General features: G+C 43.5%; 4 protein-coding genes and 1 pseudogene across 7 annotated transcripts; 3 read left to right on the forward strand and 2 right to left on the reverse strand.

Moving 5' to 3' along the window:
• Positions 1–10,305: 10,305 nt before the first annotated feature.
• On the reverse strand, positions 10,306–51,183 carry LOC311132368 (TBC1 domain family member 20). The gene is made up of 8 exons (XM_084165623.1): positions 50,934–51,183; positions 42,578–42,763; positions 41,791–41,871; positions 41,032–41,218; positions 40,574–40,675; positions 31,258–31,399; positions 29,746–29,930; positions 10,306–15,476 (listed from the first exon to the last, which is right to left on the reverse strand). Exons 1-8 carry the CDS (start codon positions 51,007–51,009, stop codon positions 15,200–15,202), a joined length of 1,236 nt encoding a protein of 411 aa, XP_084021749.1. The 5' UTR covers positions 51,010–51,183; the 3' UTR covers positions 10,306–15,199.
• Positions 51,184–51,598: 415 nt separating this feature from the next.
• On the forward strand, positions 51,599–76,048 carry dgat1a (diacylglycerol O-acyltransferase 1a). Of its 2 annotated transcripts, XM_084165293.1 has the most exons (17): positions 51,599–51,969; positions 53,058–53,145; positions 61,626–61,666; positions 61,886–61,971; positions 62,223–62,275; positions 64,586–64,691; positions 64,894–65,022; positions 66,462–66,536; positions 66,718–66,821; positions 66,955–66,993; positions 67,613–67,654; positions 67,757–67,801; positions 70,060–70,172; positions 70,433–70,498; positions 73,896–73,983; positions 74,271–74,333; positions 74,480–76,048. In XM_084165293.1, exons 1-17 carry the CDS (start codon positions 51,713–51,715, stop codon positions 74,624–74,626), a joined length of 1,542 nt encoding a protein of 513 aa, XP_084021419.1. In that variant the 5' UTR covers positions 51,599–51,712; the 3' UTR covers positions 74,627–76,048. The 2 variants fall into 2 exon arrangements, with proteins under 2 accessions (XP_084021419.1, XP_084021418.1); XM_084165292.1 differs by having other exon boundaries at positions 51,631–51,969; positions 67,613–67,801.
• Positions 76,049–76,186: 138 nt separating this feature from the next.
• LOC311132104 (cilia- and flagella-associated protein 20) lies at positions 76,187–79,260 on the reverse strand. 2 transcript variants are annotated; one of them, XM_084165294.1, is made up of 6 exons: positions 78,881–79,260; positions 78,321–78,400; positions 78,109–78,220; positions 77,195–77,383; positions 76,619–76,729; positions 76,187–76,338 (listed from the first exon to the last, which is right to left on the reverse strand). In XM_084165294.1, exons 1-6 carry the CDS (start codon positions 78,962–78,964, stop codon positions 76,333–76,335), a joined length of 582 nt encoding a protein of 193 aa, XP_084021420.1. In that variant the 5' UTR covers positions 78,965–79,260; the 3' UTR covers positions 76,187–76,332. The 2 variants fall into 2 exon arrangements, with proteins under 2 accessions (XP_084021420.1, XP_084021421.1); XM_084165295.1 differs by having other exon boundaries at positions 76,187–76,335; positions 78,881–79,073.
• Positions 79,261–80,191: 931 nt separating this feature from the next.
• trpn1 (transient receptor potential cation channel, subfamily N, member 1) lies at positions 80,192–120,655 on the forward strand (the record flags this gene model as incomplete). Its single annotated transcript, XM_084165008.1, has 30 exons — positions 80,192–80,329; positions 80,787–80,888; positions 85,211–85,306; positions 86,899–87,012; positions 87,412–87,516; positions 88,517–88,615; positions 88,831–88,932; positions 94,105–94,206; positions 98,012–98,110; positions 98,359–98,559; positions 98,732–98,833; positions 99,021–99,119; positions 99,315–99,443; positions 99,915–100,043; positions 100,506–100,622; positions 100,833–100,931; positions 101,362–101,562; positions 101,956–102,054; positions 102,809–103,015; positions 107,875–107,976; positions 108,223–108,321; positions 108,437–108,586; positions 108,683–108,790; positions 114,055–114,252; positions 114,441–114,650; positions 114,922–115,376; positions 116,709–117,131; positions 118,826–119,313; positions 120,012–120,164; positions 120,489–120,655. 30 exons carry the CDS (start codon positions 80,192–80,194, stop codon positions 120,653–120,655), a joined length of 4,893 nt encoding a protein of 1,630 aa, XP_084021134.1.
• A 14,959-nt stretch (positions 120,656–135,614) lies between these two features.
• LOC311131890 (G-protein coupled receptor 20-like) lies at positions 135,615–136,587 on the forward strand (annotated as a pseudogene). The gene has a single exon. The product of its transcript is annotated as a G-protein coupled receptor 20-like (transcript).
• Positions 136,588–144,179: the final 7,592 nt, after the last annotated feature.

The following is a 144,179-nucleotide window of genomic DNA, read 5'->3' on the forward strand; positions in this document are numbered from 1 at the left end:
AAAGTGTTGGGAAAATGGGGGAGATGGGGAGAGGGGGAGTCAAAAAGCAGTGAGCCGGAATGAACCCATGCCAACTCTGGCATACATGTATGCTGGGGTCAGAAGCTGTAACCGAAGGACCACACAGGCCGCTGAAACTCCCACAAACAACAAAGATAAATCCCTCACACTGAACATCCTACTACTACTTTTTCCGATCCTATTTGAGCTTTTGTTATAGATTTTGTAAATGAAAAATATCTATTCATAAGCTTACAACTTGATGAGAAAACCTGCTTGCCTCACTACATGTTTCTCTTTCCTGTTTCCAAGCCTGCTTCCCTGCAGCCAGCCATGCCAGGAATCTTGGCTCAGCCTCGCACCCAGCAGCCAAGGCCAAGGTTAGGCCCCACTCAGGTGGTCCACATGCCCAGAGGAAAGGTGTGATGAATGGGTTACAGCTGTACCTGCCTAGCCTGGCCTCCATGAAAAAAGGTCCACATACACAGAATAGGCTCCCTATTACATGGTGTGTGCGTGTGAAGGCATGTGTGTGTGTGTGTGTGTGTGTGTGTGTGCGCGTGCGTGCGTGCATAAATGTGCGCGCGTGTGATGCATAATGCATTGTAAACTCATCAGATAGGACCTATTAGAGGTGAAGCTAATGAAACCGTGCTGATTAACAATCTCAGGGTGCTGCTCCACCATATGCCAGTCTCCTCTCATACCCGCCGCAGAGAGGACACACCAGGCAGAGAGGCTTCCTGGCACTGCGCCCACAGACTGAGAAGTAGCAGCACTACTTCAACTGGTCAGACGACTCGCTTAGGCAACGATAGTCTCCCACTAACATCATACATACTATACATGCACATAGAGTTTAGTCATACAGTATAATGTACATATCAAAGGTTTCTGGCTGCTACATTTAATAACAAACAGTTCTATCCAATATGGCTATTATAGTGAAGTGGAGTGGAATCCTTGCTAGATTGACTTCATCACACTTAATTACGCACGCATGCCTGCACTCACACAAATACAAAAACACACACACGCATCTCTCACCTAGCCTGTTCAACAGCTGTTGGTCAGTAACCTATCTGCCCCTGCCAGTCTGAGCTGTCCTCACTCTGACACAGAGTGACAGGTCTCTGCCCCCCCCCCCCCCAACCCCCCCCCCCCCCCCCCCCCCACCCCCACCCCCCCACACACACACACACACCTCCCTGCCACACATACGCACACACAGCCACACACCACCCTGACACACACACACGCCAAGAACCCAATAACACCCACCCCACACCCTCTCCTCCACCCAGAGACCCCTGCTCCTCCAATCAGACCTGGGCCAGATGGCCACACATGTTGGGCCTCACCCCCAACACCCCCGAGGCCAAGTTGCTGGGTCGACCCTGGTTGGAGCAGCCACCACCTGGGTCGACCCTGGTTGGAGCAGCCACTACCTGGGTCGACCCTGGTTGGAGCAGGCACTACCTGGGTCGACCCTTGTTGGAGCAGGCACTACCTGGGTCGACCCTGGTTGGAGCAGCCACTACCTGGGTCGACCCTGGTTGGAGCAGGCACTACCTGGGTCGACCCTTGTTGGAGCAGGCACTACCTGGGTCGACCCTGGTTGGAGCAGCCACTACCTGGGTCGACCCTGGTTGGAGCAGGCACTACCTGGGTCGACCCTGGTTGGAGCAGGCACTACCTGGGTCGACCCTGGTTGGAGCAGGCACTACCTGGGTCGACCCTGGTTGGAGCAGCCACCACCTGGGTCGACCCTGGTTGGAGCAGCCACCACCTGGGTCGACCCTGGTTGGAGCAGGCACTACCTGGGTCGACCCTTGTTGGAGCAGCCACTACCTGGGTCGACCCTGGTTGGAGCAGCCACCACCTGGGTCGACCCTGGTTGGAGCAGCCACCACCTGGCTTGGCCCAGACCCTCAGCTACTGACGCCCTGCCTCCTGTCTACGGTCGGGCTAAGGCCCACCCAGGCCTGGCCTGAATGCCAATGAATTGGAAGTAGTGTTGCTGCTGGGCCGAGTGTGTCCATGTGTGTTGTCTATATCCCCTCTGTATGGAGTAGCTGGCAGAGTAGTGGAGGGGAAAGATTTAGCTGGGAGCGATAATGATGAGGACTGATTATTAGTCAATTACGGCCACTTTGCCCGGGCCTTGGCGCTGGAGAGTGGGAGAGTAATCCTATTATCAGTGATGTCTCCATAATGGATTTGGTGTGTGTGTATTTCTTTTCTTCCCTCTCACTCCCTGGAAATGTCATCTCCATGAGCCCTGTAATGATGTTTTGGGCAAGGGGGAGAAGGAGTGATGAGAAGGGGAGGGGGGTGGATAAGATCTCATTTCAGAACTACAGTCTCAGAACAAGGCCTATCATTTCCTTTAGCAACACGGGATCAACCTCAGTTCTGTAGTGATCAGCTACTCTCTCTCTCTCTCTCTCTCTCACTCACTCACTCACTCATTCACTCACTCTCATTATTATTATTATTATGATCTATTTGCTAAGCAAACACTCTCTTCCAGGGTGGTAAATTGTAATGGTAGATTGGCTGGGAGGTACACATTATTATTGCGGGTGTAGCAGGGTGTTGCACAGAAACCACTCGTCTCAAGAAGCTGCACCATCTCTCTTCCTGTTGTCACCTAGTGGCACATCTGTCATGATACATGTGTGTGAACATCTGTCATGATAACCAAGACGGAGAACATCTCTCAACTTCACTCCACTTTACACAGCTGCTTGCACACAGATACGTAAAAATCCAAGGGACCAAACTTTAAATGCAAACTACCACTACCAACAACCCTCCACTCCATATTTTTGATATGAATTAGAATATATTGGATGTGACTTGTCGCAGATATATGAACCGTAAACGACACATGCAGCCTCAGGCAGAACATGCTAAACAACAGTAGCATATTGTGTCGGTCCGTCTCACTCTACGCAGTATTGAAAGTGATAGGTGACTTTCTTTACCATGCGATAGCAACATACAAGCGCGCTATTGAGGCTGCTCGCTGATGCATCGGAGCCCAGCGCAGCAACCGGTTATGAAGCATGCAAGCAGCATACATGTGGCGCATGCTAAAACACACAGAGCATGTTCTGTGTTCCGTGTCAGGGAGAGTGTGTAGTGGTTTATGGCCATGTTTCATTTCCACTCATACATGCATGCAGCGAGATATGGGATATGTTTAAAACATTAGCCCCAGGTCTTCTTATGTTTTATAGAAACCCATCTACAGTGAGGGGGAAAAGTATTTGATCCCCTGCTGATTTTGTACGTTTGCCCACTGACAAAGACATTATCAGTCTATAATTTTAATGGTAGGTTTATTTGAACAGTGAGAGACAGAGTAACAACCAAAAAAGCCAGAAAAAAGCATGTAAAAAATGTTATAAATTGATTTGCATTTTAATTAGGGAAATAAGTATTTGACCCCCTCTCAATCAGAAAGATTTCTGGCTCCCAGGTGTCTTTTATACAGGTAACGAGCTGAGATTAGGAGCACACTAATCTCAGCTTGTTACCTGTATAAAAGACACCTGTCCACAGAAGCAATCAATCAATCAGATTCCAAACTCTCCACCATGGTCAAGACCAAAGAGCTCTCCAAGGATGTCAGGGACAAGATTGTAGACCTACACAAGGCTGGAATGGGCTACAAGACCATCGCCAAGCAGCTTGGTGAGAAGGTGACAACAGTTGGTGCGATTATTCGCAAATGGAACAAACACAAAATAACTGTCAATCTCCCTCGGCCTGGGGCTCCATGCAAGATCTCACATAGCAGACATCGAAAAGGCATTTGATAAAGTTCGACTGGGGTTTATATATAAATGCCTGGAGCATTTCAATTTTGAAGAATCTCTTATAAAATGGGTCAAAATCATGTATAGTAACCCTAGGTGTAAAATAGTAAATAATGGCTATTTCTCAGAAAGTTTTAAACTGTCAAGAGGAGTGAAACAAGGTTGTCCACTATCGGCATATCTATTTATTGTGGCCATCGAGATGTTAGCTATTAAAATCAGATCCAATAATAATATCAGAGGATTAGAAATACAGGGCTTAAAAACAAAGGTGTCATTGTACGCTGATGATTCATGTTTTCTTTTATATATATATATATAGAATTATTGTAAAATTAACTCTGTCCATAAGGTGTAGATAGTAAGTATAGACCGGAATTAGAGGCCTGGGCATTGTTGTTCACTAATTTACTCCAAGTAGGGAAAGGATGGTGGGGTTGAAAAGTAATATGGGGGATTGGAAGTGATGCAGACAATTACATTGATAGAAGATACAATCTATCTGCAATATTAAGCTGATCCATTCCCCCAGAAAAAAATAAAATAATAATAATAATAATAGTGAGGAATCAGCCCAGAACTACACGGGAGGATCTTGTCAATGATCTCAAGGCAGCTGGGACCATAGTCACCAAGAAAACAATTGATAACACACTACGCCGTGAAGGACTGAAATCCTGCAGCGCCTGCAAGGTCCCCCTGCTCAAGAAAGCACATATACAGGGCCGTCTGAAGTTTGCCAATGAACATCTGAATGATTCAGAGGAGAACTGGGTGAAAGTGTTGTGGTCAGATGAGACCAAAATCGAGCTCTTTGGCATCAACTCAACTCGCCGTGTTTGGACACACGGCCAAGGCAACAAAGGAATGGCTCAAGAAGAAGCACATTAAGGTCCTGGAGTGGCCTAGCCAGTCTCCAGACCTTAATCCCATAGATAATCTGTGGAGGAAGCTGAAGGTTTGAGTTGCCAAACGTCAGGCTCGAAACCTTAATGACTTGGAGAAGATCTGCAAAGAGGAGTGGGATAAAATCCCTCCTGAGATGTGTGCAAACCTGGTGGCCAACTACAAGAAACATCTGACCTCTGTGATTGCCAACAAGGGTTTTGCCACCAAGTACTAAGTAATGTTTGCAGAGGGGTCAAATACTTATTTCCCTCATTAAAATGCAAATCAATTTATAAAAATGTTGACATGCGTTTTTCTGGATTTTGTTGTTGTTATTCTGTCTCTCACTGTTCAAATAAACCTACCATTAAAATTATAGACTGATCATGTCTTTGTCAGTGGGCAAACGTACAAAATCAGCAGGGGATCAAATACTTTTTTCCCTCACTGTACATATGGCACAAGGTGTCTAAGGCTGGGTCTCAAATGGCACCCTATTCCCTATGTAGTGCACTACTTTTGACCAGGGCGCATATGGCTCTAGTCAAAAGTAATGCACTATAAATAGGGAATAGGGTGCCATTTGGAATGCAGACCATGAGTGTGTGGTTGGTTGGTTGCACTATTAAAGACATTTAATTTGTCTCGCTCTCCGACACCTGTGTGATGTTGTGATGAATCATTCCCTGTGCTGTGCCATATCTACCCAAAACTGACAATACAGGGCATAGCATGTACTCTAGCATAGATCAGGTTGCTCATATAAAAGAGGGAAACCACTTTTTCACACAATATCAGAACAAGCACTTTACTTGAAGGGTACCGTGCCTACATAATGACTTCATAACACATTTATAACCCATTCATATTGCATTCATAAGCGGTACATAAGCATTTCAGTACATTGTTTTTAACCTAAAAAATAAAATACTACAAAATAATTGAATACCTGTTTTCCCGGTTATCACCATCACCATAACTGAGAAGCTGTGTCGTCTATCCATTGTCCAATCTGGATGGACAGTGGTGGTGGTGTAGTGAGGGCGCCGGCTCTGGCCCTGTGACAGTCAGCACACAGAGAGAAGAAGCTCATTACACACGTTAAGGAGCTCTGGGGCCTAATTAAGAGAAGCTCATTTCCTACATGCACGAGGAAACACTGGCGCCGTCATTTTTCATTATTAATACTTTTACACTGGCTGACTAGCAGCCAGCCCTGACGGAGGGAATCTCAGGCCCATCAATTAACCCCAGTCCTGGGTTACAGCTGTGAGGCTCCCCCTGGAGGACAATAAGGGAGAGGGTGGAAGAGGTGGGTGCAGCTCGGACATATGAATATTAATCTCTTCACCTTTGTGGTTTGGGACAGACGGGTCGGTGGCTCTAAGGACTAGCGATGCCCTCTCTTCGTTAGTGACCTTTACCACCCCTCTGTCTCACACTCACTCGACCTCTTGCTCCTCATATCCCTTGGAACTCTAGGAGGAATATGAGGATGCCTCAGATTTTTGACTTTAGCCTCATTTATGTATTTAGGTCTTTAGGATCTACGTGTTGTAGAATCATCAATCAAGTCTGTCTCGGAGTGGTTACAGACAGTTTTAGATAATGGTTTACCTGGTAAATGGATGAGGATACTAGGACAAAGGTGAAATTGTGAGCTATATCATTCATAAGATAACATGGACAGGGGGGGACCTGATCCTAGATCAGCACTCCTACTCAGACATGTTATACATACAGACCCTGAAGTCCAGCTGTGAAGAACATTCTAATATAACACTGTATTCTGGACAAGGAGATATTGAATTTAATACAGAATATACTATTTCAGCAAGAGCTGAAGGGTTTTTCCCATCTACAAACTGATTTGATAGAACCAAAAAGGCACACTTTAAAGCATGGAACTATGAATAAAACATGACATCAACAGAAACAGCTAGTAGTTTCCATTACCTCCTGTCCCTGGGACTCAGGATGCAGCCACAGTGAGACTCTGACTGAGTCCCAAATGGCACCCTATTCACTTTACAGTGCACTACATTTGGTCAAAAGTAGTGCACTATAAAGGGAATAGGGTGCCATTTTGGATGTATTCACAGTGAGACAAAGTAGTCTGGCTACCACTCTCACTGACTCACTTACCCCCCTACCGCTTCCACTGAACGAATTCCCCTATCGCCCACCGCACCATGTCATCTGGGTCCAGTGTCTGTCTAATGTATATGAAATCAAAACATGGGCATCCATGGTGCTCTGTGCCTCCTGAGGCACCTAAGGTCCAACAGTGACCACTGTACCATGTCATTTTGGGTCCACTAATGTATCTCTCTCTAACGTATATAATATAAAAACATGGTTCTTTCCTTGGTGCTCTGTCTGTCCCCTCTGGGGTCCCGAGGTAGGTGGGTTGGTGACGTCTGTGACCCAGCTGTGTGGCATCCGTGCAGGGGACACTGGGGTGGTTCTGCTTCTGGGAAAACACAAAGACAGAGCCCTTGGCGCAGCTGCCGACTGCTGCCACCTCTGTGCCCTCCCCTCTACCCCAATCCTCTGCATGCCCATGCACTTCTGTGCATTGTGTCATGACATGAGGACATGAGCCACTGTTTCTGTGTACTGCTGTCCTCATGGGTCTGGTAGTGTAGCCTAGATAGTGTGGTTCGTTTCACTCGAGAGACCTAGGTTGTGTCCCAAATGGCACCCTATTCCCTATATAGTGCACTACATTTGACCAGAGCCCTGGTGCACTACATAGGAAATAGGTTGTAATTTGGGATGTAGACCTATACGACCCACCCCCCCCCCCCAAAAAAAAACAACAACATGTTGTTTTGTCACATACACTAGATAGATGAAATGTGACGTTTTATGGTGCTCCTGGAGCACCTGCTCACTCCTCTGTCCTCGGGTTGCAACACTCACTACCGAGTTCAAAACTGCCTCTGGAAGCAACGTCAGCACAATAACTGTTTGTCGGGAGCTCCATGGCCAAGCAGCCGCACACAAGCCTAAATCACCATGCGCAATGCCAAGCGTCGGCTGGAGTGGTGTAAAGCTCGCCACCAATGGACTCTGGAGCAGTGGAAACGCGTTCTCTGGAGTGATGAATCACGTAATAAAGCGAGGTCCATACAGAAATGGTGTGTAAGAACCTCAACCCCATCGAACACCTTTGGGATGAATTGGAACGCAGACTGCGAGCCAGGCCTAATCGCCCAACATCAGTGCCCAACCTCACGAATGAGTGGAGGCTGTTATAGCAGCAAAGGGGGGGACCAACTCCATATTAATGCCCATGATTTTGGAATGAGATGTTCGACGAGCGGGTGTCCACATACTTTTGGTCATGTAGTGTAGTTAATTAGTTAACCAAATAGCTACCCGGACTAACTATTTAGCAGTTTTATGGCTTGGGGTTAGAAGCTGTTCAGGGTCCTGTTGTTTCCAGACTTGCATCGGTACCAGTTGCTATGCGGTAGCAGAGAGAACAGTCCATGACTTGAGTGGCTGGAGTCTGACACATTTTTAGGGCCTTCCTCTGACACCACCTGGTATAGAGGTCCTGGATGGCAGGGAGCTTGGCCCCAGTGATGTACCTGGGCTGTACGCACTACCTTCTGTAGCGCCTTGCGGTCGGATGCCAAGCAGTTCCCATACTAAACAGTGATGCAGCCAGTCAAGATGCTCTCAATGGTGCAGCTGTATAACTTTTTGAGGATCTGAGGGCCCACGCCAAATCTTTTCAGCCTCCTGAGGGGGAAGAGGCATTGTTGTGCCCTCTTTACAACTGTATTGGTGTGTGGACCATGATAGATGTAGGCACCGAGGAACCTGATGTTCTCGACCTGCTCCACTACAGCCCCGTCAATGTGAATGGGGGAGTGCTTGGCCCTCTGTTTCCTTTAGTCCACTATCAGCTCCTTTGTCTTGCTGATGTTGAGGGAGAGGTTATTGGTCTGGCACCACACTGCCAGGTCTCTGACCTCCTCCCTATAGACTGTCTCATAGTCGTCGGTGATCAGGCCTACCACCGTCGTGTCGTCTGCAAACTTAATGATGGTGTTGGAGTCGTACGCTAAGGATCTATCATGGTCCACACACACCAATACAGTCGTGAAGAGGGCACAACAGTCGTGGGTGAACAGGGAGTACAGGAGGGGACTAAGCACACACCCCTGAAGGGCCCCCGTGTTGAGGGTCAGCGTGGCAGATGTGTTGTTGCCTAGGGGTGCCCGTCAGGAAGTCCAGGATCCAGTTGCAGAGGGAGGTGTTCAATCCCAGGGTTCTTAGCTTAGTGATGAGGTTGGAGGGCACTATGGTGTTGAACATTGAGCTGTAGTCAATGAACAGCATTCTCAAAAAGGTGCAGTGGCGACGCGTCATTCAGGGCAGGTCAGTGCTTTCTGTAGTGGTGGGGCAGCCACTGGAAAATACGGAGCGTAGGGGTTGGTAATGTTCTCTAGTTGCGCCGTGATTGGCTCAGTGTTCTGTCACTCATGGCGACTACGTCACCACAAAATCTACGGGTAGAGCTCGAAAATTAAAGGCCGTTGGGTGCTGCCATAGACTTACATTAGATGTGCCCATCCGAAAAGGCTCAAGGTCATAGGGCACAGATAAAATGACGTCAAACTAGCTCAGACTGGGAAAATACGGAAAATTATTTTGAATAGTCATCCAACTCTGAATTCCAAGTCGGATTTCGGGCCTCTTTCTAGAGCCCACAAGAAGGACCGCAGCGCCACCTTCCTGTTCAAGTGAGCACAGCACAACAAGGTGAGTCCAAAAATGTATTGTATGCTGCTGCATAAATGATGTAATATGCCAAGGAGATATGTATACTGTAGCTAAGAAAGTAATACTAAGTGTATGTTGTGTGGTAAGCTGTTAGTAGCCCATGTGCCTCACCCTAATAATTTGCTCCCTTTTCATCTCATAACTTAGCCTACTGTTCTGACTTGGTGGTGCACATTTAGCCTATAGCCTGTTTTAGAGAAATGTCATCATCGAATATTGTAAGAGCTTTCATTGTCTGCTTAAATGCCCCCTTTATTTATCCTACGGTTCTGACTTGGTGTACAGGGAGAATACTGTAAGAATGGCCCATGAATTCTGTAGCCATACATTTCAAAAGTGCTGAACAAATAGTTATATTGACTACGTCCGTCCTAGCTCGCTCATTAATGTCTTAATGGAAATTATGGATTGCCGCTCGTCGTCCCCTTATGCCATAGTTTGTACATCTCAACTGTCGGTAGAAACCACATATGTTTAAGCAATCAGCCATATCAGCTATGTTTTTTTTAAAGTCAGTAAATTAGGCTGAATTAACTGTTTCACTGCCAGACAAGGCTCCGCTGATAGCCAGGTGTAGCAGTGGTGTTGGGACTGCTGTTGGGAGAGCTTTATAGTGCAATTAATGTATTGTTTAGTGTTGTGTAGTGGCTTGGCTGGCATGCATTAAAAAAAAGATTTACATGCTAAAATCGCCACTGAACACGTGTTCCTTTTGAAAGGGCAGTGTGGAGTGCAATAGAGATTGACACACCCTAAGACAATGAAAACAGATTGTCATGTAACTATAATGTTCTTTTTTTCATGTCTTTATTGATGTGCTTTTCCTTACCAAAAGACAAATTGTTCTCTAACCAAGAACATCATAACAGAATACCAGACCTGAATGAAAGATGCAAATAGAGACATTGATGTCTCCTCATTATCAATATTGACATGGTCATAACACAACAGCATGTGCAAAGATTCTGTGATATGTAGAAATACTTTCAAATGCATCGTACTGTACCGTTAATGTAAACCATTTCACGTGTGCACTGTGCATCAAATTCACAAACAAGAAAATAAAACATTGGGGTATTCAATTTCAACATAACCGTTTTTTTGTGGAAGCACATACAGCGTAGCAAAACAGTCGTCACATGAATGGACTGGAAACGTTCTTATTGCCAAACAATAAAAAGCCTTGCACCTGTCGAATGGTGGCGCGACTTGAACACTCGCCTCTGTGGGTGCGTCCCAAATGGCACCATATTCCCTATATAGTGCACTACTGGTATTGTGCAGTATAAAAGGAATAGGGTGCCATTTGGGACACAGCCTGTACCATGGCTAGTGTCAGTGCCGGACACCCATTAAAAGTTAGCTTTCTCTGGGAAGTATAGGCTAGTGTACCATGTTTGGGAAGGTTCTTCAGACAATTGCCCATAGTCTCTGCCGTAAACATTTGGGCAGTGGAAAACTCCAGGGTCAAGACAGACAGGGCAGATCAAAAGGCCAGTAGTCATGCTAACCTGTTCCAACTGGACAGGATTTAGAAGAGCGGGTGTCAACAAGACCCCAGTTAGACTGGGGGGGAGAGCGAGAGAGAGAGACTGAGCCAATAAACTAACTGTCTAGTGTCTCCCATCAAACTAGATCCTCTGCCAACAACACTCCAAAAGGCCAGTAGCTCAGTAACCGGGATCTGAATATGTTTTAATCAATAGTGTTGGGTCTCTGAGTATGTTTTAAATCAACAATGTTGTGTTGGGCCTCTGTCTGTTCCAAGTTCATTTTGCAATATTCATAATGTTATTTTCCTCGCAAAGTTGATGTGTAATGCATGCAAAACACATCTTAAAATATAGCACCAAAATAAATTAACAAATCAATGAATAATCATGACAAATTACTGACAATCATATCAAAACTATTAATGAACAGCTTCATAAACACAACCTATGACAAATTAAAAGATGTGTCATACATTTCAAACATATACAATTTGGTGAAATTTGAGTAATTCTGAAATCAGACCAGTGGTTTCTTGTCGTTTCTCATCTTTTAAAGGCCCAGTGCAGTCAAACTTTCCTGTGTTTTATATACACTGGCCAGTTTATTAGGTACACCACCCCATTCACAAAAATGGTTTGAACGCTAGAATGGGCAAAATGAGTGACCTAACCGACTTTGAGCATGGTATGATCGTCGGTGCCAGGCGCGGCGGTTCCAGTATCTCAAAAACTGCCGGCCTCCTGGGCTTTTAAGGCACGACAGTGTCTAGGGTTTACCGAGAATGGTGCGACATTGTCAGCGACAGTCCTGTGGACGAAAACAGCTTGTTGCTGAGAGGTCGAAGGAGAACGGCAAGAATCATGCAAGCTAACAAGCGGGCCACAAACCGGCAAATAACGGTTAACAGTGGTGTGGAGAACAGCATCTCGGAATGCACAACTTGTCGGCCCGTGTCACGGATGGGCTATTGCAGCAGATGACCACACCGGATTCCACTCCTATCAGCTAAAAACAACAAGAAGCGGCTCCAGTGGGCACGCATTCACCAACACTGGACAATTGAGGAGTGGAAAACCATTGCCTGGTTCGACAAATCCCGGTTTATTTTGCGCCATGCTGATGGCAGAGTCAGGATTTGGCGTAAGCAGCATGAATCCATTGCCCCATCCTGCCTGGTGTCAACGGTACAGTCTGGTGGCGGTGGTGTAATGATATGGGGAATGTTTTCCTGACACATGTTAGGCCCCTTGATACCAATTGAGCAATGTTTCCATGCCCTGAAGAATTCAGGCTGTTCTGGAGGCAAAGGCGTGTCCGACCCCGTACTAGATGGGTGTACCTAATAAACTGATCACTATGAGATTTGAATAATGCTGTGTTATTGTTAAAATTATGATAATGCCCTTTTAGTCTAAGAGCGGTTTGAAAAGACCGCCTGGAATTTCAGCTTGTTTTGGTGGGATGGAGTTTTGGCCTTCAATGGTGACATCACCATGCGGTAAATTATACTGAACAAAAATATAAATGCAACAATTTCAAATATTTACTGAGTATCAGTTCATATAAGGAAAGCAGTCAATTGAAATCAATGCAGTAAGCCCAAATCTATGGATTTCACATGACTGGGAATACAGATATGCATCTGTTGGTCACAGATACCTTAGAAAAAAGGTAGGGGCGTGGATCAGAAAACCAGTCAGTATCTGGTGTGACCACCATTTGCCTCATGCAGCGCAAAACACATCTCCTTCGCATAGAGTTGATCAGGCTGTTGATTGTGGCCTGTGGAATGTTGTCCCATTCCTCTTCAATGGTTGTGCGAAGTTGCTGGACATTGGCGGGAACTGGAACACGCTGTCGTATACGTCGATCCAGAGCATCCCAAACATGCTCAGTGGATGGCATGTCTGAGTATGCAGGCCATGTATTATCATGCTGAAACATGAGGTGATGGCGGCGGATGAATGGCACGACAATGGGCCTCAGGATCTTGTCACGGTATCCCTGTGCATTCAAATTGCCATCGATAAAATGCAATTGTGTTCGTTGTCCATAGCTTATGCCTACCCATACAATAACCCCACCGCCACCATGGGGCACTCTGTTTATAACGTTGACATCAGCAAACCGCTCACCCACACAACGCCGGTTGTGAGGCCGGTTGGATGTACTGCCAAATTCTCTAAAATGATGTTGGAGGCGGCTTATGGTAGAGAAATGAACATTCAATGCTCTGGCAACAGCTCTGGTGACATTCCTGCAGTCAGCATGCCAATTGAACGCTTCCTCAAAACCTGAGACATGGAACATTTCTGGGATCTTTTATTTTAGCTCATGAGGAATGGGACCAACACTTTACATGTTGCGTTTATATTTTTGTTCAGTCTAGTTAATAGATCAAGAAAGAGAGTTCCAAACCTCTCGGCCAATAACAACTACTTTTCTGTTTTCCCATCCCCACTCAGACCACTCCCACAGTCCTAGCAAAATTCTTGCTTGAGAAATTGCCTTTTACTAAGAAACTATTTTTTGTTTACTATTTTAATTGAAAACAATCACAGTATGGTACTTATTGTTACCCAGAAATGTTTATATTTAGTTAAAACGGCTGCATTGGGCCTTTTAAGATCTTGCTTTGTCAGCTTCATTAGTTAAATGTATTCCGGTGAATGATTGGGCTAAACCCTTGCAAATAGCCAGAGGCTCAAATTAAACTCACATGAAATAAAAATATGGCCTGTGCCTTTCTGACTTTCTGGCTTGGCTAGTAGCATCTAACTAGGCTGCATGGAACATAGACATATGTTTTACAGAACCAAACCAAACCAACCATGTTGTCCTTCCTGGCAGTGATTCATGTAGTATTGATCAAATTAACTTAGAGCATAGCAACAGCTGCCCATTGGTTGCTATATCCATCACCTCCAAGGCACCGAGATCATCAAATGCTAATTAAAACAACACCACCCCTCCAATACAGGGGGTGCACACATACAGCATGCATTGTAACATTATGATCATCAAGTATCCTCAGTGTTTTATAGGGTCTCCTTCCATAATGAATACACAACAGTGTGATGACATAGAACCAATAGAACGCAAGACGTCCGAACTCGTTTGTCTTTGGACAGATACACACTCTCTCAGAGTCTTGTTCTTGTAAAAACATTTAATAAAACATACTTTAAAAAGCCGCAGGGCTATCCAGTTAGTACAGCTAACTGAATAAGTCTTTGGCTAGTGACAGCGGTAGTCTAGAGGGTTGTTGGAGGCATAAGTGTGGACATTTTGATTGCATCCCAAATGGCACCCTATTCCCTATATAGCACACTACACCCTATGGGCCCTGTATTAAAAGTAGTGCACTACAAAAGGGAATAGGGAGCCATTTGGGACAGCAGCCTTCCTTTCATGCTGATGTAAATGGTAACTGTCTCCTAGTGGTGTGCAGGTGAATATTTTACATGTACTCTATAAATCCTCCATCGACATCAACTGGAGGGAAGCCGGTTACTTTAAAGTGCCAGTTTAAAGCAGAAATTGGGTTCTCTCTCTCTCTCTCTCTCTCCCCATAGTCGACCTCTCTGAATAAAAACCACCTGATTGAGTGAGTGTTTCCACCCCCTAATGAACCGCTCCTTCACTCCCAACCCAAGGCAATCAGCAGAAAAAAAGAAGGGTGGGGGAATACGTATTTTTCATCATTTGTGCGCCTGCTGCTGTGAATTAGCTACCGGCGCGTTTTTCTCCCCAGACATGCTTGCTGACGGCACACAGGCCAGCACTCGAAAATGCTTATCATTACAAAAACTAATCTACTACCTTTCATTAACCAATATTAGCACAAGTAAAATCCATAAATAAAAACACTACTGAATAAATAAAGGCTTTTTCCTCCCCTTTCTTTTCATGGAACTGAGTTTGGCACACAAGGTCCTCTGGGGTGCTCCACCTCTCCTAGGCTGAGGGTTGACATATGTGTGAGTGGCTCAACCCATTTGGCACTAGCTCCTGTCTCCCTCCTCTCTTCCTCCCTACTGCCCTAGCATCTCATTCCTCCTACTCCTCAACTGGGGGAGTGCTCCTCTCCCCCACCTCCCTTCCATCTCCCTCCCCCCTGTTCCTTAACAGAGGTAGACCCGTTTCTCTCCTTACCCCCTGCTCCTTAACAGCGGGCTGCAGTAAGTCCATCAGTAGAGCTGCATAAAGAAGTCAGGAGCCCAGTCCAGGGCGGTCTGCGCCACAGCCAGAGCGGCCGCCCCCAGGGTGGCTGAGATGCCCCACACGGCCATCTTGACAAGCTGGTTGGCAGCCTGGTTGGGCTGCGTGTCCTTGGGCATGGCCAGTTGGGAGTCTAGGCCCCCTCGGCCTCGGGCTGGGCCCCGGAGGAGCTGCCGACGGAGGACCGAGTCGGGCCGCTGCTGCTGAGTGGTCATCTGGAAGGCCTTGAAACAGTTGATGGTGATGCTGGAGAGAGACAGAAGGAAATATTGTTTTGTCTGATAAAGTGTAAGAGAAACATTCGTTTCTCATAACAGTTATTCATCGCTGCCGAGTTGGTTATGGCTCACAAGAATACTGAAACAGGCGGTAGACAAATAAATAGGGTCGGCACTTCACAATATGAGTTGTCCTACTACAGGATATTGCCTATTGTTTACCACTGTCAATGGGGGAGGAGGACTAGTGGCCTTGCAGCAAAATACAGTGAATGACAGAGTGAAGAAATGTCAATAAGAAAGACAGAAGGGAGAGAGACGGGTGACAAAAGAAAAAGAAGAAATGCTCCATATGGGAGGGAGGGAGCAGTGCCCTATGGCCTCAACAAAGACACTGAGAGAAGCCACTTTTAATTTGGCTACGGCTTTCTCTCAATTACAATAGCAACACAACAGCAGAAGCACCAGCCAGCGCTGATGGGCAAGACAACGGCAACAAGGCTGATTTTTTTTCTTCTTCTCCTCAACAGTTTGGAGAAAAACATCATTAAAAAATCGTAAGATATTCACTTCCATTTCATTATCGTCCCTCTGGAAGTAATAGTAAACATTGCGCTGCAACACAAAATGCAAATGCCTTTTCTCTCCGATTATGAACCTTGTAAAAATAAAAACGGGACGGTTTATGACAGAAAAATGCCTCTGGGAAAATGGTACCCCAAATGAGCGTGCGTTGAGGGGTTCAATATCTTTAAAGTCTTTCGTTCGACTTTTTGATTCTCCATCCCTCCCATCTCTCTCTCTCTCATTAGAATCATCTGCTAATGAGCCCAGGCTGAAAATAGCTGACAGGTAACGGCAGACAATTAACTTTTTATCTTTCACTTTAAACAGCTTAACACCCCAGAGTGCCCAGCTCCTCTGATGAACCTCCATCTATAGTGTACAGTACATACAGTAGTGGCTGACTTCTATCACTCACTCACTCCTCTCCTTCCTTCCTCTCTCTGACAGCATCCCAAACGGCACCCTATTCCCTTTCTAGTGCACTACTTTTGACCAGAGCTACCTTGTCAAAAGTAGTGCACTAAGTTCATATTTGTAACGTGATCCTGCGTTGTGTATTGTATGATGTGAAATAAAAAATAAAATGTTGATCACAAAAAAAAAGTTGTGCACTAAATAGGGAATAGGGTGTTATTTGGAACATAGCTCCGTGTGACAGTACGGAGGCTGGCTTAGCCTATGTCCTCTCCTCTCGTTTCTCCTCCTGATGAAAGGGTCTAGGACCTCGTCAATGACAGTGACACTCAGTCTTTGAATACAGCTGACAGGATAGTGAGATGATGACCGTGATCAAAGCAGCTCATTCTAAACCTTCATAGAATTTGAGAAATATTTTGCGAGGTACAGGTGGCTTTGCTGGCTTCTTCCCTTTGAAATTAAATAATATGTGGTCATTACAGGGATTTCAAAAACAATAAAAAAGATCCTATGGGCATTGTGACCCTTCCATCCCCTGCCTGCCTGCCTGCCTGCCGGTCATTCACCGTATGTGACCTTGGCCTAACCTGTCCTGTAGTCAGTGGTGCTGTGCCACAGTAGTTGTGTAGTCATGTTTTAATTTGCATTAGTAAACCATGGATGCGTCCCAAATGGCACCCTATTCCCTAGTCCAAAGTAAAGTAAGGACACAACAGCGGTCAGACGGGTGATTCAGCATGCAGTTATCCTCGTGACCCAGAAGAAGCAGAGGATGTTCAGTGTGGTTGAGTCATCATCACCGACCTGGCCTGTTTGTCATGTCACCACCGGGAGCTGCTCTCTCAGCCGTGCAGCGTGACGCAACACTACACCCCTGCCCTCTCTCTCTCTCTCCCTGTACAGTATCTCACTCTTTCCTTCTCTCCCTTTCTCGTCAGACACACACCACAACTCAGTCAATATGCTGCAGCTAGATCTAAAATACACTATCAGTTAGTCAGACTCGTCGTCACACTTTCACTTGCATGTCATGCATCGCCCTACTACTGGGCAAGAGGGAGATGAGGTCACCTGTTACTCTATATTGGGTCAAAGTCAAACCAACACAGACATGACCTTCATGTACGGAGCTAATGCCATGTCTCGTATACAAGAGTCCCACAGCCACCCTAGCTCTCCTGGGTCGTATTCATTAGGCACCAAATGGAAGAAAACGGACTGAAACAGGGAGGATTCTACCTGGAGTGTCAAATAAGAAATGCTCATTTTCCGTTTTCTGCTGAAAAACGTTCTGTGTGCACTAATGAATACAAACCTGTCCTGGGTGTCACCAACTCTCGCTCTACCCGAAGTCACCTGTTGTGAAATCAGCCCAGGCCAACCATGACTGACTGACTTTCTGACTGACTGACTCACTCAGCACTTCCTACAATTGGAAGGAAGCAGCAACTAGCCAGAGAGCATGACACTATCTGTGTACCTCCAGGCAGACATTTGTATCCAGCTGTCACTCAAGGCCCCTTGTCAGCAATGTCATTTTTTCCGGGAGAGGAATGACTGCAGCACGGGGTGGAAGGATACGGACAGAGGGATGACTGCAGCGCCAGTGGAAGGATACACATGCAATATACAAAATAAAAAAACATATTAAGAAAATCAGACACATTTATCAGCATAGAGGTCTCCAATCATTAGTCTGAACTGGCCAAGGGGGACCAGAACATCTACACTGAACAAAAATATAAAAGCAAAATGTAAAGTGTTGGTCCCATGTTTCATGAGCTGAAATAAAAGATCCCAGAAATGTTCCATACGCACAAAAAGCTTATTTCTCTCAAATCTTTGCCACATTTTTTATATCCCTGTTAGTGAGCATTTCTCCTTTGCCAAGATAATCCATCCACCTGACAGGTGTGGCATATCAAGAAGTTGATTAAACAGCATGATCATTACACAGGTGCACCTTCTGCTGGGGACAATGAAAAGGCCACTCTAAAATGTGCAGTTTTGTCACAACACAATGCCACAGATGTCTCAAGTTTTGAGGGAGTGTGCAATTGGCATGCTGACTGAAGGGATGTCCACCAGAGCTGTTGCCAGAGAATGTAATGTTAATTTCTCTACCATAAGCCTCCAACATCATTTTAGAGAAGTTGGCAGTACATCCAACCGGACTCACAACCGCAGACCACGTGTATGGCGTCGTGTGGGCGAGTGGTTTGCTGTTGTGAACAGAGTGTACCATGGTGGCGGTGGAGTTATGGTATGGGCAGGCATAAGCTACGGACAACGAACACAATTGCATTTTATCGATGGCAATTTCAATGCACAGAGATTCCGTGACGAGATCCTGAGGCCCAAATTCGTGCCATTCATCACCTACTGTTTCAGCATGATAATGCACGGCCCAATGTCACCAGGATCTGTACAAAATTCCTGGAAGCTGAAAATGTCCCAGTTCTTCCATGGCCTGCATACTCACCAGACATGACACCCATTGAGCATGTTTGGGATACTCTGGGTTGACGTGTGCGACAGCGTGTTCCAGTTCCTCCCAATATCCAGCAACTTCGCACAGCCATTGAAGAGGAGTGGGACAACATTCTACAGGCCACAATCAACAGCCTGATCAACTCTATGCAAAGGAGATGTGTCACGCTGCATGAGGCAAATGGTGGTCACACCAGATACTGGCTGGTTTTCTGATCCACGCCCCTACTTTCTTAAAGGTATCTGTGACCAACAGATGCATATCTGTATTCCCAGTCATGTGAAATCCATAGATTAGGTCCTAATGAATTTATTTTAATTGACAGCTTTCCTTATATGAACTGTAACTCAGTAAAATCTTTGAAATTGTTGCATGTTGCCTTTTTTTGTGTTCAGTATAATTTCAGAGAGCTCTGTAAGTTGTTCCACATAAAGGGTGCAAAAAAACTAAAAGCAGCTTTACCCAACTCTGTGGAGACTGAAGGGGCCTCCATTGTTATCCAAGCCTGAGACCGGGTTTGGTAATTTGTACGTCAACATTTTATTAATGATGATAGATACATAGGAAGTGTTTTGTAGATAAACACAAGAAAATGCTGCCGTCTTACATACAAAAGAGGCCCAACCCACTTTTTGATACAAGACACAATGGTGAGTTCTATAACCATCACCAGTAATAAACCTAAGGACACAATGGAAAACAGCATCTAGTGGTTTAAGTGTAGATGCTGCTGCATGCATATACAGTGAGGGAAAAAAGTATTTGATCCCCTGCTGATTTTGTACGTTTGCCCACTGACAAAGTCATGATCAGTCTATAATTTTAATGGTAGGTTTATTTGAACAGTGAGAGACAGAATAACAACAAAAACATCCTGAAAAAAACGCATGTCAAAAATGTTATAAATTGATTAGCATTTTAATGAGGGAAATAAGTACACTGCTCAAAAAAATAAAGGGAACACTAAAATAACACATCCTAGATCTGAATGAATGAAATAATCTTATTAAATACTTTTTTCTTTACATAGTTTAATGTGCTGACAACAAAATCACACAAAAATGATCAATGGAAATCAAATTTAGGTCTGGATTTGGAGTCACCCTCAAAATTAAAGTGGAAAACCACACTACAGGCTGATCCAACTTTGATGTAATGTCCTAAAACAAGTCAAAATGAGGCTCAGTAGTGTGTGTGGCCTCCACGTGCCTGTATGACCTCCCTACAACGCCTGGGCATGCTCCTGATGAGGTGGCGGATGGTCTCCTGAGGGATCTCCTCCCAGACCTGGACTAAAGCATCTGCCAACTCCTGGACAGTCTGTGGTGCAACGTGGCGTTGGTGGATGGAGCGAGACATGATGTCCCAGATGTGCTCAATTGGATTCAGGTCTAGGGAACGGGCGGGCCAGTCCATAGCATCAATGCCTTCCTCTTGCAGGAACTGCTGACACACTCCAGCCACATGAGGTCTAGCATTGTCTTGCATTAGGAGGAACCCAGGGCCAACCGCACCAGCATATGGTCTCACAAGGGGTCTGAGGATCTCATCTCGGTACCTAATGGCAGTCAGGCTACCTCTGGTGAGCACATGGAGGGCTGTGCGGCCCCCCAAAGAAATGCCACCCCACACCATGACTGACCCACCGCCAAACCGGTCATGCTGGAGGATGTTGCAGGCAGCAGAACGTTCTCCACGGCGTCTCCAGACTCTGTCACGTCTGTCACATGTGCTCAGTGTGAACCTGCTTTCATCTGTGAAGAGCACAGGGCGCCAGTGGCGAATTTGCCAATCTTGGTGTTCTCTGGCAAATGCCAAACGTCCTGCACGGTGTTGGGCTGTAAGCACAACAACCACCTGTGGACGTCGGGCCCTCATACCACCCTCATGGAGTCTGTTTCTGACCGTTTGAGCAGACACATGCACATTTGTGGCCTGCTGGAGGTCATTTTGCAGGGCTCTGGCAGTGCTCCTCCTGCTCCTCCTTGCACAAAGGCGGAGGTAGCAGTCCTGCTGCTGGGTTGTTGCCCTCCTACGGCCTCCACGTCTCCTGATGTACTGGCCTGTCTCCTGGTAGCGCCTCCATGCTCTGGACACTACGCTGACAGACACAGCAAACCTTCTTGCCACAGCTCGCATTGATGTGCCATCCTGGATGAGCTGCACTACCTGAGCCACTTGTGTGGGTTGTAGACTCCGTCTCATGCTACCACTAGAGTGAAAGCACCGCCAGCATTCAAAAGTGACCAAAACATCAGCCAGGAAGCATAGGAACTGAGAAGTGGTCTGTGGTCACCACCTGCAAAACCAGTCCTTTATTGGGGGTGTCTTGCTAATTGCCTATAATTTCCACCTGTTGTCTATTCCATTTGCACAACAGCATGTGAAATGTATTGTCAATCAGTGTTGCTTCCTAAGTGGACAGTTTGATTTCACAGAAGTGTGATTGACTTGGAGTTACATTGTGTTGTTTAAGTGTTCCCTTTATTTTTTTTAGCAGTGTATTTGACCCCTCTGCAAAACATGACTTAGTACTTGGTGGCAAAACTCTTGTTGGCAATCACAGAGGTCAGACGTTTCTTGTAGTTGGCCACCAGGTTTGCACACATCTCAGGAGAGATTTTGTCCCACTCCTCTTTGCAGATCTTCTCCAAGTCATTAAGGTTTCGAGGTTGACGTTTGGCAACTCAAACCTTCAGCTCCCTCCACAGATTTTCTATGGGATTAAGGTCTGGAGACTGGCTAGGCCACTCCAGGACCTTAATGTGCTTCTTCTTGAGCCACTCCTTTGTTGCCTTGGCCGTGTGTTTTGGGCCATTGTCATACTGGAATACCCATCCACAACCCATTTTCAATGCCCTGGCTGAGGGAAGGATGTTCTCACCCAAGATTTGACGGTACATGGCCCCGTCCATCGTCCCTTTGATGCAGTGAAGTTGTCCTGTGCCCTTAGCAGAAAAACACCCCCAAAGCATAATGTTTCCACCTCCATGTTTGACGGTGGGGATGGTGTTATTGTGGTCATAGGCAGCATTCCTCCTCCTCCAAACACGGCGAGTTGATGCCAAAGAGCTCGATTTTGGTCTCATCTGACCACAACACTTTCACCCAGTTCTCCTTTGAATCATTCAGATGTTCATTGGCAAACTTCAGATAGGCCTGTATATGTGCTTTCTTGAGCAGGGGGACCTTGCGGGCGCTGCAGGATTTCAGTCCTTCACGGCGTAGTGTATTACCAATTGTTTTCTTGGTGACTATGGTCCCAGCTGCCTTGAGATCATTGACAAGATCCTCCCGTGTAGTTCTGGGCTGATTCCTCATCGTTCTCATGATCATTGCAACTCCACGAGGTGAGATCTTGCATGGAGCCCCAGGCCGAGGGAGATTGACAGTTATTTTGTGTTTCTTCCATTTGCGAATAATCGCACCAACTGTTGTTACCTTCTCACCAAGCTGCTTGGCGATGGTCTTGTAGCCCATTCCAGCCTTGTGTAGGTCTACAATCTTGTCCCTGACATCCTTGGAGAGCTCTTTGGTCTTGGCCATGGTGGAGAGTTTGGAATCTGATTGATTGATTGCTTTTTAACAAACTGAGATTAGGAGCACTCCCTTTAAGAGTGTGCTCCTAATCTCAGCTCGTTACCTGTATAAAAGACACCTGGGAGCCAGAAATCTTTCTGATTGAGAGGGGGTCAAATACTTATTTCCCTCATTAAAATGCAAATCAATTTATAACATGCGTTTTTCTGGATTTTGTTGTTGTTATTCTGTCTCTCACTGTTCAAATAAACCTACCATTAAAATTATAGACTGATAATTACTTTGTCAGTGGGCAAATGTACAAAATCAGCAGGGGATCAAATACTTTTTTCCCTCACTGTAGATAATATCCCCATAATCTAAAATAGACATAAAATTGGCCTGGACAATTTCCTTCCTATTCACAAAAATCAGACATGCTTTGTTTGTGTAAAAGAACCAACCTTGAACTTCAACTTCTTCACCAGCTCAGTGACATGGTTTTATAAATGACCGTTTGTCATCAAGCCAGAACCAAGATATTTGTAGAATGGAACTCAATCTGTGTACCATTGAAACTAGTCATTACAAATTCATTTAAATCTGGGTTATGGGACCTAGAAAAAAGCATGCGTTTTGTTTGCATTTAGCAGTAACTTTAAATCCAGTAGTGACCTCTGCAGTGTTTGAAAATCAGACTTCAAATGTGAAAAGGCTTGGCTAACTGATGGAGCAATGGAATACAACACAGTATCATCTGCATACAAATGAATATTATAATTGTTTTACAGCATAACCAATGTTATCTTGATAGATTGTAAAAAGTAGTGGGCCGAGTGACGAACCTTGGGGCACCCCTTTATGTACCTCAAGGAACTCAGATTTGATCCCATCTACCTTGATGACCTGAGTTCTGTCATTGAGATAATTATGAAACCATCAGCAAGCATCAGTACCCAACCCTTTCGAGGACAGCTTATTCAAAAGAATAACATGGTCTTGGTCTACAGTATCAAAAGCCTTTGACAAGTCTACAAACATGGCATCACAATTATTTATATAATCCAAGGCATTTGCAATATAATTTAAAAACAAGCATGGTAGCCATAGTGGTGCTATGTTTAGGTCTTAATCTGGATTGAATAACATAAAGAATACAATTTACAGATAGAAAATAACGTAGCTGTTTGTTGACCAATGATTCTAGTATTTTCGCAAGGGAGCCTGGAAATGGGTCGATTGTTATCGAGATCACTACTATCCCCTCCCTTATGGAGTGGTAGCACAAAATATGCTTTCCACACTTTTGGAATATTTCCTGATACTAAAGTTAAAACATTTGTGTTACTGAGACAGCAATGAGGGGTGCAGCATACTTAAGCAAAGACGGGTCCAAATTGTCAGCCCTTAATGACTTCTCGGTGTCAATAGCTAACAAGTGGCGCAGTGGTCTAAGGCACTGCATCGCAGTGCTAACTGTGCTACTAGAGATCCTGGTTCGAATCCAGGCTCTGTCGCAGCCGGCCGCGACCGGGAGACTCATGGGCGGCGCACAATTGGCCCAGCGTCGTCCAGGGTAGGGGAGGGAATGGCCGGCAGGGATGTAGCTCAGTTGATAGAGCATGGCGTTTGCAACGCCAGGGTTGTGGGTTCGTTTCCCATGGGGGGCCAGTATAAAAATAAAAAAAATGTATTCACTAACTGTAAGTCGCTCTGGATAAGAGCGTCTGCTAAATGACTAAAATGTAAATGTAAACAAGGCAGCAAGAACTTACGTTTTTGTGAGTTGCCAAAAAGAAAAACCCTAACTACCATTTCCCAAGTCAGGTTGACTGATCATCCATTGAGGCAACTGGAGGCTGTATGTGGGAAGAACAGTCAACTGACTGGCCCAGACCAGTATGACCAGCATTTCTTTCAAATAGGAAACCAGCTGAGATAAAATGCTGATTAAAATAATCACAAATCTGAAAGTTTTCAGCAATGATGCAGGAGTCTAAAACTACTTGTTTAGGCAGGGAAGTAGAGGAATTACCCCCACTTCAGTGAATTAACGATTTTCCAGAATTTAGAGGGATCACTAACAGTCTGTCATAGCGCTAAGGAAGTAGTTTGATTTGGCCTGTTTAGCCGAGGCAGTGCACAGATTTCTCAATTACCTAAATAGCTGCCAATCAGCTAACGAGACAGTTTGTCTAGCCTTGGCCCAGGCTTGATTTCTTATCAAGAGGTCTTTCAGGAGACTGAAAAGACTTGGCATGGGTCCTCAGATCCTCAAAAAATTCTACAGCTGCACCATCGAGAGCATCCTGACTGGTTGCATCACCGCCTGGTATGGCAACTGCCCGGCCTCCGACCGCAAGGCACTACAGAGGGTAGTGCGTACGGCCCAGTACATCACTGGGGCCAAACTTCCTGCCATCCAGGACCTCTATACCAGGCGGTGTCAGAGGAAGGCCCTCAAAATTGTCAAAGACTCAGCCACCCTAGTCATAGACTGTTCTCTCTGCTACCGCACGGCAAGCGGTACCGGAGCGCCAAGTCTAGGTCCAAAAGGCTTTTCAACAGCTTCTACCACCAAGCCATAAGACTCCTGAACAGCTAATCATGGCTACCCGGACTATTTGCACTATCCCCCCCACCCCATCTTTTTACGCTGCTGCTACTCTGTTAATTATTAATGCATAGTCACTTTAACTCTACCCACATGTACATATTACCTCAACTAGCCGGTGCCCCCGCACATGGACTCTGCACCGGTACCCCACTGTACAATGGGGAAAAAAAGTATTTAGTCAGCCACCAATTGTGCAAGTTCTCCCACTTAAAAAGATGAGAGAGGCCTGTAATTTTCATCATAGGTACACGTCAACTATGACAGACAAATTGAGATTTTCTTTCTCCAGAAAATCACATTGTAGGATTTTTAATGAATTTATTTGCAAATTATGGTGGAAAATAAGTATTTGGTCACCTACAAACAAGCAAGATTTCTGGCTCTCACAGACCTGTAACTTCTTCTTTAAGAGGCTCCTCTGTCCTCCACTCGTTACCTGTATTAATGGCACCTGTTTGAACTTGTTATCAGTATAAAAGACACCTGTCCACAACCTCAAACTGTCACACTCCAAACTCCACTATGGCCAAGACCAAAGAGCTGTCAAAGGACACCAGAAACAAAATTGTAGACCTGCACCAGGCTGGGAAGACTGAATCTGCAATAGGTAAGCAGCTTGGTTTGAAGAAATCAACTGTGGGAGCAATTATTAGGAAATGGAAGACATACAAGACCACTGATAATCTCCCTCGATCTGGGGCTCCACGCAAGATCTCACCCCGTGGGGTCAAAATGATCACAAGAACGGTGAGCAAAAATCCCAGAACCACACGGGGGGACCTAGTGAATGACCTGCAGAGAGCTGGGACCAAAGTAACAAAGCCTACCATCAGTAACACACTACGCCGCCAGGGACTCAAATCCTGCAGTGCCAGACGTGTCCCCCTGCTTAAGCCAGTACATGTCCAGGCCCGTCTGAAGTTTGCTAGAGTGCATTTGGATGATCCAGAAGAGGTTTGGGAGAATGTCATATGGTCAGATGAAACCAAAATATAACTTTTTTGTAAAAACTCAACTCGTCGTGTTTGGGGGACAAAGAATGCTGAGTTGCATCCCAAGAACACCATACCTACTGTGAAGCATGGGGGTGGAAACATCATGCTTTGGGGCTGTTTTTCTGCAAAGGGACCAGGACGACTGATCCGTGTAAAGGAAAGAATGAATGGGGCCATGTATCGTGAGATTTTGAGTGAAAACCTCCTTCCATCAGCAAGGGCATTGAAGATGAAACGTGGCTGGGTCTTTCAGCATGACAATGATCCCAAACACACCGCCCGGGCAACGAAGGAGTGGCTTCGTAAGAAGCATTTCAAGGTCCTGGAGTGGCCTAGCCAGTCTCCAGATCTCAACCCCATAGAAAATCTTTGGAGGGAGTTGAAAGTCCGTGTTGCCCAGCGACAGCCCCAAAACATCACTGCTCTAGAGGAGATCTGCATGGAGGAATGGGCCAAAATACCAGCAACAGTGTGTGAAAACCTTGTGAAGACTTACAGAAAACGTTTGACCTGTGTCATTGCCAACAAAGTATTGAGAAACTTTTGTTATTGACCAAATACTTATTTTCCACCATAATTTGCAAATAAATTCATTAAAAATCCTACAATGTGATTTTCAGGATTTTTTTTCTCATTTTGTCTGTCATAGTTGACGTGTACCTATGATGAAAATTACAGGCCTCTCTCATCTTTTTAAGTGGGAGAACTTGCACAATTGGTGGCTGACTAAATACTTTTTTCCCCCACTTTTTTCCCCCATAGCCTCCCTACTTTTATTTTATTTTACGTCTTCTCTTTTTTTCTCAACACTTTTTTGTTGTTGTTTTATTTTACATTTTTATGAAAAAATAAATGCATTGTTGGTTAAGACCTGTAAGTAAGCATTTCACAGTAATGTATTCGGCGCATGTGGCAAATAAAATGTGATTTGATTTGAGTACAGGAGAGTACCATGGATTAGTTCGGTTTTTGACTCTGAGTCGCTTGAAAGGGGCATGTTTATCTGCTAGAGAGGTAAAAATGGATGAGAAAAATTCAACCTTCAAGAGGTTAACACACTGACTTGTTCACCAACATCCATTGCCTTTGCGTATGAAGCCCCTGTTTTTAGGCTGAGTATGAGAGAGGAAGGAAAAATGAGTGCAGAGGCATTTGTTCGTTTCTCGTCTGAGGGAGCACTTTCAGAGGTGATTGTGCACAAGGTCTAACTGGCTAATCCGTTTCCAAAGCCTCTGTGCTTCCCAGCATGCTCGCTGTCTCTGCACAGAAACCGCCACTGAGCCAGCCCCCACTCCAACCCCCCACCGCCTGGCCCACAGCTCAAAGATGTGCCTGAGGTGATATCACAGTCCTGCTGGGCCAGCCACCTCACACACCAAACCCAACTAGCCAGCCAACCAACCGCTGCTGGAGGAGCTGATGCACTGGGTGGGTTACAGGTGGCGGCTTCTGCAGTACGGAAGTGGAATATTCTGTTTTTAGGGGGTTTCACTCTGTTGATTAGATTTGATTGTGATACATCACAATGTTTCTTAATCCTAAAAAAATCACTGAAAAGGCCTGAAAAGAAGCTGATATTAAAAAGAAAACCTGTAAGAGATCCAACAAGTATTTTAAATCTCCTCCAAAGCACAAAGGCCTACAACTATGAGCAGATTGGGGGAAAAGAGCCTGCAGCACGGGGGGGTGTATCCATTGTGAAGAACATTTGGGGGTCACCCTCACCGCCATTCCCCTGCCTCTTGAGGGAAACCACTACATTGCTAAATTTTCCCCATTGCAGCCCACTCTAAGGTCAGTCAGACAAATAGAGCCAGAAGCCAGGGGTTGGAGTGCGGTGAGGGCTGCTCATCTCATCTCTGTCTTGAGAACAATACAGGAGGCTATGTACCCCCCCCCCCCTTTCCTCGGAGGCCACAGATGCTTAAAAGGGGGAGGATGGGGGGGGGGGTCTGCATGCTAAATCAGACAGCCCATTAATTACCTAGGGACGAGGCTTATTTATTAGGTAGCACAAGGGGCCTCCAATGCCGTGGTGTGACGAGTGTGACATTCAAAAGAGGAGAAGACACCCCAAACTCAGAGCCACCGACTACTAACAACCCCATCTCTCTAGACAACCTTTTCTGACAAGAGACAGGCAATTGCAGGTAGCGAGAGAATCAGAAAAGCTGTCAGATCTAAAATGAACCAGATTTCTGTCCAATTTAGATGACATTTCTCCTTAGGAAGGAGACATGAATAGAGGGAGAACAACATTGCTCTTGTGGGCAAGGTAAAGGTACTCATAACCTTCCACTGGTGTTGATAGCATCATAAAGGTGAGCCTAGCAGCCTACCTGTAAAAAAAAAAGTATATTCAAAAAACGCCAGAATCTGCAGGCTCAATCTCGCAGACTGACAGATAGCGTTTACATACAAAGGGCTGGGATGCAGACAGGCAGGACTGAACGTCAGCCACATCACAATAGACACTAAGGAGGAAGAGGATCAGCTCCAGCAGCAGGGAGTCACTGTGGTGTGGGCTGGGGGACTTGCTGCTCAACAGCCCCACCTGCTGGACATGTGGAAAAACAAATCCCAGAGGACCACAAGAGTGCTTTACATTTACATTTACATTTACGTCATTTAGCAGACGCTCTTATCCAGAGCGACTTACAGTTTGTGAGTGCATACATTATTTTTACATACTGGCCCCCCTTGGGAATCAAACCCACAACCCTGGCATTGCAAACACCATGCTCTACCAACTGAGCTACATCCCTTTACGCTGCTCTACTCTGCTCTGCTCTGCTCTGCTCTGCTCTGCTCTGCTCTGAACAAAGTTGGATCTACTGCTAATACTACAGAGAGGACTATCTCTCCTCACATTCCCTGTTTCAGGCCAGTTCAGACTAGAAGCTGATTGTTGGATATTTGAATAAAATGTATGTTGTAGTTTCCTGGAGGGGTATTCAAATCTTACCCTACAAGGTCCGGAGTACTGCTGGTTTTCTGTTCTACCTGATAATTAATTGCACCCAACTGCCCTGGTGTCCCAGGTCTAAATTAGTCCCTGATTACATGCTAACACACGCACTCTACACGCACACATTTTAATATTGTTATTTTGCATTATTGTTGATTTTGTATTGTAAATATGTTATGGTAGAGTAGTGTGTAATAAGGTGTTGTGTTATGTATTGTTTTATTGTATGTAAATTGTGGTTAGACCCCAGGAAGAGTAGCTGCTGCCTTGGCAGCCGCTAATGGGGATCCGTAATAAATACAAATACAAAATTAGAGGGGAACTATGAAAAAAGCAGTGGAACTGGTTTCGAGATCCAGAGTTGAGTTTGAGGGGTCTAGAGGATCCATGGCCAGGCCTGCATAGTAAAAGACCCATCCTTTGCAGAAGACAGAACCCCCTGCTGTGGCTACACTGAAGATAATGTTACACTGTCTACAAGCCCAATCTCACTGTGCTACATTCTCTTCCATGTAATATCTCCTCCTCCTGTATTATGTGACTGGCATGGTCCACATATCCTCATGTTCTGATGTAACAGCAGACTCTGTTCTTTAGCTCACAAGTCCTCCTGGCAACAGTAGTCACAACACTGGATTTAGTTGAAGCACAGTAACCCCCCCCCCCCCCCCCTATAAGGTAAAGGGTATGGTAAGTTATACAGGGAGACCCTGACCCTCTCACCTCTTGCGGGACTGCAGAGCAGCTCGCTTGGCCAGCAGGGAGGGAGGGTAGAGGGTGAAGAGGCAGTGGGCCTGGGTGATGAGCTCCTCGTAGGGCAGGTCCTGGGGGATCTGGGACAGGAGGTGGTGCACCATGGCCATGTCACACTCGGTTTGCTTCACCTCCTTCTCCCTGTGCAGGACGATCTATAAACGAGACAGAATATTAGCAGGTTATTATATTAGCTTTGTCCCATTCAACCATTCAGTAGAGTAGTTACAGTTCGTCTAGCTACACTCTTTTGCTAACTGTTGAAGATATGCCTCAACATCCTTAATTAAGACATTTTAAATCGACATACATAGTAGACCAACCTACCAATTATATATTTGTTTAAATACACTTGTCTTTTCCTACCAGCACTGACTTTGAAGATAAGTACTTTATTGAGGGAAAATGTACTTGCTACGACTGTGATATCTGGTTGTCTCAAGATGAGTGCACTAATTGTAGTCGCTCTGTATAAGAGAGTCTGCTAAATGACTAAAATGTAAATCTACCATCTACCTCAGCAGACTCATACCCCAGACTCTTTTCTGTTCCAGGAGATGCGCGGTGAGTAACGGTTCAGGGTTGTGGCCCAGTGAGTAACGATTCAGGGTTTTGGCCCGGTGAGTAGCGGTATTGGGTTTTGGCTCGGCGCAGACTGAAAGGGTTAAGCCTCCCTGTGTCTAGTAACATAAGAGGCAGGATGAACTACATTTCCTGACTGCCTTGTTATCCCGACTTCAAAAGGCCTCAGCCCCCTTTGGTTTGTGTGCAGCTCCAGTATCTAGCAGGGGATAGGCTTATGGAAGGAGAAGAAAGGGGCCATTTAAAGCAATCTAGCACAAACACAGCCAGTCCTCCACACCAAACCTCTGGTGAGTTCATTAGAGTTGTTTAATTAACTGGTCTAGCTACAACAAAGTGCCCTGGATTCCTGTGTGTGTGTGTGTGTGTGTGTGTGTGTGTGTGTGTGTGTGTGTGTGTGTCGTGCATGTAAGAAAAGAGAAATCCTTGCCTATTTTTTTTTCTTCCCGTTGCCAAGTAGTCACAAAACAACTCAATTTACAAAGGGCCGAGCGAGAAACATACGTTTGAAGTTTGGCGAGATATCGTTTCCCCAATACCATCTAATAAGCGCTTAGTTGAATGTGCAGACTAATGAGTGTTTTCTTGTTCATTAGCAACTACTGTACAACAAATAAGAATGCATCTCTGAATTCCCTTCAGATTGTAAAATGCCCAAATTACTGTCGCTCACTTATAAAACAATACACACTGCCCCCATAAAATAATTATGTCCAGCAGACAACTTGGAAGCAGATGGCGAGATGCACTGAAAAAAATGATTTTAGGTACAGAGTAAGGCACAAGACATTTCCATTCCTTACAAAATGGACAATAACCTAGCTATTCTATTCTAGTATTTTATTCTATATTACTCTATTCTATAAACAGAGAGGTCACAGTTTAAATATTGGTTCTTACCACGGCAGCGAAGTAGATGGCCATGAGTGGGTGTGAAGCCAGGAAGAAGTCATAGAGCCTGAGGACGTGACGGAACTCAGACAGGACGTGGCCGTACCATGTGATGAGCCAGCTCAGAGCAAAGATGGTTCCCACCTCGGCCCTGCAACACATATGAACAAGTTAGTCAGTTATTATTATTGTATGTGTTTGTTTATAGGATAGGACAGAGGTAGAGATAGAGGAGAGAGTGTGCTGAAATAACAGTGGGCCGTATTCAAACCCATACTGCAGCAATATATGAGATCTGGAGGAAGCGGCTTAGACCTCTTGACCACCCTATGCCATTATGAACAAGTTAAGTCAAATTTGATTTAAAGTGCTTCGTCACAGAGTCTCCATACACTTTACAGAGGGAATAAACAGCAGCAACAACATTGTTTAACCCCTCATTATCAAGAGCAACAGCTCATTTTTACACTGGCTAATTAAAATACACCAGTTGATATCCCACTAGTTGATGTACAGTAAACCAAATCTCCTTATTCTGCGATGATTACCTCAGGACAGCCCACCACTTAACCTGCATTAGCCTGCAAAGTGGGCAATGCAAGTCTGAGAGAAATGTGTGAATATATCAAGGGCTACGAGTACGTCCCATACGGCTCTCGTTAAAAGTAGTGCACTATATAGGGAATAGGGTGCCATTTGGGACACAGCCAAGTTATGCTTATGCCAGTTCCTGTGAGTAAGGACGGACACACACTGATGATGAAATTATAGAATACCGAGAACCCAGTTCTAAAGGCAAGGCATTAGCCATGGTTCACTACAGAACCCCTTTGGACTGCAGCGCTTAATGCAGCTCTATTTTAGAAGCCGAAAATGTGTTATTATTATTATTATTATTATTATTATTACATCCATAGGCAACTCTATAGCTAACTGAACATTTAGGACGGCAACCACAACAGCAACAGTCATTGTGTTGTCAAATGACTTGCCGTTGTAAAATTTCAATTAAAAAATTAAGTAGGGCCTATTTGTAAAAAAACGAGGCTATTTAACCATTCTAGCGTCCAATACTTTCATGAACATTTCCTCAGCAGTCTTGAGGTAGCCTAAAAGCAGTGGCCGCAGCAGCAGCAGGGCCAGACAGTGCAACATCATTCAACCTGTGAGCTTCCATCTCCTTGGCTCTGTCTCAAATAGTACCCTATGCTCTATATAGTGCACTACTTCCAAGATGCACCCCTATTCAATATTTATCACTAGCCCTCGTATTCTCTACATTTTAGATGGTGCCACTATCAAGAATAACTTTTTCTATCAAGGACTGGGGAGGCACTGCACGCAACAGAGAAAGAAAGAGAGAGATGGAGAGAGTGTGAGAGAGAGAGGGAGAGACTCAAGACTAGAGACAGAGAGAAAGAGAAGGAAATAGACAAGCAATCAAGACTAGAGGTTTACAGTGAGGGAAAAAAGTATTTGATCCCCTGCTGATTTTGTACGTTTGCCCACTGACAAAGACATGATCAGTCTATAATTTTAATGGTAGGTTTATTTGAACAGTGAGAGACAGAATAACAACAAAACAATTCAGAAAAACGCATGTCAAAAATGTTATAAATTGATTTGCATTTTAATGAGGGAAATAAGTATTTGACCCCTCTGCAAAACATGACTTAGTACTTGGTGGCAAAACCCTTGTTGGCAATCACAGAGGTCAGACATTTCTTGTAGTTGGCCACCAGGTTTGCACACATCTCAGGAGGGATTTTGTTCCACTCCTCTTTGCAGATCTTCTCCAAGTCATTAAGGTTTCCAGGCTAACGCTTGGCAACTCAAACCTTCAGCTCCCTCCACAGATTTTCTATGGGATTAAGGTCTGGAGACTGGCTAGGCCACTCCAGGACCTTAATGTGCTTCTTCTTGAGCCACTCCTTTGTTGCCTTGGCCATGTGTTTTGGGTCATTGTCATGCTGGAATACCCATCCACGACCCATTTTCAATGCCCTGGCTGAGGGAAGGAGGTTCTCACCCAAGATTTGACGGTACATGGCCCCGTCCATCGTCCCTTTGATGCGGTGAAGTTGTCCTGTCCCCTTAGCAGAAAAACACCCCCAAAGCATTATGTTTCCACCTCCATGTTTGACGGTGGGGATGGTGTTCTTGGGGTCATAGGCAGCATTCCTCCTCCTCCAAACACGGCGAGTTGAGTTGATGCCAAAGAGCTCGATTTTGGTCTCATCTGATCTCAACACTTTCACCCAGTTCTCCTCTGAATCATTCAGATGTTCATTGGCAAACTTCAGACGGCCCTGTATATGTGCTTTCTTGAGCAGGGGGACCTTGCGGGCGCTGCAGGATTTCAGTCCTTCACGGCGTAGTGTGTTACCAATTGTTTTCTTGGTGACTATGGTCCCAGCTGCCTTGAGATCATTGACTAGATCCTCCCGTGTAGTTCTGGGCTGATTCCTCACCGTTCTCATGATCATTGCAACTCCACGAGGTGAGATCTTGCATGGAGCCCCATGCCGAGGGAGATTGACAGGTCTTTTGTGTTTCTTCCATTTGCAAATAATCGCACCAACTGTTGCCACCTTCTCACCAAGCTGCTTGGCGATGGTCTGTGGCCCATTCCAGCCTTGTGTAGGTCTACAATCTTGTCCCTGACATCCTTGGAGAGCTCTTTGGTCTTGGCCATGGTGGAGAGTTTGGAATCTGATTGATTGATTGCTTCTGTGGACAGGTGTCTTTTATTCAGGTAACAAACTGAGATTAGGAGCACTCCCTTTAAGAGTGTGCTCCTAATCTCAGCTCGTTACCTGTATAAAAGACACCTAGGAGCCAGAAATCTTTCTGATTGAGAGGGGGTCAAATACTTATTTCCCTCATTAAAATGCAAATCAATTTATAACATTTTTGACATGCGTTTTTCTGGATTATTTTGTTGTTATTCTGTCTCTCACTGTTCAAATAAACCTACCATTAAAATTATAGACTGATCATTTCTTTGTCAGTGGGCAAACGTACAAAATAAGCAGGGGATCAAATACTTTTTTCCCTCACTGTATGTGCTACAGCTTACCCCATAACATTCCAACACAACACACACCCAGAACACAGTGTAAATACGACTAGGAGAATATCTAATACCATGGTAGTGTGTTTTAGTACACCACACACAATGCTGGGGTTTTAGAGGGATATAGTCACACAACTTTGACGAACAGTAAAATAAAACACTGCTTCAGCTCGAGTCAAAATATTGTTTGTCTGCTGCGTTCCATTTCTCCTCGGAGATGGATGAAAAACATGTCTAGCGTGTAAAAAGAAAGTCCTCAACCATGCTAATAGTGACTTGTCAGTGCAGCAATCATATTGATGTGGAGAAAACCTTAAGATGGTTGACAATCAAGAGCCAATGTGACATTGAAAAAAAACAGAGAACACAGTGACAGCACAGTGGAAGGCTGTGGAATCCTTTGACTGCCTGACAGTTAGCTGTGGAGACAGGAAACCAGGGCCCGCTCTTAACTCAGTCTTCTCAATTAAATCTCACCGCAAACATTCTTGTCAGACCATCAATTATACAAATGCATCAGGAGCCCAAAATATATCTATGATAAATAAGAAATCCACAGTCTTCCATCCTTTCTCCATCTCCCTCAGATCTGTAGTCTCATACTACACACTAGTCCAGCTGGCTCAGGGGTACAGTAGCCTAGCTAAGGCAAGGCAGGTGGAGAGAGATAGAAGCAATCGATCGGATGGATTTTTACTCCATATCTCTTAGTTTGACTCAATCCTGGCTGCAACAACCTCCTTTTCCAAGAAGAACATGCACACCCTTACTGCCCCCTTCAGGAGAGAAGAGTGGGAAGCAGGGGACTATATTAATAAAGTGTCTCAGAGTAAGTGCTGATCTAGGATCAGTTTTGTCTTTTGGATCATCATGAACAAGATTACATGGACAGGGGGGACCTGATCCCAGATCAGCACTCCTACTTTGACAGCCTTCATGAATATGGACGCCGATCATTAGTCACAACTGCAAATATACAGTGAGCTACAAAAGTATTGGGAGAGTGACAAATGTTTTGCTGTTTTGGCTCTGTACTCTTTGGATTTGAAATGATACAATGACTATGAGGTTAAAGTGCAGACTGTCAGCTTTAATTTGAGGGTATTTTCAACACCTCTTCATTAATGTGGATGCTACCATGATTACGGATAGTCCTGAATGAATCACGAATAATGATGAGTGAGAAAGTTACAGAGGCATAAATATCATAACCCACAACAAATGCTAACCTCCCCTTTAATTGTAATGGTGAGAGGTTAGCATGTATTGGGGGTATGATATTTGTGCGTCTAACTTTCTCACTCATCATTATTCACAATTCATTTAGGACGATCCGTAATCACGGAAGCATCCACATGAATGTAGAACTGTTTTGAAACATATTATATTCTTATTTACAATAAAAGTGACTCCAAAATGACAAAATACATTATTTACCATACATTTCTATTGGGCACAAAATAATCTGAAACAACCAAAACAAACAGCAAATGCATCCAACAAGTTTATAGTCACAAGCTTGATGTAATCATTGTGTGCTAGGAATATGGGACCAAATGCTAAACTTTTGATTCACATAAAGTGCATTCGGAAAGTATTCAGACCCCTTCACTTTTTCCACATTGTTACGTTACAGCCTTATTCTAAAATGGATACAAGTATTTTTTTCCCCTCATCAATCTACACACAATACCCCATAATGACAAAGCGAAAACAGGATTTCACCAATTTTAGCTAATTTATTAAAAACAGAAATACCTTATTTACATAAGTATTCAGATCCTTTGCTATGAGACTTGGAATTTAGCTCATGTGCATCCTGTTTCCATTGATCATCCTTGAGATGTTTCTACAACTTGATTGGAGTCCACCTGTGGTAAATTAATTTGATTGGACATGATTTGGAAAGGCACACACCTGTCTATATAAGGTTTCACAGTTGACAGTGCATGTCAGAGCAAAAACCAAGCCATGAGGTCGAAGGAATTGTCCGTAGAGCTCCGAGACAGGATTGTGTCGAGGCACAGATCTGGGAAAGGGTACCAAAAAATGTCTGCAGCATTGAATGTCCCCAAGAACACAGTGGCCTCCATCATTCATAAATGGAAGAAGTTTGGAACCACCAAGACTCTTCCTAAAGCTGGCCGACAGGCCAAACTGAGCAATCGGGGGAGAAAGGCCTTGGTCCTTTTTGCAAAGAAAATGTAAAACGTGTTTTTGCTTTGTCATTATGGGGTATTGTGTGTAGATTGATGAGGGGGAAAAAAACTATTTTGTACATTTTAGAATAGGGCAGTATCGTAACAAAATGTGGAAAAAGTCAAGGGGTCTGAATACTTTCCGAATCACTGTACATTAGTACTCACATCCCTGAGTCAATACATGTTAAAATCACCTTTGGCAGCGATTACATCCATGAATCTTTCTGTGTAAGTCTCTAAAAGCTTCCCACACCTGGATTGTACAATATTTGCACATTTTCTTTTTAAATTCTTCAAGCTCTGTCAAGTTCGTTGTTTTTCATTGCTAGACAGCCATTTTCAAGTCTTGCCATAGATTTTCAAGTCGATTGAAATCAAAACTGTAACTCAGGAACATTCAATGTCGTCTTGGTAAGCAACTCCAGTGTATATCTGGCCTTGTGTTTTAGGTTATTGTCCTGCTGAAAGGTGAATTTGTCTCCCAGTGTCTGTTGGAAAGCAGTCTGAACCAGGTTTTCCTCTAGGATTTTGCCTGTGCTTAGCGCTATTCTGTTTATTTCTATTCTAAAAAACTCCCTAGTCCTGACCAATGACAAGCATACCCATAACATGATGCAGCCACCATCATGCTTGAAAATATGAAGAGTGGTATTCAGTGATGTGCTGTATTGGATTTGCCCCAAACATAACACTTTGTATTCAGGACAAAAAGTTAAAAAGAACAAAACAAAAGTTAATTTAATTGCCACATTTTTTGCAGTTTTACTTTAGTGCCTTGTTGCAAACAGGATGCATGTTTTGGAATATTTTTATTCTGTACAGGCTTCCTTCTTTTCACTCTGTCAATTAGGTTAGTATTGTGGAGTAACTACAATGTTGTTGATCCATACATTCTCCTTCCTCTCCAGCAACTGAGCTAGGAAGGACGCCTGTATCTTTGGAGTGACTGGTTGTATTGATACACCATCCAAAGTTTAATATTTAAGGAATATTCAATGTCTGCTTTTTATATTTGTAGCCATCTACCAATAGGTACCCTCCCTGGTCTTTGTGGTTGAATCTGTGTTTGAAATTCACTGCTCGACTGATAATTGTATGTGTGGGGTACAGAGATGAGGTAGTCATTCAAAAATCATGTTAAACACTATTATTTCACACAGTCCATGCAACTTATAATGTGACTTGTTAAGCACATGTTTACTTCTGAACTTATTTAGGTTTGCCATAACAAATGGGTTGAATACTTATTGACTCAAGACATTTCAGCTTTTTATTTTTAATTCATTTGTAAAAATGTGACATTGTGGGGTATTGTGTGTAGATCAGTGACACAGAACCTCTATTTAATCCATTTTAAATGCAGGCTGTAGCACAACAAAATGTGGAGAAAAAAAAAGTATTTACATTTTAAGTCATTTAGCAGACGCTCTTATCCAGAGCGATTTAGAGTTAGTGAATACATATATATATATTTTTTTATACTGGCCCTCCGTGGGAAACGAACCCATAACCCTGGCGTTGCAAACGCCATGCTCTATCAACTGAGCTACATCCCTGCCGGCCATTCCCTCCCCTACCCTGGACGACGCTGGGCCAATTGTGCGCCGCCCATGAGTCTCCCGGTCACGGCCGGCTGCGACAGAGCCTGGATTCGAACCAGGATCTCTAGTGGCACAGTTAGCACTGCGATGCAGTGCCTTAGACCACTGTGCCACTCAGGAGTATTTGATCCCCTGCTGATTTTGTACGTTTGCCCACTGACAAAGAAATTATCAGTCTATAATTTTAATGGTAGGTTTATTTGAACAGTGAGAGACAGAATAACAACAACAAAAATCCAGAAAAACGCATGTCATAAATGTTATAAATTGATTTGCATTTTAATGAGGGAAATAAGTATTTGACCCCCTCTCAATTAGAAAGATTTCTGGCTACCAGGTGTATTTTATACAGGTAACGAGCTGAGATTAGGAGCACACTCTTAAAGGGAGTGCTCCTAATCTCAGCTTGTTACCTGTATGAAAGACACCTGTCCACAGAAGCAATCAATCAATCAGATTCCAAACTCTCCACCATTGCCAAGACCAAAGAGCTCTCCAAGGATGTCAGGAACAAGATTGTAGACCTACACAAGGCTGGAATGGGCTACAAGACCATCGCCAAGCAGCTTGGTGAGAAGGTGACAACAGTTGGTGCGATTATTCGCAAATGGAAGAAACACAAAATAACTGTCTATCTCCCTCGGCCTGGGGCTCCATGCAAGATCTCACCTCGTGGAGTTGCAATGATCATGAGAACGGTGAGGAATCAGCCCAGAACTACACGGGAGGATCTTGTCAATGATCTCAAGGCAGCTGGGACCATAGTCACCAAGAAAACAATTGGTAACACACTACGCCGTGAAAGCCTGAAATCCTGCAGCGCCCGCAAGGTCCCCCTGCTCAAGAAAGCACATATACAGGGCCCGTCTGAAGTTTGCCAATGAACATCTGAATGATTCAGAGGAGAACTGGGTGAAAGTGTTGTGGTCAGATGAGACCAAAATGGAGCTCTTTGGCATCAACTCAACTCGCCATGTTTGGAGGAGGAGGAATGCTGCCTATGACCCCAAGAACACCATCCCCACCGTCAAACATGGAGGTGGAAACATTATGCTTTGGGGGTGTTTTTCTGCTAAGGGGACAGGACAACTTTACCGCATCAAAGGGAGGATGGACGGGGCCATGTACCGTCAAATATTGGGTGAGAACCTCCTTCCCTCAGCCAGGGCATTGAAAATGGGTCGTGGATGGGTATTCCAGCATGACAATGACCCAAAACACACGGCCAAGGCAACAAAGGAGTGGCTCAAGAAGAAGCACATTAAGGTCCTGGAGTGGCCTAGCCAGTCTCCAGACCTTAATCCCATAGAAAATCTGTGGAGGGAGCTGAAGGTTCGAGTTGCCAAACGTCAGCCTCAAAACCTTAATGACTTGGAGAAGATCTGCAAAGAGGAGTGGGACAAAATCCCCCCTGAGATGTGTGCAAACCTGGTGGCCAACTACAAGAAACGTCTGGTTTTGCCGGTTTTGCCAGCAAGTACTAAGTCATGTTTTGCAGAGGGGTCAAATACTTATTTCCCTCATTAAAATGCAAATCAATTTATAACATTTTTGACATGCGTTTTTCTGGATTTTTTTATTGTTATTCTATCTCTCACTGTTCAAATAAACCTACCATTAAAATTATAGACTGATCATGTCTTTGTCAGTGGGCAAACGTACAAAATCAGCAGGGGATCAAATACTTTTTTCCCTCACTGTAAGTGAATTTGTCCCAATACATTTGGTTCCCTAAAATTGGGGTACTATGTACAAAAAGTACTGTAATTTCTAAACGGTTCACTCGATATGGATGAAAATACCCTCCAATTAAAGCTGACAGTCTGCACTTTAACTTTATATCATTGTATCATTTCAAATCCAAAGTGCTGGAGTACAGAGCCAAAACAACCAAAAATGTGTCACTGTCCCAATACTTTTGGAGCTCACTGTAGAAACTGAAAAAGTGTTTTTCTTTAACACATAATAAAACTAAATAGATTACACTGGTATCAACTGAAAACATTGACAACTCTTGCTCTGAATCAGAGTTTGAAGTTGGGGAAAACTGGTAGAATTACTTCAAAGTGAACATGTATTCATTGCAGCTTGTTATCTGCCATTAAAACCTGTTATTTGATATTTTCTCAAATAATCTGCGAAACTGTCTCTCCAATTTCCCTAAAGGACACAAGTAAACACAGATTTGAAGTTGAAGTCCCACGAACTGTGATCTGTACCTCTCTTACTGCAACAAATCCACATAGGACGGCAGGTAGCCTAGCGGTTAAGAGCGTTCGGCCAGTAACCGAAATGTCGCTGGTTCGAATCCCAAAGCCAACTAGGTGAAAAATATGCAGATGTACCCTTGAGCAATGCATTTAACCCTAATTGCTCCTGTAAGTCACTCTGGATAAGATCGTCTCCTAAAATGTAAATGTATTTATAAAAAAAGAACAAAGAATTACCTGAGCATAAAATCATGTAGTTCTGGATCAACTTGCTCCAGTATTGGCATCAGGTAGTTCAATATGTGCTTGGTGCTGTCCATGGTAGGATCCATGAAATCCCTGCAGGGGAAGGAGGATAATGTGACCATGATAGACAGAGAGGGGAAGCCATCTTTGGTGGTCAGAATAGGGTAATAATCGTATAATAAGGGGTATGTATAATAACAGACCTGGGTTCAAATAATATTTGAAATCTTTAAAATACTTAAGCGGTGTTTGATTGAGCTTGCCTGGCACAATGGAATATGTCCCAAAATTACCAAGCCCGCCCATTTGGCACTACAGGCACGCTCAAGCAGACGCTCAAAGTATTTTTGGAATCTTTCAAACACTATTTGAACCCCGGTCTGGAGGTCTGTGCCCTTATGTATTCATAAAGAGTCTCATAGTAAGTGTTCTGATTTCCTCATATCTACCTGAGGTGGTGGTTAGAGAGGGTCTCCACAATGGCGATGGCCATGCGCTCCCCTACCACCAGTAGGAAGGTGACCACGATGTCATGGTAACCCTGGTAGTAGTGCAACGCAGGGTTCTTCTGTAGGACAACCAGGATGCTATCAATCAGCTGTTCCTGTAATACCTTCCTCTCGTCCACACGCATGCCTGGGGAGAGGGGGAGAGCAAAGCTGTGTCTGAAGGTAGAGGTAGCCACAAACTATCGCTCTGATGCAATACATTTATTAACAACCAACGTGTCGAAAGCAAGCTGCAATCACTAGGGTTTCAGATACTTGTGTCTAGATGTCTCAATACTTGCCAATAGCTTGCTTTCATCATCTACTTTACTTCAAGAGCACTGTCTAGACACTGATATACACTGCCCGTCTCTGGTCGATAGAAGGATTGAAGTCTGTTTCCACCATATTAGTATTCTTTAATCAGTGGTCATCATAAAGGGAAGGAGATAAGATAATGATATAAGGAAGCCACTGAAACCCACTATTGAGATGCCCCATGATGGTTAAGGCCCTGAGTTAACTGACAGAGGGAGGACAGGCAGTGACCTATCAGCTGAACACTGATCAGATCAATGCCACTGTGAGTGAGTTAACTCTAATCTATCAATGACACAGTGAGTTAACTCTATTCTATATTAGGTCTAATATACAATATAATAATCTTAATAAAATAATAATATAATAATTGATCAATGGCACAATGAGTGAGTTAGTTACCTCTTGGGAAACGTTTCATGGACCTCCTGACGTCAAGCAGCACCTGGTTGAAGTCCTTGTGGTTCTCTCTGACATCCTTAGCTAGAATTTACATTTACATTTTAGTCATTTAGCAGACGCTCTTATCCAGAGCGACTTACAGTTAGTGAATACATATTTTTTTATACTGGCCCCCCCGTGGGAATCGAACCCACAACCCTGGCGTTGCAAACGCCATGCTCTATCAACTGAGCTACATCCCTGTCGGCCATTCCCTCCCCTACCCTGGACGACGCTGGGCCAATTGTGCACCACCCATGAGTTTCCCGGTCGCGGCCGGCTGCGACAGAGCCTGGATTCGAACCAGAATCTCTAGTGGCACAGTTAGCACTGCGATGCAGTGCCTTAGACCACTGCGCCACTCAGGAGAATCAAAACAACAGCTCAGTGTCCCCCCCTCCCCAACCATTGTTTTCAGTTGAACATATGCATCAGTGCTACTGCCAAAGGCCCTTAATGTTGCTTGTGGGGCGTTTACATTCCGTTGTTGCACAGTGTTGAGGACTACGGAATGAGTCAATATTGACAAAAGTCACCTGAATTTAATGAAGTTACAGTAGGCTACATTCAGTCAACATACATCAACAGACTATAGATAGCTAGAGGCCTTCTGACACAGTGTAATGATCATAGTAGTCTACAGCCATGTCTTATGTTAAACGCCATAGTAGTCTAAAGCCATGTCTCAGGGCAATGGCCAATCGCAACAATGGACACACAGATCCTCACATTGAAACCTCTTACTCACTAGGTTTAGCAGGCAACTTGTACACGTTGACGCTGAGCAGCTTGGGCCAGACTTTCCTCCTTATCTCATCTGTTAGAAGGCCTCCCTCGCTGACGGCCGCCCTCCGCAGGGTCTCAATGTCCACCGGGTCACTGTTCAGGGCCTGGTGGATCTCCACCAGCTTCAGCTTCTTCCACGACTCGTGCTCTGCTTGACAACAGAAAATATGAATTGAGTGCTTGACTGTGGACAGGGTTTGCTTGGATGATAAGATAACACCAGAGTACCACTGCAAGCAAGGGCTTGTCTATGCTGGTACTGTAGGTTGATATCACTTTTTGTTAGTCAATTCCTTCCACAAAATGCTATTCAATGCCAATTGTGCAAGTTAAAAGTGTGTACTTTTCACACATTCTACTGTTACTAATGTACAATGTGGCACATATACAGTTGAAGTCGGAAGTTTACATACACCTTAGGCAACTACATTTAAACTCAGTTTTTCACAATTCCTGACATTTAATCCTAGTATAAAAATTGTCTTAGGTCAGTTAGGATCACCACTTTATTTTAAGAATGTGAAATGTCAGAATAATAGTAGAGAGAATGATTTATTTCAGCTTTTACTTCTTTCATCAAATTCCCAGTGGGTCAGAAGTTTACATACACTCAATTAGTATTTGGTAGCATTGCCTTTAAATTATTTAACTTGTGTCAAACGTTTCGGGTAGCCTTCCACAATAAAGTTGGGTGAATTTTGGCCCATTCCTCCTGACAGAGCTGGTGTAACTGAGTCAGGTTTGTAGGCCTCCTTGCTCGCTCACGCTTTTTCAGTTCTGCCCACACATCTTCTATAGGATTGAGGTCAGGGCTTTGTGATGGCCACTCCAATACCTTGACTTTGTTGTCCTTAAGCCATTTTGCCACAACTTTGGAAGTATGCTTGGGGTCCTTGTCCATTTGGAAGACACATTTGCGACCAAGCTTTTACTTCCTGACTGATGTCTTGAGATGTTGCTTCAATATATCCACGTAATTTTCCTTCCTCATGATGCCATCTATTTTGTGAAGTGCACCAGTCCCTCCTGCAGCAAAGCACCCCCACAACATGATGCTGCCACCTCCGTGCTTCACGGTTGGGATGGTGTTCTTTGGCTTGCAAGCCGCCCCCTTTTACCTCTAAACATAACAATGGTCATTATGGCCAAACAGTTCTATTTTTGTTTCATCAGACCAGAGGACATTTCTCAAAAAAGTACGATCTTTGTCCCCATGTGCAGTAGCAAACCGTAGTCTGGATTTTTTATGCCGGTTATGGAGGAGTGGTTTCTTCCTTGCTGAGCGGCCTTTCAGGTTATGTCGATATAGGACTTGTTTTACTGTGGATATAGATACTTTTGTACCTGTTTCCTCCAGCATCTTCACAAGGTCCTTTGCTGTTGTTCTGGGATTGATTTGCACTTTTCGCTCCAAAGTACATGAATCTCTAGGAGACAGAACGCGTCTCCATCCTGAGCGGTATGACGGCTGCGTGGTCCCATGGTGTTTATACTTGCATACTATTATTTGTACAGGTGAACGTGTTACCTTCAGTCGTTTGGAAATTGCTCCCAAGGATGAACCAGACTTGTGGAGGTCTACCATTTTTTTTCTGAGGTCTTGGCTGATTTCTTTTGATTTTCCCATGATGTCAAGGAAAGAGGCATTGAGTTTGAAGGTAGGCCTTGAAATACATCCACAGGTACACCTCCAATTGACTCAAATGATGTCAATTAGCCTATCAGAAGCTTCTAAAGCTTCATTTTCTGGAATTTACCAAGCTGTTTAAAGGCACAGTCAACTTAGTGTATGTAAACTTCTGACCCACTGGAATTGTGATACAGTGAATTATAAGTGAAATAATCTGTCTGTAAACAATTGTTGGAAAAATTACTTGTGTCATGCACAAAGTAGATGTCCTAACCGACTTGCCAAAACTATAGTTTGTTAACAAGAAATTTGTGGAGTGGTTGAAAAACAAGTTTTAATGACTCCAACCTAAGTGTATGTAAACTTCCGACTTCAACTGTAGCTAGTAAATAATAGTATCCCACCTGGGTCATTCCTACAATGCGGTGCCTTTCGGACCACATCACTTTTGTGAAAAAAATTATATATTTTTATTTTGTTTTGTATTCTATCAGAAAAAGGACATGTTTGACTTTCAGAAAAACATATTGGTCAAGCTCAGGCACTTAAATCCTAATAAATATGGGATATTTCCACCCTGTTAGGGACATACACATAACTATTTGAAAGTGTTAACAATGCATGTATATATTTAGTTTTTCTAAAGACATCAAATGTCCCTTACTCTATTACGTTAATTGATTTACTTAAACTAATTATAAATCAAAGATTATTAAGCGAAACGTGTGTTATTTTCGGAACCAGCTCTTCATTTGCCCCACACCCTAATAAGAGTGAATAACAACATCATTTGGTCAACATTTTTGTATTTGACCCCTTCTATTTATACAAGTTACCACAAAGGTATACATAACATTTGATGGTATTTTTCAATTATGATTTTTAAAAACACTGACCTAACAGGGTGGAATGAAGCATAACAGGGTGGAAAGCAATAACAGGGTGGAACTAACACCAATAATGAACAAAATATTTAAACAAATAAAGATATTTTATGAACTTTGAAATCTGTGAAATGGTTAAAAAAAACATTACATTTATAATTAGAACCACATTCTATTTATTTAATTTTCAATTTACTTCTTTGTCTTTTTAAAAACATTGTCAACCTAAAAGTTTGTAAAACAACATAAAAACAGATTATTAAAACACGAGTATTCCATTAGAACAACATAGCTGGATGTAAAACAATTGGATTGTATTTGAAAATCACAGTTTGTTCAGGCATTTTATGATAAACAGCCCTACACATTTTGCTCCTAACAATTCTGGGCTCATGGTTCAAGCTTAATAAAAATGGTTATTCAAAAAGTTTAACAGCATTTATAAAATATCTCATACATATAAGGATACATGAACCTTTAAAAAGTGCCCCTTCTTCCCTCTCACCTCCTCACCTCTCCTCCACTTCACTCCCTTCCAAAACCCTTCCCACTCCACCCCTCTCGCCTTTTCTCCACTCCGCTCCATCCCCCCCTCCACATACTGCAAGTCCCTTTGCTCCAGTTGTAGCTCAATGGTTTCCAAAGTGGTATTTTATGTACCTCCAAGCTCTGGGATCAGGCATATTACCTGGTGGTCAGTGTACCAGCTGATGTCGTCGCGTGGGCTTGGCCAGAATAATTAGTTTATTCTATTACGGTGCATACACTTGACCTGGATGTTATCCTCCTCCACATCTGTTATGATTCCTGGGTATGGCTCATTGTCGTAGGACACCACACACCACTGACCAATATGGTGAGAGTGAATGGGCTCTGGTGGCCACGGGGTTTCAATGGTGCACACTGATCTTGGAGCCTCAGCAGCTTCTAGAGATGCTTCTGTTAACTCAAAGCAGGGACAGGCCATGACCCCCTCATCTCTTTGGCAGAGACAGGTTGTCTCTGTACTTGATGTGACCTGGCAACACACTTTTCACTTGATGCATCTTCATTGTGCCTTTCACTGCAGTTTCTGGACGATAAAAGCCCACAGCTGTAAAGGCTGTTAGACATGAGACATTGGCACGTCTCACGGTCAGCTTCCGTTGGTGCCACAACCCAAAATGGCCTAAAGGTGCAGAAGAAAGAGTAGGAGATCGAGTCTTGACTTTCTGACAGGAACTTATTGTGTAGAGTCTTCATTGTCTGTCAGCTACCTTTTTATGCATCTTCTGTTTGTTTCGCGTGACAGTTTGTTTCCTCCCTGTAGTCATGTGGCTCACATCATCCCTACTTGGATTCAGCAGTTGCCCAGTTTTTCTTCTTCCACACAAAGGTACAAATATATCCATCCAATCCAGCACTCTTCTTTGAAAAACCTAGAGTAGTCTGGATGAGCCTTTGCAGTCGGTACTTCTTCACTATGTTCCCAATAGTTACTCTTGCACTCATCTGCCTCTCCTTGTCTTTTCTGGTGTTGCGATATTTATTTATTATGTCTTCAACCAATGATGAGTACAACAGAAGGGTTCTTCTAATGGTTGGATGGACAGGATGATGTCTCAGCATGGCATTCACTTTTGAGCGAGGAGATTTTGAGTTTTCCTTAATGTGTTGGAATCTCTTGTATTTTTCCTTTTCTCTTTTTCCAAGGTGGCTTGAAGTTTCTTGATCTCTTTCATGAGCGTTTTCTTTGTATTGTTGGTCTTTCTTTGACCTTGATGTCTTTGCCTAAAACACAGTAAGGACTATTGGTATTGTAATCAGTAAACTAATCAATAAATCAATCGACCAATCAATTAATCAATATGTTATTCAATGAATGAATCAATAAACCTATCAATTAAAAAAGAGTATGTTTAGTAATATACAATAGAGCACAAATATTGTGAACTGTTGTGAACACAACTCAAATAGATCCTGACTAATAAATCATTAAAGTGCCCAGCTTCAAGCTTGCTCTAACCTTGAGGGCCCTGGCATTGGGTCATGTTCAGGAAGTGGGGGAGGTGTGGGGGGAGGGGTAAAATATGCCCTGGCTGTTGCTCTGGAGTTTTCTTCTCTCTTCGTCTCTCTCAATTTTTTCCTTAGAACACGCTTCTCTCTCTCACTGACATCTGCTATCCTATTTTTCCCTGTCTCGCTGTCTCGCTGACATCTCGGTCTCAAGGTACTTTTGTCTTCTCTCTGGGTCTGCATCATGGCGTGCTCGGTAACGACGCTGCATTTCAGGAGCACTGAGTGATGGTGCCATTCCCTAACAAATGCATGTAACTGTTTTAATATCAGAGAGAGAGCGAGAGCGAGAGAGATAGAGATAGAGATCACACACACGAGGCTGCCGAGGAGAGGGTGGCTCACAATAATGGCTGGGATAGAGTTAATGGAACGGTATACACCACATGGAAAACATGTTTGAGGTGTTCGATGCCATTCCCAATTCCTTTTCCGCCATTACTATGAGCCCGTCCTCCCCAATTAAGGTGCCACCAGCCGCCTGTGATACACAGATATATGGTTGCTAAATACATTACAATTACTAATTATAATTGTATATACATTGCAATACAATAACATATATCACATACAGTGGGGAGAACAAGTATTTGATACACTGCCGATTTTGCAGGTTTTCCTACTTACAAAGCATGTAGAGGTCTGTAATTTTTATCATAGGTACACTTCAACTGTGAGAGATGGAATCTAAAACAAAAATCCAGAAAATCACATTGTATGATTTTTAAGTAATTAATTTGCATTTTATTGCATGACATAAGTATTTGATCACCTACCAACCAGTAAGAATTCCAGCTCTCACAGACCTGTTAGTTTTTCTTTAAGAAGCCCTCCTGTTCTCCACCCATTACCTGTATTAACTGCACCTGTTTGAACTCGTTACCTGTATAAAAGACACCTGTCCACACACTCAATCAAACAGACTCCAACCTCTCCACAATGGCCAAGACCAGAGAGCTGTGTAAGGACATCAGGGATACAATTGTAGACCTGCACAAGGCTGGGATGGGCTACAGGACAATAGGCAAGCAGCTTGGTGAGAAGGCAACAACTGTTGGCGCAATTATTAGAAAATGGAAGAAGTTCAAGATGACGCTCAATCACCCTCGGTCTGGGGCTCCATGCAAGATCTCACCTCGTGGGGCATCAATGATCATGAGGAAGGTGAGGGATCAGCCCAGAACTACACGGCAGGACCTGGTCAATGACCTGAAGAGAGCTGGGACCACAGTCTCAAAGAAAACCATTAGTAACACACTACGCCGTCATGGATTAAAATCCTGCAGCGCACGCAAGGTCCCCCTGCTCAAGCCAGCGCATGTCCAGGCCCGTCTGAAGTTTGCCAATGACCATCTGGATGATCCAGAGGAGGAATGGGAGAAGGTCATGTGGTCTGATGAGACAGAAATTGAGCTTTTTGGTCTAAACTCCACTCGCCGTGTTTGGAGGAAGAAGAAGGATGAGTACAACCCCAAGAACACCATCCCAACCGTGAAGCATGGAGGTGGAAACATCATTCTTTGGGGATGCTTTTCTGCAAAGGGGACAGGATGACTGCACCGTATTGAGGGGAGGATGGATGGGGCCATGTATCGCGAGATCTTGGCCAACAACCTCCTTCCGTCAGTAAGAGCATTGAAGATGGGTCGTGGCTGGGTCTTCCAGCATGACAACGACCCGAAACACACAGCCAGGTCAACTAAGGAGTGGCTCCGTAAGAAGCATCTCAAGGTCCTGGAGTGGCCTAGCCAGTCTCCAGACCTGAACCCAATAGAAAATCTTTGGAGGGAGCTGAAAGTCCGTATTGCCCAGCGACAGCCCTGAAACCTGAAGGATCTGGAGAAGGTCTGTATGGGGGAGTGGGCCAAAATCCCTGCTGAAGTGTGTGTAAACCTGGTCAAGACCTACAGGAAACGTATGATCTCTGTAATTGCAAACAAAGGTTTCTGTACCAAATATTAAGTTCTGCTTTTCTGATGAAGAGGATTTTAACTTTTCTGTCAAACATATTTTGAAATTCTAAAATTGTATAACATGTTCATCTAATGTAGCCTAACAGGGTGAAAATGTAAGAGTGAGACATACTGACTAACATCATGAAACAATACAATATAGATAAAACCGGGTGTTGATACTTACTTAGCTTTGCACTGTTGTTTTCTCGCCAAAAAGAAGATTGACACTTCCTGAAAATGTTTCATCTGCTATTGTCCCAGGAAATCCACTTAACTTGTTTTGAGGAGGGATTTATAATTTAATGTTATCTGATTGGTGCAAAAGGATCGCCTATTCCCCCTCTGGAGACTGAAAAGATTTGGCATGGGTCCTCAGATCCTCAAAAAGTTATACAGCTGCACCATCGAGAGCATCCTGACTGGTTGCATCACTGCCTGGTATGGCAACTGCTCGGCCTCCGACCGCAAGGCACTACAGAGGGTAGTGCGTACGACCCAGTACATCACTGGGGCCAAGCTTCCTGCCATCCAGGACCTCTATACCAGGCGGTGTCAGAGGAAGGCCCTCAAAATTGTCAAAGACTCCAGCCACCCTAGTCATAGACTGTTCTCTCTGCTACCGCACGGCAAGCGGTACCGGAGTACCAAGTCTAGGTCCAAAAGGCTTCTTAACAGCTTCTACCACAAGCCATACGACTCTTGAACTGCTAATCAAATGGCTAACCGGACTATTTGCATCCCCCCCCCCTCACTTTAACTCTTCCTACATGTACATATTACCTCAATTACCTTGACTAACCTGTGCCCCCGCACATTGACTCTGTACGGTACCCCCTGTATATAGCCTCGGTACTGTTATTTTACTGCTGCTCTTTAATTATTTTTACTTATCTCTTTTTTACTTAACACTTATTTTTCTTAAAACTGCATTGTTGGTTAAGGGCTTGTAAGTAAGCATTTCACTGTAAGGTCTACACCTGTTGTATTCGGCGCATGTGACAAATAAAATTTGATTTTATTTTAATGTGATGTTATTGTGGGAAGGGGCTGTTTTTTAAAGGGGTATTACTACAAACTAACAGGGTGGAAAGTGAAATCAGGGACACACAGAAAATCTTAAATACAGTAACAAATACAGTAATCATGAAAAAAAATGTATTGATGACAGATTTTGAGTAGGACTATAAAATAATGAATAAATATTTGGAATATTTTATTATTGAATGGCTTATATTTCTTGTTATAGTCGATGAATAGCACCCGGGGACATGGCAAAATAAAATTCCCTTTGAGATCCATATCTTTGTGTTTTTATGGTTTAACTTTATATTTTAAGCCCTTTGGAATATTTCCTGGGGACAGAAAAGGCACCACATAACAGGAATGACCCACCTATATTTTGCAGTCTTGCTTTGCTTCAACTGCACGGGCAACTTTACTGACTGACAGTATCACCTTTTACTTGTTTTGATGAAGAATACGTGATGATGATTCTAAAATGTACATTTGTATATTGCCATTGAAGAATGGCAGCCTATTCTTATGGGGATTATTAATATGGGCTCTGCTCTGGGTCAATCGATGGTCACGTTGCTTTGCTGTTCCACGTAGCATGTCTGGCAGCTGACCAGCTGATATGCATTCACAGAGGATTCACACAGAGATCTGTTAAATACTAGTAAAATTATTCGTCTATTCAACTGTCAACTATCTAAAAAACGATTCCCAACATGCAATGTATGAGTACATTATCTGCTATTTGTTAACAATTGAATACTGATTGAGTTAATTTACCTCCATGTCTCTGAGTATTTCCATTCCCATTCTCCCGGCTTCCTGTACTTTGCTGGTGTTTCTTCCCTTTTTTCATAGCCTGTTAAAATTAATAAAGCATCAACAATACATACGTTGTGATACCGTCAATTGCAGAAGTAAATACAGGTTTATAATCGTATCTCTAACTACAGAAAATAACAATTACAACAAATTCTCAGTTCGAGTTGTGATCTGTCATACAGCTGTTCATTTATCATCCGCTATTGTCCCAGGAAATCCACATAACTTGTTTTGAGGAGGGATTTATAATTTATTGTTATCTGATTGGTGCAAAAGGATCGCAATCTAAGAATCTATGCATCTCATTGGCTCATTCACTGTCAATTGTAAATCCATGAAGGTGGGCTCAGTGCAATAGAGCTTTTAACGTTTCACAGCTCTTATCTTCTGGCATGCAAATTCGTGGACATGTGTGCACTTTGAGGAAAACAGACGTTCATGAACAATATTCCCCATATTTTATACGCCTTTTTTTATTTAAAAAATAATGACTAAATCCAAAAGCGTTAAACTGTGCGCCGCGTCGCAGCACAGAAAGAACTTCAATTCCCAAACCACTTGAAGGTTCAGTTTAACGTCCCCCTCCTACAAACTATTGCTCCTCCCTCCTCAATCAAAATAATGTTGTCGTTTAAAAGGGTGATTGCAGCCGTCTCTTCGACAGCATGTCCGGCTGGACTTTATTTCAGAGGCTCGAGGGAGAAACGTCTAGTTCAATGCCAGCAAGGTAAGGTTGAATGCATCAAATTGAGAAAATGGGCGACAGAAACGATAGAGTCCCCATGATGACGCGCAGAACAAGGAGAACTACCATCTGCGCTACGCCAGCGGCTGCCGATTCTAAACAAGCCAACCGTAGTAAGCAGGGCAGCGCAGGGGAAAAAATGTCAAGCCATCCGAGCCACAGCAACGGGAAAGTGAAGGAGGAAAAACCCGTGCACGAGCCGGTCACTACACCACGCAAAGAGAGGAGCAAAACCAGCGAAAGATTTAGGTAAGACATAACGCAAGGCTTTTTGTGAGCGCAGCTCACAAACATGTCTTCAATTTCTAGCTGTCACTCATCTTTTGTCAGAATAAAATGTTTGTCATTTTAGCAAACGCTGTTATCCAGAACAACTTACAGGAGCAATTGGGGTTAAGTGCTTTGCTCAAGGGCACATCGACAGATTTTTCAACTAGTTGGCTCAGGATTTCGAACCAGCAACCTTTCGGTTACTGACCCAATGCTCTCAACCGCAAAGCTAACGTTAACTGCCGCCCTAAAATGTTTGCTAAGCTTTAGGTGCAGGTTACTCATAATACAAGCTACAGGTGCCTCATAATATGGGTCCGAAGGACAAATCTGCCATAAATTCACTTACATCATGTATGATCTCTTTGCTAACATGTTTGAGAGAAATCTAGGCCAAATGTCCATAGGCTACCTTTTCAGATCAGGTAACTAGTTATGCTGCAGTGAATTTAAATGTGCTACTCCAGTGCAACTGTGGCTGTACACTATTCAGTGATCCTCAAGCCTGGGCTTGTTTTGTGTAGGCATATCACTTCCACTGCTAGGTGTCACCTGGTTTCGCAATACCAAACACCCCCTTTACTAACAACCCCCTTTACTCCAGTTTTCACAACCAGTGTCCAAGTCTTTTGGGAATTTCCGAAGTCCTAACGAAGTTTACAACCCCAAAGCACAAAGTTCATTTCCCAAAACACTCTGGATATTGCAATCTCAGATATAGGCCTACCGCCAGGAAATGTCTGTGACAAATGATGCAATGAATTCGGAACATTATAATTTCCCCCCTAAGCATTGGCAATCCTATGATCAACTATATGATCACCGTAGACCTGTTTTTAGCCTCTTTTAAGATAATATATATTTTATTAGTACATTCGTGGTGTCTTCTGCTTTAACTAGGCAAGTCAGTTAAGAACAAATTCTTATTTACAATGACGGCCTACCCCGGCCAAACCCGGATGATGCTGGGCCATTTGTGTAGTGCCCAATGAGCAGTTTTTATTTTTATTGAACTGAAGTTGATTAGTTGTATCTAATACTGTATATCCTTATTACTGTCTCTTCAGCTGTCATGTCCTCCAGGAGTCCCTGCTCAGCTCAGCCAGTGGTTACAGTAACTATAGAGGCATCCTCAACTGGTGTGTGGTCATGCTGGTAAGTGCTACCCTGCCTTATTTTTTGTAAGATTTTATTTGATAAACAATACAAAACATATATGCATACAAAGACATTTTACATTACATTTACATTTTAGTCATTTAGCAGACACTCTTACCCAGAGCGACTTACAGTTAGTGAGTGCATACTTTTTTATTTAAAAAAATCATACTGGCCCCCTGTGGGAAACGAACCCACAACCCTGGCGTTGCAAACGCCATGCTTTACCAAGATTACATCTATTGTTGAGCTGGAACAATCAATAGTCAACACAGCAGGTTGTCCTATCCCATTGAGGCCGTTGTCCTATGCTGTAATGTCCACACTTTCCCTCCTTATGAATAAAGTTCTCAACAAATTATCATTGGGTTATTATATGATAACCACTGGAGTTTTTTTGGACAATCATGTCCTCCAGGCTTTATGGACGTTGTATCATACAATTTGCGTCTCCCCTTTTCATGGTCACGGCAAGAAGGGGATACAGCTTTTGTCAAATTAATGTAATATTGGACATTTCGTAGCAGATTAGGAGAATTAACGTAGCAGGTTAAGAAAAGGGTTAGGGTTAGCTAAAATGCAAAAAAAAACATAACTTCACGTTAATTAACAATTGGTTGCGTTCAAGACAAGGTCATTTTTATTGATCTGTTGTTAGTGTCGGTATAGTAGGCCTAGGCTACCATCGTATTAAAGATTCTGCTAATGTCTGCAGTCATACAGTGAGGGGAAAAAGTATTTGATCCCCTGCTGATTTTGTACGTTTGCCCACTGACAAAGAAATGATCAGTCTATAATTTTAATGGTAGGTTCATTTGAACAGTGAGAGACAGAATAACAACAAAAAAATCCAGAAAAACGCATGTCAAAAATGTTATAAATTGATTTGTATTTTAATGAGGGAAATAAGTATTTGACCCCCTCTCAATCAGAAAGATTTCTGGCTCCCAGGTGTCTTTTATACAGGTAACGAGCTGAGATTAGAAGCACACTCTTAAAGGGATTGCTCCTAATCTCAGTTTGTTACCTGTATAAAAGACACCTGTCCACAGAAGCAATCAATCAATCAGATTCCAAACTCTCCACCATGGCCAAGACCAAAGGGCTCTCCAAGGATGTCAGGGACAAGATTGTAGACCTACACAAGGCTGGAATGGGCTACAAGACCATCGCCAAGCAGCTTGGTGAGAAGGTGACAACAGTTGGTGCGATTATTCGCAAATGGAAGAAACACAAAAGAACTGTCAATCTCCCTCAGCCTGGGGCTCCATGCAAGATCTCACCTCGTGGAGTTGCAATGATCATGAGAACTGTGAGGAATCAGCTCAGAACTACACGGGACGATCTTGTCAATGATCTCAAGGCAGCTGGGACCATAGTCACCAAGAAAACAATTGGTAACACACTATGCCGTGAAGGACCGAAGTCCTGCAGCGCCCGCAAGGTCCCCCTGCTCAAGAAAGCACATATACAGGGCCGTCTGAAGTTTGCCAATGAACATCTGAATGAATCAAAGGAGAACTGGGTGAAAGTGTTGTGGTCAGATGAGATCAAAATGGAGCTCTTTGGCATCAACTCAACTCGCCGTGTTTGGAGGAGGAGAAATGCTGCCTATGACCCCAAGAACACCATCCCCACCGTCAAACATGGAGGTGGAAACATTATGCTTTGGGGGTGTTTTTCTGCTAAGGGGACAGGACAACTTCACCGCATCAAAGGGACGATGGATGGGGCCATGTACCGTCAAATCTTGGGTGAGAACCTCCTTCCCTCAGCCAGGGCATTGAAAATGGGTTGTGGATGGGTATTCCAGCATGACAATGACCCAAAACACACGGCCAAGGCAACAAAGGAGTGGCTCAAGAAGAAGCACATTAAGGTCCTGGAGTGGCCTAGCCAGTCTCCAGATCTTAATCCCATAGAAAATATGTGGAGGGAGCTGAAGGTTCGAGTTGCCAAACGTCAGCCTCGAAAACTTAATGACTTGGAGAAGATCTGCAAAGAGGAGTGGGACAAAATCCCTCCTGAGATGTGTGCAAACCTGGTGGCCAACTATAAGAAACATCTGACCTCTGTGATTGCCAACAAGGGTTTTGCCACCAAGTACTAAGTCATGTTTTGCAGAGGTCAGATGTTTCTTGTTTCTCATTAAAATGCAAATCAATTTATAACATTTCTGACATGCGTTTTTCTGGATTCTGTTGTTGTTATTCTATCTCTCACTGTTCAAATAAACCTACCATTAAAATTATAGACGGATAATTTTTTTGTCAGTTGGCAAACGTACAAAGTCAGCAGGGGATCAAATACTTTTTTCCCTCACTGTATAAAGTGTAGTAGAATTGCATGAAATGTTTATCAAAGGCCACATTTTTCCTGTGCAAAGGAAATAAACGTCTCTATGCCACAACGCGCTTATTAATAGCCTAAATTATCACTATCCAATCTCTCATCACATTAGGAATAATAGGCTTACATTGGTGTGCAAATGTGATAGAGGCATGCAATCCTTTGTTATAAAGGTGCATTTTTATGGTGAAAAAAGTGTTCCCCAAAAAACTTAACTCACGCGACACATGCTAATAGCTAGACTACAAGCTAATTTTGGCTAACTTACTGTAGTGTTGTTGACACCTGGTTAGCGTAACCGCTAAACTAAACTCTAAATCGATCAGACTTGACTTACCAGTGATGAAACGATCCGAATAATTAATGTGGCGGTCTTCCAACATGGCTGCCAGGAGGCGTCGAACGCCAACTGCAAGCCCTCAATTAGCCCATACAAACGCATTGAATACCAAATTCACTCAATGGAACAACAGTATCAAAAGGAAGTTTTATGTCTCCTATATCTGAGAGATATAAGAAAGATCAGGAAATGTATAGATATATATTTTAATACATGTATTTAACCCCATATTTCTTTACAGTCTCCATATACACTAACGGTCAAACGTTTTATGACACCTACTCATTCAAGGCTTTTTCTTTATTTTTACTATTTTCTACATTGTAAAATAACAGTGAAGACATAAAAACTATGAAATAACACATATGGAATCATGTAGTAACCAAAAAAGTGTTAAACAAATCTAAATCTATTTGAGATTCTTCAAATAGCCACCCTTTGCCTTGATGACAGCTTTGCACACTCTTGGCATTCTCTCAACCAGCTTCCCCTGGAATGCTTTTCCAACAGTCTTGAAGGAGTTCCCACATGCTGAGCACTTGTTGGCTGCATTTCCTTCACTCTGCGGTCCGACTCATCCCAAACCATCTCAATTGGGTTGAGGTCGGGGGATTGTGGAGGCCAGGTCATCTGATGCAGCACTCCATCACTCTCCTTCTTGGTACAATAGCCCTTACACAGCCTGGAGGTGTGTTGGGTCATTGTCCTGTTGAAAAACCAAGCAAGTCTCTTCTTCTTATTGGTGTCCTTTAGTAGTGGTTTCTTTGCAGCTATTTGACCATGAAGGCCTGATTCACACAGTATCCTTTGAACAGTTGATGTTGAGATGTGTCTGTTACTCTGTGAAGCATTTATTTGGGCTGCAATTTCTGAGGCTGGTAACTCTAATGAACTTATCCTCTGCAGCAGAGGTAAGTCTGGGTCTTCCATTCCTGTGGCGGTCCTCATGAGAGGTTTCCTCATAGCGCTTGATGGTTTTTGCGACTGCACTTGATGAAACGTTCAAAGTTCTTGAAATCTTCCGTATTGACTGACCTTCATGTCTTAAAGTAATGATGGACTGTCGTTTCTCTTTGCTTATTTGAGCTGTTCTTGCCATAATATGGACTTGGTCTTTTACCAAATAGGGTTATCTTCTGTATACCCCCCTACCTTGTCACAACACAACTGATTGGCTCAAACGCATTAAGAAGGCACACCTGTTAATTTAAATGCATTCCAGGTGACAACCTCATGAAGCTGGTTGAGAAATCCAAGAGTGTGCAAAGCTGTCATCAAGGCAAAGGGTGGCTATTTGAAGAATCTCAAATATAAAGTATATTAAGATTTTTTAAACACTTTTTTTGGTTACTACATGATTCCATGTGTGCTATTTCATAGTTTTGATATCTTCACTATTATTCTAAAATGTAGAAAATAGTAAAAATAAAAACCCTGGAATGAGAAGGTGTTCTAAAACTTTTGACCGGTAGTGTATACTTCCATTCATGATAAACCCCTTTCACAGAATAATTACCCGATCTGAACAGTGTTTTAAAGACAGACATTTGGAAGTAGGCCACTGAAAACACTGCATTTTCATCAAGTATGTTGGTTGCTCTGTGAGCCATCTCTCCACTGGAGTGTCATTCTGGTCTTTGATCTGTTTCTGCTAGAAGCCAGTTGCTGTAGGAGAGGTGCCCTTAGGATAGACCCACAGAGAGAATACAGTGATGCAGCTGAGCAGCCATATTGGAGCCATTGAAATCAATATGCAGGAACCCACATTGTCCTTTTAGAGTCTCGAACTCCGACTGCAATTTGTAGAATATTGAATACTCTTCTGTCAATTACTTCTCTCCTGTCGATGAGGAAATCTGTGAAGACTCAACTCTGATCAGCTTTGAGGATGGATGGATAGTTGGTTCTGTCCATCACAGTAGGCCAACATTCCTTGCTTTCCTGCCAATAGCTACAATTTTATTGATAGGCAGATGATATCAGTTTCTCTTGAGCTGTTGTCTACACAGTGAGATTCATGCGTAACCCAACGGTGTGGTAGATGTCTTTCAGAGCGGTCTCTCAATAGCAATGGTAAACGTTGGCTTATCTTATCCACACTAATCAAATCAAATCAAATCAAATTTTATTGGTCACATGCGCCGAATACAACAGGTGCAGACATTGCAGTGAAATGCTTACTTACAGCCCTTAACCAACAGTGCATTTATTTTAAACAAAAAAAGTAAGAATAAAACAACAACAAAAAAAGTGTTGAGAAAAAAAAGAGCAGAAGTAAAATAGTGACAGTAGGGAGGCTATATATACAGTAAAATAAAGTGACAGTAGGGAGGCTATATATACAGGGGGGTACCGTTGCAGAGTCAATGTGCGGGGGCACTGGCTAGTTGAGGTAGTTGAGGTAATATGTTCATGTGGGTAGAGTTAAAGTGACTATGCATAAATACTTAACAGAGTAGCAGCAGCGTAAAAAGGATGGGGTGGGGGGGCAGTGCAAATAGTCCGGGTAGCCATGATTAGCTGTTCAGGAGTCTTATGGCTTGGGGGTAGAAGCTGTTGAGAAGTCTTTTGGACCTAGACTTGGCACTCCGGTACCGCTTGCCGTGCGGTAGCAGAGAGAACAGTCTATGACTAGGGTGGCTGGAGTCTTTGACAATTTTGAGGGCCTTCCTGTGCACGGCAAACAAAACGATAATCAGTTTGATAAGAGAAGGAACTTATCCCTGGCCCCCTTATATTTTATTATGAGAGGAGTTTAATATGAACTATGAAGAGACCTGGACTTTGGACGAGAGCCGACTCTTCTTGGTAATGTCACACAGCTTGCCTCATTCAACTGCAAAGGCCAGCCAAGTCGCTTGCTCGCTCGCTCGCTCACTCACTCACTCGCTCCCTCACACTGAATCTCTCTCTCGCCGGAGGTCCATATTACCTAGGTTTAGCCTAATGCAGTCTCTGATGTTTGATCAATCAAGTTTGCACTGTTCAGATAAACAAGGTTCAACTCATTGACACAGTCTGCCTGGTATGCTAGGCTGCTGGAATTGTTTTAATGGAGTGGGCAATGGGCATTCGCTGTCCTTGACTTTACCAGAGTTGCCAGAGCATTCATGACTCCTGTCAAGCATTTGATTTCTCAGTTGATGTGTTACAGTTAATTCTGTCCCCCAGGGTAAGGTCAAATGAGGACACTGTCTGAGGAGAGAATGTATTATTCCTCTGAGGATAGACATTTCCGTTTCTCCTTCAAAAGTGTGAATGGAAGTTCAAGGGTATTTTATAATTTTTCCGGCAGAACATCCAATAACACGCATTTCTAACATGAAAATTAATTAAATTAATATGGACAGAATCTTATGTATTCTACCTAAAAATAAACACCCAATTCTTTCTGTTTTGAAGAGAGACTGCAGGAAAAATCTTGCCGTCGCCTTCAAAGCATCTGAGAAAGATATGTTTAATTTCCAAAGCCGTTATTAATCCAGTCTTTGAAACATGATCGCTATGACATCCAAACCGTTTTTCCCCGGGAATCATCCCTAAATTCTTTGTACCCGGTAATGAATAATTATGAAACTCAAGTGGAAAGTTGCTGGCAAGAGGATGTGAGCTAGAGAAGAAATGTAACAGCTACAGCGGGTCCTCCGTGCAACAATATTTTACATTGCTGGCTCAAGGATATTCTTCTGTCACTGTGATGCCCAGCCAGTTCGAAAAGGTTGGTTCCTCTGCCCATGCTGCTTAATGTAGGCCTGACCAGAGCCTCCTATTTCAATAAAGGGCTCTGGTCCTAGGCTATATCTATCTACAGTATGTAGACTGTGTTTCAATGGACCATCAATATTTCAGTTTCTGCATCTCACAGGTCATGCATGTTAGGCTAGGTAGCCAAAGGCTACATGCATAATTGATGTTAAGCTATGTTTGTGTGCTTTATGTTGATATTTTAAAGGGGCTCAAACATACAGGTACCCCACAGCTATCATTAATGTTTGGGAGAAATGTGAGTAATTTAGCAGTTCAATTATCTTTTTAATTTATGTTGCTCCTCAAATTGAACAAGCCCCTCTGAATAATGTATTAAAGAAGTTGCTGCTGCAGAAACTAACAACCTTTTACTGAAGCAGTCTGTCTGGTATGCTGCTTGTAGGTTATTGACTTATGCTTTTCTTTTTTTAATATGGCAACAACCACATGTCTATTTTCAGTTTGGAACTCAGACAAAGTGTGCACGGCCCCACTATCCAGGGCCAAGGTTTCAGGAACAGGGTTTACTCTGCTCTGTCAGTGTTCTGTCTCTGTGTGACTGTCACCTTTCGATGAATGTGATACCACCATTGAGTGACTGCTGTGATATAGTCTATGGATAGCCTGCTCACATTTTAGTTTCAGTGAAACAGAATGTGAGCTATTGCGAGATCAGTCTGGTTTCACATGGCTAATCTGGACCTGTTTTTGTAAACAGCTCAGGGATGGGACTAGAGAAATGTAACCACTCTCAAATTCATAGACAGAACAATGGATGCAAGGACTGACCACCCATGAATCAAATGTATAGTTTTAACCATGTTTTGAGGCTATACAGTGTTGGTTTACAATTACATTCTTTACAAACAATAGAGTAAAACAAATGTATATTTTTGGTTCTGATGGAGTACGACAGTTGAGCTAAGTTCAAGAAGCATTTAGAAGTTATATTCTTCAAGAATCAATGGGTGTGTATATACTGTATAATTAATTTCTAAGTTCCAAAATGGATATACAAATCGCAGAATGAACCTTTTTTAATGGAAGTGCTAGCTAGCCTGTGTAGCCTAGCCAATCTGTAGACCGAGAACGGGTACAACGTTGCATGGTGAGAAACAAGGACGATATGCCTAGATATTCCACCTGGATTGATCCCACATCTCTTCCCGTTTTAGTTTTTGCTGTAATACAGAAGCAAGCTATGAACATGTACTGTGTCATGGGTTGGTCCCCAGGGTTAGGTTATCTGTTGCCAGAATAGATGTTCTTATCAGCCTTTATAGCATTGAGATGATTAACACTTAAACTGCCGGGCCTCGCTACCCTCCCCTTACTACGCCAATGGGCAGACCTCTTGACCGCAACATTCCCCCCCCCCCCAACATTTTTTTATTCAAAGAACACAATAACATTTTCATTAGTTTGTTAGTGTAGACTATCTGTTGGCGCGTGCTCATGTGTGGAGCACAAAGGAACAGTGGTTATTCTAGGAAAATGTGATAGTTTGAAATGGATTTAATCTCTTCAATTTTAAGTTATTTGGCAAAGGTAAGTATTTTGGAAACCTTAGAATCTGCTCTTTCTGGTAGTATATACATGTACTACAGAAATCAGAATGTCTTACCTGCATGTGACTCAAGGAGGATTAGGAAAAAGTATTTTTTGTGATATTGAAAGTCAAACAACATATGTGTGTTAAATAGACATATTTAGGAAAATTCAAGGATGAAGGGGGGCATGACTTAAAAAAATTGCGGAGATATTTTAAATTACAATTCATATGCAGTCAAAATGACTGCCTCGGCGCTTCTAGTGTATGGCTCCTATCAACAGTATGGCTCATATCAACATGAGGCAGGAGACTGACCTGTGACCAGTCTGTGTTGGTAATGAATGACCACTGATCAGTGTCTTTTCCTTCATACAATTTTGTTTGTTAACTCAACTTCTGTATTGTACCTTTTTTAACGTGAACAATCCCATGTTACTTCCAGTTGATAAAGTACATTATACACTGATTGCGAAATCTCTTCTGTTGCAGGTCTTGAGCAATGCACGCCTTTTTCTGGAGAATCTAATAAAGTAAGTATCTGCAGCTATAGGCCCCCCAAATAACTAAAACCCTTAGGCTATGTCAACTTCAGGATGGTCAGTTGTTCATCACTGGGATCCTAAGTGTATCTTCCGTCACGACTGCAGATCCATTCATTTTGACCACAGCTTCTTTTGTAAAACGCTCATCACTATTTACTTGTGAACAAAAGTAGTTTCCATCAATGTCTTCTTTCCCTCCTCTGATAGATATGGGATACTGGTGGACCCCATTCAAGTGGTTTCACTGTTTTTAAAAGACCCATATAGCTGGCCTGCACCATGCCTGGTCATTGGTATGTAGACTAAACCGCTCTCCTCTTTGGCATGCTAACCGTACTATTGTAATTGTTGTACATCTTCCCAAATCTGTTTATTTTAATGTCTGGTTTTGGTTGCTTAGCAACCCAAGTCATTATACCCTCATTATACAACTGTTTTCCCAAGAAGTGGGGGCACATTTTCTCATTTTGGAACAATATTGTAGGAATATTACACTGCTGTCTTTTGTGGAGTACCCAAATCTAATGTGTTTATTTTTCCTCAGTTTCGAACGTGTTCATAATGGCAGCTTTTTACACGGAGCGGAGGCTATCATTGGTGAGTGTCATGCCATAATGTCTGGGAATAATGTGAAGGATGTGCTGTGAAATCTCACTAATCTCTCTGTTGCTTGTGAAGACAAGTATTTCAGACCCCCGTTAGGTAGAGATGGTGGGGGACATCTGTTATATTGGTTTTGTCAAGCATTCCTCCCCTAATAAAAGCCAATCTGGCTTTTCTAGCTAGCTGTGTGTGTGTGTGTGTGTGTGTGTGTGTGTGTGTGTGTGTGTGTGCGTGTGTGAGAATATATAAAAAATATAAAGTGTTGGTTTCATGAGCTGAAATAAAAGATCCCAGAAATGTTCCATACACACAAAAAGCTTATTTCTCTCATTTTGTGCACAAATTTGTTTACATCCCTGTTAGTGAGAATTTCTCCTTTGCCAATATAATCCATCCACCTGACAGGTGTGGCAGAAGCTTATTAAACAGCATGATTACTATACAGGTACTCCTTGTGCTGGGGACAATAAAAGGCCACTCTAAAATGTGCAATTTTGTGACACAACACAATGCCACAGATGTCTGAAGTTGAGGGAGCATGCAATTGGCATGCTGACTGCAGGAATGTCCACCAGAGCTGCTGTCACAGAATGTAATGTTAATTTCTCTACCATAAGCCGCCTCCAACGTCATTTTAAAGAATTTGGTCTCAGAACCGCAGACCACGTGTAACCATGCCAGCCCAGGACCTCCACATCCGGCTTCTTTACCTGCGGGATCGTCTGAGACCAGCCACACGGACAGCTGATGAAACTGAGGAGTATTTCTGTCTGTAATAAAACCCTTTTGTGGGGAAAAACTCATTCTGATTGGCTGGGCCTGGTTCCCCCAGTGGCTGGGCCCGGCTCCCCCAGTGGCTGGGCCTATGCCTTCCCAGGCCCACCCATGGCTGAGCCCCTGACAAGTCAAGTGAAAGCCATAAATTAGGCCCTAATGAATTTATTTATATTGACTGTTTTCCTTATATGGACTGTAAGTCAGTAAAATCGTTAAAGTTGTTGCACCTTTTTAGCGTTTTTTAAAAATATTTTTGTTCAGTATATGTACAGTGCATTCGGAAAGTATTCAGACTCCTTGACTTTTTCCACATTTTGTTACGTTACAGCCTTATTCTAGAATGGATTAAATCTCTCTGTACTTTGCTCCATTCATCTTTCCCTCAAGCCTGACTAGTCTCCCTGTCCCTGCCTCTGAAAAACATCCCCACAGCATGATGCTGCCACCACCATGCTTCACTGTAGCGATGGTGCCAGGTTTCCTCCAGACGTTTCCTCCAAAGAGTTCAATCTTGATTTCATCAGACCAGGGAATCTTGTTTCTCATGGTCTGAGAGTCCTTTAGGCAAACTCCAGGCATGCTGTCATTTGCCTTTTACTGAGGAGTGGCTTCCATCTGGCCACTCTACAATAAAGGTCTGATTTGGTGGAGCGCTGCAAAGATGGTTGTTCTTCTGGAAGGTTCTCCCATCTCCACAGAGGAACTCTTCACTCTGTCAGAGTGACCATCGGGTTCTTGGTCACCTCCCTGAACAAGGCCCTTCTCCCCCCGATTGCTCAGTTTGGCCCGGCGGCCAGTTCTAGGAAGAGTCTTGGTGTTTCCAAACTTCTTCCATTTAAGAATGATGGAGGCCACTGTGTTCTTGGGGACCTTTAATGCTGCAGAAATGTTTTTGGACCCTTCCCCTGATCTGTGCCTCGACACAATCCTGTCTCGGAGCGCTACGGACAATCCCTTCGACCTCATGGCTTGGTTTTTGCTCTGACATGCACTGTCAACTGTGGGATCTTATATAGACAGGTGTGTGCCTTTTCCAAATAATGTCCAATCAATTGAATTTACCACAGGTGGACTCTAATCAAGTTGTATTTTTTATTTGTTATAAAAACCTGTTTTCGCTTTGTCATTTTGGGGCATTGTGTGTAGATTGAGGATTTATTTTTATTTCATCCATTTTAGAATAAGGCTGTAATGTAACAAAATGTGGAAAAAGTAAAGCGGTCTAAATACTTTCTGAATGCACTGTATGGAGTGAGGCAGTCCCACTCCTTTTTGTATTTCCCCCCCTCATCTATTAGATAGGACAGTGACTGACAGGAAAGGAAGGAGGAGAGGGTTTGCTAGAATAGCAGTGGGTTGGATTCGAAACCACACTCGCACAGGTACATGTATTCTGGAGGCACCAGCTTAGACTGCTAGACCACCCCAGGTCCACAAAGAACCTATTTAAATATATTCTTATACTGTATGTAATTCTGTGCTCAGGCCACTGTGTTAACAATGCTTTTTATTTCTGTTGCTCTGCAGGGCACCATCTCGGAGACTACCGGAACATTCCTTTACTTGGTCAATCTGACCACCCTCCTCTTTTTCCCATCAGCCACTGTGCTCACGCTGACCTCCATGACCCCAGGTGAGATGGCCTGATCATGATCACACACATACACTTGCTTACACTGCATGGCCATATAAATAGGCCTAATGTTTGTTATCTGTGAGTAACAGTAGATCTACTCCTTGACCTTATCAAAAATACTAAATGCCCATCTCAGAGGATTTGTCCACTTCTAAAATAGTGTTGTAAAGCTTGATCATATCTATTTTGTCTTGTGCAGTGGGTGGAGCCTTTGCCCTGGGTGTGTACACCATCCTCTTCATGAAGCTGTACTCGTATAAGGACGTGAATATGTGGTGCAGAGAGATTAGGCATACCAAAGCCCGCACCTTGACCCGCTCCCATTCATGTGAGTACTCCTGACCAGGTGTCCCTCCACACTTTGCATAATCGAATGAGTAAAGTACAAATGGCAAATAGTACAAACAAAGTATACTGAACAGAAATATAAACACAACATGTAAAGTGTTGGTCCCATTTTCATGAGCTGAAATAAAAGATCCCAGAAATGTTCCATACGCACAAATAGCTTATTGCTCTCATTCTGTGCACAAATTTGTTTACATCTCTGTTAGTGAGCATTTCTCCTTTGCCAATATAATCCATCCACCTGACAGTTGTGGCATATCAAGAAGCTAATTAAACAGCATGATTATTACACAGGTTCACTTTGTGCTGGGGACAATAAAAGGCCACTCTAAAATGTGCAGTTTTGTCTCACAACACAATGCCACAGATGTCTCAAGTTTTGAGGGAGCGTGCAATTGGCATTCTGACTGCAGGAATGTCCGCCAGCGCTGTTGCCAGATAATTAAATGTTCATTTATCTACCATAAGCCGACTCCAACGTCATTTTAGAGAATTTGGCAGTACGTCCAACCGGCCTCACAACCACAGACCATGTGTAACCACGCCAGCGCAGGTCCTCCACATCCGGCTTCTTCACCTGCGGGATCGTCTGGGACCAGCTACCCGGACAGCTTATGAAACTGGGTTTGCACAACCAAAGAATATCTGCACAAACTGTCAGAAACCATCTCAGGAAAAGCTCATCTGCGTGCTCGTCATCCTCACCAGGTTCTTGCGTCCTAATAAATGTATTTCAATTGACAGATTTTTCTTATGAACTGTAATTCAGACAAATCTTTGAAATTGTTGCATGTTGCGTTTTTATATTTTTGTTAAGTGTACAAATGGCAGCAACTAAAATAAAGAGGTGCTAAGGCCGCCATCTTTGTACAGCCTCCTGAGAAAAATATCAACATTGTCTGTCCTGGTTGATGGTATTTGATCTTTACTCCAGTGCAGGTGTAATGATGTGAAAACTGGTTAGCATCTCCAAATTAGCATGTTGACAGACACACACACACACACACACACACACATATGGGTCTTCTCTCCATTTGCGCCCTCTCAGTAACACAGATGCTGCCCAAGATCTGATTGGCTGTCCCAGGACTCGTATAATTACTCTGACCTCCCCAAAATGCTTGTGAAGTGAGGGGAAATGTACAGGTATTTAATGAGCTGTATGACTCATTGCTGTATGAGTAACTTCTTTGGCTGGGTTGTTTACTGTGAAAAGCTTTCAGAGTTTAAATATGTTTATTTTGCCCCCTGAATAAATACGAACGCGCGCGCACACACACAGATTAGATGCACCCTCATACAGCAATGTCCCACTTTCTGAAACGTTACTGTGCTGCCATCTCCATCTACTGGTTGTATAGAAGTACTGCAGTCAGAAATAATCTGTCTTGTCCATCCACATGTTTTGTGTCCCCATAGGTCCATCAGTCGCCCAGTCCAATGGGTCAGCTGTACACGCTCATGTGTCCTACCCTGAGAATCTCACACACAGAGGTCAGAACAGAAAGAGATACTGAACTTTATGAGCATGACTAGTAGCTGTTTAGAATTAAGTTCAATTAAATCCATACCGATTTATACATTTGTACATACAAAATTGTTATTTCAAAAGACTATGTACAATGAATTAATTACTTTAATGTGTTTTTTTTTTTTTACTGTCCTCCCTCCATAGATATATATTATTTTGTGTTCGCCCCAACTCTCTGCTATGAGCTGAACTTCCCCCGGTCAGCACGGATACGCAAGAGCTTCCTGCTCAGGAGACTCTTTGAGATGGTGAGGTCAAATATCACATAAGGAAAACAGAGCGACCTGGGAATGTGCAATTTGCATGCACCCTAAATAAACAACATACTGTATATGTAAATGCCTTTTAAAATCTAAAAACATGATCTGAAATCTTTTCCAGCTGTTCTTCATACAGTTACTGATTGGATTGGTACAACAGGTATGTTCATTATGTGCTGCCGTCCATGCTGACATTACCTTGGTTAATATTTGGTTTATTTTCACTCGTCAAACGAGTACAGCTCAATTGGTCCTCTGTAGCTCAATTGGTAGAGCATGGCGCTTATAACGCCAGGGTAGTGGGTTCGATCCCCGGGACCACCCATACGTAAAAATTTATGCACACATGACTAAGTCGCTTTGGATAAAAGCGTCTGCTAAATGGCTTATTATTATTATTATTATTATTATTATTATTATTATATTATTACATTTGATTAATGGGTGGCTTTATTATCCGAAGTAACAAGATACACTTTAATGTTTAAACTAAGGTAGAGTCAGCAAAATGACGTTGCAAGAGCAGCACCGCAGATATTGCGATGCGCAAGATCCAAGACTTAGCTCTTTGCTCTCACACAGTCACAGTGCACGGGTTCGCTTCACGCTCTTATGTGGTAGCCACGGGACCAAAACAGCGGAGAAGTTGAGCCTCACGCGCCAACGCTTAGTTGTTGTGGAAATTGACCCACTACTGTTTACTTTGTACATCTGCGTCATATCGCTGTGTCTACCTTTTAACCTTGCCTCACAAAAACCTTTAATCATGTTTCTTTCAGTGGATGGTGCCGACTATTCAGAATTCCATGAAACCATTCCAGGTAAATATTAATGTCTTTCGTCTCTTAGACTTTTGTCCATTGGACTTTCCCATTTCTCTGTGCTTAAGGGTGACTTTGTTTCATGTACCCCCCCTATGGCAGGATATGGACTTTTCCAGAATGATGGAGCGCATGCTGAAACTGGCTGTGAGTACAAATAAAGACATTACCTAAACCGATGTCTCCATACAAACCTAACACTTAATCCATTTTATTTCATGTTTCGCATTTGTCATATTTTCCCATCAAAACGATATGTTGGTTCACCATACATACATCATGAGCCATTTTCCCATACACACAAAGCCAAGTCCAGGACTGAAAATACTTTCTCAATATACACTGAGTGTACAAAACATTAGGAACACCTGCTCTTTCCATGAGACTGACCAGGTGAATCCAGGTGAAAGCTATGGTCCCGTATTGATGTCACCTGTTAAATCCACTTCAATCAGTGTAGATGAAGGGTAGGAGACAGGTTAAAGAAGGATTTTTAAGCCTTGAGACATTGATTGTGTATGTGTGCCATTCAGAGAGTGAATGGGCAAGACAAACTTTTTTTCAAAGTGCCTTTGAATGGGGTATGGTAGTAGTTGCCAGGTGCACCGGTTTGAGAGTCAAGAACTGCAACGTTGCTGTTTTTTTAACGCTCAACAGCTTCCTGTGTGGAACTCAATATTAGGAAGGTGTTCTTAATGGGGGTTTTTACACTCGGTATGTATGTACTGCATCAGTGTTTCTTAGTCCAAGACCAGGCTTAATTTGTGTTTGGGAAACCGGCCCTATAACTAAAAAGATATAGAGTGCATTCGGAAAGTATTCAGACCCCTTCACATTTTCCATATTCTGTTACGTTACAGCCTTGTTCTAAAATTGATTAAATTGTTTTTTCCTCCTCAATCTACACACAATACCCCATAATGTCAATGCAAAAACAGTTTAGAAATGTTTGCAAATTTATAAAAAATCAACAAAAAGGAAATATGACATTTACGTAAGTATTCAGACCCTTTCTTTACTCAGTACTTTGTTGAAGCACCTTTGGCAGCAATTACAGCCTCAAGTTTTCTTGGGTATGACGCTCCCATTCTTCTCTGCAGATCCTCTCAAGCTCTGTCATGTTGGATGGGGAGCGTTGCTGCACAGCTATTTTCAGGTCTCTCCAGAGATGTTCAATCGGCTTCAAGTCCGGGCTCTGGCTGGGCCACTCAAGGACATTCAGAAACTTGTCCCGAAGCCACTCCTGCGTTGTCTTGGCTGTTTGCTTAGGGTCGTTGTCCTGTTGGAAGGTGAACCTTCGCCCCAGTCTGAAGTCCTGAGCGCTCTGGAGCAGGTTTTCATTAAGGATCTCTCTGTACTTTGCTCTGTTCATCTTTCCCTCGATCCTGACTAGTCTCCCTGCCGCTGAAAAACATCCCCACAGCATGATGATGCTGCCACCACCATGCTTCACCGTAGGGATGGTGCCAAGTTTCCTCCAGACGTGATGCTTGGCATTCAGGCCAAAGAGTTCAATCTTGGTTTCATCAGACCAGGGAATCTTGTTTCTCATGGTCAGAGTCCTAAGGTGCCTTTTGGCAAACTCCAAGCGGGCTGTCCTGTGCCTTTTTACTGAGGAGTGACTTCCGTCTGGCCACTCTACCATAAAGGCCTGATTGGTGGAGTGCTGCAGAGATGGTTGTCCTTCTGGAAGGTTCTCCCATCTCCACAGAAGAACTCTGGAGCTCTGTCAGAGTGACCATCGGGTTCTTAGTCACCTCCCTGACCAAGGTCCTTCTTCCCCGATTGCTCAGTTTGGCCGGGCAGCTCAAGGAAGAGTCTTGGTGGTTCCAAAGTTCTTCCATTTGAGAATGATTGAGGCCACTGTGTTCTTGGGGACCTTCAATGCTGCAGAAATGTTTTGGTACCCTTACCCAGATCTGTGCCTCGACACAATCCTGTCTCGGCGCTCTACGGACAATTCCTTTGACCTCATGGCATGGTTTTTGCTCTGACATGCACTGTCAACTGTGGGACCTTGTATAGACAGGTGTGTGCCTTTCCAAATCATGTCCAATCAATGAATTTACCACAGGTGGACTCCAATCAAGTTGTAGAAACATCTCAAGGATGATCAATGGAAACAGGATGCACATGAGCTCAACTTCGAGTCTCCTAGGAAAGGGTTTGAATACTTATTTAAATAAGGTATTTCAGTTTATTTGTAAAAAACCTGTTTTCGCTTTGTCATTATGGGGTATTGTGTGTAGATTACGGAAAAAACTGTTTTAATCCATTTTAGAATAAGGCTGTAACGTCACAAAGTGGAAAAAGTGAAGGGCTCTAAATACTTTCCGATTGCACTGTACATGTCCAGACTGTCTAATGGCACAAGGCTTTCCCTCCTCTCCCCTCTACCCCAACAGGTTCCCAATCATTTAATCTGGCTCATCTTTTTCTATTGGTTTTTCCACTCTTCCATGAACTTCGTAGCTGAGCTGATGCGGTTCGGCGACAGGGAGTTTTACCAGGACTGGTGGTAAGTGGATGATGATTCCCAGTTAGCCTTGTATTTTGTTTTGTTCGTGCAGTGATAACATGCAAATTGTGCCATCTGTTTGGGTTACGTGTAGTGCTAGATATAATGGTAAAATAGCTTAGTCAAAACTGTTCTAAATAAAGGATTTTTTTACTTCAAGAGCGAGGCTGCCCTACTTCTCCTTTCCCTCCATATGTACAGTAGTGACTAGATATTGAACTGCAACTTTGTCTCTGAGTGAGTCACTTGTTGTTTTGTAGGAACTCTGAAACTGTCACTTACTTCTGGTCTAACTGGAACATTCCTGTGCACAAGTGGTGCCTCCGGTGAGTAGGAGTTGAAGAAATAACATTGTGATTGGAACAATACCACCACCTACAGCACTGACTTTATGGCAGCATGTGTGTTCTAGCATACAGTAAAGGTCAAAGGTTTGGACACACCTACTCATTCAACGGTTTTTCTTTATTTTTACTATTTTTTTTACATTGTAGAATAACAGTGAAGACATCAAAACTATGAAATAACACATATGGAATCATGTAGTAACCAAAAACGTGTTAAACAAATCAAAATATATTTGAGATTCTTCAAATAGCCACCCTTTGCCTTGATGACAGCTTTGCACACTCTTGGCATTCTCTCAAACAGCTTCACCTGGAATGCTTTTCCAACAGTCTTGAAGGAGTTCCCACATACAGTGAGGGGGAAAAAAGTATTTGATCCCCTGCTGATTTTGTACGTTTGCCCACTGACAAAGACATGATCAGTCTATAATTTTAATGGTAGGTTTATTTGAACAGTGAGAGACAGAATAACAACAAATAAATCCAGAAAAACGCATGTAAAAAATGAAATAAATTGATTTGCATTTTAATGAGGGAAATAAGTATTTGACCCCTCTGCAAAACATGACTTAGTACTTGGTGGCAAAACCCTTTTTGGCAATCACAGAGGTCAGACGTGTCTTGTAGTTGGCCACCAGGAGGGATTTTGTTCCACTCCTCTTTGCAGATCTTCTCCAAGTCATTAAGGTTTCGAGGCTGACGTTTGGCAACTCGAACCTTCAGCTCCCTCCACAGATTTTCTATGGGATTAAGCTCTGGAGACTGGCTGCTTCTTCTTGAGCCACTCCTTTGTTGCCTTGGCCGTGTGTTTTGGGTCATTGTCATGCTGGAATACCCATCCACGTCCCATTTTTCAATGCCCTGGCTGAGGGAAGGAGGTTCTCACCCAAGATTTGACGGTACATGGCCCCGTCCATCGTCCCTTTGATGCGGTGAAGTTGTCCTGTCCCCTTAGCAGAAAAACACCCCCAAAGCATAATGTTTCCACCTCCATGTTTGACGGTGGGGATGGTGTTCTTGGGGTCATAGGCAGCATTCCTCCTCCTCCAAACACTGCGAGTTGAGTTGATGCCAAAGAGCTCCATTTTGGTCTCATCTGACCACAACACTTTCACCCAGTTCTCCTTTGAATCATTCAGATGTTCATTGGCAAACTTCACACGGCCCTGTATATGTGCTTTCTTGAGCAGGGGGACCTTGCGTGCGCTGCAGGATTTCAGTCCTTCACGGCGTAGTGTGTTACCAATTGTTTTCTTGGTGACTATGGTCCCAGCTGCCTTGAGATCATTGACAAGATCCTCCCGTGTAGTTCTGGGCTGATTCCTCACCATTCTCATGATCATTGCATCTCCACGAGGTGAGATCTTGCATGGAGCCCCAGGCCGAGGGAGATTGACAGTTATTTTGTGTTTGTTCCATTTGCGAATAATCTGTTGTCACCTTCTCACCAAGCTGCTTGGCGATGGTCTTGTAGCCCATTCCAGCCTTGTGTAGGTCTGCAATCTTGTCCCTGACATCCTTGGAGAGCTCTTTAGTCTTGGCCATGGTGGAGAGTTTGGAATCTGATTGATTGCTTCTATGGACAGGTGTCTTTTTATACAAGTAACAAGCTGAGATTAGGAGCACTCCCTTTAAGAGTGTGCTCCTAATCTCAGCTCGTTACCTGTATAAAAGACACCTGGGAGCCAGAAATCTTTCTGATTGAGAGGGGGTCAAATACTTATTTCCCTCATTAAAATGCAAATAAATGTAACATTTTTGACATGCGTTTTTCTGGATTTTTTTGTTGTTATTCTGTCTCTCACTGTTCAAATAAACCTACCATTAAAATTATAGACTGATCATTTCTTTGTCATTGGGCAAACGTACAAAATCAGCAGGGGATCAAATACTTTTTTCCCTCACTGTATGCTTAGCACTTGTTGGCTGCTTTTCCTTCACTCTGCCGTCCGACTCATCCCAAACCATCTCAATTGGGTTGAGGTCGGGGGATTGTGGAGGCCAGGTCATCTGATGCAGCACTCCATCACTCTCCTTCTTGGTAAAATAGCCCTTACACAACCTGGAGGTGTGTTGGGTCATTGTCCTGTTGAAAAACAAATGATAGTCCCACTAAGCCCAAACCAGACGGGATGGCGTATCACTGTGGTAGCCATTCTGGTTAAGTGTGCCTTGAAATCTAAATAACTCACAGACAGTGTCACCAGCAAAGCACCCCCACACCATAACACCTCCTCCTCCATGCTTTACGGTGGGAACAACACATGCGGAGATCATCCGTTCACCCACACCGAGTCTCACAAAGACACAGCGGTTTGAACCAGAAATCTCAAATTTGGACTACAGACCAAAGGACAAATGTCCATTGCTCGTGTTTCTTGGCCCAAGCAAGTCTCTTCTCCATATTGGCGTCCTTTAGTAGTGGTTTCTTTGCAGCAATCGACCTTGAAGGCCTGATTCACACAGTCCCCTCTGAACAGTTGATGTTGAGATGTGTCTGTGACTTGAACTCTGTGAAGCATTTATTTGGGCTGCAATTTCTGAGGCTGGTAACTCTAATGAACTTATCCTCTGCAGCAGAGGTAACTCTGGGTCTTCCATTCCTGTGGCGGTCCTCATGAGAGCCAGTTTCATCAAAGCGCTTGATGGTTTTTGCGACTGCACTTTAAGAAATTGTCAAAGTTCTTGAAATTTTCCAGATTGACTGACCTTCATGTCTTAAAATAATGATGGACTGTCGTTTCTCTTTGCTTATTTGAGCTGTTCTTGCCATAATATGGACTTGGTCTTTTACCAAATAGGGCTATCTTCTGTATACCCCCCTACCTTGTCACAACACAATTAATTGGCTCAAACGCATTAAGAAGGAAAGAAATTCCACAAATTAACTTTTAAGGCGGCACACGTTAATTGAATTGCATTCCAGGTGACTAGTGGGTTCGATCCCCGGGACCACCCATACTTTAAAATGTATGCACGCATGATTAAGTCGCTTTGGATAAAAGCGTCTGCTAAATGGCATTATTATTATTACCTCATGAAGCTGGTTGAGAGAATGCCAAAAGTGTGCAAAGCTGTCAAGGCAAAGGGTGCCTATTTGTTAAACACTTTTTTGGGGTACTACATGATTCTATAGTTTTGATGTCTTCACTATTATTCTACAATGTAAAAATAAAGAAAAACCATTGAATGAGTAGGTGTCCAAACTTTTGACTGGTAGTGTGTGTGTGTGGGTGTGGTGAATTGTCTACAGTAAGTGCTGTAACCTTGTGACATTATAATGGCTTGTTTTTAAGATGGCTATAAAGGACGCTCTTGGTTATTGTCTACAGTTTCCAACTAATAAATGATTTATTTTCATCTCTTGTATTTACAGCCACTTTTACAAGCCTCTCTTGAGGAGAGGTGTGAATAAGTGGGTCGCCAAGACGGCCATCTTCCTGGTCTCCGCCTTCTTTCACGAGGTTTGTGTGGTTGGCTGTGATTTGTGATGCCATCGAACACTCTGGGCGTGTTCAACATTGCAGCCGACCAGTGCAGGCGACTGCCGACTGACTGATCTACATAAATATCTACTCCATATTATTTGTAGATCAGTCAGTCACAATTTACCCATGATATATATTATGGTTTTGATCCTCTCCAACACGGCCACTGACTCATAGTTTCACCCTTGACTTAATCTGATCTTGTACATGTCAGTGTTTTTAAAGGCTGCATCATTTGATAATCTTCCTCCCTCTCTTTTCAGTACTTGGTGAGTGTTCCTCTGAAAATGTTCCGACTGTGGGCATTCATGGGCATGATGTCTCAGGTCAGACAACATTTCCTTCTAAAAACAAAATGTATTTTCATAATCAAACATTGGGTTTGACATGTTCCTCTGTTAATGGTTATACGCACATTTTAAAGTAAGTGGTTTTAGATTTATCAGTGTTTCCGCCTCAACTTTTCTTTCAGATTCCACTCGCCTGGTTCGTCGGCCGCTTCCTGAGAGGTAACTATGGCAATGCGGCAGTCTGGATCTCGCTCATCATTGGTCAGCCCATCGCCGTGCTGATGTACGTCCACGACTTCTACGTATTACATTACGTGTCACAATCGTGAGCAGTTGGCCACAAGCAGAGGAGCAATACATCATGCTAAATAAGGAAAAATTGAATGTGAATGTTTATTTTGAAAGGGAAATGTTTTTTATATGAAGCTCGACTGTTTAGTAAGAATGTACTACGAAAAGGTTTTTGGCCTCCAGATGCCATTTCTCTAATGCACTGATACACTCCAGAGACACTTGGCTCCTGTCCTGTCATGTGCAATTGTTGTGAAACACTTCCCTGCCAAAGAGAACATTTGTATGCCTTTTCTGTTTCTTACTTAGTCTACAACTGTGAGGATCAATGCAAACAACCCTATATATATATAAACCTGACTATCAATGTGCTCTCTATTGTCATGCATTTGACACGTTTCTTGCCTTTGATTATTTAATGATCTGAGTATTAAGTTGTGTATTTTATTTCATGTGGCTGCAGTAATAACCAGTCACATGTTTGGGTGAACTACCCCCTTAATCTGTGTAATGTGTTTGCACTAAAATGCATGGTGTTTTCCAAGAAATATACAAGTGCTCTTTGAATGTATCAGCTAAAGGACCAACATGGTCCTTGTAAAATAAGTTGTTTTATTTGCCAATATTGACATCCCATTATAAATAAATGGTGATCCAAACAGTAACAACCATAGAAAAACAATATTGATTTTAACCAACATTATGCATTTATCCCTTGATTCCATTCCATACCTTTTGCACTTCAATTAACCTTTTTTGTCACTAGTATACTATAGCTGTTGTCTAGTTTAGCCCTCTCAACCCTTTATGGGTTCAATATGAAATTTGTCTATACATGCCTTTTCAGCAAATATCCTACTCGTGCCTGACATTGCTACATGAGCCACAAACCAAATCGAGCCTGCATTTCACTTTTGTTTTACTTACTCCAAAGTGCTTAGTATCTTTTTTTTTTAGCTTGTATTTTCATGTATTGTAGGAAATAAATATTGGTTGAGTTCAGTTTCTTTCTGTACAAATTGTTTTCATTCAGGACTGTTGTACGAAATAATGCTTCAATCCTCACCAAGTGTTAAAATGGAATGTATGATTTTGTTCATTTACAATTTCAACCCAAGTGTGTTTGAAGGGTAGGTAATAGGTATTTTTAAAGCCTCTCAACAAAATGTGACATTTGATAAAGGTTTGTTTATATTGTAATTCAACTTCAGATCTATTTTAAGCCCCATCTAGTGGGTGATATTTTTCCAGAACAGTCGGATTGGGTATGTAAGTGAGGGCAGGATGTTTTCTATGAACATGGCGTGTGTTTTGTGATATTTTTTCTTATACTTTCATCTTGTTCTCTGTGCTAAGAGTTTTGTAACATTAGATACAGTACTTAACTGCTGTCACTGCACTGAGCTCCTCATTGGCATCTACTGCACAAGTTAAATAAAATCCTGCCTGTGTAACTGGAACCTTGCTATTTTCTTTCTTGTATGTAATAACCATGAGCTTACACTGACCAGTGCTTGTCAATTACATACATTTGTTGCACAATCATTTTGAGGGTTCCACTCAATTGCAGATGTTTATGCTAAACAAAAATATGGAAGTATTGTGCATACAAAATGTTTATTGTGCAGAGAAAACAATCACATGGTTCCAAAATACATAAAAGCAAAACAAACATTACAACAAATGTAGACTATCTGCAAATAAAATAAACATCAAATGGGGGAGGATAATTGATTCAGCTGCCTTACTGCTGCAAAGAAACAAAAGACAAATGTCAATTAGCTACAAGAACTGCAATAGATGTACTTTTCTTCAACGGATCTTGCTCATTCTTTGAGATACATACGAGACAGTGTTTGCATCCTGTATAGTGCACTACTTTAGGCCAGAGCTCTATGTGTCTTGGTCGAAAGTAGTGCACTATAAAAGGAATAGGGTGCCATTAGGGAGACACCCAGTATGAGCTGTAGGCCTACATGACAACATTGGCACCTTTAACATCTTGAAAAATTGACATTACTTGTACTCACCTTGGCTTTGTTCTGTACGGGTAGATAAAGTTTGAACTCAGCAGGGAGCTCATCTTCCGAGTACAGTCTGTCAGAGAAGTACACTCTCCGGATGCGGCAGTTTGCGTGGATCTGCAACAAAAACACAGGCAAGGTATTGCAATATCTATTCTTGTCCAAAACATAGCCTAACTGATATTTTAAAGCACGGGGGGAGAGAACTCAATATACATTAAAATGACTAACACCAAATAGAAACTTTGTAGAAATGATAATGGACCTACATTTATCCCATTTCCTGACTGTCAAGCTCACTAACAATCATCTAAATTAGTTTCACACCCCCTTTTTAAAGTGTGTATTACAGTAACAATGAGTTCAGTATCTTATTATTCCTCCACAACCATTTGACGTAAGAGCTAGCCTGGTCCCAGATCTGTGTGTGCTGTCTCGCCAACTCCTACGGTCACCAAACTTGGCATGGCAATGACCATAAGAGTCGGCAAGGCAGCACAAAGATCTGGGACCAGGCTAGGTAAGAGATCCGTATATTGCATCCTGGGCCATGACCCTGGTCCATGAGCCTTTCTGACTGACCTGTACGCGGAGTGTCTCGATGTAGTTGGTGCCGTAGGCCCGCCGTGTGAAGTCTGACAGGTTAAACTGGATCTGATTCCAGCCGTCGTCCAGCCTCATGGGCATGGTGCAGATGAAGGGCTTCACCCGAGTGGTGCTCTGGTAGTTACTGGCCCGGAACCTCCTCCTCACATTCTTGTCATCCAAAACCTGGGATTGCATTAAAACGTTCAGGTTTCAAACAATTAAGTATATGTTTTCAAAATGCATACTGACTCCAGCTCGACCAGCAAAGTGGTGTGTCAGGCACTGATGAAGCCTGCCTTCCGTTGCCGTTTGATACAACTGGGAACTGGGGAAAAAAACAAGCTCTGACTGGGAAAAATAGTTTTGAATGGTCATCCAACTCGGGCACTTGTGCCTAGCGCTCCGACTTTCCGACCTGAAGATCACTGACGTCATGATTTGACCTCGTATTTTTCAGAGTTCCCAGTTGTCTTGAAAGCACCACAAGATGCTTCAGCAGCAGCTCTTGCACTGTCTGACATATTTTCCACTCAAAGGCTCTATATCTGTATGCTGCAGCGTGTGATAAATAAGATGCATACGAATATACTGAACACACGCGCCAATTTAATTCCACAAAAGTATGCAAATTAACCTATAGACCGATTTAAACTGGTATTTACATCAGTGAATAGGCTAAAATGCATTATTTCGCAATGGGATTTTTTCTTCTTCTCCCTGACAATTGACCAGCAGCAATTTTATTTATCCGCTTTTCAACAACAACAAAAAATTGGACAAAAGCAGTCTATTACCGGCTAACAGAAACTTATGATGACTTGTTTCAAATAATTATAATACAATAACGTTCAGCTTTCATGCTTGTACAGATGCAATGGCTCTGATTGTTGACTTGTATGATAACCTACCTGGACTTCGAAGGTGAAATACTTCTTCAAGTTCTTTATGATCATAACCAAGAAAGGGAGTTTGATGCCAAGTGTCTTCTTTGGGTCTGCCGGACATGTGATGTAGGTTGTGCTGTTTAATTTAAGAACACATGATTGGATGTGGTTGACTGAAGAAGAGATGCACAACAGCGGACCTGCCAAAACAGGCTCTGAAGATGGAACAAGCTTACCTGACATTTGTTCCCTCCACTTCAAGCACCAGCGACTGAATGTCGTTGTCTGTAATCCGCTTTATGTGGCCGTTCCTGACCTGTAACAGCACAAGCAACCGTTTGTAATGGGTTGGCTAGCTACTACTTTTAAGAAATGTGTGTCTGAGTATTGAATGTGAACCCAGAAAGTTAAGCCAAGCCCTGTGGAACTAATGGGTATTTAACCTAGCTAATAAACAAACGTTAGTTAGCTTGCTAGCTAAGGCTTGATTAAGACAGTGGCAATGACAAACGCTGTCAAATGAGCTAAAACAAGATGTCCTAGTGCTAGCTAAAAACAGGGCAGTTTGAGGACCACAAAACCAGCTAACGTTAGCAAGCTAACGTATAGGTTTCTACTGTCATTGTCATGAGTAAGCTGGTTAGCTAGATGGCTAGCTGCTTGCTCCCTGGAGCTTAGCACCATACCAAGCCCTGCTCTTTAGTTACCTAGCTAGCTAGCCGATGTTAACTAGCCTTGTCATATTTGCTAGTTGGCAAGCTAATTCATGCGAAGGCTTTTGTAAATCGTTGCTTACCTTTTTATCCCAAATCTGAAGAGGTTTACTCCCAATGCTATACAAGATAGATAGGAATCCACTTTGAAAGGTGTTTTTAAACATTTGTGCGTTTATAACACCGTCTCATCCACATGTATTGTTACAAATACTTGTTGCTAATGTTACTTTAGTTTCCTTGATGTATCTTTTGCCTCAACTCCAAGTTCCGTGTGGCACAAAATAATGGTCCTTCGTTCCGCCTAGCAAAACGACAAAAAATAAAAGCGTATTCTATGAAAAGGAACTTCAGATAACCCTAAATGTTACTAGTACGAAAGTATGCCGTCCAGCCTTACTGTCTGTACCAGCAATATAAACCATGCATTTGTTCGCTGTCTTCCCTTCTGCTATTTTTGAGTTGCTATGAAACGAACCCGGCCCCCTTGTCACGTCGGACTTCATTGTTGACGCATTTCAGTTACCATGGTAACACAAGGCTTTGGCGGGGCTAGCTGTTGATGGTCTGCAACATTGTAACCTTATTATATCCCTAAATGACCGTAACATGGTAATCTCAAAAATATTAATGCAACATTGTAACACCGTGTCACTACCCCCCCCCCCAAAATCTTGCAACCTCAGAATAAACAATGATTATTGTGTTTTTTATTAGTCATGAAATAAAACAAATAATGTATTCTTCTAATCACAGATGAAGGTTAAGTAGGTATGTAGCTCAGTTGGTAGAGCATGGCGTTTGCAACGCCAGGGTTGTGGGTTCGAATCCCACAGGGGGGCAGTATGAAAAAAAATTAAAATAATGTATGCACTCACTAACTGTAAGTCGCTCAGGATAAGAGCGTCTGTTAAATGACTAAATGTCATGTAAATGTGTTCTACACACACACACACGATGGAGGAGGAAAAGTAAGCTACCAAAATGAGTTTACTAAAGAGCGTAGGCCTATCAGAGGTCTATGGTCGTTATTATCATGTTTAGCCTACAAAATAGAGCTGGTGGTTTGGAGAGAAAGGTGGGCTTTTTGGCTCGTCCACAGACGAATCCAAGGTAACAAGAGCACAAAGGCGGAGTTAGAAAAGTCGAACTAGTGGTGGATAGGGGCGGTGGATTTTCCCATGCTGGAGTTAACGGAATGCGGCTTATTGTACCTCCTACAAAGACGGAGAAACTTGAAGCACAAATTCTACAATCAGAATGCTACTTTCGGAATTACACCTGCCACGAGGACAGAGCTTTTAGCCACGCGCAATAAGGAAAAAAAGATATTCTCATGAGATGTGCTAGTGTAAATTTTGCATTAAAAAAACGAATGGTAGCCTATGTAAAAGATGTCTGAGACATCTTCAGTCAACTCTGGGTCCAGCCAGCGACTCTTGCAGCTGTCTCTGAAGGGGGAATGGATTGCGCTCGAGCAGACAATCAAAGGGATGGAAAAGGGAGACCCAGAACTAACGATAATCGATGAGGTAAAATGTTTGTTGTTGTTGTAATTTAATCTAAACAGTTTTTTTAACCGGTTTATTCGCTTGATGTGCACCAGTAAGATATGTAATGAAGGGTGGGACTTAAGTAAAATCAATAAATACATCAAATTAGCCTAATGTTAATCAAATATATTTTGACTATTAATTACATATGTATATATATATATATATATATATATATATATATATATATATATATATATATTGTTATAGCCTACACATATTTCTGGGCTATAAAGGAAGATCTGAATATTAGTATCTTAAAAACAGCAGAATACATTTAAAAAAAATATATATATATATATATATATATATATGGTTAAACAATTTTTCAAGCATGTCAAATAATTGATTAGAATTATGAAATGTTGGTGGATAGCTATTTGATACTATTGAGTCAGCTAATGAGATAGATATGGTTGATTCTTCTCTTTTCCAGGAGTCTGGCTTGAGTCTCCTGATGATTGCAGTGAGGGAGAACCGCCTATCTGCAGTAGACAGACTACTGGAGTTAGGAGGCAGCACTAGTGAAAGGACAAAGGTAAGAACATACTCAAACTGGAAATGGTTAATGATGATGATGATAATGATGATGAGGATGATGAGGATGGACTGATCCAAGGGCAGCAGTCGGATAGTTTCCGACTACTGTAAGCATATACTGTAACACCGTGATATAATCATTGTAAAATTACATTGCAGGATTACTCCCAAGTCTATTTTCAGGCTACATATTAAGAAACAACTATGTAAGCATGCAACACTATTCTCATTCTAACTGGACACGAGAGTAGTGCAGTGGACTAGTGGGTAATAGCTCCCGAGTGGCGCAGCGGTCTAAGGCACTGCATCTTAGTGCTTGAGGCGTCACTACAGACCCCCTGGTTGGATTCCAGGCTGTATCACAACCGGCCGTGATTGGGAGTCCCATAGGGCGGCGCACAATTGGCCCAGCTTTGGCCGGTGTAGGCCGTCATTGTAAATAAGAATTTGTTCCTAACTGACTTGCCTAGTTAAATAAAGGTAATAATAAATAGGGGTAGATCATAGGAATAGAATAGGTGGTATTGCTATTAGAACTCTTTCTATGGGGTAGATCAGGGTTGCTTCTGAGGTAAAGGTTGTTGGCAGAGGAGTGGGCGTACTGGCGGTGCTGACCTTTACGATGGAGACACTCACTAGGCATCTCTTCTGGTTTCTATTCTATTGCATTTATGACACAGCTGGGCACAGTGACTTTACTTTACCCTCCCTGCAAGTCAGAATCAAAACAACACAATGATGAGAATGACAAAACAATCATTTGGCATACTGTATCTCCCCGTGAATAGCCAAAATTCAACTTTTGGAAAATGTCACTTTTCACACATTTCATTTTTGTGGTGGAACAGGGATAGTAGGAACCTACAAAATGTGTGATATAATATCTGAAAGCTCCTTTATTAAATGGATAACGCACACTGCCATAAAGTGGTGACATAACTAGACAGACTAATCATTTCAGTAGGTGTTTTCTCCCCACATTCACTATAAAATGAATTATGTCATATGTGTACAGCAGCTGTTATAGGCAGTTAAAATCTATGAAATCATGAGCATTGAAGCAGATTGAGCACAAAAGCAGTTGAATATCTCAAAATACTGTAGGCCTACTGACAGTGGGTATTGTTCCTTTATTGGGTGAAATTTTGAAAGCTTGTTTAGGAAAGTAGACTGCCCTTCCCACAGCGTCCACTTATCTAAAGCTTTCATTGTCCTGACAGGTAACTTCATCAAAGCATCCTGTTTATTTTATCCCACAAGACAGAATGTTTATTTTTTGCTGATTACATTTCCTGATCCCTGATTTGTCTGCTGTCTTGTCAACTCCTATGGTAAACAGCACAGACAGATTAGGGATCAGGCTGAGTAATCAGCAGAAAAATCCATTATGTCTTGTGGTAAAAAGTAAACAGGATGCTTTTACATAAACAATTATTAGCTGTAGCTTACCATAGGGAAAAATAGGAAATTATGAATCATTATAAAAATGTCCTGTATACATCATAGTCTCCATTGTAAAATCCCGGGCATGTTTCTATTTAGTATGAGCTCAAGTGTTGTATTTTCCAATAAATTTGCTCCTGGGTTCAGTTCATTTCATATTTTTATCTGATGTGTAATAGTTTATGATTGTAGTCTATTGTTGCTGTTCTACCCTAATGTTTCCACTCCAGCTCAAACCTACAATCCATGGAAACCCTTACTGACTTATGACTTATGGGGGAATTTAATGGCGTGCAAATGCAATCTCTCCACTCCATGCACAAAACCCCCAGAAGTTTGGATTTAAGCCTGTAGCAATTTATTTTCAGTATATCTAGTGAAGCCACATAAAACATTTATCATTGGTAGATATATTAGTAGATATGTTCTGCTATTGGAATGCAATACTTTGCTATCATTCTATACTTTGCACAGTAGGCCTAGTCTGCAGCCAGCAAGGCTAGCCCAAAACAAAGATGACATTTTCTGTAGGACTGCAGGATGACTTTTATGCAACTTATTTTTGTTCATTTTTCACTTTTTAGAAATGCTTAATATCTTGGCATAATGTATTTGGCCATGTAGCCCAAAAAGTTGATGGTCCAAATAGCATCTGAGTCTAATATTTGCACAATTGACTCATCATATATTTACCTATCACATTTATCTTAATGTGGTATCTTACTTTGAACAGTTTCTCACAGCAGGAAAATAATCCTGCAGCAACAGGAAATGTGAATTATGCATTATAATTAATGGACATTTTTGTAGAGGTTGATACATTTTTGGCTAAGATAAATCAGGTCTAACTTTTTAAACTGGAAATTACAAACTTTAGAAGTGTTTTGAAACCTTGAATACTCTACAATTTGCATTACCTGCTGCACAGGAAAATTATCTCTGACAACAGAGTGATCAAATTAAGATAGTACATCTGTAAGCAGAGACGTGATATATAGTTTGTCCTAATCAGTCCAGTAAACACTGTGTGTGCTGAGACATGAATCCCTTGTCACTTGCAGTAGTGTGTGCAGATGTGTACAGCCCACAGCCCTGTCTGGAAGGATTTAGAACTGTTTGTCTGAGACAAGAGAGCCAGAGCCGAGAACGTCTGATCTGAGAGGGTTTCTCTTGGGGTTTGGCAGTCTCGTCCCACTGGGGTGGCAGAATGCAACGTCTGACCATGCCAACGTGTGTGTTTGTGTGTGTGTGTGTGTGTGTGTGTGTGTGTGTTTGTGTGTGTGTCTGTGTGTGTTTGTGTTTGTGTGTCTGTATTTGTGTGTGCATGCGTGTGTATGAACATGCCAACGTGTTCCCGCGCTGCGGTGCCTCTGGTATACTGTGTAGCCAATGGATGTGGAGGAAACCAGAGAAGTTATTAGCAGAGAGAGAGAGAGAGAGAGAGAGACGGACTACTTGCGTCAGTCGGAATACGTAGACTCTGGAGAGCAGGAATGTGAGGTTACAGACTCTTTAGTGACAGAAGGGCTGTCCCACAGTTGACTTTTTACGGTCTCTGTGTCACTTCCTAAAATCTTTGTTTTTATTCTGTCATTTTTTGGCCATTCTTTCTGTTAGTTCAAAGATAGTTCTTATCAATTCTTGAGTCTTTCTGTCCTTTATATAGAATATTTAACTTCTTCCCATTGCACTGGTGTGTAACAAAGAATTGACTCCATATTAATTATGGTACTGGTGGAAAATCAGTCATGCTATCAATTTACTCCACACTGTTTGACAAGTTCCAAACATACTTTAACAATTTATTAACCTTGCTACAATATGTATTTATTAATGTGGAGCCAAGCAATATTTTTACTGGGTCTCTTCAGTTAGAGAGAGGATTTCTTTTGTAGATCATCATACATACACTCTTAGAATTAATTTTTGCCATCTAGAACCGAAAAGGGTCCTGCAGCTGTCCCCATAGGAGAACCCTTTTTGGTTCCAGGTAGAACCCCTTTTGGTTCAAGGTAGAACCCCTTTGGAACCCAAAAAAGTTATACCTAGAACCAAACAGGATTCTACCCTGAACCAAAAAGGGTTATCCTATGGGAACAGCTGCAGGACTCTTTTGGAACCTTTTTTTCTAAGCGTGTACACATAGCTATCTGGTAATGTACACATAGCTATCTGGTAATGGTGGAATTGGGTGAACCATTGCTGTATTTCATACTGCTCCTCTTCTCCAAACCTATCTCCTTCTTTTTGTTGGCATTGCCTCATTGGAGTCTTTTCCCACTCTGTATGTATTGGTATTTGCTCTCAAACAAGGCTCTTGTTGCACCACCCCAATAGAGCACTTGCATTTCAGATTTGGACAGAAGCAAAAAAAACTATTTATGTGATCATTTAAAAAAATAATGGGTGGCTTATGGAATATCTCATGGCCGGGTTGCAGACTGCCCTAAGTATTTTCTCTGTGGTGTGCCTCAATGTGAGGTTACAGACGTTATACATTACTCCACAAAGGAGCATGGGTAAAAAATGCTTCCCTCGTAGAAAAACTATAATCCCAGACTGATGGATTGGTGGCTGCAACCACATCTGCACTCGTTTGAGCAACTCTGAATCACATTATAGACTGATTATCATACTTCTATCATACATTAAGTCAGACTGCACAATGGAAGGATTTACTGAGACATGGCAGGATCTTAAATGCAGTGCAATTTGTAAATTAGGGGTGTGTGTGTGTGTGTGTGTGTGTGTGTGTGTGTGTGTGTGTGTGTGTGTGTGTGTGTGTGTGTGTGCAGTCTGACCTAATCATCAATCTGCAATAACTATATTATGCTGGGCCAGAATTGACTATGTTGTCTCTATGTTTGTGTCCTATAGGATGGCAGGACTGCATTGCATGTAGCTGCAGCACACTCCAAGGAAGACATTGTGAAGCTCCTGGCCAGAAAGGCAGATGCTGACTCACTAGGAGGGGTAAGTTGTCTCTAGCCCCAGTGTAAGCCTCTCTGTATTCTTTATTCTAAATTCTATATTGAATACATTTTATTTTATTCTATTCTATTCCTTTCTTCATCTCACCCTTCTACCTTTACCTCTAAACCTATTCCCCCAGACGTTGTGCTGAGGACAGCCCAGGGAGGATAGCATTCCTAAACAGGCCTGTGGTTTGGCTTATTTGGCCCTTTTTTCTCCTCAGTGGTTACTGAAAACTGCTATTATTTGTGTGAGTTTTGGCCGAGCTGACCTGTTATGACATCCAGAGTCTGTCTAACGGACAGGAACCACTATGGGCTTAGAGGACACAAATGACAGCCTGCTACCTTCAATATGATCAAGCTGTCTAGTGGGGTTTTGATGACTAATCTATCGGGTGGTTTCTTATAGCAATGTCTGCCCATACAAACATCTGCAGGCATTCATATTTTCTGTTAAGCAGAGGCCCAACTGTGCCAAGACTATAGAGCATGAAAATATGATTTTACATAAAGTGATCTACATGTGAATTATTTGGCTAAGAGAGAGAAAGAGAGACAGAATAAGAAGAGAGAGAGAGAGAGAGAGAGAGAGAGAGAGAGAGAGAGAGAGAGAGAGAGAGAGAGAGAGCAAGAGAAAGAGAGAGAGAGAAAGAGAAAGAGAGAGTGACAGAGTGAAAGAGAGAGAGTGAGAGAGAGAGAGAGAGAGAGAGAGAGAGACAGACAGAGACAGAGAGAAATAAAGAAAGAGAGAGGAAAATGGGCTTGAGGTAATCCCCAGAGGAAGAAAAGACCCATGGTGGTTCTTGGCTCACAGCCATCGTGCAGACCCAGATTCCCAAGGGTGCTGTAGACCCAGATTCCCAAGGGTGTTGTAGACCCAGATTTCCAAGGGTGCTGACAATCCTGGACTCTCTAAGGAAGCTAGTGGCGGGAAAAGTGCCGCCAAAATAATCAGCTGTTTCCCCATAATAGTAATATAATATAATATGCCATTTAGCAGACGTTTTTATCCAAAGCGACTTATAGTCATGTGTGCATACATTTTTACGCATGGAATACAGAAACTGTGTACCGAACTTAATAATCACCCAGTGTGATCAAACAAAAATGCCAAGATGATGATGGTTAGATAAATAATGAATCAAGTGGACAAAATGTGTTGGACTCAGACTCATCTTTGACATGGATTTTGGCTACATCACCAAAACAAATTCCTAACCGTATCGCAGGTTGACGTTTATTGTCATGAATCTTGCCTTGGAGGCAGAACTGAGCAAATTCCACTAGATGGGCCAGCTGCAAAGTTAAAATGGTCTATATTGTAAAAAGTCATGAAAACAAAAATGAGCTTTTTGGTCTTAAATTAAGGTTAGGGTTAGGTTAGCAGTGTGGTTAAGGTTAGGGTTAAGGTTAGGGTTAAGGTTAGGGTTAGGCATTATGGTTAACAGTGTGGTTAGGGTTAGGGTTAGATTTAAAATCTGATTTGATGACTTTGTGGCTGTGCCATCTAGTGACCACTCTGTAGAGCTGCCTCCAGAACAACGCTAACCTGCAACCATATCCCCCATTCTGCCCTCTTCATTATACCAGCCCAAGGACCAGCTGCCTCTCCACTTTGCTGCCTCCCGAGCCACCCCATCCCTCGGTACCATCCAGACACTGCTAAAATTCTCCAGCAAAGAGGCCCGGCTCGTACCAGACAAGGTAGGGTATCTGCCACATGATACCGCAGTGGGACGCACTCTTCTCCTCCCTCTCATCCATCACTTCTCACCTCATCCGTCAATCAAATGTATTACTGTGTGGTCTCGAATGACTGGAATAACCAACTGTGCTGTATATATAAGCTAAGCACAGGCTGTGTCCCAAGTGGGACTCTATTCCCTATAAAGTGCACTACCTTTGACCAGAGCCCTATGGGCCCTGCCTATGGGCCATGGTCAAAAGCAGTGCACTATATAGGGAATAGGGTGCCATTTCGGATGCACCCACTGACTTTCACAGTATATTATCTTTACCCTGAGGAGATTCTCTGGCTTTTGACTGTGCTGGGTTGCAGCTCACAGACAGTCATTGTTTCCATCTCTTTGTGTCTGTGTCCAGGATGGCTGCATTCCACTGCTCTTAGCTGTCGAAGCCGGGAATGTTGGAATCGTTAAGGAACTCCTTGGAACTCTATCTGAGCCTCAGCTTAGGGCTCAGAAAACAGTAAGAGCCAACTAAGGTGTCTGGGGTTACATGGTTGCAAGGGCCCTGCAAAGTGTTTCATTTAGGAATAAGAGCTATACTGTAGCTATAGTATTCATAATAATAGCTACATTATGTTTATTGACACATATTAAAGTAAAGGTTAAGGTTTTAAAACAGGTTAGAACCTCTGGATAGGAAATCTGTGTAGGTAAGATTAATGGACAGTTACATAAATCAAAATTGGTTGACAAAATTATTTTGATATTAAGTTATAAGAGTTGGCCCAAAATGTACAACTAATCATGTACTTTACAACCAATCAAAGTACAGAGGTGCGTTGGGTACACCCAAGCAACTATAGCACTATGTCACATAACACCAGTCTAGTGTTTATAACATTATGCCACATGACACCAGTCTTTTGATTCCCTCCCTCCCTTCATGCTGTAATGGCACTATGAAACTACTCTCTGTGACATATTAAACCATGACTTAGTACTACAGCCCAAAGTACCAACATGTTTCCAATTGTGGTTAGCCCTGTAATAAGTCATGGTGAAAATGAGATAATAGGTTAACCGAGCACTTACAGAAAAAGCGCTCAGTTTTAAAGGAAAATATGTGCAAATATCCCAAACCACTTTATCAGGGTGTTTAATATGTTTCTAGTGTTTTTCTGTTTTTTATCATTTATCATTTGGGTGATTTACTGACCCATGTGTCTTCTGAGGCTCCACCTCCAGGGGTTTACAGGCTTGGTCTTTCTATTTACATGTGGTGTTTATGACACAACGCACAATGATTGTAATGTAATTATGTTCACTATTAAAATTGTGTGTTGTGGTGTCCACATCGATAGATAGCCTGGTCCCAGATGTCTTTGTGCTGTATTGCCAACTCCTATATTATTTGCCATGACAACTACTGTAGGAGTTGGCAATACAGCACAAAGAGATCTGGGACCAGGCTACTGTATAGAAACATTGTGCAACATTATGTGTTTGATACTGTACTTCAGGGGAGTGGAGATGCAGCTCTCCATGTCTGCTGCCGAAGGAAGGACTTGGAGATGGCTAAAGTCCTCATTGAGAACGGGGCCAATGTAGACATCCAGAATGTGAGTAGGTAGTGTATTAGGTTCCCCTTGCAAACAGGGAAACAAGACTATCACAGGCATGAGTAATCAAACTTAACATTCTGTTCTCTGCACTGCATTCTGTTCTCGTAAACTTTCATAGACAAGACATTGGTATGGAGACAGTAAAAACATCTAGCACAGCTATTGGGTGTGGTTATTGTAGAGTTGTACATCTGTTGTTTTGTGTCTGACAGGAGGAAGGGCAGACTCCTCTCCACATAGCTGCCTGGGAGGGAGATGAGCTGCTGCTGAAACTGTTCTACCAGAGCAAGGCCAACCCTAATGTCACTGACAAGGTGGGGGAGGAAGGAAGGAAGGAAGCCCATAGTAGAACAAAGTATAACTGTATAATACAAAAAAAACTATCTTCTGAATCCCATTGTTTCAGCCATGTTTTAGACAGTTTTTTTCCGGACACTGATTAGGCCTAGTCCTAATCAAAAGCATGCTTAATGGAGATTCTCCATTGAAGTGCCTCTTAGTCCAAGACCAGGGTTAATCTGTGTGTGACGAGTACTGAGTATATGAAGAGGCAGGACGCAGACACAGGAATTAACAAGGTCAAGGTTTACTTAACAATGATCAAGAGAAATAGCAAAGATAGAGTAAACGACACGAAGCTAAACAATCACACACAACATCATCCAGAACAGTCCAGGGCTAAATAGGGGTGGTGATGAGATGAGGTACAGGTGCGCTGGAGGTGATTAGGGTGCGTTGGGTTTCCATTCCGGTGTTGCCGAGGTGGTGCGCTCAGACTGGTGGCTCAGTAGACCGGCGAATCAGAGCGCCGGAGGGGAGCAACGGGAGGAGACGTGACAGTACCCGTGACAGATCCCCAGGCTGGAATACAGGGGCCTCACTGCGGTGGCGGTCGGCTTGGTCCTTCTGCCGACTAATGGCCCTCTGGAGATAGACATGGGCGGCGTCCCAGACCTGGCCGGCCCTGTGGAACCACTCGTCAACAGCGGGCGCATCGGTCTGGCTGGGTGTCCAAGGGGCCAGGGCCGGCTGGTACCCCAGGATGCACTGGAAGGGAGTGAGCCCCGTGGAGGAGTGAACGAGGGAGTTCTGAGCATATTCTGCCCAGGGAAGAAACCTTGCCCACTCACCCTGCTGGTCCTGACAGTGGCAACGAAGAAACTTCCCCAGCTCCTGGTTCACGCGCTCCACATGCCCATTTGACTGAGGCCTATACCTGGAAGTGAGGCTGGCCGTGGCCCCGATCTTATCCAGGAAAGCCTTCCACGCTTGGGAGGTGAATTGGGGGCCACGGTCCGAGACGATGTCCTCCGGAAGTCCATAATGCCGGAAGACCTGTTGGAACAGGACCTCAGTGACCTGACTATGGACAGGTGTGACCAAGGTCGGTGAGGCACTGATAGAGGAACTAGTTTGCCTGCCGGGGCGTTCCGAGGTGTCTTTGTTTGGGCACATACGGAGCAGGAGTTGACATAGCGGGAGACATCAGAAGCCAAGGTGGGCCACCAGTATTTCTGGGCTAGAGAATGCAGGGTGCGTGTAATACCAGAGTGCCCTGCCGTAAGGGTGGTGTGCGCCCAGATCAGCAGGCGGTCACGGACACTGGTGGGTACATACATGCGCCCCCAGAGGGGCATTGGCAGGCGAATGGGTCCTCCTGAGCCGCCAGGCGGATGTCTTCGTCCACATCCCAAACGACAGGTGCAACGATGAGAGAAGAGGGCAGGAAAGGACCCCCCAGATCTTTCCTTTCTCCGGTATGGTGCATCCTGGAGAGTTCGTCGGCCTTCACATTCTGGGATCCTGGGCGGTAGGACAGAATGAATTGGAAGCGAGTGAGAAATTGGGCCCACCTGGCTTGACGAGAGTTCATCCGTTTCGCTGCCCGTATGTGCTCAAAATTCCGGAGGTCAGTAAGAATCCGGAATGGATGGACTGCGCCCTCCACCCAGTGTCTCCATTCCTCCAGAGCTAGGACCACCGCTAACAGCTCCCTGTCTCTAACTCCATAGTTCCTCTCTGCGGTGGTAAGCTTTTTAGAGAAAAAGGCACAGGGATACATTTTCTGTGGCTTACCGTGCCGCTGGAAGAGGACCGCACCTGTTGTGGAAAATGTTGTCCTTATACTAATCAAAGAATCAAAGTACTTCAGAGTTTTTGTAGAATTAAGATAGACTTTATTACAATTAGACAAAGCCGGGGTGATTTGCAAAGCATCCTCCCGTCTACCTCTCAGCTCTCCATTTATATAGTAATATTCACATACATCCTAGCTTAAAGCCCCTCCCTCTTAGGTTCCCCCATCATTATCTTCAGTTTCCCCCTCTCGACCGCTCCGCCCACTTCATTAGTCTATGATAGCGGCTAATTTGGACTTTTATTCAGTTTAGAATCAATAGTAGTACCATCAATCAAGCCCTTATCATGCACAAATAATCATGTTCAGTTTAAACTCAACTCTGGCTCCGCTCTCAGGACTTTGTTTTGAGGAGAGAGGCACAAGGCAACAGTCTGGTTTCAGTCTCTGATAAGGTAGGACAGCCATGGATTAGGTAAGAGCGAGGAATTTGACCCGAGGTCAGATCCCCACTTCACACACACATAAACCCAGCGAAAGGAACCAATCAAGTTCCTGCACAGCAACAGAGAGTACCCATGTCTAATTTTGACTCCATGTTCATCATGTCTGTAATTAACTTTGTTTATCTCATAGTTTACAGAAAAATGTTCATCACACCCACGCCCTCCTCCAATGCGTCCACCTCCAGGATGAAAAGACAAGAAGGATCTGGGTGTTTTAGAATGGGGCGCTCTGGTGAACCTCTCCTTCAGCCTCTTGAAGGCAGTGTCAGCCTCAGGGTTCCAGGCCAACTTCTGAGGCCCACCCTTAAGGAGAGAGGTGAGAGCTGAAGCTGAAGGACCTGATGAAACGCCGGTAGAACTTAGCGAAGCCTAGGAAGCTCTGTAGGCCCTTGATGGTGGTGGGAACTGGCCATGACCTGACGGCGTCAGTCTTCACTCCTTCCATGAACACACCCTGAGGACTGATCCGGGATCCCAGGAAGGAGATGGCCTGTTGGTGGAATTCGCATTTCTCCCCCTTCACCAACAGGCTGTGTTCCCGGAGGCGGAGTAGGACAGCTCGGACGTCCCTGATGTGCTCCTTGAACGTAGCCGTGTAGATAAGGATATCTTCGATGTACACCACCACCTGTCTACTCAGCATGTCCCGGAACACGTCATTGACGAAGGACTGGAACACAGAAGGTGCGTTGGCGAGGCCGTAGGGCATGACACAGTATTCATAGTGGCCTGAGGTAGTGCTGAATGCCGTCTTCCACTCGTCTCCTTCCCAGATTCGGATCAGGTTGTAGGCACTCCTCAGGTCCAACTTGGTAAAGTACCGGGCCCCTCGTAGCTGCTCGATGGCCGACGGAACCAGAGGGAGGGGGTACCGGTACTTGGTGGTGACAGCGTTCAGCCCCCTGTAGGCAATGCATGGTCTCAGTCCTCCGTCTTTTTGGGCCACGAAGAAGAAGCTGGCGGAGGCAGGAGAGGTAGAGTGTCTGATGAACCACGTTTTCAGGGTCTCCGCCACATACTTCTCCATGGCCTCAGTCTCCGCCATGGAAAGGGGGTAAATGCGACTCTTCGGGGGGTGTTGTCCCTCCAGCAGGTCAATGGCGCAGTCCCAGGGCCGGTGAGGAGGGAGACACATAGCCTTTAATGAAGACAAGACATCGGAGAGATCTGTGTACTCACGTGGAATGTTGGGCTGGAGGGTGGACTCCGGACTCTCCACTGACGTGGAACAACAAACCACCGGCAGGCAGGTCTTCTGGCATGAGGTGGACCAGGCTGTGATCCTCTTGGTGCTCCAATTGATGGTGGGGTTGTGTAGTCTGAGCCAGGGCAATCCCAAGACGATCCGGTGAATGGGGTGACGTGACGATGTGGAATGACAGCTCCTCGTGGTGCTCCGGTAGTGTGGGAATGGTGATGGGGAGGGTGACGTGCGTAATGGTGCCTGATCCAAAGGGTTTATTGTCCAGTGAGGTGATGTGTAGCGGAGATAGCAATGGCACGGTGGGCAACCCCCATTCAGAGACCAGCTCCCTATCTATAAGGTTCCCAGCTGATCCGGAATCTATTATTGCAGTAGAAATGGAAGAGAAGGAATAACCAGTCACTTATGGGAACTAAAAACAATGGTTTTGTGATAGGAGCTGACGTAACACTCACGGAGCGGCAACGGGAGTCATACCGCCTAGATAGGGAGCCACCAGGAGATCTGTGGTCCGTGGTGGGGGGTGCTGCCCACCTCCATGGGTGAGGACTCGGAAGCAGTGCGGCTTCCATAGCTCAGATGGGGTGAGCATCGAGGCTCCGAGAGGTGTTGGGAACGCCGTCTCTCTCTCAACATGTCGTCAAGACGGATGGATGTGGTGATGAGGGTATCAAGGTCCATCTCGTCGTCCCGTCATGCGAGTTCCGTCTTGATGTCCTCTCGTAAGCCTCTCCTGAAGGCCGTGCGCAGAGCACGGCCAAAAAGCTCAGAGCGTACTCGAACGCGGACCTCTCTCTCTGTTGTAGATGGAGGAGACGCTCACCCCTGTCCTTTCCCTCCGTGGGATGATCAAACACCGCCCTGAACCGAGCGAGGAAGGTGGGGTAGAGAAGCGCCACTGCCTCCTCTCCTTCCCAGACTGCCGTGGCCCAATCCAGCGCCTTTCCTTTAAGGAGCGAAATCACCAACGCTATCCTAGCTTGGTCAGATGGATATGCCCCAGGCTGACGCACCAGATAAAGTGAAACCTGTGGCAGGAAGCCGCTACATTTAGTAGTTTTACCGTCATAGCGCTCCGGTAGGGCGAGGGTTCCCACAGAAGTGGGTGATAGCACGGGAACAGGTGGATTGGGGGCACTCGCCGCTCCCTGAGGTGGAACGGGAGCGCTGGGCAGATTTAGCAGAGTTTGGAGCACTTCCTGCATGGTGGCGTTCAACTGGGCAAGCTGCTGCTGGTGCTGGTCGAGGCACTGGGAAACTCCTGCTGCATCCATTTTCGTTTGGTGTGTGATTCTGTGACGAGTACTGAGTATACGAAGACGCAGGAATTAACAAGGTCAAGGTTTACTTAACAATGATCAAGAGAAATAACAACGATAGAGTAAACGACACGAAGCTAAACAATCACACACAACATCATCCAGAACAGTCCAGGGCTAAATAGGGGTGGTGATGAGATGATGAGGTGCAGGTGCGCTGGAGGTGATTAGGGTGCGCTGGGTTTCCATTCCGGTGTTGCCGAGGTGGTGCGCTCAGACCGGTGGCTCAGTAGACGGAGGGGAGCAACGGGAGGAGACGTAACACTGTGTCTGGGAAACTGGCCCAATTATGTGTTGTATTGTAGTCCACCAGTGAGTTTCAATAGTTTTTTTGTCATGTACACCTTCCCATTAATTGACCTCTGACCTCTAACCTCCAGATGGACAGGTCACCTCTGCACATCGCTGCAGAGCGAGGCCACACCAACGTGGTGGAGGTCCTCACAGAGAAGTTCAGGTCCAACGTGCTGGCCAGAACTAAGGTAGGCTACCACCACCACCACTACATCTTAACAAGCCATATGTGCAGTATGATCTCATATGGAATCATGATTAGGATAATACAGTATATGAGTCCCGTGGCTGTTGTTAGATATACATTAAATCTGTGTTTGGTTGGTACTGTGATGGTGTCTGGCTATAGAAGATGTAGTAGTCATTAGTTACTGTGATGGTGTCTGGCTATAGAAGCTGTAGTAGTCATTAGTTACTGTGATGGTGTCTGGCTATAGAAGCTGTAGTAGTCATTAGTTACTGTGATGGTGTCTGGCTATAGAAGCTGTAGTAGTCATTATTTACTGTGATCCAGACAGAGGCTAATGATAGTTTTTTATTTTTTTTATTTAACCTTTATTTAACCAGGTAAGCCAGTTGAGAACAGGTTCTCATTTACAACTGCGACCTGGCCAAGATAAAGCAAAGCAGTGCAATAAAAACAACACAGAGTTACATATGGGGTAAAAAACATAAAGTCAAAAATACAACAGAAAATATATATACAGTGTGTGCAAATGTAGCAAGTTATGGAGGTAAGGCAATAAATAGGCTATAGTGCAAAATAATTACAATAGTATTAACACTGGAATGCTAGATGTGCAAGAGATTATGTGCAAATAGAGATACTGGGGTGCAAAAGAGCAAAATAAATAACAATATAGGGATGAGGTAGTTGGGTGGGCTAATTTCAGATGGGCTGTGTACAGGTGCAGTGATCGGTAAGGTGCTCTGACAACTGATGCTTAAAGTTATTGAGGGAGATAAGAGTCTCCAGCTTCAGAGATTTTTGCAATTCGTTCCAGTCATTGGCAGCAGAGAACTGGAAGGAATGGCGGCCAAAGGAGGAGTTGGCTTTGGGAATGACCAGTGAGATATACCTGCTGGAGCGCAGACTACGGGTGGGTGCTGCTATGGTGACCAATGAGCTAAGATAAGGCGGGGATTTGCCTAGCAGTGATTTATAGATGGCCTGGAGCCAGTGGGTTTGACGACGAACATGTAGTGAGGACCAGCCAACAAGAGCGTACAGGTCACAGTGGTGGGTAGTGTATGGGGCTTTGGAGACAAAACGGATGGCACTGTGATAGACTACATCCAATTTGCTGAGTAGAGTATTGGAGGCTATTTTGTAAATGACAATCGGTAGGATAGTCAGTTTTACGAGGGCATGTTTGGCAGCATGAGTGAAGGAGGCTTTGTTGCGAAATAGGAAGCCGATTCTAGATTTAACTTTGGATTGGAGATTCTTTATGTGAGTCTGGAAGTTGAGTTTACAGTCTAACCAGACACCTAGGTATTTGTAGTTGTCCACATACTCTAGGTCAGACCCGTCGAGAGTGGTGATTCTAGTCGGGTGGGCGGGTGCCAGCAGCGTTCGATTGAAAAGCATGCATTTAGTTTTACTAGTGTTTAAGAGCAGTTGGAGGCTACTGAAGGAGTGTTGTATGGCATTGAAGCTCGTTTGGAGGTTTGTTAACACAGTGTCCAATGAAGGGCCAGATGTATACAAAATGGTGTCGTCTGCGTAGAGGTGGATCTGAGAGTCACCAGCAGCAAGAGCGACATCATTGATATACACGGAGAAAAGTGTCGGACCAAAAATTGAACCCTGTGGCACCCCCATAGAGACTGCCATAGGTCCAGACAACAGGCCCTCCGATTTGACACACTGAACTCTATCTGAGAAGTAGTTGGTGAACCAGGCGAGGCAGTCATTTGAGAAACCAAGGCTATTTAGTCTGCCAATAAGAATGCGGTGGTTGACAGAGTCGAAAGCCTTGGCCAGGTCGATGAAGACGGCTGCACAGTACTGTCTATTATCAATCGCGGTTATAATATCGTTTAGGACCTTGAGCGTGGCTGAAGTGCACCCATGACCAGCTCGGAAACCGGATTGCATAGCGGAGAAGGTACGGTGGTATTCGAAATGGTCGGTGATCTGTTTGTTAACTTGGCTTTCAAATACTTTCGAAAGGCAGGGCAGGATGGATATAGGTCTGTAGCAGTTTGGATCTAGAGTGTCACCCCCTTTGAAGAGGGGGATGACCGCGGCAGCTTTCCAATCTCTGGGGATCTCAGACGTTATGAAAGAGAGGTTGAACAGACTAGTAATAGGGGTTGCGACAATTTCGGCGGCTAGTTTTAGAAAGAAAGGGTCCAGATTGTCTAGCCCAGCTGATTTGTAGGGGTCCAGATTTTGCAGCGCTTTCAAAACATCAGCTGTCTGAATTTGTGTGAAGGAGAAGCGGGGGGGGCATGGGCAAGTTGCAGCGGAGGGTGCAGAGTTGGTGGCCGGGGTAGTGGTAGCCAGATGGAAAGCATGGACAGCTGTAGCAAAATGCTTGTTGAAATTCTCGATTATTGTAGATTTATCGGTGGTGATAGTGTTTCCTAGCCTCAGTGCAGTGGGCAGCTGGGAGGAAGTGCTCTTATTCTCCATGGACTTTACAGTGTCCCTGAACTTTTTGGAGTTAGTGCTACAGGATGCACATTTCTGTTTGAAAAAGTTAGCCTTTGCTTTCCTGACTGCTTGTGTATATTGGTTCCTAACTTCCCTGAAAAGTTGCATATCGCGGGGGCTATTTGATGCTAATGCTGTACGCCACAGGATGTTTTTGTGCTGGTCAAGGGCAGTCAAGTCTGAGGAGAACCAGGGGCTATATCGGTTCTTAGTTCTGTATTTTTTGAATGGGGCATGTTTATTTAAGATTGAGAGGAAATTACTTTTAAGGAACAACCAGGCATCCTCTACTGACGGAATGAGATCTATATCCATCCAGGATACCTGGGCCAGGTCAATTAGGAAGGCCTGCTCGCTAAAGTGTTTTAGGGAGCGTTTGACAGTGATGAGGGGTGGTCGTTTGACCGCGGACCCGTTACGGACGCAGGCAATAAGGTAGTGATCGCTGAGATCCTGGTTGAAGACAGCTGAGGTGTATTTAGAGGGTATGTTAGTCAGGATGATATCTATGAGGGTACCCATGTTTACGGATTTAGGGTTGTACCTGGTAGGTTCGTTGATAATTTGCGTGAGGTTGAGGGCATCTAGTTTGGATTGTAGGATGGCTGGGATATTAAGCATATCCCAATTTAGGTCACCAAGCAGTACGAACTCTGAGGATAAATGGGGGGCAATCAATTCACATATGGTGTCCAGGGCACAGCTGGGGGCTGAGGGGGGTCTGTAGCAAGCGGCAACAGTGAGAGACTTATTTCTGGAAAGGTGGATTTTTAGAAGTAGAAGCTCAAACTGTTTGGGCACAGACCTGGATAGTATGATAGAGCTCTGCAGGCTATCTCTACAGTAGATTGCAACTCCACCCCCTTTGGCAGTTCTATCTAGACGGAAAATGTTATAGTTGGGGATGGAAATTTCAGAATTTTTGGTGGCCTTCCTGAGCCAGGATTCAGACACTGCTAGAACATCAGGGTTGGCGGAGTGTGAACTAATCCTGCTCAGGGTTGGATCCTAACTTGAGATATTGTCTTGCCACATGTAACTCGAATTTCCTTGCAAATATCTGGTTGACATGATTCATGTGAAATCAGTGGAAAACCATCTCACGCTCCCTGACTTGTCGATATAAAAATGATCTTAGTTGAAAACCTACAAACTGTTGTAGATTTCTGTGCAATATGTGCAGGATTAATGTAAGTCCAAGTTGGAAATCCCAAGCATTTGACCCTCAAACTTTAAAAAGAACACATTTGTTTCCATCTCTTTGTGTGACCTTCTAAAACCAGTGTGCAGTCTTCCAGAGACTGTATATAAATAACAGTGTCTTCTCTTAGGATGGCAGCACGCTGATGCATATAGCCTCCCAGTGTGGACACCCAGAGACCGCCCTCACCTTCCTGAAGAAAGGGGTCCCACTCTACATGCCCAATAAGGTACAGGAAGTCCAGGTGTCCAGTGGGCACTTAAAAAAAAAAAGCATAAATCACTGGCCTGAAATTTTATTTGAATATCACCTCTTCAAATGCACTGCATTGTACAGATACTGTATGAGAATAGCCATATATTTAGAATATATCATTATATATGTATGATCCTTTCTTACTATGTTATTTAATGTATCCTATCAAATGAACCCTACCTATAATTTATGTATCATACTCTGGCATCACACCCTCCACAGTCAGGTGCAGTGTGTCTCCATGCTGCAGCCAAACGAGGTCACACGGCTGTAGTGAAGTCTCTTCTCCTGAAGGGGGCGCATGTGGACACCACCACTAAAGACGGCCTGACGGCCCTACATGTCGCAGTGCAGAACTGCAAGCCCCTCGTGGTGCAGATGCTACTGGGCTTTGGGGCTCAGGTCCAACTCAATGGAGGCAAGGTGAGACATACGTATGTCCTAGAAACATATACAATCCAAAATTGGTCAGTTTGTGCTGTATATATCATGATGGTGGAAAGTAATATGCTTTTTGTAACACAGTAACTGCTATTGTTGGCATGTGCTGCTAACCTCTACACTCCCTCTGTCCTCACTCTGCCCCTGCATGAAGGCCCGGGAGACCCCACTGCACATTGCTGCCAGGGTGAAGGAGGGGGAAAAGGTGGCTGAGATGCTGCTGAAGAGCGGAGCTGATGTCAACGCAGAACAGGAGGTTAGAGCTTGTCTCTCCCTTCACTGTGGCCAGAGATGAATGGGTTTATCAGATCAGAGGGCTCATCTGAATCTGAAAGCAAGCTTCTCTGTCTGTGTCTCTCTCTCTCTCTCTCTCTCTCTCTCTCTCTCTCTCTCTCTCTCTCTCTCTCTCTCTCTCTCTCTCTCTCTCTCTCTCTCCCTGTCAGAATGGGGAGACGGCGATGCATGTTGCTGCTCGCCACGGTGGACTGCAGATGATGAAAGCCCTGATAGAGGAGGGAGGAGACCTCACCTGGAGATCTAAGGTAAAGTAGAACCGCTTTTCTGTGTCTAACCAGTGTAACAATGACACATTGAGTCTATTTCCCGCTTTCAGTAGTCTAAAACACCTCCTTTTTGTGGTCATGTATGTGTTTTGTCATGTGGGTGTATGTATGTGCATGCATGCATGTGTGTGTATATATATGTGTGTGTGTGTTTGTGTGTTTCTGTATTCATAGGCTGGAGAGAACCCTCTCCATGTCGCTGTGCGCCACTGTCATGCCCATGTGGTGGAGGATATTCTCACCTATCTGACCAGTGAGAGAAGCCACGAGGAGGCCCAGTGCTGTGTGAGCCAGGTGAACAGGGTGAGAATAACACACTCATGATAATAATCATAATTTATGCCATTACACAGACGCTTTTTATCCAAAGAGACTTATAGTCATGCGTGAATAAATGTTCATATGGGTGGTCCCAGCAGGATTAAAACCCGCAATTCTGCCGTTGCAAGCGCCGCGCTCTACCGACTGAGACACACAGGACCAGATGATGGAACAGCGGTTCTATTATAGAAATATTAATGTGATCGTTGCTCTATTATAGAAATGTTTTACCGGCAAGGATTCCCTACCGTCTAGATCTTATTCTTATTATAGAAATGCCAACATAAACTAATAAACACAATTCTCTGTGTATTTAAGGTTGAACATTTTACATTCCATTTCCATTTAGCATTTTACATTTCCATTTCACATGCAATTTAGCCAACTCCTCTTTGTATGCCACTTTACTTCTTGGTTTTGACGTACCAGTTTTCTTTTGTTCTGTGACTGCAGAAAGGGGAAACATCGTTGCACTTAGCTGCTGAGCTGCAGAAGGAGAGCGTCCACAGAGAAGGAGAAGACGTACACATTATCAAGACTCTGATGGAATATGACGCAGACATCACTGCAGCAACCAGAGAGGTATGGCACAAGGAACAGTCTGATATAGCTATAGCATTTTATTAATTATTCTACAGTTAATACTGTAGCGAATGGCAGGGCAGGGAAGCAAACCTGGGTCGCTGGCGTGAAAGGCAAACACCCTATGCATCGTGCCAATAGTGTTAAACAACTTGGTGGGAATTGTAACATGGATCATATCATGGAGGATCGCTACAATACAATCCCCACAAATGTTGCATGTCAGAAGTCAAGTTTTCAAGATAGAGCACTTTCAGTATAGAGCAAAAACTGTGATGGTGATGGGTTTTGAGTGAACTATCCCTTTAAGCAATGCCGTACACTACAGCAGATGGAGGTACAGTACAATACGTTCTGTTTAGTAGCTGAACAGTAGTTAGCTGTTCTGGTGTATGTTATTGAGGTGTACAGGTACATGTGTGTCTCACTGTTGTTTCTCCCTGCTCTTGGCTGTTCCTGTAGTCCTGTGAGACTCCCTTTCACTACTGTGCCAGAGTGGGCAACACTGACGTCCTACAAGAGATGCTCAACAGTGTTCCCTCCGGTCGCCTGCAGATGGCAGTCAACAAGCACTCCAAGGTACTGATGGAATTACGTTACTTGGGTGTTACTGCAGGGGTTTCTCATGACATTTAAATATTGTTTTACTGCTGTAAAATAACTGGTACTGCTGTTAAATGGGTATTTTGCGGGTGAGTATAATTCTGAAGTGGCATGAACTGCCTTCTGCGTTTTGGTTATGTAGCGTTATTGTTTTACTGAGAGGGCACTCTCTGTGGGCCCATACAGAATGGCTGGTCCCCGTTGTTATTGGCTTCTGAGAGAGGTCACACGGAGGTTGTTAGAATCCTGCTGCAGAACCACGCCAGGGTGGACGTCTTTGATGAGGTGAGGGCCCTGGAATGTTTCAGACTTTTCCATTGGCTAATTCAATATACTGTACCACAACTTAACTCTGTCTCTTAAACTCTGCCACTGCCTGCTGAGCTGTAAAACTTTCATTTTGCTGAGTCACTGCAATGTGGTCATCATGACTCAAGCAGGATCAAAGCCAAGGAACATATGACATCGTTGTGTCTGTGCTGCGTGCCCTAATGAACACAACCCTGATGTATCCAACCAAAACAAGCGTTTGTTATTGGACAAGTTTACGTAGTCCCTCCCTGTTTCGGTTTCTTCCGTTTGGCACCTAATGAACACAACCCTGATGTATCCAACCAAAACTAGCGTTTGTTATTGGACAAGTTCACGTAGTCCCTCCCTGTTTCGGTTTCTTCCGTTTGGCACCTAATGAACACAACTCTGATGTATCCTACAGGACGGCGAGGCAGCTCTCCACTTGGCGGCGAAGCGGGGCCACGAGGACATCGCTGACATTCTGCTGTCCCATAAGGCCTTTGTGAATGCCAAGACCAAGCTGGGCCTCACTCCACTACACCTGGGGGCCCAGAACGGCTCTGCCAGCCTGGTCAGACTACTGGTGGAGACACACCTGGCCAGCATCGACGCTCTCTCCCTGGTCAGTGAGCTGAGCAATGACCCCTCAACTATGGAGGTCTTGAGAACATGTCCCTTCTCATAGGAAATCAGTCCAAAAAGAGTACATTTGGTTATTATTGGGGTAGATGTCATATATATTCTCGTAGGCATCTGTGTGTAACCTTGTTTAACCTGATCTCACAAGCTCACATTCTGTTCTATTATATTGAAGTGAAACAAAACCTGAGTGTTATGGTTAGTCGAGTTTCACAAGGCTAATCTGTGTGCTCAGGGGAAATAAAGTTAGAATCGAACACCTAGCAAAGTCTCTTGCCATATCTTCCTCTTTCTTAAGAACCATTTTTATTTGTCCACTCCTGATCCAAAAAGAGAAATAAGGTGTTCTGAACCTCTGTGTGTGTTTGACCCCCAGAGTAAGCAGACTCCTCTCCACCTAGCTGCCATCAGTGGACAGCTGGACGTGTGCAGCAGCCTGCTCCACCTCAGAGCAGACATCACTGCCACAGACATAGTGAGTCTGTTTCTCTGTCTGACACTGCCTTTGTCTGTGTGTGGCTGTCTGTGCCTATTTAAATGTTGTCTGTGTGTAACCGGTGTGAAATGGCTAGCTAGTTAGCGGTGCGCACTAGTAGCGTTTCAATCGGTGACGTCACTCGCTCTGAGACCTTGAAGTAGTTGTTTCCCTTGCTCTGCAAGGGCCGCGGCTTTTGTGGAGCGATGGGTTACGGTGCTTCGAGGGTGACTGTTGTCGATGTGTGCAGAGGGTCCCTGGTTCAAGCCCAGGTAGGGGCGAGGAGAGGGACGGAAGCAACACTGTTACATGTGCTAAATAAACAAATGAATATGTAAATCTTTCCTGAAGGACATTTCTGCTATAGTCATAGCTTCAACAATCTCATTTTACATATCAAGTCCTGGTCTAATTTCTTCATTATTTTACCTGAGCCCTTCCTATCAGCAGAGGCCAGATGCCCCCCTGGTTGCATTTAACTATCATTCATTCATCTATCCTAGCAGACGCGCTTATCCAGAGCATCTTACAGGAGCAACTAGGGTCAAGTGCCTTACTCAAGGGCACATTGACAGATTTGTCACCTAGTCGGCTCTGGGATTCAAACCAGCGGCCTTTTGGTTATTGGCCCAACGCTCTTAACCACTAGGCTACCTGCCGCCTATCCCTCCATCCCTACATCCATTCACTGATGAATTCAGTCAGTCATCCATCCATCCATCCTTCCATTCATTCATGTCTCTCTTGTCCCTAGCACGGCCAGACACCCCTCCACCTGGCTGCAGAGAACGACCACTCTGAGGTGGTCAAGCTGTTCCTGAAGCACCGTCCAGAGCTAGCCACCCTGGCCAATGTGGAGGGGGCCACCTGCACCCACATCGCTGCAGCCAAGGGCAGCCTGGCTGTCATCAGGGAGCTGCTCAAGTTCAACCAGGGGGGAGTGACCACGCTGAGCAACAAGGTCAGAGGTCAGGGGTTAGGAGTCACGAGGAGTCAGGAAGTAGTGTTTCTCTGTGCTTGGCTGAAAATGTAACATGGAAACAGAACAATAGAGAATTACAAGGTAATAGAATAACACAATAATTCCACAACAAGGTCAGAGGGCAGGAGGGTTGTGATAGTAGTGCTGCTCTGTCCTTGTCTGAAATGGAACATATTACTGTAAAAATGTTTGAATTATAATATGAATGGCCTGGCTGGCCATAGAAAGGGAAGGAAAGTGACAGAGGAAATATTATCTTATGGATGCGCAATGAATCGGCTGAAAAGATTTTGCATGGGCCCTTGGATCCTCAAAAAGTTACACAGCTGCACCATCGAGAGCATCTTGACTGGCTGCATCACCGCTTGGTATGGCAACTGCACCGCCCTCAAGCGCAAAGCGCTACAGAGGGTGGTGCGGACGGCCCAGTACATCACTGGGACCAAGCTCCCTGTCATCCAGGACCTCTATACCAGGCAGTGTCAGAGGAAGACCCAAAAAATTGCCAAAGACTCCAGCCACCCAAGCCATAGACTGCTCCGAGACAGCTTCTACCCTCATGCCAAAAGACTGCTAGATAGCCATAAGACTGCTAAATAGTTCAATAAATGGTTACCCGGACTATCTGCATTGACCCTATCTTGCGCTGACTCTATGCACACTCACAATGCTATATACACTACACTGACACGCTCACACAAACCCCCCCCCCCACACACACACACACATACACACAACACATACACACACATAACACACATACATATAACACACATACACGCACACACATACACACTCATCATATGCTCTTGCTACTCTGTTCTTTATTTTACTCTTATTATTATCTATCCTGATGCATAGTCACTTTACCCTGCCTTCATGTACATACAGTGGGGAGAACAAGTATTTGATACACTGCCGATTTTGCAGGTTTTCCTACTTACAAAGCATGTAGAGGTCTGTAATTTTTATCATAGGTACACTTCAACTGTGAGAGACGGAATCTAAAACAGAAATCCAGAAAATCACATTGTATGATTTTTAAGTAATTAATTTGCATTTTATTGCATGACATAAGTATTTGATACATCAGAAAAGCAGAACTTAATATTTGGTACAGAAACCTTTGTTTGCAATTACAGAGATTATACGTTTCCTGTAGGTCTTGACCAGGTTTGCACACACTGCAGAAGGGATTTTGGCCCACTCCTCCATACAGAACTTCTCCAGATCCTTCAGGTTTCGGGGCTGTCGCTGGGCAATACGGACTTTCAGCTCCCTCCAAATATTTTCTATTGGGTTCAGGTCTGGAGACTGGCTAGGCCACTCCAGGACCTTGAGATGCTTCTTACGGAGCCACTCCTTAGTTACCCTGGCTGTGTGTTTCGGGTCGTTGTCATGCTGGAAGACCCAGCCACGACCCATCTTCAATGCTCTTACTGAGGGAAGGAGGTTGTTGGCCAAGATCTCGCAATACATGGCCCCATCCATCCTCCCCTCAATACGGTGCAGTCGTCCTGTCCCCTTTGCAGAAAAGTATCCCCAAAGAATGATGTTTCCACCTCCATGCTTCACAGTTGGGATGGTGTTCTTGGGGTTGTACTAATCCTTCTTCTTCCTCCAAACACGGTGAGTGGAGTTTAGACCAAAAAGCTATATTTTTGTCTCATCAGACCACATGACCTTCTCCCATTCCTCCTCTGGATCATCCATATGGTCATTGGCAAACTTCAGACGGGCCTGGACATGCGCTGGCTTGAACAGGGGATCCTTGCGTGCGCTGCAGGATTTTAATCAATGACGGCGTAGTGTGTTACTAATGGTTTTCTTTGAGACTGTGGTCCCAGCTCTCTTCAGGTCATTGACCAGGTCCTGCCGTGTAGTTCTGGTTTGATCCCTCACCTTCCTCATGATCATTGATGCCCCACGAGGTGAGATCTTGCATGGAGCCCCAGACCGAGGGTGATTGACCGTCATCTTGAACTTCTTCCATTTTCTAATAATTGCGCCAACAGTTGTTGCCTTCTCACCAAGCTGCTTGCCTATTGTCCTGTAGCCCATCCCAGCCTTGTGCAGGTCTACAATTTTATCCCTGATGTCCTTACACAGCTCTCTGGTCTTGGCCATTGTGGAGAGGTTGGAGTCTGTTTGATTGAGTGTGTGGACATGTGTCTTTTATACAGGTAACGAGTTCAAACAGGTGCAGTTAACATTTACATTTTAGTCATTTAGCAGACGCTCTTATCCAGAGCGACTTACAGTTAGTGAATACATGTTTTTTTTTTTTTTTTTTTTTTTTTTTTCATACTGGCCCCCGTGGGAATCGAACCCACAACCCTGACGTTGCAAACGCCATGCTCTACCAACTGAGCTACATCCCTGCCGGCCATTCCCTCCCCTACCCTGGTGTATACAGGTAATGAGTGGAGAACAGGAGGGCTTCTTAAAGAAAAACTAACAGGTCTATGAGAGCCGGAATTCTTACTGGTTGGTAGGTGATCAAATACTTATGTCATGCAATAAAATGCAAATTAATTACTTAAAAATCATACAATGTGATTTTCTGGATTTTTGTTAATTACAGACCTCTACATGCTTTGTAAGTAGGAAAACCTGCAAAATCGGCAGTGTATCAAATACTTGTTCTCCCCACTGTATCTACCTCAAATACCTTATTATTATCTATCCTGATGCCTAGTCACTTTACCCTGCCTTCATGTACATATCTACCTCAAATACCTTATTATTATCTATCCTGATGCCTAGTCATTTTACCCTGCCTTCATATACATATCTACCTCAAATACCTTATTATTATCTATCCTGATGCCTAGTCACTTTACCCTGCCTTCATATACATATGTACCTCAAATACCTTATTATTATCTATCCTGATGCCTAGTCACTTTACCCTGCCTTCATGTACATATCTACCTCAAATACCTTATTATTATCTATCCTGATGCCTAGTCACTTTACCCTGCCTTCATGTACATATCTACCTCAAATACCGCGTACCCCTGCACATTGATCTGGTACTGGTACTCCCTGTATATACAGTTGAAGTCGGAAGTTTACATACACAGGTTGGAGTCATTAAAACTCGTTTTTCAACCACTCCACAAATTAGCATGACACAAGTAATTTTTCTAACAATTGTTTACAGACAGATTATTTCACTTAGAATTTACTGTATCACAATTCCAGTGGGTCAGAAGTTTACATACACTAAGTTGACTGTGCCTTTAAACAGCTTGGAAAATTCCAGAAAATTATGTCATGGCTTTAGAAGCTTCTGATAGGCTAATTGACATAATTTGAGTCAATTGGAGGTGTACTTGTGGATGTATTTCAAGGCCTACCTTCAGACTCAGTACCTCTTTGCTTGACATCATGGGAAAATCAAAAGAAATCAGCCACGACCTGATCCTTGGGAGCAATTTCCAAATGCCTGAAGGTACCATGTTCATCTGTACAAACAATAATACGCAAGTATAAACACCATGGGACCACGCAGCCTTCATACGGCTCAGGAAGGAGACGCGTTCTGTCTCCTAGAGTTCAACGTACTTTGGTGTGAAAAGTGCAAATCAATCCCAGAACAACAGCAAAGGACCTTGTGAAGATGCTGGAGGAAACAGGTACAAAAGTATCTATATCCACAGTAAAACGAGTCCTATATCAACATAACCTGAAAGGCCGCTCAGCAAGGAAGAAGCCACTGCTCCAAAACCGCCATAAAAAAGCCAGACTACGGTTTGCAACTGCACATGGGGACAAAGATCGTACTTTTTGGAGAAACGTCCTCTGGTCTGATGAAACAAAAATAGAACTGTTTGGCCATAATGACCATTGTTATATTTGGAGAAAAAAGGGGGACGCTTGCAAGCCGAAGAACACCATCCCAACCATGAAGCACGGGGGTGGCAGCATCATGCTGTGGGTGTGTTTTGCTGCAGGAGGGACTGGTGCACTTCACAAAACAGATGGCATCATGAGGAAGGAAAATTATGTGGATATATTGAAGCAACATCTCAAGACATCAGTCAGGAAGTTAAAGCTTGGTCGCAAATGGGTCTTCCAAATGGACAAGGACCCCAAGCATATTTCCAAAGTTGTGGCAAAATGGCTTAAGGACATCAAAGTCAAGGTATTGGAGTGGCCATCAGAAAGCCCTGACCTCAACCCTATAGAACATTTGTGGGCAGAACTGAAAAAGCGTGTGCGAGCAAGGAGGCCTACAAACCTGATTCAGTTACACCAGCTCTGTCAGGAGGAATTTGTGGAAAGGCTACAAATTTGTGGAAGGCTACCCTAAACGTTTGACCCAAGTTAAACAATTTAAAGGCAATGCTACCAAATACTAATTGAGCGTATGTAAACTTCTGACCCACTGGGAATGTGATGAAAGAAATAAAAGCTGAAATAAATCATTCTCTCTACTATTATTCTGACATTTCACATTCTTAAAATAAAGTGGTGATCCTAACTGACCTAAAACAGGGAATTTTTACTAGGATTAAATGTCAGGAATTGTGAAAACTGAGTTGAACTGTTTTTGGCTAAGGTGTATGTAAACTTCCGACTTCAACTGTAGCTCTATTCTTGTGTATTTTATTCCTCTTGTGTTACTATGTATATGTTTCAAATTTTTAAAACTCTGCATTGTTGGGGAGGGCTCGTAAGTAAGCATTTCACAGTAAAGTCTACACCTGTTGTATTCGGCGCATGTGACAAATACAATTTGATATAATTTTCGAAGGGATAAGGGGTGATTGAGAAGCTTAGTCACCAGCTTGAATGTTTGATCCATTCTGTCCACTCTCCTTCATCCCCAGACCAACGGCTCCTGTCCTCTGCACCTGGCGTCTGCTGGGGGACACGCCGAGGTGGTGAAGGTCCTCCTGGAGGCTGGGGCGTCTGTAGCTGAAGAGGACGCAGTGAGTGATGGAGAGAACCCACAACCTCACCTGGGGGGGACTGACGTCAAACTGACCAAAGACTGACCGCAGACTGACCAGAAATGATGCACTGTTACTGACTGTAGCTACAGTTATTCAATTCAGTTTTAGGGTGTCATCCAAAACCCAGTCTACAGTAAATAATAGCTCAGCAAAGATCAGTTCATTCAAAAGTAGCTCAGAACAATTCATTCAAAAGCTCATTAAACTTTTTCATCTTCCCAGGAAGGGATGACAGCCATTCACTTGGCAGCCAGGAACGGTCACACACACATCCTGGACGTGCTGAAGGGAAGCATATCCTTTAAGGTCACCAGCTCCAAGGTATCTGTCCCTTCTCTTAAAACTTGAAAATGTTAACTACAGTAGGATTGCTTATATAGTAGATACATTTCCTTATTTATGTTGATTTGATGTATGTGTGTACCTATGATCCCAGACAGGGTTGACTGCGTTGCATGTAGCAGCCCGTTTTGGTCAGGTGGACTTTGTCAGAGAGATCCTTACCAAGGTGCCAGCCACCATGCGCAGTGACACCCCAAACAGCAACAGTAGGGAGGGAATACCAGTGCACCAGCCCCCTTTAGAGGTAGGTAACGGTATAGTGCCAACCCCACAACTCACTTATGACCAGAGAATCAACATTGTCTTCCCCCATGAATGAAAGAGTGTGTGTGTACTCCAGTCAGGATACACTCCCCTGCACCTGGCTGCCCAGTCTGGCCATGAGAGTGTGGTGAGACTGCTGCTCAACTCCCCTGGTGTACAGGCAGACAAGGAGACAGACATACAGGTAAGCTCTTTTCGTGTGTGTCTGTGTGTCTGTCTGTCTCTGTCTGTGTGCGTGCGTGTGTAAATGAATATGTGTGCATATAGCAATGTGCATGCTCCGCCCACTTGAGGATCTGTCTTTTTCAGCCATCTATTTCCTGTGTTTGAGGGGTGCAAAATCCAGTAACCTTTTACTGCAGTGGGCTAAATCAGGATCACACAGTGTTTCTTGGTAGTCTTAAACAAATCTACTTTGAAACAAAAGTAGACACCTGTACCATGTCAGATATAGAGTTGAAATGTATAAAACTTCTAGTTTGCATCCCAATATTACACTTTATATAAATCACAGAAAACTGAAATATAACGAAACCGTTTGTGACATAGAAACACCGGATTTTCAGCGAAAAATTTAAAAAAGTTTGGTAATTCAGAAATTATGAAAAATATTAATAACATTCCACCCATGAGGCCACTAGAGGGCGATTTGGTCATTTGACTGTGAGACTGTTGACTGTTTTCCTTTTACTCCTTTCACTCTTTCATACTCTTGCTTGTGCCTGTCATTTTTTCCCGTTAATGTTACGACCGCAGAAATGTTTAATGACTTGTGAAACATACTCTGGTAATGGCTGAAATGTGCTCACTGGAATACATTGTCTTTCCGTTGCATCTATAAGAATGCTAAAGCTTCGTCTGGGATTTAACGGATCATGTTGACACTTACAGTGGGGAGAACAAGTATTTGATACACTGCCGATTTTGCAGGTTTTCCTACTTACAAAGCATGTAGAGTTCTGTAATTTTTATCATAGGTACACTTCAACTGTGAGAGACGGAATCTAAAACAAAAATCCAGAAAATCACATTGTATGATTTTTAAGTAATTAATTTGCATTTTATTGCATGACATAAGTATTTGATCACCTACCAACCAGTAAGAATTCCGGCTCTCACAGACCTGTTAGTTTTTCTTTAAAAAGCCCTCCTGTTCTCCACTCATTAACTGTATTAACTGCACCTGTTTGAACTCGTTACCTGTATAAAAGACACATGTCCACACACTCAATCAAACAGACTCCAACCTCTCCACAATGGCCAAGACCAGAGAGCTGTGTAAGGACATCAGGGATAAAATTGTAGACTTGCACAAGGCTGGGATGGGCTACAGGAAAATAGGCAAGCAGCTTGGTGAGAAGGCAACAACTGTTGGCGCAATTATTAGAAAATGGAAGAAGTTCAAGATGACGGTCAATCAACCTCGGTCTGGGGCTCCATGCAAGATCTCACCTTGTGGGGCATCAATAATCATGAGGAAGGTGAGGGATCAGCCCAGAACTACACGGAAGGACCTGGTCAATGACCTGAAGAGAGCTGGGACCACAGTTTCAAAGAAAACCATTAGTAACACACTACGCCGTCATGGATTAAAATCCTGCAGCACACGCAAGGTCCCCCTGCTCAAGCCAGCGCATGTCCAGGCCCGTCTGAAGTTTGCCAATGACCATCTGGATGATCCAGAGGAGGAATGGGAGAAGGTCATGTGGTCTGGTGAGGCAAAAATAGAGCTTTTTGGTCTAAACTCCACTCGCCGTGTTTGGAGGAAGAAGAAGGATGAGTACAACCCCAAGAACACCATCCCAACCGTGAAGCATGGAGGTGGAAACATCATTCTTTGGGGATGCTTTTCTGCAAAGGGGACAAGACGACTGCACTGTATTGAGGGGAGGATGGATGGGGCCATGTATTGCGAGATCTTGGCCAACAACCTCCTTCCCTCAGTAAGAGCATTGAAGATGGGTCGTGGCTGGGTCTTCCAGCATGACAACGACCCGAAACACACAGCCAGGGCAACTAAGGAGTGGCTCCGTAAGAAGCATCTCAAGGTCCTGGAGTGGCCTAACCAGTCTCCAGAACTGAACCCAATAGAAAATCTTTGGAGGGAGCTGAAAGTCCGTATTGCCCAGCGACAGCCACGAAACCTGAAGGCTCTGGAGAAGGTCTGTATGGAGGAGTGGGCCAAAATCCCTGCTGCAGTGTGTGCAAACCTGGTCAAGACCTACAGGAAACGTATGATCTCTGTAATTGCAAACAAAGGTTTCTGTACCAAATTTTAAGTTCTACTTTTCTGATGTATCAAATACTTATGTCATGCAATTAAATGCAAATGATTTACTTAAAAATCGTACAATGTGAATTTCTGGATTTTTGTTTTAGATTCCGTCTCTCACAGTTGAAGTGTACCTATGATAAAAATTACAGAACTCTACATGCTTTGTAAGTAGGAAAACCTGCAAAATCGGCAGTGTATCAAATACTTGTTCTCCCCACTGTACATCACAAGAAAGAGAAGGAAATAACTTTATTTTGATTGGTGTTCTTTTTTTGTGGAATTGAAAAAAGTAATCATTTGATACAGTTGAAATGTTTACAAATTAGATGCACTAAAATGAAAGCAACTTCCAAAAATGAACACTTGGATTATAGTGAAATTATATCTGATCTCACAAAAAATGTAAAGTATGTTGAGATAGGTGTAATCTACAGCCAAGCGTGTTGATTTTTAATCTGAGGGTATCCTGCTATTGACACACTTGTTGAATTAAACAACAACCGTAATTAATTAATGAGTAAGTCTAGACAGCGCAGGTGAGTACAGGTAGACCTAGACAGAGCAAGTTTTGCAAATGTATTACAAATAAGCAACTTAAATATCTTATTTACATACAGTTGAAGTCGGAAGTTTACATACACTTAGGTTGGAGTCATTAAAACTAGTTTGTCAACCATTCCACAAATGTCTTGTTAGAAGCTTCTGATAGGCTAATTGACATAATTTGAGTCAATTGGAGGTGTACATGTGGATGTATTTCAAGGCCTACCTTCTAACTCAGTGCCTCTTTGCTTGACATCATGGGAAAATCAAAAGAAATCAGCCAAGACCTCAGAAAAAAAATTGTAGGCCTCCACAAGTCTGGTTCATCCTTGGGAGCAATTTCCAAATGCCTGAAGGTACCACGTTCATCTGTACAAACAATAATATGCAAGTATAAACACCATGGGACCACGCAGCTGTCATACCGCTCAGGAAGGAGACGCTTTCTGTCTCCTAGAGATGAACGTACTTTGGTGCGAAAAGTGCAAATCAATCCCAGAACAACAGCAAAGGACCATGTGAAGATGCTGGAGGAAACGGGTACAAAAGTATCTACAGTAAAACGAGTCCTATATCGACATAACCTGAAATGCCGCTCAGCAAGGAAGAAGCCACAGACTACGGTTTGCAACTGCACATGGGGACAAAGATCATACTTTTTGGAGAAATGTCCTCTGGTCTGATGAAACAAAAATAGAATTGTTTGGCCATAATGACCATCGTTATGTTTGGAGGAAAAAGGGGGTACTTGCAAGCCGAAGAACACCATCCCAACCGTGACGCACTCCCCAAATACAGGTGTGCCAAGCTTGTAGCGTCATACCCAAGAAGACTCAAGCCTGTAATCGCTGCCAAAGATGCTTCATCAAAGTACTGAGTAAAGGGTCTGAATACTTACACTACCGGTCAAAAGTTTTAGAACACCTACTCATTCAAGGAATTTTCTTTATTTTTACTATTTTCTACATTGTAGAACAATAGTGAAGACATCACAACTATGAAATAACATATATGGAATCATGTAGTAACCAAAAAAGTGTTAAACAAATCAAAATATATTTGAGATTCTTCAAATAGCCACCCTTTGCCTTGATGACAGCTTTGCACACTCTTAGCATTCTCTCAACTAGCTTCATGAGGTAGTCACCTGGAATGCATTTCAATTAACAGGTGTGCCTTGTTAAAAGTTAATTTGTGGAATTTCTTTCCTCCTTAATGCGTTTGAGCCAATCAGTTGTGTTGTGACAAGGTAACCTTGAAAGTTTCTTCAAGTGCAGTCGCAAAAACCATCAAGCGCTATGATGAAACTGGCTCTCATGAGGACCACCACAGGAATGGAAGACCCAGAGTTACCTCTGCTGCAGAGGATAAGTTAATTAGAGTTACCAGCCTCAGAAATTGCAGCCCAAATAAATGCTTCACAGAGTTCAAGTCACAGACACATCTCAACATCAACTGTGAATCAGGCCTTCATGGTCGAATTGCTGCAAAGAAACCTCTACTGATGGACAGCAATAATAAGAAGAGACTTGCTTGGGCCAAGAAACACGAGCCATGGACGATGGACCAGTGGAAATGTGTCCTTTGGTCTGTAGTCCAAATGGGAGATTTTGGGTTCCAACCGCCGTGTATTTGTGAGACGTGGTGTGGGTGAACGGATGATCTCCGCATGTGTATTTCCCACCGTAAAGCATGGAGGAGGAAGTGTTATGGTGTGGGGGTACTTTGCTGGTAACACTGTCTGTGATTTGTTTAGAATTCAAGGCACACTTAACCAGCATGGCTACCACAGCATTCTGCAGCGATACGCCATCCCATCTGGTTTGGGCTTAGTGGGACTATCATTTGTTTTTCCAACAGGACAATGACCCAACACACCTCCAGGCTATGTAAGGGCTATTTTACCAAGAAGGAGAGTGCTGCATCAGATGACCTGGCCTCCACAATCACCCTACCTCAACCAAATTGAGATGGTTTGGGATGAGTCGGACCGCAGAGTGAAGGAAAAGCAGCCAACAAGTGCTCAGCATATGTGGGAACTCCTTCAAAACTGTTAGAAAAGCATTCCAGGTGAAGCTGGTTGAGAGAATGCCAAGAGTGTGCAAAGCTGTCTTCATGGCAAAGGGTGGCTATTTGAAGAATCTCAAGTATAAAATATATTTTGATTTGTTTAACACTTTTTTGGTTACTACATGATTCCACATGTGTTATTTCATAGTTTTGATGTATTCACTATTATTCTACAATGTAAAAAAAAGAAAAAAAAACTTGAATGAGTAGGTGTTCTAAAACTTCACCAGTAGTGTATGTAAATGTGATATTTCAGTTTTAAATGTTTTATAAATTAGCAAAACATTCAAAAAAAACGTTTTTGATTTGTCATTATGAGGTATTGTGTGTAGATTGAGGGGGGAAAAACAATTTAATCCATTTTAGAATTAGGCTGTAACGTAACAAAATTTGGAAAAAGTAAAGGTCTGAATGCTTTCCAAATGCACTGTACGTGAGTGTATGCATTTTGTGCAAGGGTTTATGTGCAAATGTTTGTGTGCATGTGTGCGTTTTGCAAGCTTGTGTGTGTGTGGTTCTGTCAGACTGACCGTCCCCCTGTCCCTCCCCCTTCTCCTCAGGGCTCCACCCCCCTTCACCTGGCGGCCCAGAATGGTCACATGTCTGTGGTGGGGCTGCTGCTGAGCCGCTCCAGCTCTCTGCTGCACCTGAGGGACAAGCAGGGCCGCACCTGTCTACACCTGGCCTCCGCCAGCGGCCACGTGGCCATGGTCAGAGTGCTGCTGGGCCAGGGGGCCGAGATCAACCACACCGAAGAGGTGAGACTGACCTGGAGATGGAGAAGTTATGGGGAGAATATGTGGATGTTATGGAAACATTATGGGGAGAGGATGTTATGGGGAGCGTATGAGGATGTTATAGGGATGTTATGGTGACATGTTGACAATAATAAAAACTATGCCAGATCACACACTAATTCCATTGACACCTGACCCCCCAATTCTAGAGTGGCTGGACCCCGCTCCACTACGCAGCCAAAGCAGGCTGTCTGGACATGGTGCGGTTCCTGGTGGAGAGTGGGGCGTCGGCCAGTGTAGAGTGCCAGGGGGGACGAACCCCACTGCAGTACGCTGCCAGGGACAACCACCAGGGGACGGTTAGCTTCCTGCTACGACGAGACGAGAACAACATACTGAGACTGCTGGAGGACAGGAAGGTTGGTGTTCTCTCTCTGTCTGTTTATGTCTCTATTTTCCCTCTATTTTCTACTCCCTTACACGTTCTTTCTAGTCTAACCACAAGATGGCAGCAAAGCACACAATTTTAAACAACAGGCGCTGCCAGAACATGTTTTTTAATCGATGTTGCCGATGAGTACCTAGTTTGTGTTTGACCTGATGGTGTGTGTTGTCCTTAGTTTGTGTTTGACCTGATGGTGTGTGTTGTCTGTAGTTTGTGTTTGACCTGATGGTGTGTGTTGTCCTTAGTTTGTGTTTGACCTGATGGTGTGTGGGAAGCTGAACTCCAACACTACGCTGGAGGAGCTGGTTCTTCACTCCGCTGCTCCCCTGGACACGGCCGTGCGTCTGTCCCGAGCCCTGGGCCTGGCCGCCCTCAGGGAGAAGGAGCGTTACGTGGACCTCCAGGCGGCCGCCCACCACTGCGAGAGCCTGGCCTCCGACCTTCTCAGCATGGCCTCGACCGGGGAGAGGGGGGCCGGCGCCGTACTCAGGGCGGTGGACCATAGAGGGGCCAGCGTGCTGGACTGCCTGATCGAGGGGAGTCAGAAGGGGGTGGTGGCCCACCCGGCTGTCCAGCAGTACCTGACGGAGGTGTGGTATGGCAGTCTGCAGTGGGACTCCTGGAGGATCCTGCTGCTGTTCTTTGGCCTGCTGCTCTGCCCTCTGCTGTGGCTGTTCCTCTCACTGCCTCTCAAACACAGGTACAGAGTAGACTTTCATAGATACAGGTTCATAGCCTTTATTAATGGGAGCCCTTTTGAAGCTAACCCACTGGGCACACAACGTCATTTCAACATGGAAATTTGGGTAATATTTGGTAGAGACATTGATCAATGAGATTTCAACCTTTATTCACCAACTCAAAAAGTCAGCCAGACGTTTGTAGAATTCCCAATGGGTTATCATTATGCTTTCAACCATTTAAAAGCACAACCAAATTCCAATGGAAAAACAATGTCAGATTTTTGGTTTAGTTGTCATCTAAACATGTAATCACTGCGCTTTCAACCATTTTAAAAGCAAAACAAAGTTCAAATGGGAATACAATGTCAGATATTTTCTATTTATACAACAGATCAATGTGTTATCCCTGTACTTAATCTAATAGCACAACTAAATGACCTGGATGGCAGTTGAGATAACATTAAAAGTACATGGTGCAAGTGATCAATGCTGTTCGAGATTCTGCACAGATATTTATATTGTGAAGATCTCCACTGACCTGCGACCTTTGCATGCTATCTTGAACATGTACGCTTTCTATGATTACATAAGAAAACATTTATAGTTACAGTAGGCTAACCTCAAAATGTGGCCATGGATGTGTTACTCATTTTAAGGTTGAATAAATACTGTTACATTAGTTTGTAAGATCGCCTTAACTTTAGGCTATTTACTGTATTGCAAAAGGAATATTGAATTGTGTTTGGTTGTCAACGCAACCAAATATCAACATTTTAAAGGATAATGCTTGAATAGTTTCATCTGAGCCACTGGCTTAATCCTGACTTAGTCTGGCTTTAATTCCAGTTTGTCTACAACTGAATAATTTATATGTTGGATTCAAGGCTCCATCTCAACCAGACATCTAAGTTAAAGAATATAACTAAATCAAATAAAACTTTTAATAAAGTTTGATTTAATTTAGTCCTATTCTGTAAATTTGTTACAATGATGACTTAATCCTGTGGTTGAAATTCCACCCTCAAAACAACCTCTTTTTTTTCAAATCCAATGTGTTTTCCATTTAGATTCCTTGTCACAATACAATGACAAATTACATTGAAACAACGTTGATTCAACCAGTTTGTGCCCAGTGGGATGTGTTTACATTCAAACATTATCTCAAACTCCACCAGTTACAACAAGAGAACTAAGACTCTTTATTTTTGACCAACCATGAATCAATTATTCGACAATTAACTTAGAGCATTAAAACTCATCCTGTGAATCAATGCCAGTTTTGGGTGATAGTTGATTGCCAGAAAATATTATCTTGGGATTGAATGTAAAATGTTTCAAAACCACACCAGGTTCAACACCATCCCCATCGTGAAGTTCATGAGCTACCTGGTGTCCCACGTCTTTCTCCTGGCCCTCTTCATCCTCACCATCGTCTACCCCCCGCTGTGTCCCATCCACCTGGGTCACCTGCTGCCCTGCTGGAATGAGTGGCTGCTGCTGGCCTGGCTGGGGGGCATGCTGGTGTCTGAGCTCACCCAGCCAGGGGAGCGCCAGGGCCTAGCCTGGATCCGAGTGCTCGTCCTGGGCTTCTCCGCCGCTGCCTTCCTCTGCCACCTCCTGGCCCTGGTTCTCCAGCTCTGGCCCCCCTCCCATCTCCACTGCCTGTTCGCCCGGAACGTCCTACTAGCCGTGGCCATGACTCTAGGCTTCGTCCAGCTGCTGGAGTTCCTGACCTTCCACCACCTGTTCGGCCCCTGGGCCATCATCATCAGGTGAGAGAAGATCAGTGGAGAAAAATACAACTATACAAGTAGGCTATTCACTAGGTAGGAGCAGATCAACATGTCAGCAGGACTGATATTGCAACACGTTTCAACCAAACAGGTCTTCCTCTGCTCCTATAGTGTATTCAGAAAGTATTCAGACCCCTTGACTTTTTCCACATTTTGGTACGTTACAGCCTTATTCTAAAATGGATTAAATAGTTTTTTCCCTCATCAATCTACACACAATACCCCATAATGACAAAGCAAAAAAAGGTTTTTAGAAATGTGTGCACATTTATTAAAAATAAGAAACGGAAATATAACATTTGCATAAGTATTCAGACGCTTTACTCAGTACTTTGTTGAAGCACCTTTGGCAGCGATTACAGCCTCGAGTCTTCTTGGGTATGACGCTACAAGCTTGGCACACCTGTATTTGAGGAGTTTCTCCCATTATTCTCTGCAGATCCTCTCAAGCTCTGTCAGGTTGGATGGGGAGCGTCGCTGCAGTTATTTTCAGGTCTCTCCAGAGATGTTCGATCGGGTTCAAATCCTGGCTCTGGCTGGGCCACTCAAGGACATTCAGAGACTTGTCCCGAAGTCACTCCTGCGTTGTCTTGGCTGTTTGCTTAGAGTCGTTGTCCTGTTGGAAGGTGAACCTTCACCCCAGTCTGAGGTCCTGAGCGCTCTGGAGCAGGTTTTCATCAAGGATCTCTCTGTACTTTGCTCCATTCATCTTTCCCTCGATCCTGACTAGTCTCTCAGTCCCTGCCGCTGAAAAACATCCCCACAGCATGATGCTGCCACCACCATGCTTCACCGTAGGGATGGTGCCAGGTTTCCTCCAGACGTGACGCTTGGCATTCAGGCCAAAGAGTTTGATCTTGGTTTCATCAGACCAGAGATTCTTATTTCTCATGGTCTGAGAGTCCTTTAGGTGCCTTTTGGCAAACTGAGGAGTGGCTTCCGTCTGGCCACTCTACCATAAAGGCCTACTTGGTGGAGTGCTGCAGAGATTGTTGTCCTTCTGGAAGGTTCTCCCATCTACACCTCACTGACCAAGGCCCTTCTCCCCCGATTGCTCAGTTTGGCCGGGCGGCCAGCTCTTCCATTTCAGATGTATGGAGGCCACTGTGTTCTTGGGGACCTTCAATGCTGCAGAAATGTTTTGGTACCCTCCCCCAGATCTGTGCCTCGACACAATCCTGTCTCGACCTCATGACTTGATTTTTGCTCTGACATGCACTGTCAACTGTGGTACCTTACTGTGGTACAGGTGTGTGCCCTACCAAATCATGTCCAATCAATTGAATTTACCACAGGTGGACTCCAATCAAGTTGTAGATCAATGGAAACAGGATGCACCTGAGCTCAATTTTGAGTCTCATAGCAAAGGGTCTGAATACTTACATAAATAAGGTATTTCTGTATTTTATTTGTAATAAATTAGCAAAATAAAATTTTAAAAACTGTTTTTGCTTTGCCGTTATAGGGTATTGAGTGTAGATTGATGAGGAAACATTTGTATTGAATCCATTTTAGAATAAGGCTGTAACGTAACAAAATGTAGAAAAAGTCAAGGGGTCTGAATACTTTCCGAATGCACTGTACCTCTGTAAATATGTTGTTATTGTTCACTTAAGTATTATCTGCAATAATAAGGCCTCCTGTTTGTTTTTTTTGGCTTACATCCTCATCAGAGACCTGATGAAGGATCTGGGAAGGTTTGCCGTCATCCTGGCACTCTTCCACACCGCCTTCACCATGAGCCTGTGTGCTGTGTGCCAGCCCGTTTACCCGCTCGGTCAGTATTACAATGTCACCTTGGTGAGGCAGGAGACAGGAGGCCACACCCCTCTGGAGGTGTCAGTCCTGCTCTTCTTCGCCCTCTTCGGCCTGACGGAGCCTGAGGACATGCCTGCGTTGGTGCGCTCACCCCCGGCCGCCGGCGTTGTGGCCCACCTGGTGTTTGGCATCTACCTGGTGGTGACGGTAATCGTGCTGATCAACCTGCTCATCGCCATGATGAGTGACACCTATCAGCGCATTCAGGCCCACTCAGACACTGAGTGGAAGTTTGGCCGGGCCGTGCTCATACGGGACATGAGTAGGAAGTCAGGCACGCCGTCTCCATTCAACCTCTTCACCAACCTCTTCTTTTATGCCAAGGTGCTTTGCAAACATCGAGGTGAGTTTCATACTAGTGTTCCTACCTTGTTCAGGGAATTCATAGATTCAATATTGGCAGTTTGAACCACTACAAATGATTGTTTCCCAAGGAGGCAAAACATGAGTGTAGCATGTGTAATGCTACATCATGTATCAGATATACACTGAGTGTACAAAACATTATGAACACCTGCTCTTTCCATTACATAGACTGACCAGGTGAATCCAGGTGAAAGCTATGATCCCTTATTGATTTAACTTGTTAAATCCACTTCAATGAAGGGGAGGAGACTGGTTAAATAAGTATTTTTAAGGCTTGAGACAATTGAGACATGGATTGTGTATGTGTGCCATTCAGAGGATGAATGGGCAAGACAAAATATTTAAGTGCCTTTGAATGGGGTATGGTGGTAGGTGCCAGGCACACCGGTTTGTGTCAAGAACTGCAGCGCTGCTGGGTTTTTCACGCTCAACAGTTTCCTGTGTGTATCAAGAATGGTACACCACCCAAAGGAAATCCAGCCAACTGACAACTGTGGGAAGCATTGGAGTCAACATGGGCCAGCATCCCTGTGGAACGCTTTCGACACCTTGTAGAGTCCATGCCCCGACAAATTGAGGCTGTTCTGAGGGCAAAAGGGGGGGTGCAACTCAATATTAGGAAGGTGTTCTTAATGTTTTGTACACTCAGTATGTGTGTTATGTATGACCCCCCAGGTAAGATCTGCTCTGCGGAGGGCCGGGACCTGATGACTGAAGAGGAGGATGCAGAGGGTCTGCCTGGGCCTGACTCCCGCTCTCTGGACATGCTAGCTCACACCACCTTGGGCTGGATGAGGACCAACAAGAGGACACAGATCCTACCTGAGGGTGAGGGCCTGATTGTACTGATCCATTTCAATTCACTGATTCAAATGATTGAGATTCACATATTTAATTAATTTCAATTAATTTCAATTAACTGTTCAAACTAATCATTTGGTGATTTGGTAAATGTGTTCTAATACGATCTGATACGTACATGCATGGCACGTGAAAAAAAGACATGTTTGAGCATCTTACATTCTTGATTCTCATCAATAAAAGTCCCAACAAACATAGTTCCTACATTAAAAATCTTAAAGAAATGTGCAGATGTATATGAAGAGTATGTTGCCTTGTTCTTATCTTCTAAGCTCTCTCTATGCCCCCCAGGTGGCCAGCCCCTCCCCTCCAGCTCCAGGCTGGCTGGCCAGGTGCGCGTGGAGCAAGTGACAGACTGGGCCACGGTGGTCCAACGCTACCTGGCGCTGAGAGGACAGGGGGACAGAGCCATGCAGGAGAGGGATCCTGGGACAGACCCTGCCCAGCACCCTGACTGATCCAGTCCATCCAGAACCAGGACTTAGTATCTCTGACTAACTCACCCACACCTGACTTATTATCCTGATTCTCCACCCTTTTACTGAAGTATGCTCTTGCACACTTTCTGTCATGGATTTAACAATATTGGAAGCTCCTTCCATTGATTTATCCAATCCAATGCTTTTTAAATCCATGTCAGAAAGTCTGTAAGTGCACACTGTGGGAAAAGGGTGAAGAATTGGGATGCAGCCTAAGAGCCTTACCCAGCAGCACCCTTAGGACCTTAGCCAAGCCTTGACAGGACCGAGCATCTTAGCCCGACTCCCAGGACCCCAGCCTTGACATTACCATGAGCCTTGAATACTTACTGGACAGTATGACTCCAGCCCTGCCTTGACCTACTACATCACAGCAACAACCTGTGAAACAGAACTACTAGCACCAATCACACTGCCTTTATTATCAGCTGCCAGTGAATACATTACTCTGTCACAATTGACCTGATTGTCCACAATGGTAAATCACTTGTGATCCAGGGCCCAGTTTTTCAAAAGTTATCTGATCGGATTTCGGCAATCAGATAGGATTACATGTAAAGAAATAGAGTAAAAAGAACGGGCGTATCATTTAGTTAAATGGGGACGCATGTTCTATTCGCTACATTTCTATGCATTTAATCCTATCCGATTGCCGAAATCCGATCAGATAGCCTGGGACAAGTTTTTCTAAAGTTATCAGGATTTATAGCATGTAGCTTCTGTTATTGTCCAATAGAGGTCAGTATTAGACAACTTTCTTTCAGGGTTGTTTGAGCTGGTTTTAGTGCTGAGATGAATGAGCCTGTAAAAACATGAGAGAGAGAAGAGTTGATTTATTAGGGAAAGAGGATACCTTGTCAGTTGCACAACTGAATGCACTCAACTGAAACGTGTCTAACACTTTTAACCGAACCCCTCTGAATCAGAGAGGTGCGGGGGGGCTGCCTTAATTGAGTTTAACGGCGCTCGGGAGCAGTTGTTGGGGGTTAATGCCTTGCTCAAGGGCAGAACAGCTAATTTTTCCTCCTTGCCGGCTCGGGGATTCAAACAAGTGACCTTTCGGTTACTGGCCCAACGCTCTTTACCGCTAGGCTACCTGCCGCACCACTATTATAGTGTAGTATTGTGCTATCATCATTACTTTCATACGACAGTGCCTTGATTCAGTGTGACGTAGCAAATATTTGTTCTTTGACAAATGAACCTGGTGTTACTGAAACACCTGTTAGTTTTTTTAAATCAATGGCAGTAGATAAGTGTCTTCGTCAGCTCTGCCAATCAGGACACTTACGTGAAGACTACATGTCAACAAAAGCCTCCTATTTTACAATATACATTATATCATGCTTCATTCTACAGTTAAATATGTGAGTTAACATTTTTATGAATAGTGTTTATTGTAGTGACATGTTTAGAGAAAAGTATAATTGTATTATCATGATATAACATGAGTTACTCAGTAAAACTCATTACTTAATGAAAATGGTCAAACCTGTGAAATAGAGCAATAAGAGGTCAAACCTGTCTGCTTTCTCTGTCACATCATTTACTTTCTTTTGGGTCATGCCTTCTTACATTTAGCATTTTTAGTCATTTAGCAGATGCTCTTATCCAGAGCGACTTACTCCACCCTCTCTCTCCTTCTCCTCTCCCCTCTCTCTCCCCCTCCCCACCCCTCTCTCTCCCCCTCCCCACCCTCTTTCTCTCTCTCTCTCTCTCCCTCCCCCCACTCACTCTCTCTCTCCCTGCCCCCACTCTCTCTCTCCCTCCCCCCACTCTCTCTCCCTCCCCCCACTCTCTCTCACCCTCCCCCCACTCTCTCTCACCCTCCCCCCACTCTCTCTCACCCTCCCCCCTCTCTCTCTCTCTCTCTCCCCCCTCCCCTCTCTCTTCTATATTTACATTATGGCTAGGAGCTAGGAAACAGGACTGTAAACGTAGTACCTTCCTCTCTCTTTTTCATTGAACTAAACTTAACACTGCAGCCAACTGTGCTTCTTTCATTAATAACGCCAGAGATATGGGGGGAAACCCTTCGCTTTTCTCATTCTCTATGATTAACCGCCAGGATGTTTTTTTTACCTGGTTAGACCAGGATGAGTACAGTGTGTCCGGGGAGGGAGATTGATGCGTTTGAAGCATATAACAGTTAATAAGTCACGGTGAATAGGACTCTGCTTAATGTAACTCTAAACAGAGAACGAAAAGTGGGGAGAATAACTCAGGTTGTATCCCAAATGGCACCCTAATCCCTATATAGTTCACTGCTTTTGACCAGAGCCCATAAGGCCTTAGGGCTCTGGTCAAAAGTAGTGTGCTATATAGGGAATAGGGTGCCATTTGGGACGTAAGCTCAAGTTTCTCATCTTTCTCACCTCTTTGAGTGCCTTGCAGTACTTACTGACTCTAAAATGTCCAGACTTGTTGAGCCAACTTCTATGGTTCATAGGAACCTTTTAAAGAGTCTGTAACCCCACAATCTATTGTATTGTTGATATTTTTTATATAACCTAAACTTCAATAAAGTTTTAAGTCTGTAATGTAAGGTATATTCACACATGCACACACAAGCTCACACACACATGCGCACGCATGCAAACATACACACACTTACACGATCTGTTATTCGTGAAATATTAAAATATGTGTTTGGTCTTGTCTATAGTTTGTGTGTTTTGTCTTGTCAATAGTTTGTGATTTGTCTTGTCGGTATAGTTTGATGTGTGTCTTCTCTATAGTTGTGTGTCTTGTCTTCTCTATAGTTTGATGTGTGTTCTTGTTTTGTCTTGTCTATAGTTTGATGTGTTTTGCTTTGTCTTGTCTATAGTTTGTGTTTTGTTATGTCTTGTATTTAGTTAGATGTGTATTTTGTCTTGTCTATAGTTTGTGTGTTTTGTCTTGTCTATAGTTTGTGTGTTTTGTCTTGTCTATAGTTTGTGTGTTTTGTCTTGTCTATAGTTTGTGTGTTTTGTCTTGTCTATAGTTTGTGTATATATAGCCTCCCTACTGTTATTTTATTTTACTTCTGATATTTTTTTCTCAACACTTTTTTGTTTTATTCTACTTTTTTATTAAAAATAATGCACTGTTGGTTAAGGGCTGTAAGTAAGCATTTCACTGTAATGTCTGCACCTGTTGTATTCAGCGCATGTGGCCAATAACATTTTATTTTATGTGTTTTGTCTCGTCTATAGTTTGTGTTTTGTCTCGTCTATAGTTTGTGTTTTGTCTCGTCTATAGTTTGTGTGTTTTGTCTCGTCTATAGTTTGATGTGTGTTTTGCTTTGTTTTGTTTATAGTTTGTGTGTTTTGCTTTGTCTTGTCTATAGTTTGTGTGTTTTGTCTTGTCCATAGTTTGATGTGTGTTTTGTCTTGTCTATAGTTTGATGTGTGTCTTGTCTTGTCTATAGTTTGTGTGTTTTGCTTTGTCTTGTCTATAGTTTGTGTGTTTTGTCTTGTCCATAGTTTGATGTGTGTTTTGTCTTGTCTATAGTTTGCTCTTGTGGAGGTTGTGGGGACTGTATTATGACAGCTCTGGCCCAAAGAGTCTCCTCAGGCTGAAGTATAAAGAGGTGGGGACCCTATTACTTTGTCTGATTCTTGACCTTTCTGCTTGGCCTTCACTTCATTACTCAGGTGTTTGTGTGTGTGTGTGTGTGTGTGTACCTGTGTTTGTGTGCGTGTCCATGCATGTTTTTATTTCTCTTTGTGTGTGTGTGTGCGTGCATGCATATGTGTATCTGGTTTCAAGAGGGGTAATCTTGGTGCCATTATCCTATTCAAACAAATAATATCAAATGATGCTCTTGGGCCTTGGTCTTAACAGGGCAGGGTCTACATCTTCCAAATGTTAGACTATGCTGGGGTTATAACTCTGATGTTCACTTCTTTATCTGAAGTTGTTGCCCTAAGCTGAATATTTGGTAAGTGCTCCAATGTGAGCTCTTTTTCAGAATGAATGTACTGTATCTGTTTGCTTCATCTGGCCTTGAATGATTATGCCCTGTTGTATGACATTATTCATTGATTTTCTCTCCAAAAACAACTCCTCTTGATTCCAAGAAAGAATAATGATCTGGCAATGCTGAACATGTCTTCAATAGAAATGTCTTGTGACCTTTATTTTCTAAAGAATGATTTCATATACAGCAGATAATGACCTTTGCAGATCTCATTCTTATATGCTTTTAGTCCATGACAATATACTTCCTGCTGATTTGTAGGAGTACATCGGCTCGCTATAATGGTGAAAAGGATTCTGGGAAAACCTCCAAATGTCTTTAAGGCACTGCTGGTTGGTGGTCTCTCCACTGTTAATCGTGGTGAGTCTACCTCATTCATGCACTAGCACATTCCAGTGGGTGACATCACCCCTGCCCAGGGCAGCCAATGCAATGAGCAAAACATTTACAGCATTAATCACGCTGCATTGTATTGCGAGTTTAACTGTGTTTTACAGTTCTGCATTTTGCACAGGTCAGTGCTGTTTTGAGTGAGGCAAATGGCACTTCATGTCTCTTACCATTTTATAGTGGAATTTTTCCATTTATAGTGGAATTTTCCTTTGCATACATAAGTTTTAGTTAACAATCTTAGCTATTTTGAAAGACGAACTCTTCTCCTAACCAACCTTTTCTACCTGCAGGCCATACTGGTCATTGCCATGGTCCAGCACAGCCCACTTTGTTAAGGGAAGACATATCGCTACCTTTTGGAGCTTCTTGGAAGGAAAGACACTTGTTTAGTGGTAAGGTAGACAAGTTTGTTGCACAACCGAATGCATTCAACCAAAATGCATCTTCTGCATTTAACCCAACCCCTCTAAATCAGAGAGGTGCCCCCCGCAAGTGCCACGTCATCGGCTGTTGGGGGTTAACTGCCTTGCTCAAGGGCAGAACAGCAGATTTTTCCACCTTGCCAGCTCAGGGATTCGAACCAGCGACCTTTCAGTTACTGGCCCAATGTTCTTAACCACTAGGCTACCTGCCACCCTATGAATGCATATGAATCCACCAAAATGGATGGATGGATAATGGATGGATGGCTGGATGGACGGATGGATAGATATATGAATGTGTTCCTCTCTCCTGGTGTAGACTGAAGGCGTCGGTGACTCCCAGAATGACACTGGAGGAGGTCTGTAATGTGCCTGTCAATGGAGACCAACACCAGGACCGTGATACGTCTAAACCTCTGTACAGTCTGGGGTCAATCCTCTCCGTGAAGAGAAAGACTGGCCATGAGGACATGGAGTCTCCTGTGGGGCTCAGTTGGTGGAGCTTGTGGTTTGTAACGACGGGGTCATGGGTTTGATTCCAGTGGAGGCTGCTGAGGGGAGGACGGCTCATAGTAATGGCTGGAATGGAGTCAATGGAATGGTATCAACCACGTTTGATACCACTCCATTCCAGCCATTTATTATGAGCCTTCCTCCCCTCAGCAGCCTCCACTGTTTGATTCCCACTGGGGCCAGCTATACGAAAATGCATGCATGCATGGCTGCAATTCACTTTGGATAAAAGCATCTGCTAAATGGCATGTATTTTATAGGAAGTGGACATTCGACCGGCTGAAGAAAAACGTAATGTTGGCATAGCGGTCGAAATTAGTTAAGGTTAGGTTTATCACTGTGACATGTGTTTTGGCTTGTTTGTCACGTTGTATACTGATAGAAGACAGGCGCAGGTACTGTACGTCATGGAAAACGACGTGGACGAAGCCCAAAACAAACATATATAACACAGGGCTGTAACCCAAACAAAAGAGCGAGGTGTAAACCTCTAAATAATACACGGGACGAGACCTGTAATAACAAGTGCACAATTACTCGGCATGTAAACTGTAATACAATGTACTCACGAGAACAAACGGACATGGGACAATAATCGACAAGGACAATGGGGAACAGAGGGCACATATATACACATACTAATCAGGGGGAATGGGAACCAGGTGTGCGTAATGAGACAAGACAGTCCGGGGTTGGTGGTAATGAACCAGGTCAGTGACACCTAGAAGGCCGGTGACGTAGACCTCCGGAGCTGGTGAACGGAATGAGCAGCAGTACCGGGGGGATCCGTGACATTGTTTTTAGCCCATGGACCATGACTGGATAGAGCCATCTCAAATCTCTAAAAATACAGTAGCACTGCTGGAGGTGTTGTTAAAGTAGCTTTTAATGAGACAATCCTGCAAAAAATGGTCTGTTTTATAGGCCTCCGTTTGTTTGAGATAGATGGTATTTATCTTTATTTATCTAGACTGGCTAAGATGAGGTTACACATCCTTGAGTGCTCAGCATCAGTGGAGTTGTTTATACCATAATGGTGTTATCTTTTTTACAGGGTTAATTTTCACTGGGGAAAAATACTTTGTGCCCTTAAAAGGATCATTCTTGATTCTCCCAATATTAATTCAACAAATTGTCCACCAAAACTAACAACCACCTCAATAAAAATCCACTATTAGGTAGAAATATAGGTACAGGGAGAGAGTGAGTGGGAGGCCAGGGTCAGTACAGTATGAGAGGGAGGTTTATGAAGAGACAAAAATAACTGGACACTATACCACCCTGGAGCCAGCTTCAAACAAACTTCATGTGTCCCCCCCTGATTGTATGACTATAAGGATTCGTCAACAACTGATATTTTACCTCAACTCTTTAGAGAGGTATCTACTAAACTGAAGGAGCAAGGCCATTTTGATTTCATTGAACTGAATCTGTCAGTGTGGAGTTGTGATGAAGTCCCAGGTTCAAACCAGGCATGTATTGTACTATACACCATGTCTTCTGCCCTTAACGTGGTTTCCATCAGGATGCTGTAGCTGTATATCCAGCAGCCTGGTTGGTTAATGCGCAGTGAGGTTGAAATCTATATTCCTCACTCTGGATCACAATCATTCTGCCAAGTTACTAAAATAAGGCTGTTCCCTCAGTCCACCTGATAAATTAGAGCAGAACAGTTTAGTAAGTTATTTTTTGGAACCAGACCAGGACTAGTACTCCTTGTAATCTTAACAACTTCAGTACCATAATGGACACCTTCAATCTATCTCTGTGTTATAAGAGGAAAGTAGGCTAACTACATCTTCACTTCATCCAGCCTACATCTACACTCCATCCAGCCTACATCTTCACTCCATCCAGCCTACATCTACACTCCATCCAGCCTACATCTTCACTCCATCCAGCCTACATCTTCACTCCATCCAGCCTACATCTTCACTCCATCCAGCCTACATCTACACTCCATCCAGCCTACATCTTCACTCCATCCAGCCTACATCTACACTCCATCCAGCCTACATCTACACTCCATCTAGCCTACATCTACTCTTTATCCAGTCTACAGATGCATGAGATGGTGCTGCTGTGGATAGCTGCCGTCTTACAGCTCCTGACCAATTCTGCTATTTAGTCTTTTTTGGACACTGATCTTAATTAATAATATTTCCGCCATAATTTCCTATGACCGAAAACAGCTTCTGTAAATCAGAACTGTGATCTCTAACCTCGATTTGGATAAAGAATTCTACTTCACGAGTCGGCAGCTCGGAACATACTGCTCATTCCGGACCAGGCCCTAATCCCCGGGACTCGGAAGAGGAAGAGACGGCGCAACCACCTCTACCCTCCGTTCTATTGGCCAACGTACAATCACTAGAGAACAAACTGGACGAGCTCCGTTTGAGACTGTCCTATCAACAGGACCTGAAGGACTGTAATATCCTATGTTTCTCAGTCATGGCTGAACAAGGACATGGATAATATGCATCTAGCTGGTTTTTTTATGCATTGCCAAGACCGAACGGCAGCTTCAGGTAAGGTTAAGGGGGGAGGTTTGTGTATCTTTGTTAACAACGGCTGGTGCACAATCTCTAATGTTAAGGAATTCTCAAGGTTTTCCTCGCCTGAGTTAGAATACCTCATGATAAGATGCAGACCATACTATTTATTAAGAGTTTTCATCTATATGTTTCGTAGCTGTCTATTTAGCACCACAAACCGATGCCATGCACGACTCCAACACCATCATTAAGTTTCCTGACGACACGACGGTGGTTGGTCTGATCACTGATGACGATGAGACAGCCTATAGTGAGGAGGTCAGTGACGTCTCCTTCAACGTCAGCAAGACAAAGGAGCTGATTGTGCAATACAGGAAATGCCCCCATCCACATTAACGCGGCTGTAGTAGAGTGGGTCAAGAGCTTCAAGTCCTCTGTGTCCACATCACTAAGGAATTATCATGGTCCACACCAGGGCTCTCCAACCCTGTTCCTGGAGAGCTACCCTCCTGTAGGTTTTTGCTCCAACCCCAGTTGTAACTAACCTGATTCAGCTTATCAACCAGCTAATTATTAGAATCAGGTGCGCTAATTTAGGGTTGGAGCTAAAACCTACAGCACGGTAGCTCTCCAGGAACAGGGTTGGAGAGCCCTGGTCCACACACACCAACACAGTCATGAAGAAACCACGACAATGCCTCTTTCTCCTCAGGAGGCTGAAAAGATTTGGCATTGGCCATCAGATCCTCAAGAAGTTCTATAGCTGCATCATTGAGAACATCTTGACTGGCTGCATCACTGCTTGGAATGGTAACTGCTTGGCATCCGACCGCAAGGCGCTACAGAGGGTACAGATGTAGGATCTTAATTTGTACATCAGCAAATGTAAACTTGTAGTGTATTAGAAGCTTAAAAAGGCTGTCAGACTTGATTTGCCCTAACGAAAAATGTATCAACCCCCACACATTTCTTTCATTAATTATAATCCACATAATATTTCACATTTCCTGCTGTAGCAAACTGGCTCAAATTAAGATCCTACATCTGGAGTTCGTATGGCCCAGTAGTACATCACTGGTGCCGTGCTCCCTGCCATCCAGGACCTCTATACCAGGTGGTGTCAGAGGAAGGCCTTAAAAATTGTCAAAGACTCCAGTCACTCAAGTCAAAGACTGTTCTCTCTGCTACCGCACACAAGCGGTATCGATGCACCAAGTCTGGAACCAACAGGACCCTGAATAGCTTCTACCCCCAAGCTATAAGACTGCTAAATAGTTAGTCCGGGTAGCTATTTGGTTAACTATTTAACTATCTGCATTGACCCTTTTTGCACTAACTCCTTTGACTCATCACATACGCTGCTGCTACTGTTTATTATCTATCCCGTTGCCTAGTCACTTTATCCCTACGTATATGTACATATCTACCTCAATTACCTCGTACCCCTCCACATCGACTCAGTGCTGGTACCCCATCTATATAGCTAAGTTATGGTTACTCATTGTGTATTTAGTCTTTGTGTTATTTTCTTTCTATTATTTCTCTAGTTTTCTCTCTGCATTGTTGCGTAAGTAAGCATTTCACTGTAAGTCAATCTGTTGTTTACGAAGCATTTGGTCTACACATCATCCAGCCTACATCCACAGTTTTTGATACCATCCTAACTTCAGACAGTTTCACAATATCAGCTCAATCCCATCTATTATTTTAATATTATTTGACAGTTTTATACTGCGTACACTACTACCCTCATATATTCCCCTGTACAGCCATGCAATCCACCATCCCCTATATTTTCACATTTGCTAACTCTTGCTATCCCATTGTCAAGTCTTGGTATGTGAACTGATGAGGAAGACTATATGCTTAGACTCCTGTGATGACACAGACAGGCCCTCGTTGAGTCAGAAACCCCAGCAAAGACAACACTTACGCAACTAGCCATCGTGAGCAAAACAACACTTTTTCACTTGCCATTTGCCTATCCATATTTGTATTTCATGTACAATACTATGTCTACTCCATTTACTGTATTGAATTGTTTTTTATTGCTATTTTTTTTACGCAAACACACTTTCCCCTAGTCAGGTTTTCATCCAAGAGCAGTATAGCCCCTAATCCTTGGGGCTGTGACGTCACAGCTGAAGTAAACTTGGGAAGGTTCTTCCTCCTAAAGAGGATTAGTACCGCTAGGGGACTTCAGTGCAGTGATGGAGTAGTGGTGAGGGAGAAGGGCCCAAGGCAGTAGTACATTGACTGAGAGATACTGAGAGACTGGACACTGGAGAGATCTTGTGAGAAACGTACTAGGAGACATGGAGATGCACCCTGACAGTTTTGGGGATCTAGCTAGAGATTCAGAGAGAGATTGATTCAGAGAGAAATACATGAGGGAAGAATTTGGGGATAGTCAATGGGACATGGTTTACAGTGAACAAATTGACGTAAGATCATTCGTAGTCCCTAAAAGTGTAGGACTTGATGTGCTATGGACTTCCTCTCAGCTCAACAATAGTGTGAGAAGATACATTAGACAGAGATCTATGACAATGCTACAAGAAGATGTTGGGGCACTCAGGAAGAGCCTCATTGATCCTGTGAGAGTCAGAGGTGACAGAAGCATTAAAAGTCACTGAACTCTGATTGGCTGAATTAAGTGGCTATACAGAAGATCAGAATCCAACCAGACCTGGCAGGTTATCACATGATTCTATCCTTGAAATAGGTAAGTTGGGAAGAGTTTTCTGTTGGCTGAAAGTCGATGATGCTATATACCAGGGGCGGCAGGTAGCTTAGTGGTTAAGAGCGTTGTGCCAGTAACCGAAAGGTCGCTGGTTCTAATCCCCGAGCCGACTAGGTGAAAAACCTGTCGATGTGCCCTTGAGCAAGGCACTTAACCCTAATTGCTCCTGTAAGTCGCTCTGGATAAGAGCGTCTGCTAAATGACCAATTTATTTATTTATTTATATCATATTGATACAGTTTGAATGTGGCTCATGGTGATGTAGGTGCATAGGAATGTTCAAAAATATTATTGAATGTAGCTAGAGAAATCCTTTATTGTACTTTTTTACTACGCATGTTTTTTTCTGATCAGTGCTCTGAGAAAGTTATTTATTGGACTTTATGTGAAGTTGTATAAACATCCCAGGTAGAAAGAAAGGCAGACGTGTGTGTTTGTCCCGCATCTGTTGTGGGGGGGGGGGGGGGGGGATGGACCGCGGTAATTGTTTGCTAGGATAATAATTGCTTGTCAATAAATTAAATGTAATAATAATGAAATGCTTCTTACGAAGCCACTCCTTCGTTGCCCGGGCGGTGTGTTTGGGATCATTGTCATGCTGAAAGACCCAGCCACGTTTCATCTTCAATGCCCTTGCTGATGGAAGGAGGTTTTCACTCAAAATCTCACGATACATGGCCCCATTCATTCTTTCCTTTACACGGATCAGTCGTCCTGGTCCCTTTGCAGAAAAACAGCCCCAAAGCATGATGTTTCCACCCCCATGCTTCACAGTAGGTATGGTGTTCTTTGGATGCAACTCAGCATTCTTTGTCCTCCAAACACGACGAGTTGAGTTTTTACCAAAAAGTTATATTTTGGTTTCATCTGACCATATGACATTCTCCCAATCCTCTTCTGGATCATCCAAATGCACTCTAGCAAACTTCAGATGGGCCTGGACATGTACTGGCTTAAGCAGGGGGACACGTCTCGCACTGCAGGATTTGAGTCCCTGGCGGCGTAGTGTGTTACTGATGGTAGGCTTTGTTACTTTGGTCCCAGCTCTCTGCAGGTCATTCACTAGGTCCCCCCGTGTGGTTCTGGGATTTTTGCTCACCGTTCTTGTGATCATTTTGACCCCACGGGGTGAGATCTTGCGTGGAGCCCCAGATCGAGGGAGATTCAGTGGTCTTGTATGTCTTCCATTTCCTAATAATTGCTCCCACAGTTTATTTCTTCAAACCAAGCTGCTTACCTGTTGCAGATTCAGTCTTCCCAGCCTGGTGCAGGTCTACAATTTTGTTTCTGGTGTCCTTTGACAGCTCTTTGGTCTTGGCCATAGTGGAGTTTGGAGTGTGACTCTTAAAGAAGAAGTTACAGGTCTGTGAGAGCCAGAAATCTTGCTTGTTTGTAGGTGACCAAATACTTATTTTCCACCATAATTTGCAAATAAATTAATTAAAAATCCTACAATGTGATTTTCTGGATTTTTTTTTCTCAATTTGTCTGTCATAGTTGACGTTGTACCTATGATGAAAAGTACAGGCCTCTCTCATCTTTTTAAGTGGGAGAACTTGCACAATTGGTGGCTGACTAAATTCCTTTTTTTTACCCACTGTACATTGATGGAAGTTACAATCTATCTGCAATATTAAGCTGATCTACCCCCCCCAAAAAAAAGACAGACAGAGCATAGAATAATGATATCACAAACTTTATCACAAAACTGATTGGCTACCCGCACTTACCATTTTTAGGAAGGCTTTGAGTAGTAGTGCATTTATTCTCGTACTGTGAACTCTTACTCCCCAGGCCACACAGAGGGGCACTGTGTCTTTACAAAGATGGTTTGTGAAAAAAGGCTTTTGGTAAGGATTAGGTGCAACTTGTAAACTGCCATTGAAGTAAGCTTTCCTCTAAGCTCCATATTTGTTGCTGATAACTCTTCTATAACATTGCAGTGATTAGGAGCTTGGCAGAACTTTTAAGCACAATTTCAATGTTTCATGATTCCAGGTTTATGGAAAACGAGTGTAGTCATTAGGATATAATATTCCAATACAAACACTGTGTAAAGTGTTACTAATAATACATGTGGGAGGTATGAGAGCAGACCATTATGATTTGTATTAAAGCCAATGGAAACTATGGCACACTTGTACTGAGGACTCAAGTGTCTGGTATATTAAGGTAATGTTCATGTAACTAAAACATTTATCACGTTGTAGAACATAGTGATGTGTTAATAAGCTTAATATGCAATTAAACGCCTTTACCTTTCCACATCACCTCACTAATTCCACACAACACAGCAAAAAAATTGTATCAGGTAACATTAACCTGGAAAGTAATAAAGGGAAATATATTTTTTTTAAAGGATATGTATGTACAGTGGGGAAAAAAAGTATTTAGTCAGCCACCAATTGCGCAAGTTCTCCCACTTAAAAAGATGAGAGAGGCCTGTAATTTTCGTCATAGGTACAAGTCAACTATGACAGGTGAATTGAAAAAATCAAGAAAATCACATTGTAGGATTTTTAATGAATTTATTTGCAAATTATGGTGGAAAATAAGTATTTGGTCACCTACAAACAACAAGATTTCTGGCTCTCACAGACCTGTAACTTCTTCTTTAAGAGGCTCCTCTGTCCTCCACTTGTTACCTGTATTAATGGCACCTGTTTGAACTTGTTATCAGTATAAAAGACACCTGTCCACAACCTCAAACAGTCACACTCCAAAATCCACTATGGCCAAGACCAAAGAGCTGTCAAAGGACACCAGAAACAAAATTGTAGACCTGCACCAGGCTGGGAAGACTGAATCTGCAATAGGTAAGCAGCTTGGTTTGAAGAAATCAACTGTGGGAGCAATTATTAGGAAATGGAAGACATACAAGACCACTGATAATCTCCCTCGATCTGGGGCTCCACGCAAGATCTCACCCCATGGGGTCAAAATGATCACAAGAACGGTGAGCAAAAATCCCAGAACCACAAGGGGGGACCTAGTGAATGACCTGCAGAGAGCTGGGACCAAAGTAACAAAGCCTACCATCAGTAACACACTACGCCGCCAGGGACTCAAATCCTGCAGTGCCAGACGTGTCCCCCTGCTTAAGCCAGTACATGTCCAGGCCCGTCTGAAGTTTGCTAGAGTGCATTTGGATGATCCAGAAGAGGATTGGGAGAATGTCATATGGTCAGATGAAACCAAAATATAACTTTTTGGTAAAAACTCAACTCGTCGTGTTTGGAGGACAAAGAATGCTGAGTTGCATCCAAAGAACACCATACCTACTGTGAAGCATGGGGGTGGAAACATCATGCTTTGGGGCTGTTTTTCTGCAAAGGGACCAGGACGATTGATCCGTGTAAAGGAAAGAATGAATGGGGCCATGTATCATGAGATTTGAGTGAAAACCTCCTTCCATCAGCAAGGTCATTGAAGATGAAACGTGGCTGGGTCTTTCAGCATGACAATGATCCCAAACACACCGCCCGGGCAATGAAGGAGTGGCTTCGTAAGAAGCATTTCAAGTTCCTGGAGTGGCCTAGCCAGTCTCCAGGTCTCAACCCCATAGTAAATCTTTGGAGGGAGTTGAAAGTCTGTGTTGCCCAGCGACAGCCCCAAAACATCACTGCTCTAGAGGAGATCTGCATGGAGGAATGGGCCAAAATACCAGCAACAGTGTGTGAAAACCTTGTGAAGACTTACAGAAAACGTTTGACCTGTGTCATTGCCAACAAAGGGTATATAACAAAGTATTGAGAAACTTTTGTTATTGACCAAATACTTATTTTCCACCATAATTTGCAAATAAATTCATTAAAAATCCTACAATGTGATTTTCTGGATTTTCTTTTCTCATTTTGTCTGTCATAGTTGACGCGTGCCTATGATGAAAATTACAGGCCTCTCTCATCTTTTTAAGTGGGAGAACTTGCACAATTGGTGGCTGACTAAATACTTTTTTTCCCCACTGTATGTATGTATTTATATTTACATTTACGTCATTTAGCAGACGCTCTTATCCAGAGCGACTTACAGTTAGTGAGTGCATACATTTTCATACTCAGTGTATATATTATATGTATGTATATATATATTTGCGAGAGAAAAAAAACATGGGGGATTGGAAGTGATACAGATAATTACATTGATGGAAGTTACAATCTATCTGCAATATTAAAGCTGATCTACCCCCTAAAATAAAAAATGTATATAACGAAAAATACCTTACCGTGAAATGTTTACTTACAAGCCCTTAACCAACAATGCATACTCACCAAGAAACGTGGTTTGCTCTATAACATTACGTGACCCGTCATCATCACTGTTTTACAGAAGCTGCGCAACATTCCTAGCTACTGAGCAATGGAGATTCTCACAGCCTTACCATTGGTCAATGCAACACACTTAAGACATGAACAGTACATCCAACGCCCAGTGGGGGGTGCCCTACCTGAAGAAACTAGCCAACCTGAATGAGGGCCTGTACCAGGAGATCTATGGCCTGTGGGTGACCCTGATGGTGGCCAACACCCTGATGTTCGTGCTGGATGTGGTCCTTAACAGTCTGGCCCTCTACTTCTTCTGCCTGCCCTCCCGGACCTCTTCTGCCCCTGTGGTCTATACAATCAACCTGGCCGTGGCTGACCGTGGCTCTCGCTCCCGGCCCGCATCACCCTCTACCACAGCGGTGGAAAGTGTTTGGCCTGCTCCTACGTCCACACCTTCAGCTACTTCGTCAACATGTACTGCAGCATCCTCATCCTCACCAGTATCTGCGTAGACCGCTACATTGCCGTGGTGTCAGCCGGGGCCAGGCGCCACTGGAGGATCCCTGGGGTTGCCACCTATTACTTCCAGACCACGGCGCTGGATATCAAGGCCATGTCGTGCTGCCGCCTCACTGCCTGGAGTTCCTGCTCCTCCTTGTGGTCATTGTGACCTTTCCCCTCAGGGTGGTGTGCGCGCTGGCCGTCCCCAGGCTGATGCCCCAGAGCCGGGGCCAGCAGGCCATAGCGGTTAGGCTCCTGGTGGCAGTGTTGGTGGTGTTCGTCATCTGCTTTACAGCTTTCCACCAGGCACTGGATGTGGGGCGGGGGGGCACAGCAGGTGGTGGTGTACCACGCCACGGTGACCCTCAGTAGTCTCAACAGCTGCCTGGACCCCGTGGTCTACTGCTTTGTGATGGACAGCTTCCGCTCGCAGTGCACCGGGTCTACAGGAAGAGGGCAGGGGTGGGGGTGGAGATGGAGATGGAGAAGACCAGTGGAGGAGACCTGGCCAGTGGACTAAGGAGTTTGAAAGGATCAGGGACAGCCATGGCTATTGCTCACAGTGTGGCCACACTCATTCTCATCCCCTGCACCCTGCAACAGATGGAGGAGTGAGAGGGGAGGGAGGTAAACAGAAAGAAGGGAAGAAAGTGTTTTTTTTACAATAATGGCCAAGAGAGAGGGTATTGAACACTGCAGTTGGACTTCTAATCAGTTGAGCTTTTGAAAACCAGAATATACACCCTTGGGTCTGGGCTATGAAGACCACAGGAGGTTGGTGGCACCTTCATTGGGGAGGACGGCTCGTGGTAATGGCTGGAGCGGAATAGGTGGAATGGTATCAAAGAGCTTCAAGTTCCTTGGTGTCCACATCACCAACAAACTATCATGGTCCAAACACACCAAGACAGTCGTGAAGAGGGCACGACAAAGCCTATTCCCCCTCAGGAGACTAAAAAGATTTGGCATGGGTCCTCAGATCCTCAAAAAATTCTACAGCTGCACCATCGAGAGCATCCTGACTGGTTGCATCACCGCCTGGTATGGCAACTGCTTGGCCTCTGACCGCAAGGCACTACAGAGGGTAGTGCGTACGGCCCAGTACATCACTGGGGCAAAGCTCCCTGCCATCCAGGACCTCTATACCAGGCGGTGTCAGAGGAAGGCCCTCAAAATTGTCAAAGACTCCAGCCACCCTAGTCATAGACTGTTCTCTCTGCTACCGCACGGCAAGCGGTACCGGAGTGCCAAGTCTAGGTCCAAAAGACTTCTCAACAGCTTCTACCCCCAAGCCATAAGACTCCTGAACAGCTAATCATGGCTACCCGGAATATTTGCACTGCCCCCCCACCCCATCCTTTTTACGCTGCTGCTACTCTGTTAAGTATTTATGCATAGTCACTTTAACTCTACCCACATGTACATATTACCTCAACTACCTCAACTAGCCGGTGCCCCCGCACATTGACTATGCAACGGTACCCCCCTGTATATATAGCCTCCCTACTGTCACTTTATTTTACTGTATATATAGCCTCCCTACTGTCACTTTATTTTACTTCTGCTCTTTTTTTCTCAACACTTTTTTGTTGTTGTTTTATTCTTACTTTTTTTGTTTAAAATAAATGCACTGTTGGTTAAGGGCTGTAAGTAAGCATTTCACTGTAATGTCTGCACCTGTTGTATTCGGCGCATGTGACCAATAAAATTTGATTTGATTTGATTTGAAACACATGGTTTGATGACATTCCATTTGGTCCGTTCCAGCCACTAGCAGCCTCCACTGATGAAGACTCACACAGTACTTTGTGCAGCGATAATGAACCTGGACAGGATATGTGATTGATCTGAATCACTAATAGGGACTAAAAGGACTGGAATGGAACAGTAGCATAACTTTTTCTAGAACATTATCAGCTGGTGTCAAATGCTACGTTTGAACTTTTACTTTGAGTTTCAAAAGGTTATTACATAATTATTGGTCACAAAAAAGGTTATTAGCACTTCTGTTCTATCTGCACTATCCACATAATTCAGCATTTGAAATAAATATGAGCTATTCTCAAACCATGATGTCACCATCACCATGCAGTTTCATGATAGGCATAATGTTGAATGATCTTTAAAACACTTGCCTTGCAAGTGCATGTCCACCACAAACTACCTTTTGTTTAGTGCGTTTCCTCTTGATGGACAAATTGACTCACTTGTTTATCTCACTGCAGTGACCTGTTTTAGTCAAAGCTTTCAGGATATGTCTCTCCGATAGCTTTCAATGTTCTCCTTGAATAACATCTAGGATTGGAAAACAACACTATGGCAGCCCCGCCACTGTTTTGGTAAACAGCTGAGGGATGGGGCTGGATAAATGCAACCACAGAGCTGTAGATGCAAGGACTGACCATCCATGATATCAAAATTACAGTTTTAACCATGTTTTGAGGCTATACACTTTGTTTACAAACAAGCTTATATTTTTGGGTTCTGATAAACTAAACTTGTGATTTATGCTTTATATTCTTCAAGAATCAACGGGTATGTAATTCATTTAAAAGTATAAAAATTGATGTTCCAATCCCAGATTGTCCCTTTAACTGTCACTGAGTCAGAAAATCTAATGTGGTATTCTAAAGGTAAACTCTTTCAGGATTTGTTTGGGGCATTTCTCCATTTAGGGCACGTGTCAAACTCATTCTACGGAAGTCCGAATGTCTGCGGGTTTTCGCTCTTCCCTGGTCTTTGATTGATTAATTAATATAATAATAAGCCATTTAGCAGACGCTTGTATCCAAAGCGACTTACAGTCATGCGACTTACAGTCATGCGTGCATACATTTTTACGTATGGGTGGTCCCGGGGATCGGTCACTGATTAGTAAGGAACTCTCCTCACCTAGTTGTCTAGATCTTAATTGATTGAAAGGAAAAAACAAAAACCAGCTGACACTGGGCCCTCCATGGAATGAGTTTGAGACCCCTGGTTTAGGAGAAAATGCTGTAGGCCAGCAGATTGTCTTTTCTATTTTGTAATTCTTTTTATTTTTGTTGGCCACAAGGGGGAAGCATGAGACTTGGGTGGTTTCTTCCAATGGCTTGTCATTGTGAGAAAACCTTTGGTCACGTTTCTGCATTTGGACCTTCTTATTATTACTGTTTTATTCCTAGAAAACATACTTCCACACATATCTCATTTTCCATTAAATCCTACAGTATAATGTTTTCCTGTAAAGAGTTATCCATGTTACATTCCCAATCATCCTCTACTATCTGGAGCACACAGACTTATAACCATCTGCTGTTTCATTCAGTCTGTGTATGCTGGTCAGGTTTGTATTTGTTACATTCTTCCACAGGATGTGAACAAGGCTCAGTCTGGGCTTTGGCGTTGTTCACACCTAGGTCCTACAGTGTGAGTATTACCATCCCTCCCCTGGCTGTGGCCCGTGGCCAGGTGGTTTGGCTGGGGTGACTGGGGGCCTGACGCAAAGGCCTGGACAGCAGGGTTGCGGTCAATTTGAATTGAAGTCATTCAATTCAGGTAGTGATTTGAATGTAAAATTCCCCTGCATTCAGAACAGAAGAGGCCCTAAGGCTACCTGGAGTTTGGAAAGACAGAAGGAAGGATACTGTACAGCCTATATCCAAATAGAAAATGACAGGTCATGTTGTTATTCAAGCAAAGCCTGGCATGTATTGATGGGGAGGTTATTCTAAGTAGAGGAATGCAATTGAATGCTTCTTCAAGGTTGCCCTGCCCTTCACTACAGGTCTGAGTTACTTTACTGTGTGTAAATCAACATGTACACACACACAAACACACCAGTGGAGGCTGGTGGGAGGAGCTATGGGACGATGGGATCATTGTAATGGCTGGAATGGAGTTAATGGAATGGAGTCACACGTGGTTTCTATATGTTTGACGTGTTTGATACCAATCCATTAATTCCATTCCAGCGAGCCCATCCGCCTATAGCTCCCCCACCAGCCTCCTCTGACTCACACACACTACTGTTGATAATCAATAATGAACTTCCTGTGCACCAGCCCTATTTTATTCAGGTGTTCGACAGCCATCCTACTGACCTCACTAAATCGTTACAATGTTCTTTTATAGCGCTCTCATGAAACCAGCTAAAGCAGTTTCAGGTGTCAACTGAGTAACAGATAGCATGAAGTCGTGGCAGCTGAGGGGAGGAACGGCTCACAATATTGTCTGGAACGGAGTCAATGGAATGGCATCAAACACATGGAAACCATTCCACCTATTCCGCTCCAGCCATTACCACGAGCCCGTCCTACCCAATTAAGGTGCCACCAACCTCCTGTGCTATTTATTTATTTCACCTTTATTTAACCAGGTAAGCCAGTTGAGAACAAGTTCTCATTTACAACTGCGACCTGGCCAAGATAAAGCAAAGCAGTGCGATAAAAACAACAACAACACAGAGTTACATATGGGATAAACAAAACGTACAGTCAAAAATACAACAGAAAATATATACAGTGTGTGCAAATGTAATAAATTATGGAGGTAAGGCAATAAATAGGCCATAGTGCAAAATAGTTACAATTTCGTATTAACACTGGAATGATAGATGTGCAAATAGAGATACTGGGGTGCAAATGAGCACCCCAGTATCTCTATTTGGTTTTCGCCAGGCATAATGGGACCCATCTTGTCCAAAAAGTTGACTCAAGCTTGCCAAAAAGCACCTGGATGATCATCAAGACTCTTGGAAGAACGTTCTATGGACAGATGATTCAAAAGTATAACTTTTTGGACAACATGGTTCCAGTAATGCCTGGCGAAAACCAAACTCTGCATTCCACAGTAAGAACAAGCATGGTGGTGGTGAAATGCTTACTTACGAGCCCTTTCCCAACAATGCAGTTAAAAAGTAAGCACATTTACAAATAGATCAAAATAAAAATAGTAACGCAATAAAATAACACAATAAATTAATAATGAGACTATATACAGGCTATATACAAGGAGTACCGGTATCGAGTCAGTGTACTGGTGTACGAGGTATTTAACTAGATTGATTGAGGTAATGTGTACATTTCGGTTTGGTTAGGCAATTGATTGAAGTACTATGTACTGTACATGTAGGTGAAAAGTAGAAAGTCCGGGTAGCCGTTTAACTAACTGTTCAGCAGTCTTATGGCTTTGGGGTAGAAACTGTTCAGGAGCCTTTTGGTCCCAGGCTTGCCGTGCGGTAGCAGAAAGAACAGAGTGGGACTTGGGTGGCTAGAGTCTTTGACAATTGTTAGGGCCTTCCACTGACACCGCCTGGTATTGAGGTCCTGGATGACAGGGAGCCCAGCCCCAGGGATGAACTGGGTCGTACACACTACCCTCTGTAGCGCCTTGCGGTCGGATGCCGAGCAGTTGCCATACCAAGTGGTGATGCAGCCAGTCATAGTAGAGGTTGGGATCTGGGACGTGCGTGTTGTGGGGGAAGTAGAAAGCTGCAGGGCTTATTGCTCAGCTGTTGGTATCTGACTCACGTGAAAGATAGCAAACAGTATTGACTGCAGGCTATGCAGTGCCGGTGCTCAGCAGTATATTGCAGTGCTCCCACCATTATGACATGCTAGTAGTAATCTCAGCAGGCCATATCAGTTCCTCTTTTATGTGATCTGACATAATGTACCAGATTACTCCTAACATTTCAAAGGAAGGAACCATATAACATATCTTATTTATGGGTAAAGCCAATGTTTGACTCCTCGCAAGCCATCATCGTAAGGTAAATCTACCATAGGCTATTTGCTGGACCTATGGCCACTGTGATTACAATTCAGGTCAGAGACATTCATCCCTGAAAGCATACTATTATGTATGACCACATGGTCCTTTATGGATTTCATTAAGTGGTATATTGAAGCGTTATTAGATATGAAAGGTTACGAAATTAAATTAAGTTGAATGATTCCTGATGAGACCTGCTCAGGTTTTGAACCACAGGCATACAGCTGTAGGCTTAATGACAAGCTTTGAGAGACTGTTACCTACACTACTAAATCAAGAGTAGCATAAATACAAGTAGTATGCTTTTACTGTAAATATTCAATTGTGCAAAAACATTTTTAATCATTATTTACACCCCTTTAATTGCATTAGAACTGTAAAAGGTATTCAGTACCTTATAGTATGCAAAAACATAGCAATGTTACCTTGAATGAGAATGTTCTCTGGATTTTTCCTGAAGTGTCTCAATCTTGCTGCCTCACCCAATATGGCCTACAGCTGCTCTAAAGGGAAAATTCTTAATCATCACGGGATATTTCTTATTTCTGACGATTACTGCCTCCTCTAATTAGACAGCATTACCTTAATGAGTAATTAACTCCAGGGTTGTTAACAAACTGATTAGAATGTTTTTCATCCCCCTGAGGAGTGTCAATCAGAATCACACCCTTCAAATTAAGCTGACTGAGTTTCTAACAGAGAGGATGACTGTAAGTCGCTTTGGATAAAAGCGTCTGCTAAATGGCATATTATTATTATTATTATTATTATTATTAAGTCAATTATTTCACTCAAGTTTATTTACAAAGCTGCAGTAGATCAGTAAGATTCACGCATGCACACACACACACACATACACACACACACACACACACACACAGTGGTGTAAAGTACTTAGGTAAGAATACTTGAAAGTACTACTTAAGTAGTTTTTTGGGGGTATCTGTACTTTACTTTACTACATTCCTAAAGAAAATTATGTAATTTTTACTCCATGGATTTTCCCTGACACCCAAAAGTAGTCGTTACATTTTGAATGCTAAGCAGGACAGGAAAATGGTCCAATTCACACACCTATCAGGAGAACATCCCTGGTCATCCGTTCTGCCTCACTAAACACACATGCTTCATTTGCAATTATGTTTGAGTGTTGGAGCGAGCACCTGGCTATCCGTCAATTTAAAAAACAAGAAAATGATGCCGTCTGGTTTGCTTATTATAAGGAATTTGAAGTGATTATACTTTTACTTTTACTTTTGATACTTAAGTATATTTAAAACCAAATACTTTTAGACTTTTACTTTAACTTGAGTCTTTTTCAATTAAGGTATCTTTACTTTTACTCAAGTATGACAATTGGTTACTTTTTCCACCACTGCACACACACACACAAAAACACACACACACACACACACATACGCTGACCGAGAAGAACACAGTACAAACAATCTAATAAACATTACTGTTTAAAAAGATCACTCAATGCTCCTGCTTCATTGACTTCAGTTAGCTACACATGGTTCAACAGGGTCAATATAGGAAGTCAAACGGAGTAACTGCCACTATGAAACAGCTCTGAGCAGACATTGTTGTGTGAATGTTATATAAAAGCATAAGTAGGCTAGCAGATAATCTTTTGCATGCAAGCCTGTTCATGCCCTTTCTGTTTGAAGTTTTCTTTGTCGTCTCATTGTTTGTTCATGGGTCCGTCCCAAATGGCACCCCATTCCCTACACAGTGCACTACCTTTCACCATTACAGACACATTTAATGTGGTCGCATGCATTCATTACGAAGAATAAGGTATTTATAGACTTAGGAAACTAAGAGAGTCACAAAAAGAGCCTTTATTTATTATTTGGCTCCAAATCAAAAACATCTTATCTCTCGTTAAGCTGACCATGAGGCAGGAAGCAAGAGGTGTGTTTAGGAGCAAACTCAGGACATCAATCGTCTATTAGTTAAAAAGCAAATTAAGTTTCTGCTATGGACAGAGTCAAGGTTAGGCCATTTATTTGTACTAGAGAGCAAGCATACTGTACTGGCATGAAATATGACTCCAATTGTTCACTTCCTCTCTGTGTTGGGTACACATACAGTGCAGTAGAGGCATCTAAAGGTGTGTGGAATTGTAAACATAAAATGAACACTTCTACTGACTTTGATAAGACCAAGCGTATCAAACAAAGGATTAATGAGCGCTTAGCAACAGAAAAGGAATATCTCTCCAGTGTCCACCCAATGTGACCAACCTAATGTGAGTCATCCTTGAAGTTCGTAGAATCAACTTCCAATGTGCTGTGCTTGCCTTAGTCTTTCATCATCCTAATGGATGAACAAGAGCTCACACCTCTTTTACTCTGGTGTCACTTTGTCCACCATTAGCTTAATTAACATACTGTACACGCCTTATGTAAGGTGCTTTACGACCATTTGCTTGTATTTATAGACCC

This window comes from Coregonus lavaretus (genome assembly GCF_964263955.1).
Source record: "Coregonus lavaretus genome assembly, chromosome: 7".
In the NCBI taxonomy this organism is placed as follows: Eukaryota; Metazoa; Chordata; class Actinopteri; order Salmoniformes; family Salmonidae; genus Coregonus; species Coregonus lavaretus.

Excerpts from the sequence above, each read along its gene's own strand:
- LOC311132368 (XM_084165623.1), bottom strand. The coding sequence starts at position 51,009 with ATGAAAAAAGGGAAGAAACACCAGCAAAGTACAGGAAGCCGGGAGAAT. Across the intron at positions 41,872-42,577 it reads CAAGTTGCCTGCTAAACCTA|CTAAGGATGTCAGAGAGAAC; the intron begins GTGAGTAAGAGG and ends TGTAAATTCTAG. Across the intron at positions 29,931-31,257 it reads CCATCTACTTCGCTGCCGTG|ATCGTCCTGCACAGGGAGAA; the intron begins GTAAGAACCAAT and ends TCTCGTTTATAG.
- dgat1a (XM_084165292.1), top strand. The coding sequence starts at position 51,713 with ATGCATCAAATTGAGAAAATGGGCGACAGAAACGATAGAGTCCCCATG. Across the intron at positions 64,692-64,893 it reads GCTGACCTCCATGACCCCAG|TGGGTGGAGCCTTTGCCCTG; the intron begins GTGAGATGGCCT and ends TGTCTTGTGCAG. Across the intron at positions 74,334-74,479 it reads TCATGGGCATGATGTCTCAG|ATTCCACTCGCCTGGTTCGT; the intron begins GTCAGACAACAT and ends CTTTTCTTTCAG.
- LOC311132104 (XM_084165294.1), bottom strand. The coding sequence starts at position 78,964 with ATGTTTAAAAACACCTTTCAAAGTGGATTCCTATCTATCTTGTATAGC. Across the intron at positions 78,221-78,320 it reads GTGGAGGGAACAAATGTCAG|CACAACCTACATCACATGTC; the intron begins GTAAGCTTGTTC and ends TAAATTAAACAG. Across the intron at positions 77,384-78,108 it reads ATTTCACCTTCGAAGTCCAG|GTTTTGGATGACAAGAATGT; the intron begins GTAGGTTATCAT and ends ATGCAATCCCAG.